We start from the raw sequence: 144179 nt of genomic DNA on the forward strand, positions 1-144179 counted from the left end.
AGAATTAAATGTGTAAGCAATGGAAGTTCCCATATTTAGGATCCACACCAAACCCATCAGGTAGATAATAAGTGGCCAATTTACTATCTATTTACTGCTAACCTACATGACCATCTATGATCAGACATAATTACTACCCTTGTATTTCGGTTTGATTTATTGCAGAAGCCATTAGTCCTAAAATTAATAACTAATTTATACAAATAATTAAGTATTACATATTATAAAAAAATGAGAAGACAAATCATTCAGTTTTGAACTCTTTATTAAATACAGTCTCTACCTATACCTAAAGCCATTGATCCAGAAGAAGGCAAAAAACCTGGACACATTCAGCCAATTTGTGCCACAGGGAAAAAATTCCTTCTCGACCCCAAGAAAAGGCGATCAGTTCAAGAACCCTGGACCAAGGCTATACTACAACTAACTGAGCTATAGGACGGTTATATCATATAAGAACCCTTATGTGGAATTCATAAACTGGCCAACAGAAGAACTGGAATTAGGCCGGTGGTAGTATGGTACTTGTTTAGGCCTGTTGTTTGAAGACCAGAAATAGCCTTCGCTATTGCCCCAGACTAGGACAGATTTTGTATTTTATTACCTTTCAGAGCATCGCATCCCTGAAGAATGAAATCATTAGGGATGATCGAATACCACAAATATCCGACTTCGCGAATATCTGACCAATAGGTCACTGCTATGTGAATATTCGATGCGCAATATAAGTCTATGGGAAGCCCAAACAATTGTTATTCGGGTTATCCATAGACTTACATTGCATATCAAATATTCGCAAATAGTCAAATAGCGGCAACCTGTTTGCGAATTTTCGCAAAGTCAGATATTTGTGGTATTTGATCATCCCTAGAAATCATCCTTAGTGACTAAGTGAGTAAATTAAACGAAAAAAGTGCACGTTTGTTATGATGCTCAAGATGGGGACCAGAATGTGGACTAATAATAAAATAGGGAACATGATAGGAGACATATCTACAATACATACATTATTCTTATCTATCTAATATGATGACAACAGCTCTCCAGACCCGCAACCCACCACAAGGACCACTCCTGTCTAATCCCTGAAGAATGAAATCATCCTCAGTAACAATGTGAGGGGGCTAAGCGCCTCCTTTGATCTCAGAGTATAGACTCCCGGGAAAGAGTGCTGCTCAAACTGTTGGGGTGCAGATGTGGGACCCTATACCAGAGATGGAATAGACACTGCTGCCCTCGCCGAGGCCCAACGATTGTGGAGGGAACGACCCCGGCTGTACCTGCACCAGGGGAAGCTGTATCGGGAATTTATCAACCCGAAGACCCATGAGAAGGTTCGCCAGCTGGTGATTCCCCAGACTGACGTGCCCACTGTTCTGCAGGCATACCATGACGGTGCCGGGCACTTTGGGTGGAAGAAGCTGGAGATGCTGTTGAGGGAGCGATTCTATTGGAGTGGGATGCGGGAGTCTGTGGAGGCCTGGTGCCGAGAATGTGGTCCCTGTGCACTGAGAAGATGGGATGAGGCCAGCCAAAAGGCCCCTTTGCGCCCAATCATTACGCATCAGCCGCTGGAGCTGGTCGCCCTCGACCACGTGAAGCTCACCCCTAGCTGAAGTGGGTACACCTATGCTCTGACCATTGTAGACCACTATTCGAGATTCATGGTGGTTGTCCCAGTTAAAGATCTGACCGGGCGTACTGCAGCCAGAGCCTTCCAGGCCTACTTTTGTCGACAACATGGGTACCCGGAGAGGGTGCTGACCGACCAGGGTCCAGCTTTTGAAGCAGAAGTGTTTCAGGAATTCTGCCAGTTATACGGCTGTAAAAAGATCCGGACCACCCAGTACCATGCACAGACTAACGGCATGTGTGAAAAGATGAACCATCTGGTCTTGGACCTCCTTAAGACCCTGCCGTTGGAAGAGCGGAACTTATGGCCGGAAAAGCTGTCCGATCTGGTAGACATGGACAATAACATTCCTAGCAGCTCCAAAAAGTGCACGCCCACGTACCTAATGAGAGCCCGACCAGGCCGGTTGCCGGTGGACCTAGAAATGGATTTGGAGGCTCCAGAGGCCCTTCCTTCCACTGCTGACTGGGACGCCCGGCGGAGGGCGCAGTACCGACAGGTCCAAGAATACGTAGAAAAGAACTTGTGTCGGAGTCGGGGACAGCAAGAACAGTGCCTCAACAGGAAGGCTCCTGCAGGTCCCTTTCAGCCTGGGGATGTAGTACTGAAGCGAAAGAGAAGAACCCATAAGCTGGATGACCAATAGGAGAAGACCCCGTATGTTATACAACCCACTGAGTGGGAGAATGTGAAGGCCTACCAGATCAGTCGTGACCAGGGGAAGACTTCGGCCATGGTTTCCAGAGACCACCTGAAGAGGTGTCCACCACCGTTGAGGGTGGCAACTGAAGTTCCGGCCCCCAGACAGGCTGGGGAGAAAGAAAAAGAGGTAATCCACACCATGATGGGCGATTTTCCGGCAGATTGGCCTTTGCAGAATGGCGCAGTGATTCTTCCTGTGATACTGTTCCCACAACCTGTGGAGGAAAAAGAGATGGAAGTCGCCGCCAATGAACCAGTGCCCAGGGATGCACCTATACCCAGCCCCCCTGCGTCTCCGCCTGCCCCACATAATAGACGGGAAGGGGAACCAGTTGTTTCCTCCGCCCCACTGCCTGTCACCACTAACATTGGGCCCCGAAGGTCCACACGCCCCAACCTAGGCCGACCCCCGCTTAGGTACAGGGAAACTACCATTTAGGGGTGTTACACGTTGAGTGTGTAAATAAGTAAATGAATGAATCAACCGAGCAAATAACCTGATTGACACCGTGATTGACCCGGCCGTTGCCGGCAAGTTGTCCCCGCAGGGACCCTTTGTACCGTTGGCATGAGGAACTCTTCATGGACATGCCTGAGAACTTGCAGGGCACCCACGAACTGGTGGGATTGTAAATAAGTTGGGGCATGTTTTCCGTTGCCGCCTCCGGAGAGGCAGATTTGGAGGATGGGCCTGGAGGAAAGTGATGGCCCAGGCCCGCCACTACCACAACCGGTGGCGATCCTCCGGGGGTCAGGGGTCCCCCATGGACGTGGGGTCCCCTGAAGTGACAGCCGGGTGCGAGTCACCGTACCCGTTCCCGCTCGGGCAGCCTGGATCTGGACTGGGGTCAAGGGGTGCTGCCCACTTCTTAGGGGCAGCATCAGGGCTAGGTTGCTTGGGTGGGAGAGCGGAAGCTGTCCGTCCGTTATTATTAAAAGTGTGTGTATATGTGGTTTGTAACATTTAAGTGACCTGCCTCCCGTAAGGGAAGATTTAAAATGCTTAAACTGTTGATGGTTTTTATATTTTTTACAGTTAAAAAAAAAAAAGAAAAATAAAACCGGTGATGGACGGGCAGCCCGCAGACGGTCTGCATTTAAATAAGGGGGAATGTGGCGCCCTGGACTAGCCAGGTCGTCACAGGTACTACAACACACACCCCCACCCTGAGACAGGCACATCAGCCAGACGCAAAATCCTTGTTGCCTCCCTCCAGGGGCTGATGTCCACACCAGGTGGGGTGGAGCCAGGTGGTTGCCCCCACCCACTGAGGAGTTCACAGTCCTAGAGGCGGGAAAGGAAGAGAGTTCAGTTAGGGAAGTGGAAGTGAGGAGTGAGAAGGAGCAAACTGACCGTGTCCGGGTGTGTGGCCCGGGCACTAAGCGCAAGGTTGGCAGACGGTGGTGGCCGTCTGCAGGAGAGGCGAATCAACGCGGAACCGTAAGACCGGGGACGGATGGTGGCCCGCTGGTACCGAACCGGGGAGCGAAGTGAAGCCAGCACACACAGGTAGGACCTGCGGACCCCGACCAGGCTTGGAGTCGCCGTTAGAAGTCAAATCCGTCAGTGACCAGAACCCCAGGGGTTTCCTAACAGCCAAGACCCGATTGAAGGCAACCGTCCGACCAGCAAAAGGAAATACAGCTACCACCACAGCTAGATTTCCAAGGTCCCGAGCCTGCGGGCAAAAGGGCTCCTCCGGCACATATACACGCTGGGGAGCGGGTTACCGGTGGGAATCCATCAGGACCGAACATACACAAAGATGCAGGGAAAGGCAGCCACCACCAACCGTCCGGTTGAAGTCACAGCAGCCAGCTGCGGGACCCGTCCATCCAGCCGTTTGGTTTTCCAGAGACTTTGTGTACATTTGTGGCTGAGTAAGTACAACCGTGCCGTCCGGCACCACGCTGCGCAGTCCAGACGACACTGCACTTTGCCAACCCTGCCTCCCCGTCACCTCACCGGGCCCCGGGACCACCCCTACCCATGGAGGGAGGGAACAACATCCCAGCTGCTCCCTACCATCGCTCCCGGGATCCCCGCCACCAGCAGCGGTGGTGCCCAACCTCACCACAACCCGTGGGTGGCATCACGGACCAAATCCCCAAACCAAACTACCCCCTTTCACTCACGGGCGAGGAGCGCCGCTCGAGTCCCCGGATCCGGGCCCACTGCTCAAGCCACCGAGCAACAGCAGCGCCGGACCCGAGCGTTAGCGAGCGCGCGGCGGCGTCCTCCCCGCCCACGACACTGCCCCACTAAAAAGACAAGGAACAGGAAGCGGCTCTAAGAACAGTTCTCGTAAGGGATCACTGCCTATGGCTGTGGGTGCAGGATACTCAGCGAAACATATTGACCCTTGGACTCCAGGGCCATAGAGATGAAGGGCTTATTTAACTTTCCTGGCTAAAAGAATGTTCACAAGTAATATGCCGTCATTGGAAACTGCAATGATTGTGTGTCTGAGTTATACAGAAGATACCATGAAGTGTGCTGCCTGCTGTATTATGTGACCAAGTGTTGTGCCAAGTAAAGACTACTTTGTTGTTATGAATTTGTTTGTCGTCCTTATCTGGAAGTCCTATTGACCTGATGAAGAGTGTAACAGCATTGCTCCAAGTAACACTATCAGCACACACAGACCCAGAACTCTCATTTAAAACCCGTGTCTCGGGGTGCTGAACTTTACACTCTTGCCCACACAGACCCAGAACTCTCATTTAAAACCCGTGTGTCGGGAGGCTGAACTTTACACTCTCCCCCATGGCTACTGCCCCGGGCACCATTGCTTCAGCCATGCGCTGCAATCTCCTGACATTTGAAAAAGAGATCACTCTCCGTCATGGTACTCCCATGACATCTCTGCATTACAACTATAATTTCTAATTCCACTAAGTAATGTTCATGAACATGGATATTTATATATAGATTGCGTTTGTTGCCCTGGAACAAGCACTCTGCCCTCAATTGGATGCATTTTATACCACAGTCACGGTATTGGCATGGGCTATCTACTAGTAAGAATTAAATGTGTAAGCAATGGAAGTTCCCATATTTAGGATCCACACCAAACCCATCAGGTAGATAATAAGTGGCCAATTTACTATCTATTTACTGCTAACCTACATGACCATCTATGATCAGACATAATTACTACCCTTGTATTTCGGTTTGATTTATTGCAGAAGCCATTAGTCCTAAAATTAATAACTAATTTATACAAATAATTAAGTATTACATATTATAAAAAAATGAGAAGACAAATCATTCAGTTTTGAACTCTTTATTAAATACAGTCTCTACCTATACCTAAAGCCATTGATCCAGAAGAAGGCAAAAAACCTGGACACATTCAGCCAATTTGTGCCACAGGGAAAAAATTCCTTCTCGACCCCAAGAAAAGGCGATCAGTTCAAGAACCCTGGACCAAGGCTATACTACAACTAACTGAGCTATAGGACGGTTATATCATATAAGAACCCTTATGTGGAATTCATAAACTGGCCAACAGAAGAACTGGAATTAGGCCGGTGGTAGTATGGTACTTGTTTAGGCCTGTTGTTTGAAGACCAGAAATAGCCTTCGCTATTGCCCCAGACTAGGACAGATTTTGTATTTTATTACCTTTCAGAGCATCGCATCCCTGAAGAATGAAATCATTAGGGATGATCGAATACCACAAATATCCGACTTCGCGAATATCCGACCAATAGGTCACTGCTATGTGAATATTCGATGCGCAATATAAGTCTATGGGAAGCCCAAACAATTGTTATTCGGGTTATCCAAAGACTTACATTGCATATCAAATATTCGCAAATAGTCAAATAGCGGCAACCTGTTTGCGAATTTTCGCAAAGTCAGATATTTGTGGTATTTGATCATCCCTAGAAATCATCCTTAGTGACTAAGTGAGTAAATTAAACGAAAAAAGTGCACGTTTGTTATGATGCTCAAGATGGGGACCAGAATGTGGACTAATAATAAAATAGGGAACATGATAGGAGACATATCTACAATACATACATTATTCTTATCTATCTAATATGATGACAACAGCTCTCCAGACCCGCAACCCACCACAAGGACCACTCCTGTCTAATCCCTGAAGAATGAAATCATCCTCAGTAACAATGTGAGGGGGCTAAGCGCCTCCTTTGATCTCAGAGTATAGACTCCCGGGAAAGAGTGCTGCTCAAACTGTTGGGGTGCAGATGTGGGACCCAATATCAGAGATGATGTCCTCCACCCAACTTTCAAAAAGCTGTAAGGGTCGTCAGTAGAGATGGGTAGTCGAGCTGGGCTATCAGACGGTCACCTCTGTAGCTGTAGTGTCATTTTTCGTATGGTCCCGATGTGTAAATTAAAAAAAGTACACGTTTGTTATAATGTACAAGATGGGGACCATAATGTGGACAAAATAACAAAATAGCGAACATGATAGGGGACATTTCTACAATACATACATTATTCTTATCTATATAATAGGATGACAACAGCTCTCCAGACCTGCATCCCACCACAAAGACCACTCCATCCCTGAAGAATGAAATCATCCTAAGTGACGAAGTGAGGGAATTCGTGCCAACCTGTGGTCTCAAGGCATTGTCTCTTATAAGAGTCCTGCTCAAGGTGATGGGGTGCAACTGTGGGACCCTATACCAGAGATGATGTCCTCCACCCAACTTTCAAAAAGCTGTAAAGGTCTTCAGTAGAGATGGGTAGTCGAGCTGGGCTATCAGACGGTCACCTCTGTAGCTGTAGTGTCATTATTTGTATGGTCCCAATGTGTAAATTAAAAAAAAGTGCACATTTGTTATAATGTACAAGATGGGGACCATAATGTGGACAAAAAAAACAAAATAGGGAACATGATAGGGGACATTTCTACAATACATACATTATTCTTATCTATATAATAGGATGACAACAGCTCTCCAGACCTGCATCCCACCACAAAGACCACTCCAGCCCTGAAGAATGAAATCATCCTTAGTGACGAAGTGAGGGACTTCGTGCCAACCTGTGGTCTCAAGGCATTGTCTCTTATAAGAGTCCTGCTCAAGGTGATGGGGTGCAACTGTGGGACCCTATACCAGAGATGATGTCCTCCACCCAACTTTCAAAAGCTGTAAGGGTCTTCAGTAGAGATGAGTAGTTGAGCTGGGCTATCAGACGGTCACCTCTGTAGCTGTAGTGTCATTATTCGTATGGTCCCAATGTGTAAATTAAAAAAAAGTGCACATTTGTTATAATGTACAAGATGGGGACCATAATGTGGACAAAATAACAAAGGAGGGAACATGATAGGGGACATTTCTACAATACATACATTATTCTTATCTATATAATAGGATGACAACAGCTCTCCAGACCTGCATCCCACCACAAAGACCATCCCAGCCCTGAAGAATGAAATTATCCTTAGTAACGAAGTGAGGGACTTCGTGCCAACCTGTGGTCTCAAGGCATTGACTCTTATAAGAGTCCTGCTCAAGGTGATGGGGTGCAACTGTGGGACCCTATACCAGAGATGATGTCCTCCACCTAACTTTCAAAAAGCTGTAAGGGTCTACAGTAGAGATGGGTAGTCGAGCTGGGCTATCAGACGGTCACCTCTGTAGCTGTAGTGTCATTATTCGTATGGTCCCAATGTGTATATTAAAAAAAAGTGCACCTTTGTTATAATGTACAAGATGGGGACCATAATGTGGACAAAAAAAACAAAATAGGGAACATGATAGGGGACATTTCTACAATACATACATTATTCTTATCTATATAATAGGATGACAACAGCTCTCCAGACCTGCATCCCACCACAAAGACCACTCCAGCCCTGAAGAATGAAATCATCCTTAGTGACGAAGTGAGGGACTTAGTGCCAACCTGTGGTCTCAAGGCATTGTCTCTTATAAGAGTTCTGCTCAAGGTGATGGGGTGCAACTGTGGGACCCTATACCAGAGATGATGTCCTCCACCCAACTTTCAAAAGCTGTAAGGGTCTTCAGTAGAGATGAGTAGTCGAGCTGGGCTATCAGACGGTCACCTCTGTAGCTGTAGTGTCATTATTCGTATGGTCCCAATGTGTAAATTAAAAAAAAGTGCACATTTGTTATAATGTACAAGATGGGGACCATAATGTGGACAAAATAACAAAATAGGGAACATGATAGGGGACATTTCTACAATACATACATTATTCTTATCTATATAATAGGATGACAACAGCTCTCCAGACCTGCATCCCACCACAAAGACCATCCCAGCCCTGAAGAATGAAATTATCCTTAGTAACGAAGTGAGGGACTTCGTGCCAACCTGTGGTCTCAAGGCATTGACTCTTATAAGAGTCCTGCTCAAGGTGATGGGGTGCAACTGTGGGACCCTATACCAGAGATGATGTCCTCCACCCAACTTTCAAAAAGCTGTAAGGGTCTTCAGTAGAGATGGGTAGTCGAGCTGGGCTATCAGACGGTCACCTCTGTAGCTGTAGTGTCATTATTCGTATGGTCCCAATGTGTATATTAAAAAAAAGTGCACCTTTGTTATAATGTACAAGATGGGGACCATAATGTGGACAAAAAAAACAAAATAGGGAACATGATAGGGGACATTTCTACAATACATACATTATTCTCATCTATATAATAGGATGACAACAGCTCTCCAGACCTGCATCCCACCACAAAGACCATCCCAGCCCTGAAGAATGAAATCATCCTAAGTGACGAAGTGAGGGACTTCGTGCCAACCTGTGGTCTCAAGGCATTGTCTCTTATAAGAGTCCTGCTCAAGGTGATGGGGTGCAACTGTGGGACCCCATACCAGACATGATGTCCTCCACCCAACTTTCAAAAGCTGTAAGGGTCTTCAGTAGAGATGAGTAGATGAGCTGGGCTATCAGACGGTCACCTCTGTAGCTGTAGTGTCATTATTCGTATGGTCCCAATGTGTAAATTAAAAAAAAGTGCACATTTGTTATAATGTACAAGATGGGGACCATAATGTGGACAAAATAACAAAATAGGGAACATGATAGGGGACATTTCTACAATACATACATTATTCTTATCTATATAATAGGATGACAACAGCTCTCCAGACCTGCATCCCACCACAAAGACCACTCTAGCCCTGAAGAATGAAATCATCCTTAGTGACGAAGTGAGGGACTTCGTGCCAACCTGTGGTCTCAAGGCATTGTCTCTTATAAGAGTCCTGCTCAAGGTGATGGGGTGCAACTGTGGGACCCTATACCAGAGATGATGTCCTCCACCCAACTTTCAAAAGCTGTAAGAGTCTTCAGTAGAGATGAGTAGTTGAGCTGGGCTATCAGACGGTCACCTCTGTAGCTGTAGTGTCATTATTCGTATGGTCCCAATGCGTAAATTAAAAAAAAGTGCACATTTGTTATAATGTACAAGATGGGGACCATAATGTGGACAAAATAACAAAATAGGGAACATGATAGGGGACATTTCTACAATACATACATTATTCTTATCTATATAATAGGATGACAACAGCTCTCCAGACCTGCATCCCACCACAAAGACCACTCCAGCCCTGAAGAAAGAAATCATCCTTAGTGACGAAGTGAGGGACTTCGTGCCAACCTGTGGTCTCAAGGCATTGTCTCTTATCAGAGTCCTGCTCAAGGTGATGGGGTGCAACTGTGGGACCCTATACCAGAGATGATGTCCTCCACCCAACTTTCAAAAAGCTGTAAGGGTCTTAAGTAGAGATGGGTAGTCGAGCTGGGCTATCAGACGGTCACCTCTGTAGCTGTAGTGTCATTATTCGTATGGTCCCAATGTGTATATTAAAAAAAAGTGCACCTTTGTTATAATGTACAAGATGGGGACCATAATGTGGACAAAAAAAACAAAATAGGGAACATGATAGGGGACATTTCTACAATACATACATTATTCTTATCTATATAATAGGATGACAACAGCTCTCCAGACCTGCATCCCACCACAAAGACCACTCCAGCCCTGAAGAATGAAATCATCCTTAGTGACGAAGTGAGGGACTTAGTGCCAACCTGTGGTCTCAAGGCATTGTCTCTTATAAGAGTTCTGCTCCAGGTGATGGGGTGCAACTGTGGGACCCTATACCAGAGATGATGTCCTCCACCCAACTTTCAAAAGCTGTAAGGGTCTTCAGTAGAGATGAGTAGTCGAGCTGGGCTATCAGACGGTCACCTCTGTAGCTGTAGTGTCATTATTCGTATGGTCCCAATGTGTAAATTAAAAAAAAGTGCACCTTTGTTATAATGTACAAGATGGGGACCATAATGTGGACAAAATAACAAAATAGGGAACATGATAGGGGACATTTCTACAATACATACATTATTCTTATCTATATAATAGGATGACAACAGCTCTCCAGACCTGCATCCCACCACAAAGACCATCCCAGCCCTGAAGAATGACATTATCCTTAGTAACGAAGTGAGGTACTTCGTGCCAACCTGTGGTCTCAAGGCATTGACTCTTATAAGAGTCCTGCTCAAGGTGATGGGGTGCAACTGTGGGACCCTATACCAGAGATGATGTCCTACACCCAACTTTCAAAAAGCTGTAAGGGTCTTCAGTAGAGTTGGGTAGTCGAGCTGGGCTATCAGACGGTCACCTCTGTAACTGTAGTGTCATTATTCGTATGGTCCCAATGTGTATATTAAAAAAAAGTGCACCTTTGTTATAATGTACAAGATGGGGACCATAATGTGGACAAAAAAAACAAAATAGGGAACATGATAGGGGACATTTCTACAATACATACATTATTCTTATCTATATAATAGGATGACAACAGCTCTCCAGACCTGCATCCCACCACAAAGACCACTCCAGCCCTGAAGAATGAAATCATCCTTAGTGACGAAGTGAGGGACTTCGTGCCAACCTGTGGTCTCAGGGCATTGTCTCTTATAAGAGTCCTGCTAAAGGTGATGGGGTGCAACTGTGGGACCCTATACCAGAGATGATGTCCTCCACCCAACTTTCAAAAAGCTGTAAGGGTCTTCAGTAGAGATGGGTAGTCGAGCTGGGCTATCAGACGGTCACCTCTGTAGCTGTAGTGTCATTATTCGTATGGTCCCAATGTGTATATTAAAAAAAAGTGCACCTTTGTTATAATGTACAAGATGGGGACCATAATGTGGACAAAAAAAACAAAATAGGGAACATGATAGGGGACATTTCTACAATACATACATTATTCTTATCTATATAATAGGATGACAACAGCTCTCCAGACCTGCATCCCACCACAAAGACCACTCCAGCCCTGAAGAATGAAATCATCCTTAGTGACGAAGTGAGGGACTTCGTGCCAACCTGTGGTCTCAAGGCATTGTCTCTTATAAGAGTCCTGCTCAAGGTGATGGGGTGCAACTGTGGGACCCTATACCAGAGATGATGTCCTCCACCCAACTTTCAAAAAGCTGTAAGGGTCTTCAGTAGAGATGGGTAGTCGAGCTGGGCTATCAGACGGTCACCTCTGTAGCTGTAGTGTCATTATTCGTATGGTCCCAATGTGTATATTAAAAAAAAGTGCACCTTTGTTATAATGTAGAAGATGGGGACCATAATGTGAACAAAAAAAACAAAATAGGGAACATGATAGGGGACATTTCTACAATACATACATTATTCTTATTTATATAATAGGATGACAACAGCTCTCCAGACCTGCATCCCACCACAAAGACCACTCCAGCCCTGAAGAATGAAATCATCCTTAGTGACGAAGTGAGGGACTTCGTGCCAACCTGTGGTCTCAAGGCATTGTCTCTTATAAGAGTCCTGCTTAAGGTGATGGGGTGCAACTGTGGGACCCTATACCAGAGATGATGTCCTCCACCTAACTTTCAAAAAGCTGTAAGGGTCTTCAGTAGAGATGGGTAGTCGAGCTGGGCTATCAGACGGTCACCTCTGTAGCTGTAGTGTCATTATTCGTATGGTCCCAATGTGTATATTAAAAAAAAGTGCACCTTTGTTATAATGTACAAGATGGGGACCATAATGTGGACAAAAAAAACAAAATAGGGAACATGATAGGGGACATTTCTACAATACATACATTATTCTTATCTATATAATAGGATGACAAAAGCTCTCCAGACCTGCATCCCACCACAAAGACCACTCCAGCCCTGAAGAATGAAATCATCCTTAGTGACGAAGTGAGGGACTTCGTGCCAACTTGTGGTCTCAAGGCATTGTCTCTTATAAGAGTCCTGCTCAAGGTGATAGGGTGCAACTGTGGGACCCTATACCAGAGATGATGTCCTCCACCCAACTTTCAAAAAGCTGTAAGGGTCTTCAGTAGAGATGGGTAGTCGAGCTGGGCTATCAGACGGTCACCTCTGTAGCTGTAGTGTCATTATTCGTATGGTCCCAATGTGTATATTAAAAAAAAGTGCACCTTTGTTATAATGTACAAGATGGGGACCATAATGTGGACCAAAAAAACAAAATAGGGAACATGATAGGGGACATTTCTACAATACATACATTTTTCTTATTTATATAATAGGATGACAACAGCTCTCCAGACCTGCATCCCACCACAAAGACCATCCCAGCCCTGAAGAATGAAATTATCCTTAGTAACGAAGTGAGGGACTTCGTGCCAACCTGTGGTCTCAAGGCATTGTCTCTTATAAGAGTCCTGCTCAAGGTGATGGGGTGCAACTGTGGGACCCTATACCAGAGATGATGTCCTCCACCAACTTTCAAAAAGCTGTAAGGGTCTTCAGTAGAGATGGGTAGTCGAGCTGGGCTATCAGACGGTCACCTCTGTAGCTGTAGTGTCATTATTCGTATGGTCCCAATGTGTATATTAAAAAAAAGTGCACGTTTGTTATAATGTACAAGATGGGGACCATAATGTGGAAAAAAAAACAAAATAGGGAACATGATAGGGGACATTTCTACAATACATACATTATTCTTATCTATATAATAGGATGACAACAGCTCTCCAGACCTGCATCCCACCACAAAGACCACTCCAGCCCTGAAGAATGAAATAATCCTTAGTGACGAAGTGAGGGACTTCGTGCCAACCTGTGGTCTCAAGGCATTGTCTCTTATAAGAGTCCTGCTCAAGGTGATGGGGTGCAACTGTGGGACCCTATACCAGAGATGATGTCCTCCACCCAACTTTCAAAAAGCTGTAAGGGTCTTCAGTAGAGATGGGTAGTCGAGCTGGGCTATCAGACGGTCACCTCTGTAGCTGTAGTGTCATTATTCGTATGGTCCCAATGTGTATATTAAAAAAAAGTGCACCTTTGTTATAATGTACAAGATGGGGACCATAATGTGGACAAAATAACAAAATAGGGAACATGATAGGGGACATTTCTACAATACATACATTATTCTTATCTATATAATAGGATGACAACAGCTCTCCAGACCTGCATCCCACCACAAAGACCATCCCAGCCCTGAAGAATGAAAATATCCTTAGTAACGAAGTGAGGGACTTCGTGCCAACCTGTGGTCTCAAGGCATTGACTCTTATAAGAGTCCTGCTCAAGGTGATGGGGTGCAACTGTGGGACCCTATACCAGAGATGATGTCATCCACCCAACTTTCAAAAAGCTGTAAGGGTCTTCAGTAGAGATGGGTAGTCGAGCTGGGCTATCAGACGGTCACCTCTGTAGCTGTAGTGTCATTATTCGTATGGTCCCAATGTGTATATTAAAAAAAAGTGCACCTTTGTTATAATGTACAAGATGGGGACCATAATGTGGACAAAAAAAACAAAATAGGGAACATGATAGGGGACATTTCTACAATACATACATTATTCTTATCTATATAATAGGATGACAACAGCTCTCCAGACCTGCATCCCACCACAAAGACCACTCCAGCCCTGAAGAATGAAATCATCCTTAGTGACGAAGTGAGGGACTTCGTGCCAACCTGTGGTCTCAAGGCATTGTCTCTTATAAGAGTCCTGCTCAAGGTGATGGGGTGCAACTGTGGGACCCTATACCAGAGATGATGTCCTCCACCCAACTTTCAAAAAGCTGTAAGGGTCTTCAGTAGAGATGGGTAGTCGAGCTGGGCTATCAGACGGTCACCTCTGTAGCTGTAGTGTCATTATTCGTATGGTCCCAATGTGTATATTAAAAAAAAGTGCACCTTTGTTATAATGTACAAGATGGGGACCATAATGTGGAAAAAAAAACAAAATAGGGAACATGATAGGGGACATTTCTACAATACATACATTATTCTTATCTATATAATAGGATGACAACAGCTCTCCAGACCTGCATCCCACCACAAAGACCATCCCAGCCCTGAAGAATGAAAATATCCTCAGTAACGAAGTGAGGGACTTCATGCCAACCTGTGGTCTCAAGGCATTGACTCTTATAAGAGTCCTGCTCAAGGTGATGGGGTGCAACTGTGGGACCCTATACCAGAGATGATGTCCTCCACCCAACTTTCAAAAAGCTGTAAGGGTCTTCAGTAGAGATGGGTAGTCGAGCTGGGCTATCAGACGGTCACCTCTGTAGCTGTAGTGTCATTATTCGTATGGTCCCAATGTGTATATTAAAAAAAAGTGCACCTTTGTTATAATGTACAAGATGGGGACCATAATGTGGACAAAAAAAACAAAATAGGGAACATGATAGGGGACATTTCTACAATACATACATTATTCTTATCTATATAATAGGATGACAACAGCTCTCCAGACCTGCATCCCACCACAAAGACCACTCCAGCCCTGAAGAATGAAATCATCCTTAGTGACGAAGTGAGGGACTTCGTGCCAACCTGTGGTCTCAAGGCATTGTCTCTTATAAGAGTCCTGCTCAAGGTGATGGGGTGCAACTGTGGGACCCTATACCAGAGATGATGTCCTCCACCCAACTTTCAAAAAGCTGTAAGGGTGTTCAGTAGAGATGGGTAGTCGAGCTGGGCTATCAGACGGTCACCTCTGTAGCTGTAGTGTCATTATTCGTATGGTCCCAATGTGTATATTAAAAAAAAGTGCACCTTTGTTATAATGTACAAGATGGGGACCATAATGTGGAAAAAAAAAACAAAATAGGGAACATGATAGGGGACATTTCTACAATACATACATTATTCTTATCTATATAATAGGATGACAACAGCTCTCCAGACCTGCATCCCACCACAAAGACCATCCCAGCCCTGAAGAATGAAATTATCCTTAGTAACGAAGTGAGGGACTTCGTGCCAACCTGTGGTCTCAAGGCATTGACTCTTATAAGAGTCCTGCTCAAGGTGATGGGGTGCAACTGTGGGACCCTATACCAGAGATGATGTCTTCCACCCAACTTTCAAAAAGCTGTAAGGGTCTTCAGTAGAGATGGGTAGTCGAGCTGGGCTATCAGACGGTCACCTCTGTAGCTGTAGTGTCATTATTCGTATGGTCCCAATGTGTATATTAAAAAAAAGTGCACCTTTGTTATAATGTACAAGATGGGGACCATAATGTGGACAAAAAAAACAAAATAGGGAACATGATAGGGGACATTTCTACAATACATACATTATTCTTATCTATATAATAGGATGACAACAGCTCTCCAGACCTGCATCCCACCACAAAGACCACTCCAGCCCTGAAGAATGAAATTATCCTTAGTGACGAAGTGAGAGACTTCGTGCCAACCTGTGGTCTCAAGGCATTGTCTCTTATAAGAGTCCTGCTCAAGGTGATGGGGTGCAACTGTGGGACCCTATACCAGAGATGATGTCCTACACCCAACTTTCAAAAGCTGTAAGGGTCTTCAGTAGAGATGGGTAGTCGAGCTGGGCTATCAGACGGTCACCTCTGTAGCTGTAGTGTCATTATTTGTATGGTCTTAATGTGTATATTAAAAAAAAGTGCACCTTTGTTATAATGTACAAGATGGGGACCATAATGTGGACAAAATAACAAAATAGAGAACATGATAGGGGACATTTCTACAATACATACATTATTCTTATCTATATAATAGGATGACAACAGCTTTCCAGACCTGCATCCCACCACAAAGACCACTCCATCCCTAAAGAATGAAATCATTCTAAGTGACGAAGTGAAGGACTTCGTGCCAACCTGTGGTCTCAAGGCATTGTCTCTTATAAGAGTCCTGCTCAAGGTGATGGGGTGCAACTGTGGGACCCTATACCAGAGATGATGTCCTACACCCAACTTTCAAAAGCTGTAAGGGTCTTCAGTAGAGATGGGTAGTCGAGCTGGGCTATCAGACGGTCACCTCTGTAGCTGTAGTGTCATTATTCGTATGGTCCCAATGTGTAAATTAAAAAAAAGTGCACCTTTGTTATAATGTACAAGATGGGGACCATAATGTGGACAAAAAAAACAAAATAGGGAACATGATAGGGGACATTTCTACAATACATACATTATTCTTATCTATATAATAGGATGACAACAGCTCTCCAGACCTGCATCCCACCACAAAGACCAATCCAGCCCTGAAGAATGAAATCATCCTTAGTGACGAAGTGAGGGACTTCGTGCCAACCTGTGGTCTCAAGGCATTGTCTCTTATAAGAGTCCTGCTCAAGGTGATGGGGTGACACTGTGGGACCCTATACCAGAGATGATGTCCTCCACCCAACTTTCAAAAGCTGTAAGGGTCTTCAGTAGAGATGGGTAGTCGAGCTGGGCTATCAGACGGTCACCTCTGTAGCTGTAGTGTCATTATTCGTATGGTTCCAATGTGTAAGTTATTTTGTTCTGTATAGTCAGTGTGTGATGACACATAAGGCACCAAATATAATAAACCGATAGTCCTATAATCTAACACTAATCTATATCCTGGCCCTTTCTACATTCTTCAGTCTTCCTTTCTGGATCCAGATATACTTTCTAGAAAGAAAAAAAAAAAAAAAGGGTCAGGCAAAGGCCTAGAAATCTGAAGACTAATGTAAAAATTGAAGATGGACTTCAGTTGGTTGTGTTTATATCTTATCTGAGGTCCTTAAATGAGATTGTGACTAGATGCCCCATATGTGCACATATGTGAGAACAAATAATCTATTACAATCCACCATCTACCAATTTTTCAGATTATAATCACATATTACAATGCATACGTTACAACATTCCAAATGTAATGGTCCCAGTGATCCAAAATGGTGGAATTTGCTCCACATTTTTCAGTATCACTCACTACAAAATCTGTCAATCCGTATTATTTCAATTTTGCACCTTAATGATAAATGTGGGGCAGATTATGCCAATGCAAGCATGGTAATACACTGCCCAATGTTAAATGAGATCAATGTTTCACATTTTTCAAGTCAAGTAAAAAAATTTTTTTGGAGAAAACTGGTATTTTTTAATCATGTTAAGAATGGTTGCAACCAACAGAAACTTAATTGATGTATTTTTAACACAGGTATTACCTGTCTACATTATGTGTTACCTTTATGTAGAAGTGCAGTATTAACCTCTTCACGACACATGACATATTGGATATGTCATGGATCGTGTCAGGTTAATCACCGCCAGCTGCTGTGGGCAGCCGGTGGAGCTCTCCGCACATGTCAGCTGATTTGAACAGCTGACACGTGTGTCTTGGAGGCTGGAGTGGATCCGCAATCCACCTTTGCCTGTTAACCCCTTAGATCGTACTTTCAAAATGTGAGCGCAATGTAAATGCCCGGCACGGTAAGCTTGTACTCACCCGCTGCCATCGGAAGTCACGTGGCATGATCACGTTCTGCCAATGGTTTCCATGGTAGCAAAGGGTCATGTAATGACTCCTGTAGGTATCATGAGTCACTTCCTCTTACTGCCAGCAGAGCACCATGTGTGAGAGGAGAGCAGCAGATTAAAACTGTGCATCTGCGATCTACAAAAATGAACCAGCAATCAGACTGCTGATCCTTATAGCCCTCTATGGGAACTAGTAAAATAAAAAAAAGTTAAAAAAAGTTTTAAAAATTAAAAAAACAAAAAAACCCATAATAGTTTAAATCACCCCCCATTCGCCCCATTAAAGATTAAAAGGTTAAAAAAATAAATATACCCATATTCGGTATTGCCGAGTTCAGAAATGCCCAATCTGTCAAAATACAAAATCAATCTAATCGGTAAACGGTGTAGCGGCATAAAAATTCTAAATGCCAAAATTACGGTTTTTGGTTGCTGCAAATTTTGCGCAAAATGCAATAACAGGCGATCAAATGTAGCATCTGCGCAAATATGGTAGCGTTAAAAATGTCAGCTCGAGACGCAAAAAAATCCCCCATCACTGCGCCATAGAGCCCAAAAAATTAGAACGCTTAGGGTTTTGGAAAATGGTGCAAAAATTGTGCCACTTTTTTTGGGAAATACTTGAGAATTTTTTTTAACCCCTTAGATAATAATAAACCTATACATGTTTGCTATGTACGAACTTGTACCAACCTGAGGCATCACACCCACTCATCAGTTTTACCATATAGTGAACACTGTGAATAAAATATTCAAAAAACAATTGTGCAATCGCACTTTTTTATTTTGCAATTTTTCCACATTTGGAATTTTTTTGCTGTTTTCCAGTACATGGTAAAATTTATAATTTCATTTAAAAGTACAACTCGTCTCGCAAAACATAAGCCCTTATATGGCAAGATTGACGGAAAAATGAAAAAGTTACGACTCTTGGAAGAAGGGGAGGAAAAAAAAATAACACTGGAAAATTGGAATATTGCCCCTGGGTAAAGGGTTTAAAAATGTCATATTTTCTGTCAAAAAGTTACCTATGTCCTTTCTTTTATATTTAAATTTTAGAATAGGTGTTTAAAAATGGTGTAATAAATGGCTTACAGCAGTGGAAAATTATTTATAACAATGAAATGTTGCAATTTGCAAAAACATAAATAAAATGAAGCAAATGGTACTATATATAGTATGGTCCCAAATGTGAGAATACAAACCCCTCTTACATATATATGATGGAATAATGAAAATTTTTTTGTCCCACAAAATCTGAAATTAGGTAACAGAATCACTAACAATCTTCGCCAACCACAGTCACCACTTGTAGAGTCACTGACTGAAGTCCCCACTATGATGTCTCCATCCCAGGCGCCATCTTTGCTCTTACATCTCCATGTGGATGTCTCCATGTTTGCTGCATGGAACTCTCGGTGTCCAACATTCCGCCTTGTGACCTCACATAGAACCTTCATCACCAGAGTCTACAGATTCTAACCGCAAAGACTGACACAATATAGTACTGTACAGCCACAATCAGGACATTTGGAGGGTCAGTTTATGTTCACACAGGTTGTTTCTGGTGTGGGTTTTTTGTATTTTTTTATTGGTTTTCTGCAAATACATGTAAATAAAAAACTGCTTTTTACCATACCAGCAAAATCTATCAGATTCCAGAAATCTTATGTACGCACAGACACATACAACTACTTTTTTTTTCCTTTCTGAACTTGTAAAATGCTGCAGGTTTTTTTCCTGCATTTGTTTTTACTGCTTTTTTCCCCCAATGAAAGCTATGAGAGTGAAAAAAAAAACCAGCAGTGCATTTTTGTTGCGTTTTTGCTGTTTTTTTTTTTTTGGTGAATGAACATGTACTGTAAACAAATGACAGAACAAAAATCCAGTAAAAAACGCGGCAAACTCTCAGCACAAAAACACAACTTTTTTTACTGCCAAGAGATCAGGTTTTGCTGCTAACCCCCCCCCCCCAAAAATGTAGCAAAAACGCCCTGCGTGAACATAGCCTAAGCGTACATGTTGGCACAAGTTTAACTGATTGAAAACCCTGTGAAGTTCCACATTTACCTGTGTGGTTGATCCCGGATCCTCCGTTCTCCTTGTCTTGACCGTCAGAGATGATGGAGTCATCAATCCTGGATCCACCGCTCTCTTTGTCTTCACCTCTTTACTTGAACCTCTCAGTTCATGATCCTTGATCCTCCACTCTTGTCTTCACCTCCAGACATGAGAATGTATTTATAATCCTGGATCCTCCGCTCTCTTTATATTCTGAGATGATCATCTGAGACCTCGATCCATGGTCCTCTGCTCTTCTCTTCACCTTCTGAGATGACCATCTGTGTCCTCGATCCTTCTCTCTCCTCTTCATCTTCTGGAATGAGCATTTGTCCCCTGTACACCAAGTTCTATAGATTCTCAGTCATTGTGACATCACGCGGTGAGGTAACAATGGCCGCCTGTATCAGGTGATGTCACATATGTGACCATGAAGGACATCCCCTGTTGTTAACATTGATAACAAGTAGTAATTATATGGCAGACCATATTGGTGAGGATCAAGGCTGTGAGGAGCAGGTGATTGAGTTCACAAAAGAAAAAATATGTTTATTTTTTCTGAAAAATCTAAATTCCTTATAAATATGTACTTCTGCGACAGATTACGAGCACCTGAAATTTTATGCCAATTTCTTTCCTTATACAAAAGTCACCATTATAGAAATAGAGGTCTCGTTTATTATTAATAAAAATGTAACTGTTGCTGATAGCAACCTGCCCGATTCAACACTATGCAATTTTTTTTTGTTAATATTTGTATTTTATTTTTTTTAAGCAAAAACACTATAGCAATATGCTTGAGTTAAACAATGCATTTTCACGCCATTTTCTTGCTTTTTTAGGAGGTTCTGACAGTTGTTTCTAAACTCAGCTTTCTTTAGTGTTAGCTTTGTCTTCATGCGTAATAAAGTTTTCCAATTACAACTTTTTACAAACAGCGGCTGCTAATAGCATAAAATCATGCAATAAGTAAGAGCCGCCTCACCTATCCCCCTGTGCCAATGCTGCCCGAACCCCTGGTAATGTTTGTACACTTCAGTTCAGGCTGCGTGATGTGGTTCTTGCTATCAGTGACTGTAGCCATGAAGTCATGTATTGTAGCCATGTGCTCATGGTTATGGAAGACATTCTCATAATACTGTTAGTGGTTTTCAAGATGGTGGCATGGTCACTGTTTGTTCCTTGGTTAAAGGAAACCTGTCACCAGATTTGGGGCCTATAAGCTGCAGCCACCACCAGTGAGCTCTTATATACAACATTCCAGAATACTGTATATAAGGCCGCTGTGTAGAACGTAAAAATCACTTTATAATACTCACCTAAATGGTCGGTGCGGTGCAGACTGGTTGGATGAGTGTCTACATTCTCCGCTGACGGCGCCTCCTCTTTCGGCCATCTTTGTCCTCCTTCTTCTGAAGCCTGGGTGCATGACGCATTCTACGTCATTCACACTAGCCAGCATTGAGGTCTTGCGCAGGTGCACTTTGATCTGCCCTGAGCAGGGCTGATCATAGTATTGTAGTGCGCATGAGCAGGACCACAATGCTGGTGAGTGTGTATGACGTAGGACGCGTCATGCTCCCAGGCTTCAGAAGAAGGAGGACAAAGATGGCCGAAAGAGGAGGCGCCGGTACCGGAGAATGGAGGCGCCCATCCATCCAGTCTGCACCGCACCGACCATTTAGGTGAGTATTATAAAGTCATTTTCATGTTCTACACAGCGGCCTGGGCTCTTATATACAGCATGTTAGAATGCTGTATATACAGTTAGGTCCAGAAATATTTGGACAGTGACACAAGTTTTGTTATTTTAGCTGTTTACAAAAACATGTTCAGAAATACAATTATATATATAATATGGGCTGAAAGTGCACACTCCCAGCTGCAATATGAGAGTTTTCACATCCAAATCGGAGAAAGGGTTTAGGAATCATAGCTTTGTAATGCATAGCCTCCTCTTTTTAAAGAGACCAAAAGTAATTGGACAAGGGGCTCTAAGGGCTGCAATTAACTCTGAAGGCGTCTCCCTCGTTAACCTGTAATCAATGAAGTAGTTAAAAGGTCTGGGGTTGATTACAGGTGTGTGGTTTTGCATTTGGAAGCTGTTGCTGTGACCAGACAACATGCGGTCTAAGGAACTCTCAATTGAGGTGAAGCAGAACATCCTGAGGCTGAAAAAAAAGAAAAAATCCATCAGAGAGATAGCAGACATGCTTGGAGTAGCATTCTGAGAAAAAAGGAATTGACTGGTGAGCTTGGGAACTCAAAAAGGCCTGGGCGTCCACGGATGACAACAGTGGTGGATGATCGCCGCATACTTTCTTTGGTGAAGAAGAACCCGTTCACAACATCAACTGAAGTCCAGAACACTCTCAGTGAAGTAGGTGTATCTGTCTCTAAGTCAACAGTAAAGAGAAGACTCCATGAAAGTAAATACAAAGGGTTCACATCTAGATGCAAACCATTCATCAATTCCAAAAATAGACAGGCCAGAGTTAAATTTGCTGAAAAACACCTCATGAAGCCAGCTCAGTTCTGGAAAAGTATTCTATGGACAGATGAGACAAAGATCAACCTGTACCAGAATGATGGGAAGAAAAAAGTTTGGAGAAGAAAGGGAACGGCACATGATCCAAGGCACACCACATCCTCTGTAAAACATGGTGGAGGCAACGTGATGGCATGGGCATGCATGGCTTTCAATGGCACTGGGTCACTTGTGTTTATTGATGACATAACAGCAGACAAGAGTAGCCGGATGAATTCTGAAGTGTACCGGGATATATTTTCAGCCCAGATTCAGCCAAATGCCGCAAAGTTGATCGGACGGCGCTTCATAGTACAGATGGACAATGACCCCAAGCATACAGCCAAAGCTACCCAGGAGTTCATGAGTGCAAAAAAGTGGAACATTCTGCAATGGCCAAGTCAATCACCAGATCTTAACCCAATTGAGCATGCATTTCACTTGCTCAAATCCAGACTTAAGACGGAAAGACCCACAAACAAGCAAGACCTGAAGGCTGCGGCTGTAAAGGCCTGGAAAAGCATTAAGAAGGAGGAAACCCAGCGTTTGGTGATGTCCATGGGTTCCAGACTTAAGGCAGTGATTGCCTCCAAAGGATTCGCAACAAAATATTGAAAATAAAAATATTTTGTTTGGGTTTGGTTTATTTGTCCAATTACTTTTGACCTCCTAAAATGTGGAGTGTTTGTAAAGAAATGTGTACAATTCCTACAATTTCTATCAGATATTTTTGTTCAAACCTTCAAATTAAACGTTACAATCTGCACTTGAATTCTATTGTAGAGGTTTCATTTCAAATCCAATGTGGTGGCATGCAGAGCCCAACTCGCGACAATTGTGTCACTGTCCAAATATTTCTGGACCTAACTGTAAGAGCCCACTGGTGGTGGCCGCAGCTTATAGGCCCCAAATCTGGTGACATGTTCTCTTTACAATCTAATTCAGGCTGTTAAGCTATGTGCGCACTTTGCGTCGAGGTAGTTGCAGTTCAAAAAGCATCCTCTGGCAGAAAGGACAATGCTTTTGGCTTTAAAAATGCATGTAAAACGCAAAGAAAGTAGCCTATGCGCACCTTGCGGTTTTTATGAGTTTTTAGTGCTTTTCCGGTGCTTTTAGAAATGCTGCAGTTTTGTATTAAATTGAATGGATGGGAGACGCAGCCAAAATGGCAAAACCAATTGACATGTTACTTCTTTAAATGCTGAGTTTTTGCCCAAATTTATGCAAATTAAACGCAGCGTTTTGAACTGCAAACTGCGCACAAGAAAGCTCAATGTCCCATTGACTTTGCCTGAAAAGCACGACGCAAGCATTTTGGTATGAAAACGCTGCAGTTGAAAAAGCAGTGGAAAAGCAGGTAAAAAATGAATCCACTGCTGGTTGTTTCACAGCATTGGATTGGATTTCACGGTGGTATATATATATATATATATATATATATATATATATACATATTCTTACTTCGTACATACTGAAAGCGGCCTTATAGATTTGTTCAGCGTCACCGGTGGAAGTAGGAAGATGCTTGAATCCTTTCTCAGACCACAAAGGCAGAGGGAACATTAGAGGTGGACAACACTTTAGGCTGTGTGCACACACTGCATTTTTTTAAGCACTTTTTGGTGAGGTTTTGTCACAAAAACGTATCTCTATCCTTATGCCATAAAAGTCAATGAGAGTTCTGAAGTTCTGTGCACGCAATGTTTTTTTTTTTTTCCTTGCAGATTTGGTTCCGGAAGAATACTGCAGCAGCATGTCAATTCTTGGTGCGATTTCAGCCCTTCCACCCATTGACTTCATTATCAAAGACACCCCAAAACGTGGCAAAAATGCACCTTGTATTTTAGTGTGCTTTTATGTCAGAAGATGCAGTTTTGAATGCAGAAACTTTCGGCACCAAATACGTGTGCACGTAGCCTTATAATTTAACTGGGTGCAAATGATTTGGAGCTCAGAACATTGGAGCTCAAACCGTTATAAATGTATTATTATTTTATTATTTTTTTTCTGCACCTCATTTTAAATTTATTTTGATTACAAAATTTTTTTAGAATGATGGTTCACTTAATGACTTAATGAATCCCCTTATAGATTTTATGCTAGTGAAGCTCCGAGTTGTAATGACTCTCCTGTTATCTGGTTATGTGACTGTAGCCGGCAGGAAACCTATTGATACGGCACAGCGATGGTCTGCTGAACGAATGCAAAGTCACAATGACCTTGAGAAATGTGTCCAACAAAAGCACCTTGTTATCTGGAAGCGTTTGTGTTGCCTTTTGGAAATGTAGTAATAATGAGGACTGGTTAGATTGCAGCCGGACTGAATTAGGAAAACCGCGATTATTAAGATATCCTGAAAAGTTAGAAAAGAAGATCTAGCAAAATACTTAAAAAAGGAAACCTGATAGGAGATTTATGGTGCCTGATCCACGGCCAGGATAAATCTCTCACTGGCTGAGTTATTGCATTTGTTTATGATTTATTCCGGAACACGGTGGAATTTTTTGGGAAACATCGTTTAGGCCTAAGCCACACGGCAAGAAAATCGGTGCAAGAGGAGTGCGATAAAACATCGCATTCCACTCGGACCAATATTAGCCTGTGTGTCAGCGCACATGAGCGATTATTCTCTCAGTCCTAATCGGACCGAGAAAACAATCACAGCATGCTGCGACTGTAATGTGAGACTCTTTTCTCTCGCACCCATTCAAGTGCTTTTTAGGACCCAGCACTAGGGATACCTAGGCTCAGGTATCCGGCTCGGCGCATAGGTGCGAAACCTATCTAGGGTGGTGAGGAACCCCAGGGACCAGCAATTTTGGTCAGGGGTCACCATCTTCTTTTTCTCTAGACACAGGGTTTCCCTTCGCTTGCGCCATATGCTTGGTACTTCCCTGTACCTAGCGTGACACAGTGACCCTGCTTTCAGTGATGTGTCACTTTGTTTATTCGTTTACTGAATGCAGCAGTTGTGATAAAATCCCTGTTTTCTCTGCTGCAGATCCAGCAGTGCTTGGAATGCTGAGCTGTGTATAACCCTGCACGAATAACTTATTAGCAGCTTTCTGTGTACAGTCATGGCCAAAAGTTTTGAGAAGGATACAAATATTAATTTTTACAAAGTCTACTGCTTAAGTTTTTCTAATGGCAGTTTGCATATACTCCAGAATGTCATAAAGAGTGATCAGCTTAACAGCAATTACTTGCAAAGTCAATATTGGCTAACAAAATGAACTTTAACCCCCAAAACACATTTCAACATCATTGCATTCCTGCCTTAAAAGGAGCAGCTAACATTGTTTTAGTGATTGTTCCATTAACACAGGTGTGGGTGTTGATGAGGACAGGGCTGGCGATCAATCAGTCATGATTAAGAAAAAAATGACACCACTGGACACTTTAAAAGGAGGCTGGTGCTTGGTATCATTGTTTCTCTTCAGTTAACCATGGTTATCTCTAAAGAAACACGTGCAGCCATCATTGCTCTGCACAAAAATGGCCTAACAGGGAAGAGTATTGCAGCTACAAAGATTGCACCTCAGTCAACAATCTATCGCATCATCAAGAACTTCAAGGAGAGAGCTTCCATTGTTGCCAAAAAGGCTCCATGGCGCCCAAGAAGGACCAGCAAACGCCAGGACCGTATCTGAAAACTGTTTCAGCTGCGGGATCGGACTACCAGCAGTGCCAAGCTAGCTCAGCAATGGCAGCAGGCTGGTGTGAGTGCTTCTGCACGCACTGTGAGGCGGAGACTGCTTGAGCAAGGCCTGGTTTCAAGGAGGGCAGCAAAGAAGCCACTTCTCTCCAGAAAAAACCTCAGGGACCGACTGATATTCTGCAAAAGGTACAGGGAGGGGACGGCTGAGGACTGGGGTAAAGTCATTTTCTCAGATGAATCCCCTTTTCGATTGTTTGGGACATCTGGAAAATAGCTTATTAGGAGAAGAAGAGGTGAGCGCTACCACCAGTCTTGTCTCATGCCAACTGTTAAGCATCCTGAAACGATTCATGTGTGGGGTTGCTTCTCAGCCAAGGGAATCGGCTCACTTACAGTCTTGCCTAAAATCACAGCCATGAATAAAGAATGGTACCAGAATGTCCTCCAAGAGCAACTTCTCCCAACTGTCCAAGAGCAGTTTGGCGCCCAACAATGCCTTTTCCAGCATGATGGAGCACCTTGCCATAAAGCAAAGGTGATCACTAAATGGCTCATGGAACAAAACATAGAGATTTTGGATCCATGGCCTGGAAACTCCCCAGATCTTAATCCCATTGAGAACTGAGAACTTGTGGGCAATCATCAAGAGACGGGTGGACAAACAAAAAACAACAAATTCTGGCAAAATGCAAGCATTGCTTATGCAAGAATGGACAGCTATCAGTCAGGATTTGCTCCAGAAGTTGATTGAGAACATGCCAGGGAGAATTGCAGAGATCCTGAAGAAGAAGGGTCAACACTGCAAATATTGACTTGCTGCATTAACTCATTCTAACTGTCAATATAACCTTTTGGTACTCATAATATGATTGCAATTATATTTCTGTATGTGATGTAAACATCAGACAAACACAATTAAAAACCAGAGGGCAACAGATCATGTGAAAATATCATTTTGGTGTCATTCTCAAAACTTTTGGCCATGACTGTATATTGAGAGAAAACTACCAATCAGTGGTGGAGGTGTGCTTTGACCAGTAAAAACAGTATGATACATCATTTGGAGCCAGGATCATTGCCTCTACATCATGCTGTTCTCAGATTACATATAATAAACCCAGTGACATATTCTCGTTAGGTCGGGGTCAGAGGAGCGGATGAATCGGACAAGTGCAATATGAGAAAATTTTGCATTGCGCTCTGACCAATGTTACTCAATAAGGCAGAGTAGATCTGCATTTTTTTTCTCATCACGAATCGGCATGAGAAAGAAGTTGCAGCATGCTTTGATTGGCAGTGAGTTTCGGCTCACTCACACCTATACAAATCTATGGGTGTGTGTGAAACTTCAGACTGCATCGGATGCTATACACTCGTCTGACCCCGGCATTAAAGGGATTATCCAGAAATTTATTTTTCAGCTGGTGTCCCGGCATTGGCAAAATACTCATTTGCCTATGCTCTCCATACAGCTGCCAGGGTCCCCTGATGGTCTCCGAGCCTTTTCTATTGACAGTCACATCAAGTGACTGCTGCAGTCAATTAATGGCCACAGCAATGAAGACCAATGATTGGATGCAGCAGTCACATGTCTGTATGACTGGAATAGGCTGTAGCTGTGCTGCCGCAGAGGATATGGGCAGTGAGTATGAGGGGGATTGGCAGGTGAGTATATTTTCTATATTTTACTGTTGACTGATTCCTTTTAAATGGTATAATAGCCAAGTGCTCTGAAAGTTCCATGATTTATCAGATCTTGTTACCTGCAATAAATGTGAAGCCCACACAATTATTATAACCATGAAACTTCCAAAAGACACAGAAAACTAAAAGTCTGTGTATAACTTTGACATGGAAAAATGATTTTACATATGTTAGTGGTTGTTTCAGTTTTCAATCTTCATTCCTTCATTCACTTTAGTCCCTCTACAGTTTGCCTGATCAAAGTTTTAGATATTTTAGTGGGAGTGTCTCTCCCTGTAATACAGGCTGGATGTGAGCTCAGAGTTTCTCTCCCTGTAATACAGGCTGGATGTGAGCTCAGAGTTTCTCTCCCTGTAATACAGGCTGGAATTGAGCTATGTGTGTAGATAGGATGCTGCTGTTTTGATTTCATATATCAGCATATATTCTAACCTGTGCTTATTTATATTTCATGTGCTTTCCTTTTTATCTATAGGTTGTCGGCTCTGCGTCAAACATTAGATACTTTCTCCCCTCTCCTTTGCAGGGCTGAGTACAACCGCTCCACCTGCTACTTCTAACTCAGAGCGAAGGGAATGGATAACAGACAACTATCAGGAGCTCATTTGACTGATTTGAAATATTTTTGCAAAAGCACTGAGCGACATAAAGATCTTATAGGCTTTGCATCAGGAAAATGATCGAATTTTATATTTTAATGAATACTTTTAGGAAATAAATGAACAATATTTTTTTTTAGACAAACTGCATTTAAAGGGAAGCTCTGGTGAACAAAAACAATACTTTTCCATTTTAATTATTTTTTTAAAAAATATCCTTTAGAATTTCAAATAATTTTAATTCGTTTTTAAAAATATCCTTCAGAATTTTCTAACCTTGCTGTTCGCTAATCTGCCCAAATCTATCAGCAAAGAGAAAATATTCCCGGGAATGTAAGTACCACAAGATAAAGTGAAATAGTAATAAAGAAGGGCTTGATCTACATCTTAGGCCTCTGTCACACGTACGTTAAAATCACGCATGTGCCGCGAGACACGTATTTCCCCTGCGTGTTGCGTGTGGTAAGTACGTGTCTCCGGTACATGCGGCCCACATGTGTTCTCTGTGTGCTATCCGCGATAACACACGGAGACCCGGTAATTTGCATACTCATGTGGTCCTTGCTGCTGTCCCGGGTACTGATCTTCGGCTCCAGCCCCGCCCACTCCCCGCTGATGATGCTTCCGGCCGAGCGGAGGGGCGGAGATTAGCGCCCATTACAGCACGCCCACCTCGTTAACACGCTCATAATGAGCGGCGGCCGGCAGCAACTGTTTGCAGCGGAAGATTCTGCAGGGCTGGTGGAGGTGAGTATGTGTTTTTTTATTTTAAAATAATGACACATTTTTCTCCGGCGCGTGTCACACGGGACCGCATCCACACTACATCTGTGTGGTACGGGTGCGGGCCGTGTGACACCCGTGCTGCCGGAGAGAAATGGACATGTCGGCATGAGGAACCCACGGACACACGTAAGTACGGAATGGGCACACGATCCAAAATACTTACATGTGTCCAAACCATTAGGAATCCATAGGTCCACGTGTGTACGTGTCTCCGGTATGTGAGAAAACTGTAAAACACGTACCGGAGGCACGTACATGTGACAGAGGCCTTAGAGGACAAGCTGATTTTTACATGGGATTGGAATATCTGAACTGAAACGTCTACCCATGAAAGACGAGTATAATTCACTTTAATCCTTCCGTTAAGACATTCACTCGTTTAATCTTGGGACAACTGATTCTTTAACACTCTACATTTTTTTCATAGTATGTTATTTTTATTTCTTTTTGATACGTAACGTTTTTTATTTTTTTTATTTAGGGGGGAGTGATGTATTAAAACCAGATTTTAAGACATACAATAAATCAATGTATATTTCTATTTAAATAGTTTAAAGCTTAAAAACAGTGTAAAAATACCATACATATGCAGGAAATAGGCTTGATTGTAAACCAGAACAAGGCTGTCACGAGTGTGTCACGAGTGACAGACAGACATGTGCTTTCTGGAAATAGAAGGTCACAGCGTTTGGCTACGCAGAATGCTCCCTAACTTTCTATTGTTCCTGCTGTCAGTATTCATTATTATAGATAGCTTTCCTGCTGGATTTTCATCTCTCCCCCTTTTGGACCCAGCAGGAGCTCACCTTCCACCCATCTGCTAATCATCAGTATTCTCTTGGTGCTTAAATACTCCCTTCTTCTTTGTGGTGACTGGTGCTGGTGATATTATTCAGTTAATTCTAGCTCTGGTTGCAAGCAGGTGGCTTGTACTCGTCTGTAGTATCATTGCTGAAGCTTTGCTGAACTCGTTACATACTGTAGATAGATATTTAGATAGGTTGAAAAATGACCTAGGTCCATCTACTTCAACCTTCCTCCACCAATTCTACATTTTGTCCCTAAGTCACTTATAACTGACAATGTTGTGTGTACTGAGGAAATCATCCAGCCTTTTTTAAAGGCTGTTATAGTATCTGCCATTACTACCTCTTGTGGTAGGGTATTCCACAATCTGAGTGCTCTAAAGGCCGATCGCACCCACCCCCGACTTTTGTGCATCACGGCAAATCGCTGCCCGTGGCGGACAAAATCGCTAGGCCCCGTCACACAGACTTACCTGCGTAGTGACGTCGCTGTGGTCGGTGAACAGCCTCTTTTCTAAGGGGGAGGTTCATGCGGCGTCACAGCGACGTCACACGGCAGGCGTCCAATAGAAGCGTAGGGGTGGATAGCAGCCGCAGGAAAGTCACGCCCACCTTCTTGCCGGAGGACGCAGGTACTGTGTTGTTCGTTGTTTCTGGTGTCTCAAACATAGCAATGTGTGCTGCCTCAGGAACGACGAACAACCTGCGTCCTGAACCAGCAACGATTTTATGGAAATGAACTACGTGTCAACGATCAACGATAAGGTGAGTATTTTTGATCGCTAGCGGTTGCTTGTACGTGTCACACGCAACGACGTCACAAACGAGGCCGGATGTGCGTCATGAATTCCGTGACCCCCAACGACATCTCGTTAGCGATGTCGTTGCGTGTAAACCAGCCTTAACTGTAAAGAACCCTTTCCTATTTAGCTGCTGGAATCACTTTTCTTCCAGCAGCTAAATAGGAAAGGGTTCTTTACAGTTAGAGCAGTCTGAGTCATCTGCGGATAAGTCTCCTATGTGTCCCTCTTGTGTCTTACTTTAACATTTAGTGGTATTGATGAAGAGCTCATCCCACCCGTTCCCTATTTAGGGTCCAGCACTAGGGTCAGGTACCCGGCTCGGCTCATAGGTGCGGAACCTATCTAGGGTGGTGAGGGACCCCAGGGACCAGCTGTAGGTTTAGTCAGGGGTCACCATCTCCCCCTTTCCTAGATGCAGGTGTCCTCTTCCCTTCCCTGTCGCCGCTCGCTTCGTACTTCCTCGTACCTAGCGTGACAAAGGCTAGGAAGATAAAACATGAAGGATTTGCTTCAATGTGTAACTGGATCTTGCAAATACCTGGTGATGTGCTCAGTTTTGCTCTGCTCCAATGAGTGGATCAGTAATCTATGGCTCACAGATGGGACTCCTCTGGTCTGGCTCCTCTTTTGATTAGCCGGCATGGCACAATGTCATCATTGTGACTTGAACACACAACGACAGACAACATCGGCTAAGCAAATGAGGAGCCACAGATGCTGGCAGGTAGGAGCTACTTCTTGGGGCTCCCATCTAGTGGCCATGGATTTCTGACCTGGCCACTGGGCCAGAGTCCTGCACATTTATTGGTTCATCTGTAGTAGATAGATGTCGGTCCTGACTTATATTCTTGGGCATGTTGGAAGGTTTGATAAAGGGTTGGACAGTTACTTAGCGCTATCTCCAAAAAGTAGCACTAGGTGGTTTTCTGTTCTTTACAAATGGTTTTCCAATGGAACATAGCCAGTAAGACTCCATACAAAGCTGGTCTCCTTCAGATAAGTCAGTAGCCTCAAAGATGGAAATATGTTGGCCTCTTGACATAGATACAGATAAGGATTTGTTCATTTCTACATTGTGGTTTAATTTATTACATAAGTTACATCCCTATGCTGGATCCATCATAAGACAAAGATCAGTTGCGACTGATGACCACATTGACTGTCACCGCCCTCTCTCTGCATCTAGAGACTTGTGACAGAATCTGGGCCAGAGTCTCTCTGTGCTGTCTGATCTGAGACCCATCACATTAAATGTATTCCCATTCCTTTGGTGCTAAAAGGGTTAATGTCAGTTTTACTTTCCAGCAGCTTCTGACTCCTGGCCTCAGGTGTTTCCGGTTGATGACCACTCCTTTCCCTTATATATGGTCACATCTCCCAGTAGAGGGGCCGGTTATTCTGATTCATTCTGAAATTAGGTTTCAAGGTGGAAGGAGCTGCTGGAACCCTTGTTGTGTGAAGTGGTGTAGGTTGCAGTCCTGGTGTCTGACTGCAACAGTAAAGTTGGGATTTCTCCTTTGTTATTTCCCCTGTCTGTTTTACCTTCCCTTCATGTTGTTTTAGTGCAGAGTTGGGACTAGCGATCCTCACCTGCCAGCTCACTAGCCACGGTTATTGCAGGGCTTCTTAGAATTTTAGGTATCTTGCTCAGCGACAGGTGTAGAACCTTTATAGGGCTTGCTAGGAGTGCAGGTTGCAGCTGCATGTGAGTGCAGGAGGTGTCCCATCATCTCCCTCCCTAGTGCCAGAGCCCACCATTGTTAAAGTGTCAACTGTGTACCCCTTGTTTGTTGTGGTGAAACCCCTGTTTGTTGTGTATCTGTCACGCTCCCCGTGTCCCAGCACCACTACTTACCCACTGATCCAGCCCATGTGTTCACCAGTCATGGCTGCCGCTCCCGCTCTTGCTCCCCTGAGTCCTGTTCCTGGTCTCAGGAGTCTGACTCTGAGTATTAGCCTCATGGTTCTGTATAGGACCAGGCCGCGCCCACTCTCCTGGTCTTATAGGCCCAGCACACCTGAAGCAGGTAATGACATGGGGCTGTGCTGGGTATATAAGACTTGCCTTTCCATGTGGGCGGGGCCTGATCAACATGTCTTGTAGCTAGTCTTATGAGCTAGGTGCTCAGGTCCCCTGGTGCCGTGTCCTGCTGACTTCTTGTCATTGCTCCTTGGTACCTATGCCTGTTTACATTACTGTCCTAAAGAACTCTGTGACTCTGGTGACCTGTTTATACTTGTCCCTGCCACGTCAGCGCTCCGGCTGCCGTGTACCCTGCCCTCCGGTGGGGTGCAAGGTCCAGTGGATCCACCTCCTGGGCCTACCAGTCTTCCCGGCCCTGACAGTATCTCGACCTTCCCCAAGTCCATACGTGACATTGACTTATCATAGGTTTATTTAGGTTCTGTTGAAATTTCTGTCGTTTTGACAAGAAAATTAGCGCAAACTCTTTTTTTTTTTTAAGGGAAAATATGAAAAAATGTGATTTTCTGATGTTGAGTATTCTGCTGATCTGAGCCGTCTTGAATTGTTGACTGCTGGTCGTCTGACATTTGACCACCTATGTTAGGACCACTTGAGCTGTCAGACACCACAGTCTGGGTTTTATAATGACATTAGGCTGATTATATTTAGTTCATTGATAAATATTTTACAAGATGATAATATAGAGCTTATGCAATAAAATATGTGTATATTTCCACCATAGTGTATACACCAGATTATGCTACCAATATCTGCTGAGTGAGGATCTGACCTCTGGGATATCAAAGGATACAGACCTAGCTTTGTATTTGGGAATTATAGCACTGTTCTTCAGTTAATAAAAGAAAGCCTTTGTTCTAGGCGCCATTGGTCGGACTGTCAATATCAGTCAACGACGGCATAGCATAGGGTTCTAGGTACAGATCCAACCAAAAGCAACAACCCAAAGTCCTTTTTGGGACAGGGGCTCTTTTTGGCAACAATCTGAACTGCAGAATATGTTGACTTGTTATTTCCAATATCAGACTCTACAGCGGGTCCCAAACCTGTAGCTCAAGAGCCACTTGTGGCGCGTGGGCTCATGTTATGTGGCAGGTTTAGCAAACAGCTATGAAGAGCTGATGGAGAATTTTGTGAATAGCCCCACACAGAAGAGCACATCGGGATGTGTGTATACAATAATGGTGGGGAGAGGGAATAAGTATAGTAACCTGGAGACAGGACGATACCGCCAGTTAGAGGAGACATGAAGCTGGGTGCAATAATGTGGGGAGGGTGCTTGATGCAAGATTACATAGGGTAGAGTGGGAACCCTTTGATGTAAGTATCCTGCCAATGCAACAAGGTTTCTGTGTGCTTTCTGGGGGAAGCTTTGCCCATCATTTCATTGGGACTGTGGGGCTCTTGGTGTCACTATTGTGTAAATTGGAGGTTTCCCATCTATTAGAGCTGAATATGGTGCTCAAGTTTAGAAAGGTTGGGGACTGTTGATTTACTGTCATCTCGATGACCACCAGTGATCCCAGTCTACTGCACTGCCCTCCACGCATAAGTGAGTCACGTCCCATTCAAGTACATTTATACCAGGGATTGGAGATTTTGTCTTTTAAGGTGGCTTTACACGCTACGAGATCGCTAAAGCGATCTCATTGGGGTTACGGAATTTGTGACGCACATCCGGCCACGTTAGCGTAGTCGTCTTTGCGTGTGACACCTATTAGCGATTTTGAATTGTTGCAAAAACGTTCAAAATCGCTAATCGGTGACATGCCCCCCTCTTCCCAATTATCATTGCTTCTGCAGTAACGATGTTGTTCCTCGTTTCTGCGGCAGCACACATCGCTACGTGTGATACCGCAGGAACGAGGAACCTCTCCTTACCTGCGTGCCGCCAGCAATGAGGAAGGAAAGAGGTAGGCAGGATGTTTGTCCCGCTCATCTCCGCCCCTCCGCTTTGATTGGGCGGCCGCTTAGTGACGACGCTGTGACGCTGAACGAACCGCCCCCTTAGAAAGGAGGCGGTTCGCCGGTCACAGCGACGTCGCAGAGCGGGTAAGTACATGTGACGCTGCCGTAGTGATAATGTTCGCTACAGCAGCGATCAACACATATCGGCCGTACGATGGGGGCGTGTGCTATCACGCTCGACATCGCTAGCATCGGCTAGCGATGTCGCAGCATGTAAAGCCCGCTTTACTGTCACTTTCCCAGCTCCTTGAGAGTAGCTATTAAGATGTGATTTATTTTCCTCTGTCAGAGATTGCTCTCATCATGATTATGTCAACTACATGATGACTTCATTCAGATCACTTAGGAAATGCATTATTCACACCTTCTACTGTTGTGTGGAGATGTAATGATGACAATTTGACAAATATGTAACCTAACGTGTTCTCTAATTTAAAGAAGTTGGCCACTACTTGTTTATCGATAGGCCATGTTTAGGTAGGTCATCAATATCTGATCGGGAAGGGGGTGCACCATTCGGCACTATACATATGCAGACAGCATGTATGATTCCAAGCAGTCAGGCACGCTGTCAAACAGGATGGGGGCGCGGTCTGCCTGTAACCAATCACAGATGCCGGTACTGCCGGTGGGTGGGGGAAGCAGTGCATATTCATGTGGTTAATGAGCAGCCCAGAAGTAGTGTTACAGTTGTGCGGAGACTGGTAAGCATAACGCTCCTGCAATATTCTTATTTTCTTTCTTTTTCCTTTATTTTATATTTGAATTACCCGAGTGGCAGGATCTGGATAGTTACCCACAGTTCTCTGAGAACTACGGGCTTCAGATTGGTTCATGGGTGCTAGGTTTTCTCACGCGGATCCAGACTTTTACAGTCTGGGTTATTAGAATCATGGAATCATAGAATGATAGAGTTGGAAGGGACCTCAAGGGCCATCGGGACCAACCCTCTGCGAGTGCAGGCTTTCCTAAATCATCCCAGCTATATGTTTATCCAGTTTCCGCTTTAAGATTTCCATTTATGGAGAGCTCACCACCTCCCATGGTCGCCTGTTCCACTCCCTGACTGCCCTCAGTACCTCCGGGGGCCGCCTGTTCCACTCCCTTACTGCCCTCACTACCTCCGGTGGCCGCCTGTTCCACTCTCTGACTGCCCTCACTACCTCTAGTGGTCGCTTGTTCCACTCTCTGACTTCCCTCGCTGTCAGAATGTTTTTCCTAATGTCTAATCTGAATCTCCTTCCTTTTAGTTTCATCCCATTGCTTCATGTTGTTCCTTGTGCTAATGAGAATAGGGTAGTTCCCTCTGCACTATGACTACCTTTCAGATATTTGTAGACCGCTATTAAGTCTCCTCTCAGCCTTCTCTTTTTCAAACTAAACATCCCTAGTTCTTTTAGTTCGGCCATCACTACTTGTTGTGCTTTTTTCATTTTAGAGATTGGCATATTTGTAAGTCCCACAGGTGCTACCCATGACATTTCCAGGAGGGATTTTCCGGTCGTTGATTCCTATATTATTCCCAATTACCCTTACCCGGTATCAATAATATCACGGACACTGCTTGCGACTTGGTAAAAAATGGCCACAGCAGCCCTTTATTGCCTATTGTTTACACACTAACACAAGGGGGCGCCGTCCAACGGGCGTCCCCAACATTTAACAATAGGTAATACCATAATAATAATAATACAGTACGTAATACAATACGTAACCCTGGGTAGGCCCGATCCAGAAACCACCTTCCACCACCAAAACATGATCCCTGGCCGCAACACACACCGGGCCGGAGATGAGGTATGAATCACCTACGGATCAATACCCCCCACCTTGCAGGACCCATGCCTGCAAGATCCTTGTAACCGGAGCCACTATATCCTACAAGTGACTCTCTAATCAAATAACATTATCCGTTAAACCGCCTCTGGACCAGACCTACCCCCGCCATAAGTCCGGTCCAGAAGCCATACTCCACCACCAGAACACAATCCCTGGCCGCAACACACCGACCCAGAGATACGAGGCATTAATCACCTACGGATCAATACCCCAACCTTGCAGGACCCCATGCCTGCAAGATCCCTGTAACCAAAGCCACTGTATTCCGCAAGTGACTCTTTAATCACACAAACCGTCAGAAAAACACGATCCCTGGCCGCAACACACCGACCCAGAGATGGGGGCATTAATCACCTACGGATTAAAACCCCCCCAAGAAGCATCAAGTATCAACCGTGTCTCAAAACCTTACATTCCTCTTTACCTCCAACTCAATATTATCCCCGGCTGCAACCTCCAGCCCAGAGATATGAGGCATCAATCACCTACGGATCAATCCCCCATGTGCATAACAGTAACTGTGACCTCAAAAACCTTAAAGCCCGTTAGCGACTTTAATCCAACAACATCCCCGAGCTGCAACCAGCCCAGAGATAAGAGGTATTAATCACCTACGGATCAAAACCCCTATGCCTTGCAGAACCACGTGCTTGCACTGCACTTGGATCCAGAACCATGGCCCCAACCAGTGACTCCTCCTGCGATTACCATTTCACCAAAATGGATCACTGACCATAACAATGGTCCCATATTTAAATGAGGTAAAAGTCACCAAAGGAGTAATACCCTTACCCAAACCAAAAACACCCGTACTTTCAATTACCTATCACCTGGGGCACTATAGCCACCTGTGACTCCCTGGCAACCATCAACTCCTTAATATATAATCCTTGGCAACAACCCTGACCCATATATAAGGCATTGATCACCAACGGAGCAATACCTCCTCCCTGCAGACAACCTTGTACCTGCAGGTCACCAGTAACCGGAGCCACTGTACCTTCCCCAGTGGCTCTCCATCCAAACACCAGTAACAATTAGAGCTCCTCTGGACCAGACCTACCCCCGCTGCTGTGACAAAGGACATAATCCCCATTATTTATGCTGACCATACACATATACATCATACACATCATATACATATACATATATTCCCACATTACCCCCATCTTATTCACCCACTTCCAAGAATCCCAAATGACAATATACATCACAATCCACAAAGAAATCTCTTTTCTTTCGTTTTTTGGTTTTTTTTTTCGTTTTATTTTATACACGACACTTTCTCCAATCCTTTCTTTTCTCTTTTTTTTTTTTGTTTTTTTTGTTGTAATGGCTCTTAAAATTGAATAATTATACATGCATATAAACACACCAATAATAACAATACACAATAGAAGGGAGGGTGGGTGGGAAGCTGTCATCCAGGAAATGCAAAAGGAGGTAATTGACTCCCACCTCCTATTATATACACCATGAAGCTCTCTCCTTTACTACCACCACACGCCACCCCCTAACCAATCACCTTCTTTTCCTCATTGCTAAACGAACCAACACTGTTTAACCCCATCAACTCCCTACCCTCCGGACTGTCATGTCGCCCCTACACCCTATGGGTTCCATGGCTTTCTTGACATTTCCAGGAGGGATTTTCCGGTCGTTGATTCCTATATTATTCCCAATTACCCTTACCCGGTATCAATAATATCACGGACACTGCTTGCGACTTGGTAAAAAATGGCCACAGCAGCCCTTTATTGCCTATTGTTTACACACTAACACAAGGGGGCGCCGTCCAACGGGCGTCCCCAACATTTAACAATAGGTAATACCATAATAATAATAATACAGTACGTAATACAATACGTAACCCTGGGTAGGCCCGATCCAGAAACCACCTTCCACCACCAAAACATGATCCCTTGCCGCAACACACACCGGGCCGGAGATGAGGTATGAATCACCTACGGATCAATACCCCCCACCTTGCAGGACCCATGCCTGCAAGATCCTTGTAACCGGAGCCACTATATCCTACAAGTGACTCTCCAATCAAATAACATTATCCGTTAAACCGCCTCTGGACCAGACCTACCCCCGCCACAGAACAGGCCACGTGACACCTTGCGTGACCTGGACCCCCACACACCCAACGTTTGCTCCCCCAACTTGCAAGCCAAACCAACCATTAAAACCTTTTCATCCATCACTTAAACTCTGAGCATCCAATATATGCACCAGCCAGCGTACCCAGTCCACCTTACTGCACCGCACTCCCCTGATCCTTGGTGGCAGGAGCCACCGGGTCCCTGTGACGGCCACTCAGGCCCACCATGCCACAAGCTCCCAAACTATACCGGAATCCACACCATGCCCCGCTGGCCTTATTATAACCAATTAAATGCAGTACCGACTGTACCATCGTCCTCCCCAGTACCGACCAAAGAACCACTGTACAGTCACCCTGTACAGTCGGTCCTCCTCCTGTCTCCAGCTGAATTAAACCACCACTGGGGTTGAGATACAACAACAGGATGACACTCACACTGCTTATGCTACTGGGTCACTTCGCACCCCAAACCTAGTTCTCCCAGGAAACCGCTAAAGTGAAACCCCGCTGTAAAACGACTGCAATCCATAGCCTTGAAATTTCCCCTACAGCTGACCTTGCAGCTTCCCCAGAGCCAAATATCACTACCGGCCTCCCCTGACCGATTTATTCCGCCATCACACCCTCTGACAACAACAGAGGCTCGAGTTGTCTTCCCCAGAAAATCCCAAAATCTTCCCACATACTCAACTACCACACTAATGGACCTTCTTCATCCGAAATCAGGCCCACTTAATTTCAACGAGGCCCACACAGCCTAACGGAACCATGCTCCACCCCAAAATTAACACGGCCTCAAAAAACAAAACAACCGCAACCATCGCCCTGTACCCCTTACTGAGGCGAAGATATTGAAGCATTACCTTCAATCCCAAGGTCCCCAACAACACCTCCAACCATAATGCATATTCCGCTTGCCTCCGCAAACTGGACCACGACAAGCTCCCTGTACTACAATGCCCACCGGAAAATTGCAGCCACACCACTGGCCCGGTTGACTCCATTTGCAACTATGGGCATCAGGAGACACAACTTTACCAAACACCATGTCCGGGCCTTTCGATCTCAAGGAAAACCTTGTGACACGCAACCCCCTTTGAGCTCTCATATTACACCCCAAGATAAATTAAAACCTTGGCCACACCATAGTATCCGCTCAAAGCCGACCACCGAGGGGCGTACCACTATTTTCCCGTAACGCACAACTGCACCTTCAAACCAAATACCTTCGTGCCGTGAGACCGGAGCACCACGACTCCCTAAGCAAACCCTTACCCAGATGCCCATACCTACCACCGGGCCAAGCATTCCTTTTTTTTTTAAATTGTATATGAATATTAAATAGACTCCACCAGCCCACAGATGCCAGGAGTCCACCCATGCAAAACACCCAATAATACCAGATGGCCCTAAGCTATCCGACTTACACTCTATGCACCACAAGTACTTAATCCTCTAGTCCAAACCATAACTCGCATAGTCCCCACCCGTAATCACGGCTGTCCGAAAAACTCCATTATTCCGTCCGCAGCCCACCATTGCTGATTAACCGAGTTCACCCACAGCAGCCCAAAGCTGCCCAGCACCTACATTGACACCAATTCAGTCACGCTGGACTCAACATTCCTCCCAGCACCAACCTCCACAATGGGATAACATGCTGACTAGCCACAAATTAACCCCATGTTACCATTGATGCGGTTGCAAACCTACAAGCCCATTACAGCAACCAACACTTCACCTTCTCCTACATTTCCGCTCTCCTTTATTCACTTATCCACAGCAACCCTCGCACCATACCGGGGCCCCGCACCTACACATCACTCACAAAAACCCCCTGAAAACTCCTCGCACACACCGTACCGCGGGACCCCTCTCCCCTTTACCTTACCCACCATAATTCATCCAATAAGAACCACCATGCATCAGAAGATTAATAATGAAACACCCCAGCAAACCTTCAATAACTGCGCCGTCTCACCCGCTCACATGTGCCGCAATCATCAGCCCCCTTAACCAAGTCTCACAAGACCTAAACTGCGGTAAACGCCAAACCTCGCCATCCCCAACCTGCAACTGTAACCACCGGACCTGACGCCACCTGCACCCTCACGGCCCCGCTGCCATGAGACCACCCCGTCCGTAACTCTGCCCCTGGCCTCCAGAACATGAACCCACACCCCCCGGGGACCACGGCACCAACCGACCTATAAACTAACCACATGCTCCAAACCCCCCCAGCTGCTACCGATATCTCCAGACACTACTCCACTACAGCGACTGTCCCCCCACCACTACAAAAAGGCTGAAACTTAAATTGATTACCGCGCCAGGCTGCCTCCAGAGGACGCCCTCAGATCAGCCGTCACCGTCCTTTTCGCCAGTCGTCCGTCGCTGATCCCGGGACAGTCCCTCAAGCTGCAGGCACCGAATGCCCGCCGGGTTCGCCCCCTGACGCCAGGAGCACCGTGTCCACATGCCCTGTTTGGGCCAATTGTCGCCTCCACAATGCTGGGCGCTCCCCTCCTGGGGGAAGCCGCTACTGATGAGAGCTGCACCCTTGTCCCAATGCCTGCTCCAGGATAGACAGCAGGCCTCCTGTCTCCTCCTCGTCGCCACCTGCTGCGCCCAGTCCTCCGGTCCCGATGATCCAGCCACACAGGGGAGGTGACCCTGCAGGCGCCTCCTGTCTCCTCCTCGCCGCCGCCTACTGCGCCCAATCTTCCGGTCCCGATAATCCAGCCACACAGGTGAGGTGACCCTGCAGGCGCCTCCTGTCTCCTCCTCGCCGCCGCCTGCTGCGCCCAGTCCTCCGGTCCCGATAATCCAGCCACACAGGTGAGGTGACCCTGTAGGCAGCCGTCCTCCGCCCCCACCGCGGAGGGAGGGGAGGGGTGTTGTCCATCCACCGCCGCTGGGCGCGCTCCCTGCCAGGATCGGCCGCATCGCTCAAAAAATCCAGCCTGAGGCCTCACACCGGAAGTAGGCCCCCGGCATGGACACGCCCCCTTTTCGGCCGTCGCGGCCCTGCAGGAGATTCCTCCCGACAGCCAGAGCAGGCGCTGCAAGCTACCGCTGCCCACCCAGCTGCGGAGGGTCCCCACGGGAGTGGGGGCTCTCACGTTGTCCTCCTCACCCCCACCTTCCCCAAAAGACCCCGGTGAGTCCTGAAACTGCCAGCACTGCAGCAAAGGGGGGGGGGGGGGGGAAGGTGCCGAGGAGACACCCAGGCAGCCTGGGTGTGGGACTGCACTGCCTGGGCGCCCTGCACCGCCATGCTGACCAGATCTGAGGATTATTCAGGACATCATGATGGAGGTTCCCCAGTTCGTCAAAGTTTAATTACTGTGACATTTAGTCAAGGGAATATATATTCAAATATTCAAGGAAGAGATTATTCCCAATTTTATAAATTTATTAATGAATGAAAGAAGTGCTGTATCCAGCAATAAACATAAGGTACACCTTTTGGATCTACTATTTCCAGGATATGCTTTCCATCTGTCCCTCTTACCGGAGACAGATTGGAGAGTCCTAAGTTAGATACAATAACAATATCAATATAAAACACCTTATTACCAAACTGATACAATACCCATAAGGTTATATTCCACCTTATTATCAGCAATATTCATTTAAGTGCAACAGAGTCCTTAGCAGATATTATAATCCAATGATGAAGGTGGTCTGCTTAAGCTGACTAATATCAGTCCTCCATGCTGTATAAGATTAAATCGCTGATATAGATGGTAAATCCGGTGTTATTATTGCCTCGACGCGTTTCCCAAAACACATTTGGTTCTTCAGGAGGCTGAAGGTAGAAAGGTAATCAAACAGAGATTGCCCCATGTATTAGAAATCACATACAAACATAAAATGAAAGCCAAGTATAAGCAAGATACAATGTTATAAATACTTGCCCTGAATTAAAGATCGATAGAAACTCAGTCAGAGATGGACATCCATGGTGAATCCAAAAAGATAATCCCTGCGTCCGGCACAGATAATACTGTAAAGATACAGCCTTCAGCAGACAGGCACCATGGATGTACAACTCCAGACTGAGCTTAAATATCCTGGCCCTAGACACCTGCAATGATTCAACAATCAATATAATTACGTCACTTCATAGACACGGCGCACACGCCGATATAAGCGTCCGTAGTAACAAGTGCTTCATGAGTGCGCATGCGTGGAGTAACAACGGAACCTCATAGCGATCAAAAAGGTACCGTTGCCGTATAATACCCAACGCATGCGCAAAGCTATGAGAATTACCTTCCGATCATGTGGTCTTCCTAGGCGGCACCAAATAGTGGCTTCATCACGCCCTCACTATGGTCACATGATCGGACTGATACAGGAGGCGATATCAATCGCTACTAGGCAAAATTTATATAGGATATGTTTTAATCATACGCAGGATACATTATGGGCATTGATAAACATATTACATATAAAATTGTACAAATCTAACCAATTCAATAAGAGAACTTCAATATGAATACCCTTAAGGTATTACATAATAAACGTCAGGACAAATATCTTAAATTCATAAAAAAATTTTGATCTGATAATACAGATAATCCCTAATTAGGGAAATACTGGCCTATTTACAGAATAAGGCAGAAAAACCTAATCATTATGAAAGTCAAACAGCTATATACCTATATAGGAAAGGAAATTTTGATAGGGTCCTCTTACAAAAAGAGGCTGCTTGGATTTTTAGGATGGGGTCAATGACCCCAAAGGGTCTAAATGAACAACTATCCTTTGCGTGCTTCCTCCCTATATAGCTGTTTGACTTTCATAATGATTAGGTTTTTCTGCCTTATTCTGTAAATAGGCCAGTATTTCCCTAATTAGGGATTATCTGTATTATCAGATCAAAATTTTTTTATGAATTTAAGATATTTGTCCTGACGTTTATTATGTAATACCTTAAGGGTATTCATATTGAAGTTCTCTTATTGAATTGGTTAGATTTGTACAATTTTATATGTAATATGTTTATCAATGCCCATAATGTATCCTGCGTATGATTAAAACATATCCTATATAAATTTTGCCTAGTAGCGATTGATATCGCCTCTTGTATCAGTCCGATCATGTGACCATAGTGAGGGCGTGATGAAGCCACTATTTGGTGCCGCCTAGGAAGACCACATGATCGGAAGGTAATTCTCATAGCTTTGCGCATGCGTTGGGTATTATACGGCAACGGTACCTTTTTGATCGCTATGAGGTTCCGTTGTTAGTCCACGCATGCGCACTCATGAAGCACTTGTTACTACGGACGCTTATATCGGCGTGTGCGCCGTGTCTATGAAGTGACGTAATTATATTGATTGTTGAATCATTGCAGGTGTCTAGGGCCAGGATATTTAAGCTCAGTCTGGAGTTGTACATCCATGGTGCCTGTCTGCTGAAGGCTGTATCTTTACAGTATTATCTGTGCCGGACGCAGGGATTATCTTTTTGGATTCACCATGGATGTCCATCTCTGACTGAGTTTCTATCGATCTTTAATTCAGGGCAAGTATTTATAACATTGTATCTTGCTTATACTTGGCTTTCATTTTATGTTTGTATGTGATTTCTAATACATGGGGCAATCTCTGTTTGATTACCTTTCTACCTTCAGCCTCCTGAAGAACCAAATGTGTTTTGGGAAACGCGTCGAGGCAATAATAACACCGGATTTACCATCTATATCAGCGATTTAATCTTATACAGCATGGAGGACTGATATTAGTCAGCTTAAGCAGACCACCTTCATCATTGGATTATAATATCTGCTAAGGACTCTGTTGCACTTAAATGAATATTGTTGATAATAAGGTGGAATATAACCTTATGGGAATTGTATCAGTTTGGTAATAAGGTGTTTTATATTGATATTGTTATTGGATCTAACTTAGGACTCTCCAATCTGTCTCCGGTAAGAGGGACAGATGGAAAGCATATCCTGGAAATAGTAGATCCAAGAGGTGTACCTTATGTTTATTGCTGGATACAGCACTTCTTTCATTCATTAATAAATTTATAAAATTGGGAGTAATCTCTTCCTTGAATATTTGAATATATATTCCCTTGACTAAATGTCACAGTAATTAAACGTTGATTTGGCCTATTCAGTATGGCTGGATTCCTTACAGGTCCTGTCAATACAGCTTTGTGGTTGGAGGACGCCAATCAGGTTTTCTCCACTAGTGATACTACCTCAGGAGGTTCGGAACCCTCTTTGAGAGACTCCTTTAAAGAATTGCTGTATAATTATAAGAGCAATATACGCTCTTGGTGGGAGATTAAGGGGTTGGAAAATTATATAAAACATCAAATTGTTCCCAGGGGGCTTAGAATAAATTTACAACCCTCCCCCAGAGCGTCTTCAGAGCAATTATTATTGCTCTGGAAGAAGGAGTCAACTACATCATCTTTGAGATTCATGACCCTCCTTTTAGAGGAGGAACAGAGATTGTTCACAGAGACCACTAAGACATTGAATAATAACATTGATAATATACTACGCTTTAAGGGAGATCCAGATTTCACTAGAAGGGAGGGTATTTTGCAGACCTCTATTGAAAGAAATCAAAATACTCTTAAGGAACGGAAACATTTACAATTCGTTAGAGATTTAGCCGAATTTAAAGAAAATAGAGCTTATCCTAATCTGGCAATTGATAAACCTCAGTCAGAAATATCTTCATCTGACGTAGATACGTCAGACTCAGAAAGACCGAAAACAGATAGTAATCCTATAGAATCAGGGAGTTTTTCATCACATCTATGGCAGGGCCCAAAAAACACAAGAAAAAACGGGACGTACCTATGGCCCAACAAAAATCTTCTTTTACATCAGCAGGTTCCTCTGGTTCCTCTTCTTTTTTGGAACAAAGAAACATGGGGAATTACTTTTTACGAACTCGGGCACCTCGGGGAAGGGGCAGATATTAAACCTAACGGACCGCAATTTATCTAGGGATGAATATGCGGTTCTATCTAAGGGTCTGAATTATGTCCCTTCATACCCCTTTGATTGCTTTAGATGGGTCAAGGACTTAGAGCTCTTTGGCCGTAAACTCAAATGGAAACTGTTTTTTAAACAACACAATCGAGAACAGTGTAGGACTTTAGGTATTTCTGAGGAAGATTATGATTGTTATCGTACACTGTCAGACCTATTAGGGGAAAATACAAAGAATAGGGGGGATGGACCATTCACTACTTTAAAACGTCCAAGTAGGAAGTTTCCGCCTATTCACACCTGTACGAGTGTAGATATCTTTCTAAAATTGGTGCGGGATGACCTTACTAAGATCTCACAGTCTGGCTCTCCTTATGTGTCTAATCTCTCCAGGGGGGAGAAAATAGCATTGGATGGTCTAGTGAAGGACAACAATCTTATATTTAAAGCATCAGATAAAGGAGGGAACTTGGTTGTTTTGAACCATACCCTATACCTGAAAATGTGTAATGACATTTTAAAGGATCGAAGTACGTATGGTATGTTGACATCTGACCCTACCAAACTCTATACTACGGCTCTCCTTTCCATCTTAAATACAGCCAAATGTAATGGCCTAGTCTCGCAAAGTGAGTATGATTTCCTGGCACCTCTATCACCAGTAGTACCCGTGTTTTATTCTCTTCCGAAGGTCCATAAAGGCCTTCGGCCTCTGAAGGGCAGACCCATTGTGGCGGGCATAGATTCCCTTTCACAAAATGTAGGAATTTACATAGACAGAATTCTACGTCCATTTGTTACTTCCTTGCCCTCCTACGTGCGGGACACACCACATCTTTTACAATTACTTGAGGACATGGAGGTAGGTTCAGACACTATCTTAGCGTCTATAGATGTAGAGGCTTTATATAGTTCTATACCCCATCACTTGGGGATTGCAGCAGTGAACCATTTTTTGAGATCAAGGGCAATTGAGTGTCATAGACACAATGCGCTTATTGAGGAGTTATTATCTTTCACTTTGACTCATAATTATTTTCTTTTCAACACCAAGTACTTCCACCAGCTTAGGGGTACAGCTATGGGGAGCCCGTGTGCCCCCAGTTATGCTAATTTATTCCTAGGCTGGTGGGAGGAAACGGTAGTTTTTGGGATGGAGGATGGTGACTATCATCAATGTATCGGACTATGGGTCCGATACATTGATGATATTCTCATCCTCTGGAATGGTTCTGCTGCAGATTTCCAGGCTTTTGTTGATTCACTAAATTCGAATAATTTGGGTTTACGATTCACATCTACTTGTGACCCTTATATCATAAGTTTCATAAGTTTTTTGGATCTAACTATCTTTAAGGAGAGTAATGGAAGACTACATACGGCAACGTATCGTAAACCCACGGCCACTAACTCCCTCCTAAGATGGGATAGCCATCATCCCTATCCCCTTAGGAGGGGGATCCCAAAGGGACAGTTCCTGCGGATTCGCAGGAACTGTTCCAGGGATATTGACTTTAGGTCTCAATCTGATGATCTATATGGTAGGTTTCTTGATCGGGGTTACCCTAAACAAGTGTTAGATCAGTCATTGGGATATGTAAAAAGCCTTGATAGACATTCCCTGATGACCCCGAAGTCTAAACAGATGGATTTGGAGGTTGTGCGCATTATTGGCACTTATGATGCGCAATCAGAGAGGGTTTTTAATACAATCAAAAAATATTGGAACGTTTTGAAAGCGGACCCTGCTCTCTCAAAATTCATCTCTGATAGACCAGGAATTACCTATAGACGAGGATGGACTATAGGTGATAGTTTAGTTCATAGTATGTATCGAAGTCCACATTCGGAGGGTACGTGGCTTGAGAGGCGGATTTGTGGTTTTTTTCGATGCGGCAAGTGTAGCATATGTAAGTTCACTGATCAGTGTAAATTTTTCATGAGCTCAGCTAATGGTAAAAAAAATTTTCTGAGGGACTTTGGGAATTGTGGAACATCGGGGGTTATATATAGGGCTACATGCTCTTGTCCCCTGGATTATGTCGGGAAGACCTTTCGTGAAATTCGGAAGAGAATAGGAGAACATTTATCTGACATACGGAATGATAGGGATACCCCAATTGCGAGACACATGAATAGTGTACATAGAGGTGCTTTGGAGGATATTCATTTTGCGATGATAGAATTGGTCCGACCCAACATAAGGGGAGGAAATTTTGATAGGGTCCTCTTACAAAAAGAGGCTGCTTGGATTTTTAGGATGGGGTCAATGACCCCAAAGGGTCTAAATGAACAACTATCCTTTGCTTGCTTCCTCCCTATATAGCTGTTTGACTTTCATAATGATTAGGTTTTTCTGCCTTATTCTGTAAATAGGCCAGTATTTCCCTAATTAGGGATTATCTGTATTATCAGATCAAAAATTTTTTATGAATTTAAGATATTTGTCCTGACGTTTATTATGTAATACCTTAAGGGTATTCATATTGAAGTTCTCTTATTGAATTGGTTAGATTTGTACAATTTTATATGTAATATGTTTATCAATGCCCATAATGTATCCTGCGTATGATTAAAACATATCCTATATAAATTTTGCCTAGTAGCGATTGATATCGCCTCTTGTATCAATCCGATCATGTGACCATAGTGAGGGCGTGATGAAGCCACTATTTGGTGCCGCCTAGGAAGACCACATGATCGGAAGGTAATTCTCATAGCTTTGCGCATGCGTTGGGTATTATACGGCAACGGTACCTTTTTGATCGCTATGAGGTTCCGTTGTTAGTCCACGCATGCGCACTCATGAAGCACTTGTTACTACGGACGCTTATATCGGCGTGTGCGCCGTGTCTATGAAGTGACGTAATTATATTGATTGTTGAATCATTGCAGGTGTCTAGGGCCAGGATATTTAAGCTCAGTCTGGAGTTGTACATCCATGGTGCCTGTCTGCTGAAGGCTGTATCTTTACAGTATTATCTGTGCCGGACGCAGGGATTATCTTTTTGGATTCACCATGGATGTCCATCTCTGACTGAGTTTATATCGATCTTTAATTCAGGGCAAGTATTTATAACATTGTATCTTGCTTATACTTGGCTTTCATTTTATGTTTGTATGTGATTTCTAATACATGGGGCAATCTTTGTTTGATTACCTTTCTACCTTCAGCCTCCTGAAGAACCAAATGTGTTTTGGGAAACGCGTCGAGGCAATAATAACACCGGATTTACCATCTATATCAGCGATTTAATCTTATACAGCATGGAGGACTGATATTAGTCAGCTTAAGCAGACCACCTTCATCATTGGATTATAATATCTGCTAAGGACTCTGTTGCACTTAAATGAATATTGCTGATAATAAGGTGGAATATAACCTTATGGGTATTGTATCAGTTTGGAAATAAGGTGTTTTATATTCATATTGTTATTGGATCTAACTTAGGACTCTCCAATCTGTCTACGGTAAGAGGGACAGATGGAAAGCATATCCTGGAAATAGTAGATCCAAGAGGTGTACCTTATGTTTATTGCTGGATACAGCACTTCTTTCATTCATTAATAAATTTATAAAATTGGGAATAATCTCTTCCTTGAATATCCCCAGCCCGTCAAAGCTGCAGTTCTGCGATGTCCAGATCCATCAGGCTGGATGTCATGATGGAGATTCCCCAGCCCGTCCAAGCTGTCATCCAGGAAATGCAAGAGGAGGTAATTGACTCCCACCTCCTATTATATACACCATGAAGCTCTCTCCTTTACTACCACCACACGCCACCCCCTAACCAATCACCTTCTTTTCCTCATTGCTAAACGAACCAACACTGTTTAACCCCATCAACTCCCTACCCTCCGGGCTGTCATGTCGCCCCTACACCCTATGGGTTCCATGGCTTTCTCATCTGTCAGACATTTGTTTTCTATCTTGCAGATATGCCAAAAATGTCTAAGATGGAAATAACCCTTTAATATAATAATTTTGACAAGTTGTGTTGGCACACTCTTATTTAAAAATCTGTCTTATGTTTCAGGTAAGGAGAACTTTAGAGGAGTTTCCTAAATTCTACAAGGTATCAACAATCCACAGGGATAAATACTAGATTTGGGAGGGTCCTAGTGTTGACATCAGGGATCTTTGAGGGGCTCAGTACTGAGACCTCTAGTAGTTATCCCATATCCTAGGCAGGCGATAACTTGCAGCAACTGGCCTGCCTATTTACATTTTTTATAAATATTGAATATTACGTAACTCATTTAATTAGATAAATGTGACCCGGTGTATGATTCTTAAAGGGTTTGTCCACAACTTTTATATTAATGACCTATTCCCAGAATCGTGGGGTGTGACACCGGGATTTCAGACAATCAATTGTATATTCTTTTGTGGTGGCCCAAAGTTAATGTCAATAGTGTACAGAACGAAGTAAACTGTGGAGAGAAAAAGCGCAATAGGGTCTTACCCGGTATATATCCGGTGAAAAATAAAAGGAATGCACTCACCTCAAGGAGTTGTGACAGTCACAACTCCTATGAAAGCTTATGTTGTTGGGATGAAGTCTGCTGCAGCCCCCGTGGTTGATAACAGAGAACAATAGAGAAGGGGTTTATGCCGCGCTATTCATCAGGAAGGAGAACAGAGAGATGATCAATGTTCCTTTATTGTAGCTTGTGTCTACGCGTTTCAGGAGCTCTGCTCCCTTCATCAGGACATACAGCACAAAAACAACATATCTGCAGTTGATCCAAAGATCCCAGCATAAATACAACACAGAAAAAAGAAAAAAATGTCAAGCCACGCCCCCAAATAAAAAAATTGGCGGGTTGGAATGACGCATGTAACAGCAAAAACACTTTCATGTATAAAAGGCAGAAGAATCAGGGACAAACAATTGGTAACAGTATAAAAACATGCTGTAAAATGTTTGTGTAAAAAAATTATCCACAATTAAAAAAGGAAGAAATCTAAAAATCAGGACTCATGAATTAAAATATAAGCATGTGTTTTACTTTATTCAGGAACCAGCAACTTTGTGGGGTTATTGTGTGGAGGTAGGGACTCTAATTGTACGTGCCACTGGGGAATTACAGGGAATGTTTGCAAAAAACCACCATCGTAAATCATCAGGAAATAGGGAAGAGGATTTAGAGGACTTTTATCAGTAAATCCTTAGTTAAAAGACACTCAAGGATTCTCCCTCAGTGAAAAGTAAAAATAAGTAATGAAACAACGGGAATTTACATCAAGCGGGTGACAGAGCCCAAGTGTAAAACTTGGCTCCGTGAACCTTATCTGAACCAGGGGTGAACTGAGTTCAGATTACAATAATGGTATCGCATGGAAGCGAGTGCCAGAGCACAGGACCTAGCTGTCTCCAAGACATCGTAACAACAGGTCTGAATTCCTCGATAGCACCGCATATGTGCAGTAGTGCTACCGACAGGGATTCAGGCCAGTGGTGTCTGAAATCTGCTATAACATCAGTAGGCTGCAGAATATACATAGAGCAGCCGGCTGTCTGCTGATCTGGGCGGCAGAGCATGTGTCCCAGGCCGGCAAGGAAGAGGGAGGGGGCCATAGATCCACACTCCATACCCCCGTATATCACCTCAACACATTCCGTATATAAACTATTTTGGTCTATTAATCAGCAGATATAATATAGCCAAAAAGGCACAAGATTAGATTCAAAGAACTTGGATATATGACAATCCATATATATATGCATATATATACACATACACATATATACATACATATACACACACATATATATACATATATAATACATACATATATATAAAAATTATATAAAATATATATATACATAATAAAATAATGACATTCAACTTTTAAAATTAACCACTCATAAATAACTTTGAAAAGGGGTCAGAGGGATAAAAGCTTTACTAAGGGATCTCTCAGTGAAACAAATCAGTGACCTCATTGAGACCCACTGGTTTCAAGGTGTTAAGCTTGTAAATCCAGTAGGTCTCTTTTCTATTCAAGGCTTCCACTCGATTGTGTATCTGAGGGGGAATATGGTCGATAGGGGTGACCCTAATTTTGGCTTTTTTTCCATGTTTGACTGTGATATGCCTAGACAGCCCATGTAACATAAAACCAATTTTAATGTTGTGCCTGTGGGAATTGATCCGATTATGCAGTTCCTGCACCGTTCTTCCCACATACAATTTTCCGCACTCACATTCGATTAGATAGATAACAAATGTTGATTGACAAGTAAGGTGGACTTTAATAGGAAACGAGTCTTCTCCTGAAGAGGATTTAAAAATGGATCTATTGTGTGAAATTGATTTACAACATAAGCAATTCCTCATGAAACATTTAAAGGATCCTGCATTCATATTAGGATTGTGTATTTTATCCCTTTTTGTAAGAGCTTTTGCTCTACTCGGGGCTATGATGCTCTTTAGGTTTGGGGCTCTCCTGAAGGTGATCCCTGGTTTTTCAGGAATAATCCCCTTTAAAAAAGGGTCGTTTAGGAGTATACCCCAATGTCTAGAAAGGATTTCCCTTATTTGGTTACTCTCTCTACTAAAGGTGGTAAGGAAATTTGAGGTGAAATCCTTATTGTTGGTCATAATGGGCTTTCTACTGGGTCTAATTAAATCTGCTTGTTTGAGCAGTTTAGTGTCCTTAAAAGCCTTCTTAATGAGTGACATAGGGTATTCCTTTTCTATAAACCTATTTCTCATGATATTGGCTTGTTCATGAAAGTCCTCATCAGAGGTACAGTTCCTCCTAATTCTTTTGTATTGGTTGTTGGGTATGTTTGTGAGCCATTTTTTGTAGTGGCCACTGGAGAATTGAATATACCCATTACAATCCACTTTTTTAAAGAAGGTTTTAGTAATGATCTCCCCCTCGCGGTGTATCAGGGTCAGATCCAGAAAATCTATTTGATCTTTCTGTACTACCGATGAGAATGTAAGGCCCCAATTGTTGTTATCCAGATGTTTTATAAAATCTAGGACATTATTTTTACTGTTGTCCCATATCAATATCAGGTCGTCAATGTACCTCTTATATAGAATGATATGCTTAGAAAAAGGAGAGTTATAGATGAAAATTTGCTCAAATAGCCCCATAAACAAATTTGCGAACGTTGGTGCTACTTTCGAGCCCATTGCGGTCCCGCATCTCTGGTGATATATAGTATCCATAAAGGTAAAATAATTATTGGTTAAAATAAATTTCATCCCTTTTAAAATGAACTTCTTTTGCTGTGTAGGTAGCCTATCATCAATTAATAGAAATTGTTTGAAACATTCTAGTCCCAGTTTATGTGAAATATTTGTATATAAGGCAGAGACATCTAGGGTCATAAACACATAAGAATCCCCCCAGGGGATCTCTCTAATGAATTGTATAAGGTGTACAGAGTCGCGGAGATAGCTTTTGAGCCTAATGACGTGAACGCTCATAATTTTATCAATATATGCTCCTAGTTTTACAGTCAGGGAATCTATTCCAGATATGATAGGTCTACCTGGGGGGTTAATGGGGTCTTTATGGACCTTAGGGAGATGGTAGTAGAACGCCATTTTTGGACTTTTGTTTTCTAAAAACTTTTTTTCATTATCATTAAGTAAATTATTTTTAATAGCCTCCTGTAAGAGTGTTTGATACTCAGTAATGGCTTTATTATACCTTTCTTGACTAGAAACCTCATAATGGATAGTGTTAGATAAATTTCTCAGGGCTTCTCTGATATACGCCTCCTTGTCCTGCAGGACTACTCCCCCACCCTTATCAGCAGGTCTGATGATAAGGTTATGGTTCTCTTTAAGGGTTTTTATTGCCCTATGTTCACCAATGGTCAGATTATGCAGACCCGATTTTTTGTTAGATTTTAGTTTCTTTATATCCTCTAATACTAGGTCACTAAACGTTTTTATATGATGTCCTTTACTGTTTAGAGGGTAAAATTTTGAGTTGAGTCTGAGGTCAGTATGTAAAAATTTATCTGAAATATCCCTTTTCTCTGAAGTCTCAGACTTGTGTATTTGAAAATGTCGAGTTAATGTGATTTTTCTTATAAACCTCTGTACGTCCAGATATAATTCAAAATCGTCAGAGGAAAAATCAGGACAAAAAAATAAACCTTTCTTTAGTACCTTAAGTTCGTTTTTTGTGAGATCATGACTAGAAAGGTTGAAAATGCCTGAATTATGGCTTGGGAGTGTCAGTTTTTCTTTTCTTTTTTGTTGGACCCTACCACCTGCTCGGTTTCCTCTGTAGGATTTTTTCTTTCCCCCCCCCTTGAGGTTAGGTAGTTCGTTATGGGACTTTGTATGGGGTTCTGGGTTGAAAACCTTCCAAGGGATAAAAAAGGTACACACATATTGTTCTTTTTGGTGTTATCAATAATGACCGTTTTGATGGACTCGGCCCCAGGGTTAGCACACTCAGTAGAGGACACATTAAGAGCAAATTGTGTATCAGGTAAGGGGATATAGTCCTCATGTGTGGATAAGTCCAATAGATCCATGAGGTCCATATCCTGCTCTCCTTCCCTAGATATTGTTGGAGTAGTGGCATCATCAATGATCGGAGGGGATTCTCTTTCTTTTCTTATTCTCTCAATTTGCATTTTTATTGATGCTAGTTGTCTTTTGGTCTCCTCAAAATCTTTGGGAATTTTGAGGGGCTCTGGTACCTTGGGTTTGTTAGTGTGGACAGTTATATCAGCTGTCTCCCTTGGGGAATCCGTTAAGGATTTTTTAGTTGTGCCATTGATGGTGGAGATACTATTTGAAGTTTCTTTATTAGGTACAGGGGTATCTTTTGGAGCTTCCTTTTCTATATTAGTTGAAGCATTCCGTTTTTTATGGAATTTACTATTAAAAAAATTCCGATTATTACTTTGACTTCTCCTTCTTTTAAAATTATTAAACTTATTGGTACTATACGACCTTGGTGTGGATATATTCTCTTTTTGGTCAGTAGGGGGGGCAGTTTTATTAATTCTGTCCTGTCTATCTCTCTGTAATTTCCTAGATTTCCTAAGGATGGTGTCCTGTTCAAGTTGTGTTAATTTAGTATTGATATTGGAATTAAGAATCTTATATTCACAATGTAGGTCATATAGACCCAACTCCTCATATATATCTGATATCTTAGCGGTGGCCTCTTTAGCTAAGTTATCTCTTTTTTTATGGAGGCACTGCAACATCTCTTGCATACATTTCTGAAAAATATTGTCCCATTCCAAAGAAAAAGTTTTATCCAAGGGGAAAGGGGAATCTTTGTTCACTCTCAGACCCCTGGGGCATAGTTTTTCTTCCATATAAATCAAAAGGAACCTAGCGTCCAGACTGTAAAACAGTTCATCCTTGAGAAGATCCTCCAGACGTAAAAATAGTTTTCTCATATTAATGCTGTCTTCCTCAGAATAGACATTGGTTAAATCAAGTTCAGGATCGATATTGTAAGCATCAGATGCACCTACTGTTTGTAGGATGAGTCTTTCCCTGAAAGAGAGACGTTGGTTGAAGTAGTCCATGATATGAAGACACGACCCTTATGCTGCTATGTCCACCAGAAGAACTGGTCTTGCCAGGTCCAGAAAGCACAAAACGAAGTAAACTGTGGAGAGAAAAAGCGCAATAGGGTCTTACCCGGTATATATCCGGTGAAAAATAAAAGGAATGCACTCACCTCAAGGAGTTGTGACAGTCACAACTCCTATGAAAGCTTATGTTGTTGGGATGAAGTCTGCTGCAGCCCCCGTGGTTGATAACAGAGAACAATAGAGAAGGGGTTTATGCCGCGCTATTCATCAGGAAGGAGAACAGAGAGATGATCAATGTTCCTTTATTGTAGCTTGTGTCTACGCGTTTCAGGAGCTCTGCTCCCTTCATCAGGACATACAGCACAAAAACAACATATCTGCAGTTGATCCAAAGATCCCAGCATAAATACAACACAGAAAAAAGAAAAAAATGTCAAGCCACGCCCCCAAATAAAAAAATTGGCGGGTTGGAATGACGCATGTAACAGCAAAAACACTTTCATGTATAAAAGGCAGAAGAATCAGGGACAAACAATTGGTAACAGTATAAAAACATGCTGTAAAATGTTTGTGTAAAAAAATTATCCACAATTAAAAAAGGAAGAAATCTAAAAATCAGGACTCATGAATTAAAATATAAGCATGTGTTTTACTTTATTCAGGAACCAGCAACTTTGTGGGGTTATTGTGTGGAGGTAGGGACTCTAATTGTACGTGCCACTGGGGAATTACAGGGAATGTTTGCAAAAAACCACCATCGTAAATCATCAGGAAATAGGGAAGAGGATTTAGAGGACTTTTATCAGTAAATCCTTAGTTAAAAGACACTCAAGGATTCTCCCTCAGTGAAAAGTAAAAATAAGTAATGAAACAACGGGAATTTACATCAAGCGGGTGACAGAGCCCAAGTGTAAAACTTGGCTCCGTGAACCTTATCTGAACCAGGGGTGAACTGAGTTCAGATTACAATAATGGTATCGCATGGAAGCGAGTGCCAGAGCACAGGACCTAGCTGTCTCCAAGACATCGTAACAACAGGTCTGAATTCCTCGATAGCACCGCATATGTGCAGTAGTGCTACCGACAGGGATTCAGGCCAGTGGTGTCTGAAATCTGCTATAACATCAGTAGGCTGCAGAATATACATAGAGCAGCCGGCTGTCTGCTGATCTGGGCGGCAGAGCATGTGTCCCAGGCCGGCAAGGAAGAGGGAGGGGGCCATAGATCCACACTCCATACCCCCGTATATCACCTCAACACATTCCGTATATAAACTATTTTGGTCTATTAATCAGCAGATATAATATAGCCAAAAAGGCACAAGATTAGATTCAAAGAACTTGGATATATGACAATCCATATATATATGCATATATATACACATACACATATATACATACATATACACACACATATATATACATATATAATACATACATATATATAAAAATTATATAAAATATATATATACATAATAAAATAATGACATTCAACTTTTAAAATTAACCACTCATAAATAACTTTGAAAAGGGGTCAGAGGGATAAAAGCTTTACTAAGGGATCTCTCAGTGAAACAAATCAGTGACCTCATTGAGACCCACTGGTTTCAAGGTGTTAAGCTTGTAAATCCAGAGCCCCTCAAAATTCCCAAAGATTTTGAGGAGACCAAAAGACAACTAGCATCAATAAAAATGCAAATTGAGAGAATAAGAAAAGAAAGAGAATCCCCTCCGATCATTGATGATGCCACTACTCCAACAATATCTAGGGAAGGAGAGCAGGATATGGACCTCATGGATCTATTGGACTTATCCACACATGAGGACTATATCCCCTTACCTGATACACAATTTGCTCTTAATGTGTCCTCTACTGAGTGTGCTAACCCTGGGGCCGAGTCCATCAAAACGGTCATTATTGATAACACCAAAAAGAACAATATGTGTGTACCTTTTTTATCCCTTGGAAGGTTTTCAACCCAGAACCCCATACAAAGTCCCATAACGAACTACCTAACCTCAAGGGGGGGGAAAAGAAAAAATCCTACAGAGGAAACCGAGCAGGTGGTAGGGTCCAACAAAAAAGAAAAGAAAAACTGACACTCCCAAGCCATAATTCAGGCATTTTCAACCTTTCTAGTCATGATCTCACAAAAAACGAACTTAAGGTACTAAAGAAAGGTTTATTTTTTTGTCCTGATTTTTCCTCTGACGATTTTGAATTATATCTGGACGTACAGAGGTTTATAAGAAAAATCACATTAACTCGACATTTTCAAATACACAAGTCTGAGACTTCAGAGAAAAGGGATATTTCAGATAAATTTTTACATACTGACCTCAGACTCAACTCAAAATTTTACCCTCTAAACAGTAAAGGACATCATATAAAAACGTTTAGTGACCTAGTATTAGAGGATATAAAGAAACTAAAATCTAACAAAAAATCGGGTCTGCATAATCTGACCATTGGTGAACATAGGGCAATAAAAACCCTTAAAGAGAACCATAACCTTATCATCAGACCTGCTGATAAGGGTGGGGGAGTAGTCCTGCAGGACAAGGAGGCGTATATCAGAGAAGCCCTGAGAAATTTATCTAACACTATCCATTATGAGGTTTCTAGTCAAGAAAGGTATAATAAAGCCATTACTGAGTATCAAACACTCTTACAGGAGGCTATTAAAAATAATTTACTTAATGATAATGAAAAAAAGTTTTTAGAAAACAAAAGTCCAAAAATGGCGTTCTACTACCATCTCCCTAAGGTCCATAAAGACCCCATTAACCCCCCAGGTAGACCTATCATATCTGGAATAGATTCCCTGACTGTAAAACTAGCAGCATATATTGATAAAATTATGAGCGTTCACGTCATTAGGCTCAAAAGCTATCTCCGCGACTCTGTACACCTTATACAATTCGTTAGAGAGATCCCCTGGGGGGATTCTTATGTGTTTATGACCCTAGATGTCTCTGCCTTATATACAAATATTTCACATAAACTGGGACTAGAATGTTTCAAACAATTTCTATTAATTGATGATAGGCTACCTACACAGCAAAAGAAGTTCATTTTAAAAGGGATGAAATTTATTTTAACCAATAATTATTTTACCTTTATGGATACTATATATCACCAGAGATGCGGGACCGCAATGGGCTCGAAAGTAGCACCAACGTTCGCAAATTTGTTTATGGGGCTATTTGAGCAAATTTTCATCTATAACTCTCCTTTTTCTAAGCATATCATTCTATATAAGAGGTACATTGACGACCTGATATTGATATGGGACAACAGTAAAAATAATGTCCTAGATTTTATAAAACATCTGGATAACAACAATTGGGGCCTTACATTCTCATCGGTAGTACAGAAAGATCAAATAGATTTTCTGGATCTGACCCTGATACACCGCGAGGGGGAGATCATTACTAAAACCTTCTTTAAAAAAGTGGATTGTAATGGGTATATTCAATTCTCCAGTGGCCACTACAAAAAATGGCTCACAAACATACCCAACAACCAATACAAAAGAATTAGGAGGAACTGTACCTCTGATGAGGACTTTCATGAACAAGCCAATATCATGAGAAATAGGTTTATAGAAAAGGAATACCCTATGTCACTCATTAAGAAGGCTTTTAAGGACACTAAACTGCTCAAACAAGCAGATTTAATTAGACCCAGTAGAAAGCCCATTATGACCAACAATAAGGATTTCACCTCAAATTTCCTTACCACCTTTAGTAGAGAGAGTAACCAAATAAGGGAAATCCTTTCTAGACATTGGGGTATACTCCTAAACGACCCTTTTTTAAAGGGGATTATTCCTGAAAAACCAGGGATCACCTTCAGGAGAGCCCCAAACCTAAAGAGCATCATAGCCCCGAGTAGAGCAAAAGCTCTTACAAAAAGGGATAAAATACACAATCCTAATATGAATGCAGGATCCTTTAAATGTTTCATGAGGAATTGCTTATGTTGTAAATCAATTTCACACAATAGATCCATTTTTAAATCCTCTTCAGGAGAAGACTCGTTTCCTATTAAAGTCCACCTTACTTGTCAATCAACATTTGTTATCTATCTAATCGAATGTGAGTGCGGAAAATTGTATGTGGGAAGAACGGTGCAGGAACTGCATAATCGGATCAATTCCCACAGGCACAACATTAAAATTGGTTTTATGTTACATGGGCTGTCTAGGCATATCACAGTCAAACATGGAAAAAAAGCCAAAATTAGGGTCACCCCTATCGACCATATTCCCCCTCAGATACACAATCGAGTGGAAGCCTTGAATAGAAAAGAGACCTACTGGATTTACAAGCTTAACACCTTGAAACCAGTGGGTCTCAATGAGGTCACTGATTTGTTTCACTGAGAGATCCCTTAGTAAAGCTTTTATCCCTCTGACCCCTTTTCAAAGTTATTTATGAGTGGTTAATTTTAAAAGTTGAATGTCATTATTTTATTATGTATATATATATTTTATATAATTTTTATATATATGTATGTATTATATATGTATATATATGTGTGTGTATATGTATGTATATATGTGTATGTGTATATATATGCATATATATATGGATTGTCATATATCCAAGTTCTTTGAATCTAATCTTGTGCCTTTTTGGCTATATTATATCTGCTGATTAATAGACCAAAATAGTTTATATACGGAATGTGTTGAGGTGATATACGGGGGTATGGAGTGTGGATCTATGGCCCCCTCCCTCTTCCTTGCCGGCCTGGGACACATGCTCTGCCGCCCAGATCAGCAGACAGCCGGCTGCTCTATGTATATTCTGCAGCCTACTGATGTTATAGCAGATTTCAGACACCACTGGCCTGAATCCCTGTCGGTAGCACTACTGCACATATGCGGTGCTATCGAGGAATTCAGACCTGTTGTTACGATGTCTTGGAGACAGCTAGGTCCTGTGCTCTGGCACTCGCTTCCATGCGATACCATTATTGTAATCTGAACTCAGTTCACCCCTGGTTCAGATAAGGTTCACGGAGCCAAGTTTTACACTTGGGCTCTGTCACCCGCTTGATGTAAATTCCCGTTGTTTCATTACTTATTTTTACTTTTCACTGAGGGAGAATCCTTGAGTGTCTTTTAACTAAGGATTTACTGATAAAAGTCCTCTAAATCCTCTTCCCTATTTCCTGATGATTTACGATGGTGGTTTTTTGCAAACATTCCCTGTAATTCCCCAGTGGCACGTACAATTAGAGTCCCTACCTCCACACAATAACCCCACAAAGTTGCTGGTTCCTGAATAAAGTAAAACACATGCTTATATTTTAATTCATGAGTCCTGATTTTTAGATTTCTTCCTTTTTTAATTGTGGATAATTTTTTTACACAAACATTTTACAGCATGTTTTTATACTGTTACCAATTGTTTGTCCCTGATTCTTCTGCCTTTTATACATGAAAGTGTTTTTGCTGTTACATGCGTCATTCCAACCCGCCAATTTTTTTATTTGGGGGCGTGGCTTGACATTTTTTTCTTTTTTCTGTGTTGTATTTATGCTGGGATCTTTGGATCAACTGCAGATATGTTGTTTTTGTGCTGTATGTCCTGATGAAGGGAGCAGAGCTCCTGAAACGCGTAGACACAAGCTACAATAAAGGAACATTGATCATCTCTCTGTTCTCCTTCCTGATGAATAGCGCGGCATAAACCCCTTCTCTATTGTTCTCTGTTATCAACCACGGGGGCTGCAGCAGACTTCATCCCAACAACATAAGCTTTCATAGGAGTTGTGACTGTCACAACTCCTTGAGGTGAGTGCATTCCTTTTATTTTTCACCGGATATATACCGGGTAAGACCCTATTGCGCTTTTTCTCTCCACAGTTTACTTCGTTTTGTGCTTTCTGGACCTGGCAAGACCAGTTCTTCTGGTGGACATAGCAGCATAAGGGTCGTGTCTTCATATCATGGACTACTTCAACCAACGTCTCTCTTTCAGGGAAAGACTCATCCTACAAACAGTAGGTGCATCTGATGCTTACAATATCGATCCTGAACTTGATTTAACCAATGTCTATTCTGAGGAAGACAGCATTAATATGAGAAAACTATTTTTACGTCGGAGGATCTTCTCAAGGATGAACTGTTTTACAGTCTGGACGCTAGGTTCCTTTTGATTTATATGGAAGAAAAACTATGCCCCAGGGGTCTGAGAGTGAACAAAGATTCCCCTTTCCCCTTGGATAAAACTTTTTCTTTGGAATGGGACAATATTTTTCAGAAATGTATGCAAGAGATGTTGCAGTGCCTCCATAAAAAAAGAGATAACTTAGCTAAAGAGGCCACCGCTAAGATATCAGATATATATGAGGAGTTGGGTCTATATGACCTACATTGTGAATATAAGATTCTTAATTCCAATATCAATACTAAATTAACACAACTTGAACAGGACACCATCCTTAGGAAATCTAGGAAATTACAGAGAGATAGACAGGACAGAATTAATAAAACTGCCCCCCCTACTGACCAAAAAGAGAATATATCCACACCAAGGTCGTATAGTACCAATAAGTTTAATAATTTTAAAAGAAGGAGAAGTCAAAGTAATAATCGGAATTTTTTTAATAGTAAATTCCATAAAAAACGGAATGCTTCAACTAATATAGAAAAGGAAGCTCCAAAAGATACCCCTGTACCTAATAAAGAAACTTCAAATAGTATCTCCACCATCAATGGCACAACTAAAAAATCCTTAACGGATTCCCCAAGGGAGACAGCTGATATAACTGTCCACACTAACAAACCCAAGGTACCAGAGCCCCTCAAAATTCCCAAAGATTTTGAGGAGACCAAAAGACAACTAGCATCAATAAAAATGCAAATTGAGAGAATAAGAAAAGAAAGAGAATCCCCTCCGATCATTGATGATGCCACTACTCCAACAATATCTAGGGAAGGAGAGCAGGATATGGACCTCATGGATCTATTGGACTTATCCACACATGAGGACTATATCCCCTTACCTGATACACAATTTGCTCTTAATGTGTCCTCTACTGAGTGTGCTAACCCTGGGGCCGAGTCCATCAAAACGGTCATTATTGATAACACCAAAAAGAACAATATGTGTGTACCTTTTTTATCCCTTGGAAGGTTTTCAACCCAGAACCCCATACAAAGTCCCATAACGAACTACCTAACCTCAAGGGGGGGGAAAAGAAAAAATCCTACAGAGGAAACCGAGCAGGTGGTAGGGTCCAACAAAAAAGAAAAGAAAAACTGACACTCCCAAGCCATAATTCAGGCATTTTCAACCTTTCTAGTCATGATCTCACAAAAAACGAACTTAAGGTACTAAAGAAAGGTTTATTTTTTTGTCCTGATTTTTCCTCTGACGATTTTGAATTATATCTGGACGTACAGAGGTTTATAAGAAAAATCACATTAACTCGACATTTTCAAATACACAAGTCTGAGACTTCAGAGAAAAGGGATATTTCAGATAAATTTTTACATACTGACCTCAGACTCAACTCAAAATTTTACCCTCTAAACAGTAAAGGACATCATATAAAAACGTTTAGTGACCTAGTATTAGAGGATATAAAGAAACTAAAATCTAACAAAAAATCGGGTCTGCATAATCTGACCATTGGTGAACATAGGGCAATAAAAACCCTTAAAGAGAACCATAACCTTATCATCAGACCTGCTGATAAGGGTGGGGGAGTAGTCCTGCAGGACAAGGAGGCGTATATCAGAGAAGCCCTGAGAAATTTATCTAACACTATCCATTATGAGGTTTCTAGTCAAGAAAGGTATAATAAAGCCATTACTGAGTATCAAACACTCTTACAGGAGGCTATTAAAAATAATTTACTTAATGATAATGAAAAAAAGTTTTTAGAAAACAAAAGTCCAAAAATGGCGTTCTACTACCATCTCCCTAAGGTCCATAAAGACCCCATTAACCCCCCAGGTAGACCTATCATATCTGGAATAGATTCCCTGACTGTAAAACTAGCAGCATATATTGATAAAATTATGAGCGTTCACGTCATTAGGCTCAAAAGCTATCTCCGCGACTCTGTACACCTTATACAATTCATTAGAGAGATCCCCTGGGGGGATTCTTATGTGTTTATGACCCTAGATGTCTCTGCCTTATATACAAATATTTCACATAAACTGGGACTAGAATGTTTCAAACAATTTCTATTAATTGATGATAGGCTACCTACACAGCAAAAGAAGTTCATTTTAAAAGGGATGAAATTTATTTTAACCAATAATTATTTTACCTTTATGGATACTATATATCACCAGAGATGCGGGACCGCAATGGGCTCGAAAGTAGCACCAACGTTCGCAAATTTGTTTATGGGGCTATTTGAGCAAATTTTCATCTATAACTCTCCTTTTTCTAAGCATATCATTCTATATAAGAGGTACATTGACGACCTGATATTGATATGGGACAACAGTAAAAATAATGTCCTAGATTTTATAAAACATCTGGATAACAACAATTGGGGCCTTACATTCTCATCGGTAGTACAGAAAGATCAAATAGATTTTCTGGATCTGACCCTGATACACCGCGAGGGGGAGATCATTACTAAAACCTTCTTTAAAAAAGTGGATTGTAATGGGTATATTCAATTCTCCAGTGGCCACTACAAAAAATGGCTCACAAACATACCCAACAACCAATACAAAAGAATTAGGAGGAACTGTACCTCTGATGAGGACTTTCATGAACAAGCCAATATCATGAGAAATAGGTTTATAGAAAAGGAATACCCTATGTCACTCATTAAGAAGGCTTTTAAGGACACTAAACTGCTCAAACAAGCAGATTTAATTAGACCCAGTAGAAAGCCCATTATGACCAACAATAAGGATTTCACCTCAAATTTCCTTACCACCTTTAGTAGAGAGAGTAACCAAATAAGGGAAATCCTTTCTAGACATTGGGGTATACTCCTAAACGACCCTTTTTTAAAGGGGATTATTCCTGAAAAACCAGGGATCACCTTCAGGAGAGCCCCAAACCTAAAGAGCATCATAGCCCCGAGTAGAGCAAAAGCTCTTACAAAAAGGGATAAAATACACAATCCTAATATGAATGCAGGATCCTTTAAATGTTTCATGAGGAATTGCTTATGTTGTAAATCAATTTCACACAATAGATCCATTTTTAAATCCTCTTCAGGAGAAGACTCGTTTCCTATTAAAGTCCACCTTACTTGTCAATCAACATTTGTTATCTATCTAATCGAATGTGAGTGCGGAAAATTGTATGTGGGAAGAACGGTGCAGGAACTGCATAATCGGATCAATTCCCACAGGCACAACATTAAAATTGGTTTTATGTTACATGGGCTGTCTAGGCATATCACAGTCAAACATGGAAAAAAAGCCAAAATTAGGGTCACCCCTATCGACCATATTCCCCCTCAGATACACAATCGAGTGGAAGCCTTGAATAGAAAAGAGACCTACTGGATTTACAAGCTTAACACCTTGAAACCAGTGGGTCTCAATGAGGTCACTGATTTGTTTCACTGAGAGATCCCTTAGTAAAGCTTTTATCCCTCTGACCCCTTTTCAAAGTTATTTATGAGTGGTTAATTTTAAAAGTTGAATGTCATTATTTTATTATGTATATATATATTTTATATAATTTTTATATATATGTATGTATTATATATGTATATATATGTGTGTGTATATGTATGTATATATGTGTATGTGTATATATATGCATATATATATGGATTGTCATATATCCAAGTTCTTTGAATCTAATCTTGTGCCTTTTTGGCTATATTATATCTGCTGATTAATAGACCAAAATAGTTTATATACGGAATGTGTTGAGGTGATATACGGGGGTATGGAGTGTGGATCTATGGCCCCCTCCCTCTTCCTTGCCGGCCTGGGACACATGCTCTGCCGCCCAGATCAGCAGACAGCCGGCTGCTCTATGTATATTCTGCAGCCTACTGATGTTATAGCAGATTTCAGACACCACTGGCCTGAATCCCTGTCGGTAGCACTACTGCACATATGCGGTGCTATCGAGGAATTCAGACCTGTTGTTACGATGTCTTGGAGACAGCTAGGTCCTGTGCTCTGGCACTCGCTTCCATGCGATACCATTATTGTAATCTGAACTCAGTTCACCCCTGGTTCAGATAAGGTTCACGGAGCCAAGTTTTACACTTGGGCTCTGTCACCCGCTTGATGTAAATTCCCGTTGTTTCATTACTTATTTTTACTTTTCACTGAGGGAGAATCCTTGAGTGTCTTTTAACTAAGGATTTACTGATAAAAGTCCTCTAAATCCTCTTCCCTATTTCCTGATGATTTACGATGGTGGTTTTTTGCAAACATTCCCTGTAATTCCCCAGTGGCACGTACAATTAGAGTCCCTACCTCCACACAATAACCCCACAAAGTTGCTGGTTCCTGAATAAAGTAAAACACATGCTTATATTTTAATTCATGAGTCCTGATTTTTAGATTTCTTCCTTTTTTAATTGTGGATAATTTTTTTACACAAACATTTTACAGCATGTTTTTATACTGTTACCAATTGTTTGTCCCTGATTCTTCTGCCTTTTATACATGAAAGTGTTTTTGCTGTTACATGCGTCATTCCAACCCGCCAATTTTTTTATTTGGGGGCGTGGCTTGACATTTTTTTCTTTTTTCTGTGTTGTATTTATGCTGGGATCTTTGGATCAACTGCAGATATGTTGTTTTTGTGCTGTATGTCCTGATGAAGGGAGCAGAGCTCCTGAAACGCGTAGACACAAGCTACAATAAAGGAACATTGATCATCTCTCTGTTCTCCTTCCTGATGAATAGCGCGGCATAAACCCCTTCTCTATTGTTCTCTGTTAATAGTGTACAGAACACAAAGCCACAGCTCCATTCACTGTTTAGTGACCGCTGCTGGGTACTGCAGGTCAGATCTTATTAAAAAGAATAGCAGCTACTGCAGCACCCGGCAGTGGCTGCTACACGGTGTATGGGCCCATCGCCCTCCTTATCCATGGTCAGATGCATCTTAAATCACCAGTCCACGGTAGACCCCTGGTGGCTTCTCCCTGCTCCACTCCACTGGACTGTCCATTAGTGATGAGTGAGCCCTACCATACTTGGGTGCTCGGTACTTGTAACCAATAGTTGGATGCTCTGATAACCTTGACTCGTGAACCCGAATATAATGGAAGTCAAGGGGGACTCAAGCATGTTTCCCTAAGATCTCCCAGAAAAGTGGTGGAGTTTCCCATTGACTTCCATCCAAGTGTCTGACTGCTCATTCTGAGTACCGAGCACCCGAGCATGGTACTGGGTGCTCATCACTATTGCCTATATAAAAACAAGCCGCCTGACCCCGGCTTGGCATCGTGTCTGGATGTTATTTCGTATAGGTTGTACAGGATTGCCGGTCTCTAATTCATGATGCATCAATCTACTGGCATATTCCCTTTAAAGTCATTAAAAGAGGAAATATTTCCCCTTTCCGATAATAAGAATTGAATTCTTCCGATAGATATCTGCATTTATGTAACACCTGCTCCAGAAAGATATATGTTAGTTATTGTCGGGCTCGTCTCTGCTGTGTAAGATAAATATTTCCTAACGTTTATCTGAAATTACAGCTTTCTTATTGTCTGTTCAGAAGAGATTTTTTATTTTTGCTCTTTGTATTTACTTTTTCAAACTTAGAGCATGATGCAGATATCTCCTTTTATTAATATATGGATTTTCTTCAGTTTTAGACATTCAAATTAAACATTCGAATGTCTTAAATAACATGGGAAAAAAAACTTTCTATAAAGTTATATAAAGACTATTATACTGTATATTATCCTACACCCACCAGAGAAAAAGGACCAGGCCATGATCCTACGTAGTGTAAACTCTGAATATCTCCCATTGGGGTTAATCTGCAGGTTAATAGTATTCTGAACCTGTCCGGCGCCTGAACATTATACCCCGCTGCCGGGAGGAAATTAGCTTTAATCCTCCCAGCAGCATTCTTATATCAGTCACGGGGACAGCACCGGTGCGGGTTCAGTCACCGGACTGTGTATGGAAAGTGGCAACTGAAACCACACCAGCCGCATTGTCACTGTCAGTCAGTGCGGTGGGTCATATTACAGCCGCCTCTTTCCATATCAGAGCGGTGACTGACGTCAACGCCACCCCCATTACTGAAACCGGAATGCTGCCAGGATGTCATGGGGTATGTAGCAATGGAAGCGGGGCTCTTGAGCTGACCCTAAGACTGGGGCTCCTGCGCTGTCCTTTATCTCGAAGGTATTCTCACACAGGAACACACAGACAGACAAAGAGACATACAGAGACAGAGATACAGAGACAGAGACGTACACACAGAGAAAGAGACACACACAGAGACACACACAGGGACACACAGACAGACACAGAGACAGAGATACAGAGACAGAGAGACACACACAGAGACAGAGACCCACACACAAACAGAGACACACACAGACAGAGACACACACAGGGACACACAGACAGACACAGAGACAGACACAGAGACACACACAGAGACACACACACAGAGACAGAGAGACACACACAGAGACACACACAGAGACACACACACACAAACAGAGACACACAGTGACAGAGACACAGACAGAGACACACAGACAGAGACACACATACACATAGAAACAGAGGCACAGAGAGAGAGAGAGAGACACACAGGGACACACACACAAAGACACACACAGAGACACACACAGAGACAGACACACACAGAGTCATAGACAAACAGAGACAGAAACACACAGAGATAGAAACACACAGACACACAGATAGACAGACAGAGAGATAGAGTGAGAGAGACAGAGAGACACTTAGTTACTATCCCAGGCAACGCCAGGTACTACAGCTAGTATGTTATATTTTCCTGTGGGCTGCAGGATCCTGTGTTCAGGGATGTGAGGGTTAACACCTAGCTAGCTAGGGAGAGGAAGGAGCATTAGAGTCAGGAGAAGAGAAAGGAGCATTAAAGGCAGGAAGAGAGGAAGGAGCATTAGAGTTGTTGCGGGCGGAGGAGGGGACGCCGCGCCTTCCCTACTGCTCGGGTCCGGCTGCCGCGGCTGCTGCGGCCTGCCGCTGCTCGGTGGCTCGAGCGATGGGCCGGATACCGGGGACTCGAGCGGCGCTCCTCGTCCGTGAGTGAAAAGGGGATTGGGTTGTTGGGATAGTGTATTGTCCGTGACGCCACCCACGGTTGTGGTGATTTGTTAACACCACCGCTGCTCTGTATGGGGAGCCCGGGAGTGATGGTGTGGAGCAGCCAGTTGTTGATGTGCCCCTCCGTGGGTAGGGGTTGTGGTGCTCCCGGGGCCCGATGATGGGATTGGAATGGTGGACAGGCGGGTATGGGGCCTGTGGAGGTACAGGGGCGCAGGGGCAGCGCTGTGCCGCACGGCACGGAGGTACTCACTCAGCCAGTAACCACGACACAGTTCTCGGTAAACAAACGGCTGGTTGGACGGGTCCCTCGGACGGTTCACGGTGCTGCGGTTCCCTGCAGTTAGCTGTGACGGTCTCTTCCCTGCACCTCTGAAATGTCTCTTTGGTAGCGATGGGTCCCCACCGGTTACCCGCTCCCCGGCTTCAATCTGGGCCGGAGGAGCCTCTCTCTTGCCCGCAGGCGCTGGCCCTGGGAAACTGGTGCCTTGGCGGTGGCGGTGTCTCCCCTCAATGGTCGGATTGTTGCCTTCAATCGGGACTTAGTTGTTAGGAGACAGACATCCCCTTCACTGACAGATTTGGCAAATTATGGCGACTCCTAGCCTTGCCGGGATCCAAAAGGCCCCTGCCCTGGTGCTGACTGTCCTTTGTATACTGCTCCAGACCGCCAGGCCACTACCCGTCCGCGGTCCTTCCAGCAACCTCCAGACAGTCCCACTGCAGACTATAACCGCCGTCTGCTGACCTTGCTGTCACTGTCCAGGCACCCAGCCACGGACCAACTTCAGGCTTTACTACTGTTTCTTTCCTTTTCACTTCAGCTTCTCCTACAAGCTCCTCTAACACTTCCCTTCCTCCACTTGACTTTACTCCTTCCACTTTCTCCTCCAAACTCTATCTTGCTTCCTCTCACTTCCTCTCCCTTTTCTTATCTGCCTGGTTCTTCCCGCCTCCAGGGCTGTGTACTCCTCGGTGGGCGGAGCCAACCGCCTGGCCCACCCCCTGGTGTGGACATCAGCCCCTGGAGGAAGGCAACAAGGATTTTAGGTTAGCTGTTGTACCTGCAGGGAATGTGGGGTGCGTGTGTTGTTGTGACCTGTGACCCCTGGCTTGCCCAGGGCGTCACAGAGTCAGGAGGAGAGAAAGGAGCATTAGAGGCAGGAGGAGAGGAAGCTCCTGGTGTAGGGGTCAGTGTGTAGAGTACTGGTGAAGGAAGGAGTTGTTCTGGTGAAGCTGGTGTGGTGTGAGACACATTGCACAGAAACAGCAAGAAACCGTTAAAAGGAACCTGTTGCAGCAACACTGGTCACATTAGCAGACAAGCTGGAAGAGAGCAAAGAAATGTAAGAAACCAAGAATGTAGTGAGTCCATTGTATACCAGTGGGGGCGCACTGGTGAAGTGAGGGTGCTGCTGTGGCGCCCTGGACTTGCCAGGTCGTCACAGGTACTAAAACACACACCCCCACCCTGACACAGGCACATCAGCCAGACACAAAATCCTTGTTGCCTCTCTCGAGGGGCTGATGTCCACACCAGGTGGGGTGGAGCCAGGCGGTTGGCCCCACCCACTGAGGAGTTCACAGTCCTGGAGGCGGGAAAGGAAGAGAGTTCAGTTAGGGAAGTGGAAGTAAATAGTGAGAAGGAGCAAACTGACCGTGTCCGGGTGTGTGGCACAGGCACAAAAAGCAAGGTTGGCAGACGGTGGTGGCCGTCTGCAGGAGAGGCGAATCAACGCGTAACCGCACGACCGGGGACGGATGGTGGCCCGCCGGTACCGAACCGGGGAGCGAAGTGAAGCCAGCACACACAGGCAGGGTCTGCGGACCCCGACCAGGCTTGGAGTCGCCATTAGAGGTCAAATCCGTCAGTGACCGGAACCCCAGGGGTTTCCTAACAGCCAAGACCCGATTGAAGGCAACCGTCCGACTAACAAAAGGAAATACAGCTACCGCCACAGCTAGAGTTCCAAGGGCCAGAGCCTGCGGGCAAAAGGGCTCCTCCGGCACATATACACGCTGGGGAGTGGGTTACCAGTGGGAATCCATCGGGACCGAACATACACAAAGATGCAGGGAAAGGCAGCCACCACCAACCGTCCGGAAGAAGTCACAGCAGCCGGCTGCGGAACCCGTCCATCCAGCCGTTTGGTTTACCAGAGACTTTGTGTACATTTGTGGCTGAGTGAGTACAACCGTGCCGTCCGGCACTGCGCTGCGCAGTCCAGGCGACCCTGCACCTTGCCAACCCTGCCTCCCCGTCACCTCACCGGGCCCCGGGACCACCAACCCCTACCCATAGAGGGGGGAAACAACATCCCAGCTGCTCCCTACCATCGCTCCCGGGATCCCCGTCACCAGCAGCGGTGGTGCCCAACCTCACCACAACCCGTGGATGGCGTCACGGACCAAATCCCCAAACCAAACTACCCCCTTTCACTCACGGGTGAGGAGCGCCGCTCGAGTCCCCGGATCCGGGCCCACCGCTCGAGCCACCGAGCAGCAGCAGCGCCGGACCCGAGCGTTAGCGAGCGCGCGGCAGCGGCGTCCTCCCCGCCCGCGACAACTTGGCGTCACGAACAGGATCTTACCGTTCTGCCGGCTGGTAGAAGTGTGCCTTGTGCCCCGCCGATGGTGTCCGGCCGAAAAATTTCAGAATCTGACATCTTGGGCGCGAAGATTTTCCCGCTCAAGCGTCTTCTCGAGCAGTGGAGGCGCGAAAGCCGAAGCCCCGCCTCTGAAGAGTAGGTGCCGATAAAAGAACAAGGGGGGGCGGTAACAAGATGTCTGCACCCGACGGAGCCACTGGAGGAACGCCGGTCGCAGCCGCAGCGGCACCCGTGGATGGAAATGGGCCAGCCCATGCTCCGGTCGCACGAGCAGGGGAGGCCGTGGCCCCCGCCATTGCTCAGGTGATGCCGTTCTCCTTGCCCTATGTGCCCGGAGCTACCTGGCTGCCGCAGTACGACGGAAAACCTGATGCTTTACAGGTCTTCCGGAAGAAGCTTAACCTGGTCCTTGAACTGTATCCTCTGACCGATAAGCAACATGCAGCGGTAGTGCTGGGGCAGCTAACCGGCGCGGCTGAGCAGGAGACGGAGACCTGGACCGAGGGGGACCGGTCCACCGTGGCCACTATCTTTGAAAAGCTTCAGATTGCCTTCAAGACCCGCACCGAAGCCAAGCTGCGGATGCAGTTTTATCAATGGCGACAGCGGCCTGCATATAGTATTAGAGACTATGCCTTGCGCCTGCAAACTTCCCTCCGTACGCTGAAGTGGGTGGATACCATTAATGATGCGGACAGCAACAAAATGTTAGTCAAGCAGTTCATGCAGGGGCTGGGATCCCCAGGGGACCGCAAGCAGCTCCGGCTGTGGGCCCTAGAACATCCTAACATGGACTTTGCCATGCTGAAAGAACGGGCCATCAAAGCTCTTCAGCCCCCAGCGTCCGACGTCCCTGAAGCGGCCCCATGGCCAGCTGAGACGGCTCCCATCTTGGTAGCCCCTCCTCTCCCAGCTCCCTCGGCCCCTGCAGCCCCTGGCGGAATGATGGAGGAGCTGGCTGCCCAGGTCCGTCGCATGGATGGAGACCTCACCAAGATCCTCGCCGCACTCCAGCCTCCGACGAGATCCAAGCCCCCGGGGAGGATGCAGCTCACTGACAGCCCGGAGGACGTCCCCTGGATGCAGCGAAGAAGGGCCAATGACTCATGGTATGGACCTCCAATTTGTTACAGGTGCAGCAAGCCCGGCCACTACTCCCGACGGTGTCCGTTAAACGAGCAACCCCTGGGGCCAAGGGCCAATCCTCAGGAGTAGAACCCAGTGGCCCCCCAGACTGGCGGGACCGGTACATATGAGCCCGTCCCATCATCCCTCTGGCAGTAGATGGCATCCCGCTGATGGTACTCCTGGACACTGGATCCCAGGTAACCACGATACCATACACACAGTATCAGCGGTATTGGAGGGATGATGAACTTGCCCCTCCGGACGGTAGCATGACACTGATCGGAGCTAATGGACTCCCCTTGACACAAGGGGGATACAAGCAAGTGACCATGACCGTGGGATGGGCTGAACTGCAGCACCAGGGAATGATTGTGATAATGAATGAACCCAGCGACCATAACCCGAAGGTAGTGCTAGGGACTAATGTGATGGAGCACTGCATGAGTGAGGTGCTGACCCTCCTGCAGCAGCTGGCCGCCACCGCAGCAGGAGGCCGACAGAGGGCTGTGCAGCGTGATATCCGGGCCTTGATGTATCGGCAGAAAGTGAACTCAACAGGAGGGGAGATTGAGGGAGTGAGAGTGATGGATGCGGCCCCTTTGATTGTGCCTCCCAGGAGCGAAATGATGATTTGGTGCTGGGCAGCGGTAGGTCCCCAGGGGCGTGATTACTCAGCCATGGTAAAGCCCATGCCCTCCGAACACTGGCCCACAGTAATGGCCGCCCGAGGGGTAGTAGACGTTAAGAAGGGGAGAGTGCCCGTAAGGGTGTTAAACTGTGGGGAGGAGGAGGTCAGGCTTCCCCGGTACGCTACCCTTGCCAAGCTACTTACCCTAGATCCCCACACTATCCAGGAGGCCGTTCTCCCGACCTTTCCGCCTTCTGCCAGTTACTACACACCCCCTGAGCGGTTAGATGAGTGGTGTCAAGAGTTACATGTAGACACCGATGCTATCCCCACACATCACAAAGAAGGGGTATACCGGGTGGTACAGGAGTACGAGCAGGGTTTCAGCAAACATTCACTAGATTTTGGGCGGATTAAAGGGGTCCAACACCACATCCCCACCGGCGAGCATCCCCCCATTAAAGAGAGATACAGACCTATCCCACCCGCACACTACCAATGCGCCAAAGACATGTTGAGGAACATGAAGGAGGCGGGGGTTATTCGGGATAGCTGCAGTCCCTGGGCCGCCCCGCTGGTGCTGGTAAAGAAGAAGGATGGCACCATGAGGATGTGTGTGGATTACCGGAAGATTAACCAGATAACGCATAAGGATGCCTATCCTCTGCCCCGTATTGAAGAGTCACTGGCCGCACTGAGAACCGCTAACTACTTCTCAACCCTGGACCTCACCAGTGGGTACTAGCAGGTGGCCGTGACGACCGAGGACCGCGAGAAGACTGCCTTCGCTACACCCATGGGACTCTGTGAATTCAACAGCATGCCGTTCTGGCTGTGCAACGCCCCTGGAACCTTCCAACGGCTGATGGAATGCTGTCTGGTACATCTGAATTTTGAGACCGTCTTGCTGTACCTGGACGATGTAATTGTATACTCACAGACGTATGAAGCCCACCTGGAGCACCTAGCTGAGGTGTTCGCGTCCCTTGCTAAGTACGGAATGAAATTGAAGCACTCCAAGTGCCATCTATTGAAGCCCAGGGTGCAGTACCTCAGACATGTGGTGGGCGCCGAAGGCGTCGCCCCAGATCCCGAAAAGATCACTGCCATTCAGGACTGGCCGAGGCCGACCACGGTGAGAGAGGTGAGACAGTTCCTGGGTCTGGTGGGCTACTATCGCCGCTTCATTAAGGGGTACACGAAGATGGCCGCCCCCATGCAAGACCTCCTCGTGGGACAGACCAAGGGTGGCAGGTCCCCTGGAACCCCGTTGGCGTGGGAAGAAAAGCATGAAGAGTCCTTCCGCCAGCTGAAGACGGCCTTGACCGGGGAAGAAATCCTGGCGTACCCTGACTACAGTCTCCCGTTCATCTTCTACACCGATGCCAGTAATGTAGGCTTGGGAGCAGTCTTATCCCAGCTACAGGACGGAAGGGAGAAGGTGATCGCTTATGCTAGCCGGAAACGCCGAACTATGGAAAGGAACCCTGAGAACTACAGCTCTTTCAAGCTTGAGCTCTTAGCACTGGTGTGGGCCATCACCGAGCGATTCCGCCATTACCTAGCGGCAGCCAAGTTCACTGCTTATACGGACAATAACCCGCTAACCCATCTGGATACAGCTAAGCTGGGTGCATTGGAGCAGCGGTGGGTGGCCAGGTTGGCAAACTATGACTTCACCATCAAGTACCGAGCCGGCCGTAAAAATGCTAACGCAGACGCACTCTCCCGGATGCCCCACCTGTTAGGAGAGGGACCGGACGATGATGACCTCGAAGAGATCGAGTTGCCTGCGTTCCACCGGCCGCCAGCCGAGAAGTTGCATGTCCAGCAACAACAAGTGAACTTAGATCCGCTGCCCAGCCAAGGGTGGCAAGAAGCCCAGGACCAGGCACCCTCTGTCCGCTTGGTCAAGACTAGAGTTGATCGTGGTTCGCGGTTCGTGGTTCTCCAGTTCGCGGTTCGAGTGATTTTGGGGGCTGTTCTAGGTCGAACTAGAACTCGAGCTTTTTACTAAAGCTCGATAGTTCTAGTCACGTTCGAGAACGGTTCTAGCAGCAAAAAGCCAAGCTAATTACTAGCTGGCTTTCCTCTGTAATAGTGTAAGTCACTCTGTGACTCACACTATTATGAAATTTCAGCGTATAGTGTGCGGGAACAGCGCATTCAGATCACTGCTGCTGTGATAATGGCGATCGCCATTTTTTTTTTTTTCCTTGTCTTCCTTCCCTAAGCGCGCGCGTGTAGTGGGGCGGGCGAGCATGTCAGCCAATCCCAGACACACACACAGCTAAGTGGACTTTTAGCCAGAGAAGCAACGGCATGTGTGATAGGATGTCCATCTCACATGTCCCTGCATTATAAAAACGAGTATCTGCCCGTCCGGACGCCATTATCTCTTCTGCGTCCTTGGTGTCAGTCATGGGTACGGGATTGAAATAGACCAGGTGAGTGCTGCTGAGAGCAGTTCTACTATTCATATGTGAGGCCGTATGGCACATTTTATAAAAATATTTTAGTGTAGGACTGCCTCAAATGAGATTTGCCGTGACGTGGCGAGGCAGCTCAAGAAATTGCAATTTTTTGCCAAAAATCTCAAAAATTTTTATAATACAGTTTGGAATGTTTAGTGCTGAAGTGCACATTTGGTGCTGGCTTTTTGTTTTTTCTTCATTGAATTGGTCGGTGGTTGACCTCCACCTTGCTATGCACCCCAATTTGGGATGTATTCCATCTGTCTAGATTTTGGCGGTTGGTGACTGTTCACATTAAGTCATCAGGCTTTGTCCACAGGCTATATACTTCATGCAGCATTTGCTTGGACCTGTCCCGCCCACAACCATGACTCAGTCATGGGTACGGGATTGAAATAGACCAGGTGAGTGCTGCTGAGAGCAGTTCTACTATTCATATGTGAGGCCGTATGGCACATTTTATAAAAATATTTTAGTGTAGGACTGCCTCAAATGAGATTTGCCGTGACGTGGCGAGGCAGCTCAAGAAATTGCAATTTTTTGCCAAAAATCTCAAAAATTTTTATAATACAGTTTGGAATGGTTAGTGCTGAAGTGCACATTTGGTGCTGGCTTTTTTTTTTTTTTTTTTTTACACACACAGATAAGTAGACTTTTAGCCAGAGAAGCAACGGCATGTGTGATAGGATGTCCTTGTCACATGTCCCTGCATTATAAATACGGGCATCTGCCCGTCTGGACGCCATTATCTGCCTTCTGCATCTGGGTGTCAGTCACCGCTGGCGTAGCTCCTGTCTCCGATACTGCTGTGTACGCTCTACACACAGTGCTATACAGAATAGGGATAGAAGTTTCTATTAGCCCTTGTAAGGGCTAATACCAGCAGGCACAAAGCCATAGGTGACAGTCAGGTCCATGAAAACAGATTTTAACAGCTACACAAGATAACAGCGTCTGTGTAGCTAAGGTCAGGGATTTCCTCGCTGCATTTCCCCATTAGGAGGGATAGAAAGTGAGGCTTCCTTTCCTCTACCCAGACCCACAACCCTGCCACTGTACCTTCCTGCCCTTTGCACACTCAAGCTCATTGTTACTAAGCCATTATACTAGCAAACACTGAGTAAACTTAGTGGCATCCTAAGAGTGGCTGTTGGACTTCCATTAGTGTCCCACTAGTGCAAATCTATTTGCAGCACCTCTGCGTTGCACACTCAAACTCATTGTTACTAAGCCATTATACTAGCAAACACTGAGTAAACTTAGTGGCATCCTAAAAGTAGCTGTTGGACTTCCATTAGTGTCCCACTAGTGCAAATCCATTTGCAGAACCTCTGCATTGCACACTCGAACTCATTGTTACTAAGCCATTATACTAGCAAACACTGAGTAAACTTAGTGGCATCCTAAAAGTGGCTGTTGGACTTCCATTAGTGTCCCACTAGTGCAAATCTATTTGCAGAACCTCTGCATTGCACACTCAAACTCATTGTTACTAAGCCATTATACTAGCAAACACTGAGTAAACTTAGTGGGATCCTAAAAGTAGCTGTTGGACTTCCATTAGTGTCCCACTAGTGCAAATCTATTTGCAGAACCTCTGCATTGCACACTCAAACTCATTGTTACTAAGCCATTATACTAGCAAACAGTGAGTAAACTTAGTGGCATCCTAAAAGTAGCTGTTGGACTTCCATTAGTGTCCCACTAGTGCAAATCTATTTGCAGAACCTCTGCATTGCACACTCAAACTCATTGTTACTAAGCCATTATACTAGCAAACACTGAGTAAACTTAGTGGCATCCTAAAAGTAGCTGTTGGACTTCCATTAGTGTCCCACTGGTGCAAAGCTATTTGCAGCACCACTGCATTGCACCCTCCTGCTCTGTTTTTAATAAGCTATAATAATAGCAAAAAATGCTGCCAGTTAGTGGCATTCAAAAAGTGGCTGTTGTACTCCATTTGTGCCCCAATGGTGCCAAACTATTTCTAACCCCTCTGCATGACACCCTCCTGCTCTGTTTTTAATAAGCTATAATAATAGCAAAAAATGCTGATAGTTAGTGGCATCCAAAAAGTGGCTGTTGTACTCCATTTGTGCCCCACTGGTGCCAAGCTATTTCTAGTACCTCTGCATGACACCCTCCTGCTCTGTTTTTAATAAGCTATAATAATAGCAAAAAATGCTGATAGTTAGTGGCATCCAAAAAGTGGCTGTTGTACTCCATTTGTGCCCCACTGGTGCCAAGCTATTTCTGACACCTCTGCATGACACCCTCCTGCTCTGTTTTTAATAAGCTATAATAATAGCAAAAAATGCTGATAGTTAGTGGCATCCAAAAAGTGGCTGTTGTACTCCATTTGTGCCCCACTGGTGCCAAGCTATTTCTAGTACCTCTGCATGACACCCTCCTGCTCTGTTTTTAATAAGCTATAATAATAGCAAAAAATGCTGATAGTTAGTGGCATCCAAAAAGTGGCTGTTGTACTCCATTTGTGCCCCACTGGTGCCAAGCTATTTCTAGCACCTCTGCATGACACCCTCCTGCTCTGTTTTTAATAAGCTATAATAATAGCAAAAAATGCTGATAGTTAGTGGCATCCAAAAAGTGGCTGTTGTACTCCATTTGTGCCCCAATGGTGCCAAGCTATTTCTAACACCTCTGCATGACACCCTCCTGCACATTTTGCAACGCTATTTTTATAGCAAACTCATGGAATTCCTTGCTGCATTTCACCATTAGGAGGGATAGAAAGTGAGGCTTCCTTTACTGTCCTGGTACACACAGAACACGGCCACTGTACCCACCTGCCCACTTTTGCCACGATATTTAATTTGCCCAAAGAGCTGACACTTTTTCTGCCATCCTAAAATTGTCTGGAATACTAAGTTAGTGTTCCTTTGCTGCCAAGCAAGGTACAACACATGTGCGTTCTACACTCCTTTCCATTTGTGGAACACAATAATTAACTGCAGGTAGTCCAGCCAATGTTTCACGAAGGTGCAGGCGTGGATATAATGTTGCCTTCATCCAATGGTGGTTCTCTCGATGTCTGACAGCTCAACAATACCATCTGTTTCCACTTCCAAAACAAGTGACGACCTGGCAATCACACTCCCGCTTACGGGTAAAGGGGTGGAAGTTCATCGTGAAAAAGCATGTGTGACTGCTGTCCCCACAGTCACAGAAGATGAAGAGCACGCAGATGCACTTGATGGGGCAGGCGGTGGTTGCACAGCCCCGCTAGGCCGCATTGTAGCACAGTGAAATTCCCTTTGCGACTTATGCTTCATTTTAAGTCTTGTATTTGGTGGGATCGACAGTATGCAGCAAAACCACGCAACATGAAAAGCACTGTTTGCAGTTGGGTTCACAAATGATTCTTTCACTTTCCCAAAACAAACAATAAGAACCATGCATTAAATTGAAATAATAGAACAATCTAATCAGTGGCCTACTGCTTGCTAAGCCCTCTGGGTAGCAGCAGTAATTGTGTGTTTGTGCGTGTGTGTGTGTGTGTGCGAAGACAACTAACTAGTGGCGCATCACAAGAGCTTCCCAGTTATCTACCTATACATAGACAAAACACATCACCCACCCTGAATACCCTTGTTAGCTGAAGCCTCACAGATAAGGCAGATGATAACAGTTTGAATGCAAACCACACAGCTCTGCAACACAGTCATGTAAATTTTGAAAAGCAACATTCAATGCAAACATGTGTCGCTGTCCCTCTATGATTTAAACTGTACGTGACAATTTGACAGTGCAGAGGCAGCAAGTATGATTGTCTATATAGTCGTCCTACCCAGAACAGATATGTGTTTTCATAATAAAACAAAGTGTTGCGTGAACGCATTACTGTCTGGGCACAGCCTACCGTACCCGGGTAATGTGATGTCCAGTTGCCATAAATACAGACTTTACGCTCCTATAATGGTTAACAGTATAGACAGCACCGGAAGAATGTTGGTCTGTGGCACAGGATGCTGCTCACTGGCGTTACGGTACTCCTCACAAAACTCCAAAATGACTCCCCTCACAATTGAACGAAGTATTTCCGCGGTTGCTCCTTCCTGTGTGCCGATTTACCCCAGCCGCAGCCTAACTCCAGTGTTTCGCCAACTGAGTATGCTCTGCCTGACTGTGTCATTCCTGAGGCAAAGTCTTAATTTTGGGCTACAGCGCATGCTCGTTTGGACTGTGCCTGAGTCATTCTGCGACCTGCGGCTCAACACACTTACACAGGGCCCTGGTGCTTGACTCACTCTCGGGAGGCCACTAAAACTAACTGCACCCAACATCAGGCCCAGGTGTCCCCTTACACTGCAGTGGCGGTCCCCACTGACCGCAATACCGAGAGTGGCGTCACAAAAATACATATAAAGAAGCAACCTAAGTGTGACCAGACTCTTCCTCCACGTGGAGTCCCTGAAGGTAATGCACCAACACAACACCCGTGGGACTTCACACTGACTGAGAAAAGCCTCTTTGCACAGGTACTTGCACTACGTGCCGGGTCTAAGTCCTGTGTTGTGCCTAGACAGCATGCTGAAGCGGAAAGTCTTTTTTTCAGAAACTGTATTTCATGCTACTGAGCATGCTCAGGCACTTACTGCATCAGAGGCTAGGTCGAGTAATGAACTCTTTGGCCCTGCCCCTGATGTGGGGAGCCCATATAGACCACAGGGCATCAGGTGCCCTGACAATTTGGCCAGGCCACTCCCAACAGGCTTGCAGAGGGCCGCCCCTATGACTTGTCACCTCATTGTTGTTGGTCAGACGATGACTGTTGAGGTGTTTTGGTTGTGGCAGCCATGAGGTCATCATTCAAGTGGCCATTCAAAATAGGACGCTAGTTATGCCACTCATGACGTGTCACTCTGCTTTTGTGTCCAGGAGGTGCATTGTGGTCCACCCTGGCTTCGGGCGGACCCAGGTTATAAAAGGGGCTGGAGCCAAGAATAAGGTGCCAAGTCTTCTATTATGCTCCGAAAGAGCACACCTCCATGTGTTGAACCCATTGCGGCTTTAGGCCAGAGGTAGGCAGGGATAGGTCATCGATGCAGGCCGCCACCACAATTGGTAACGCAGAACGTTTAAGAACAGCTCCTGTCCTACCAGTCCTGCTAGTGCAGCCCAGTGGCATAAACAGGCCTGCTGCTGCTGATGCACCTGCTGTCCACAGGTGTGTCCCCTAAGCACACGGACTGCGTAACCAATGGCCCCTGTGTTGTTAACAGGGAATTCCTGGGCTGGGTGGTCGTGTGGACCCTGTCACGCTAACAGGGCTCCAAGTCTCCAGATCCGAGTTGCGTCTAACTCGGTTCAGGCTACTATTTGTTTGAGAGTCAACCTGCTCTGTATCCTCCACCTAACCTTCCAGTTGCCAACCTCTCCTTTTCCATCTGTGAGCACGGTGGACACCGAATGGGGATTGGGATATCTACCTTTCTCTTTCTTTTCTTCTTAATATTTTTGATATAGCGGTAACATAGTATATACCACCTTATCCAAATCTGCCAGTCCCACCATACCAGATGTTGTTTCTTCAGCAAATGTTAATGTTGCTTAACCACCAAACCCACGGACACAAACTTTTTTACCCTTTCCAACACACCTGTTCCCCTTTCCACCAGCATCTGTCCTTTCTCAACTCAGTTTGTATATGAAAAAAATGCAACTCTGCAGAGACACTCAACGCCGTCTCAGCACAGCAGCCAGCCCTCGGTCCCTCAGATGTGGACAAGTAAGACCATTTCCTCCTATCGATGAAGAAGCGTTGAGATTCCCTCTGTGCACCACTGGTGTTTAGTGGAAAAGCAGATGTAAGATTGTGTACCAACTTCTGCTGATACTCCTGCATATGTGCATCCCTTTCTATGTCAGGAGTTATTTCGCAAAATTTTGTGTTGTACCGGGGATCTAACAGTGTGGCAACCCAGTAGTCAGCATGACTTGGAATTCGTACAATCCGAGGGTCATGTTGTAGGTAGTGCAGCAAGAAGGCGCTCATGTGTCTTGAGCATCCAGGAGGACCAAGTCCTTGGTGTGTTGGTGGCGGAGAGGTGAGAATCGTGCCTCCTTCCTCTGCCCTCTCCCCACAACCTCGCACAACCAAAATGTGAGCAAGCTCTCACTAATCTGCTGAGTCTTCCATGCCCATCGCCAGTTCGTCCTCCATTTCTTCCTGGGCTCCTGCACCTTCCTCAACTGTTTGCTGATACTATGCTCCCTTGATAATCCCTCTCCCCCACCGTACCATGACTGCCGCCAAGATGCCGCTGACCATCTGGACCTTGTAGATCTTGTTATCCCTTCCGCATATGACTCCTCCAGTACTTCCTCCCTTCCTCTTGGACCAACACCTGACTCCGAATAATACTTACAGTGTGTTCCATCATGTAGATGACCAAAATTGTACGCTGAGAATGTCATCGCCAGTGTTAAACATCTGCGTCGACATTTGTAAACTGTGTAGAACGGTGCATATGTCATTGATCTGACACCACTCCAGCAGCGTGATCTGCACCACCTCTGGATCAAGTTAGCCCAGGGTATACGTCATAACGTATTTCAGCTGGGCTCTGCGGTGCTGACACAGACGCTGCAACATGTGCAGATTAAAATTCCTGCGTGTCGGAACATCGCATTTCTGACGTTTCACCGCCAGACCTTAAGACTTCAGGAGCGATGAAAGTTGTTGAGCTACTGGGTGCGAACGATGGAAGTGAGCACATAGTGAGCGTGCCTGCTGTACAAGGCCATGTAGGCCGGGATGTTGTTTTAAAAATTGCTGGAGAATCAGATTAAACACGTGAGCCATACAAGTCACGTGTGTCACATGGGCCTGAGGAAGGCACGCTGCCATGTTTGCATCATTGTGCACATGGCTGTTAAGTCACCACCGTAGTCCGCTACGTCAATTTGTACTCCGGTCGCAAGGTGACAACGTGTTCCTTTCATGCATAGTGCTGATGATGGGAGAGGAGTCGACGCCAGCGGCTCAGGTGGACGCAGGTTATGCTCACCCACTGGGATGCGTTACCTTGACAGATGCAGAACCACAGGCTGAATGCAGGTGGTGGGTATCTCACAGATGAAGTAGCATCATTCAGCTACAACCAATGGAAAGACACAACACCCTTTTTTAGGCCCCTCCTGTCTGAAGACCACTGCCAGACATAGCTATGAACCTCTGGTTACTGTTACCCCCAGTTTAGCTTTATGAGTTTGTGTGCTTCTTACCTGACTACTTTTCCTGCTTGCTGTTTAGGTACCTCGTTGGCCGATTTGCATTTCACCTCTGCTTGTTTTCTGATTAAGTCCTGTCCCTCCCATTCTGTTCCTCTTCCTCAATTAATGTTTTGACACTGCATGACTACTATTCTCTGGAACTGCTGCTTTCCACAGGTATTGATCAACTTGGGCCCTGTGTCATTCAACATCACTGTATAGGGATTAAAGGGTTTCAGGGTTCTGGGGGTCCAGCTTGGTGAGTGGGTTCCCTCTAGCCTATCCTTTACAGCTTGTCTGAGTGTGTTGATCTAGGCAGGCGTTACACCGTGCCCTCGACAGAAGGACATGTAGGCCGGGATAGTATTTAAAACTTGCTGGAGATTCAGATTCAACACGTGAGCCATACAAGGTACGTGTGTCACATTGCCCTGAAGAAGGTCCGCAGACTGTTTAGCATCATTGTCGCACCCGGCATTCCCTGGCTGCTGGTTGAGTGGAGACAACCATTGATGAAGCTCGGTCTCACTCTACAGAGCTTACCGTCCACAACTCCTCAGCGGTGTCTCACATTTCCCCTACATTTCAAAGTAAACATTTGACCGCCTGATGGCCTTGAGCTCTGCTGCCAGCATAGTAAGGAGGTGTGTGGGATTCCTTGGGCGCAGTTACAAGGAAGGCAAGCCTGACCACACAAGGTTTGGGCTGAGGTGCAGGAATAACACGAGGTTGATGAGGCAGAAGCAGTGGAGGAACTTGTACATACAGAGGAAGGATTGAAACACACAACTCGTGGGGACGGAAAGACTTGTACAGCAGACACTTCTCCATCTATCACCATAGTTACCCAGTGCCCAGTCAGTGACATGTAACTCCCCTGTCCATGCTTACTGTTCCAAGTATCTGTGGTGAAATGCACCCTGTCACACACTAATAATAATATTAATAATAATCTTTATTTCTATAGCGCCAACATATTCCGCAGCGCTTTACAATTCACACACAGAGTTTCTCAAGGATGCGGTGATGTTGTGTGCGACCTGCTGTGTTAGCGCGGGCACCCGTTTCTTGGAAAAGGAGTGAAAATGGCCATCGGCTCTTGGGGCACTGCAATGGGCATAAGGTCTTGAAAATCCTCAGTGACAAAAGGGTGTAAAGGCAGCCTATCTGTAGCCAACAAGTTGGAGATGCCGAAACTAAACCTCTTAGGCATGTCATGCACTTCGAAAATCATGTAAAAAACAGCGAGGGGACTCCAACCACAGTCTCCCTCGTTGCCACTAATTGGGCCACACACACCCCACTTGACTGTCATCAGTTGATCCCCCTTTTCAAAATGAAAAAGATGCTTTACATGAAGCACTCTCAAAAATACGTGTGCCTTTCGCGTCCCCTGGCTGACCCAGGGGAAGAAAAGTCCTCTGAGAGCCATGACTTGTTCATCTTGGTTCTTTTAGAAACACAGCGAGGGGACTCCAACCACAGTCTCCCTCGTTTCCACTAATTGGGCCACACACACCCCACTTGACTGTCATCAGTTGATCCCCCTTTTCAAAATGAAAAAGATGCTTTGCATGAAGCACTCTCAAAAATACGTGTGCCTTTCGTGTCCCCTGGCTGACCCAGGGGAAGAAAAGTCCTCTGAGAGCCATGACTTGTTCATCTTGGTTCTTTTAGAAACACAGCGAGGGGACTCCAACCACAGTCTCCCTCGTTTCCACTAATTGGGCCACACACACCCCACTTGACTGGCATCAGTTGATCCCCCTTTTCAAAATGAAAAAGATGCTTTGCATGAAGCACTCTCAAAAATACGTGTGCTTTTCGCCTCCCCTGGATGACCCAGGGGAAGAAAAGTCCTCTGAGAGCCATGTCCACAATGTCAGTGGACAGACGCGTGTGCTTATCTGCCAGCAGACCCCCAGCAGCACTGAAGACAGGTTATGAGAGAACGCTGGCTGCAGGACACGACAAGATCCCCAAGGCGTATGTGGCAAGCTCAGGCAATTTATCCAGATTGGAAGCCTAAAATGAGCAGGGCTCATGTTGCACAGTAATGGCATCGATGTTTCCTTGCATATACTCATATATCTGTGTCTCCTCCTCTTTTTCCTTGTCCAGCTCTTTTGTTTTTGCATGAGTATATGTCCTTGTAACTTTCCCATGTGTTTGTGTTGTGTTGTGAGTTGTTTGTCACCTTTTGGACACCTTTGAGGGTGTTTTCTAGGTGTTTTTATGTGTTTGTGATTGCCTGCCATTGTTTTCTATGGGGTTCGAGTGGTTCGCCGAACTGGTTCGCCGAACCGAACTCGAACGAGACCTCCGTTCGGCAAACCGAACTCGAGCCGAACTGCGACCGGTTCGCTCATCTCTAGTCAAGTCCCTGGTGAAACAAGGCTCTGCTGGAATAGTCCCTGCTGCCCCCGCCGAGGCCCAACGACTGTGGAGGGAACGAGCCCGGCTGTACCTGCACCAGGGGAAGCTGTATCGGGAATTTATCAACCCAAAGACCCATGAGAAGGTTCGCCAGCTGGTGATTCCCCAGACTAACGTGCCCACTGTTCTGCAGGCATACCATGACGGTGCCGGGCACTTTGGGTGGAAGAAGCTGGAGATGCTGTTGAGGGAGCGATTCTATTGGAGTGGGATGCGGGAGTCTGTGGAGGCCTGGTGCCGAGAATGTGGTCCCTGTGCACTGAGAAGAAGGGATGAGGCCAGCCAAAAGGCCCCTTTGCGCCCAATCATTACGCATCAGCCGCTGGAGCTGGTCGCCCTCGACCACGTGAAGCTCACCCCTAGCTGAAGTGGGTACACCTATGCTCTGACCATTGTAGACCACTATTCGAGATTCATGGTGGTTGTCCCAGTTAAAGATCTGACCGGGCGTACTGCAGCCAGAGCCTTCCAGGCCTACTTTTGTCGACAACATGGGTACCCGGAGAGGGTGCTGACCGACCAGGGTCCAGCTTTTGAAGCAGAAGTGTTTCAGGAATTCTGCCAGTTATACGGCTGTAAAAAGATCCGGACCACCCAGTACCATGCACAGACTAACGGCATGTGTGAAAAGATGAACCATCTGGTCTTGGACCTCCTTAAGACCCTGCCGTTGGAAGAGCGGAACTTATGGCCGGAAAAGCTGTCCGATCTGGTAGACATGGACAATAACATTCCTAGCAGCTCCAAAAAGTGCACGCCCACGTACCTAATGAGAGCCCGACCAGGCCGGTTGCCGGTGGACCTAGAAATGGATTTGGAGGCTCCAGAGGCCCTTCCTTCCACTGCTGACTGGGACGCCCGGTGGAGGGCGCAGTTCCGACAGGTCCACGAATACGTAGAAAAGAACTTGTGTCGGAGTCGGGGACAGCAAGAACAGTGCCTCAACAGGAAGGCTCCTGCAGGTCCCTTTCAGCCTGGGGATGTAGTACTGAAGCGAAAGAGAAGAACCCATAAGCTGGATGACCAATAGGAGAAGACCCCGTATGTTATACAACCCACTGAGTGGGAGAATGTGAAGGCCTACCAGATCAGTCGTGACCAGGGGAAGACCGGCCATGGTTTCCAGAGACCACCTGAAGAGGTGTCCACCACCGTTGAGGGTGGCAACTGAAGTTCCGGCCCCCAGACCGGCTGGGGAGAAAGAAAAAGAGGTAATCCACACCATGATGGGCGATTTTCCGGCAGATTGGCCTTTGCAGAATGGCGCAGTGATTCTTCCTGTGATACTGTTCCCACAACCTGTGGAGGAGAAAGAGATGGAAGTCGCCGCCAATGAACCAGTGCCCAGGGATGCACCTATACCCAGCCCCCCTGCGTCTCCGCCTGCCCCACATAATAGACGGGAAGGGGAACCAGTTTTTTCCTCCGCCCCACTGCCTGTCACCACTAACATTGGGCCCCGAAGGTCCACACGCCCCAACCTAGGCCGACCCCCGCTTAGGTACAGGGAAACTACCATTTAGGGGTGTTACACGTTGAGTGTGTAAATAAGTAAATGAATGAATCAACCGAGCAAATAACCTGATTGACACCGTGATTGACCCGGCCGTTGCCGGCAAGTTGTCCCCGCATGGACCCTTTGTACCGTTGGCATGAGGAACTCTTCATGGACATGCCTGAGAACTTGCAGGGCACCCACGAACTGGTGGGATTGTAAATAAGTTGGGGCATGTTTTCCGTTGCCGCCTCCGGAGAGGCAGATTTGGAGGATGGGCCTGGAGGAAAGTGATGGCCCAGGCCCGCCACTACCACAACCGGTGGCGATCCTCCGGGGGTCAGGGGTCCCCCATGGACGTGGGGTCCCCTGAAGTGACAGCCGGGTGCGAGTCACCGTACCCGTTCCCGCTCGGGCAGCCTGGATCTGGACTGGGGTCAAGGGGTGCTGCCCACTTCTTAGGGGCAGCATCAGGGCTAGGTTGCTTGGGTGGGAGAGCGGAAGCTGTCCGTCCGTTATTATTAAAAGTGTGTGTATATGTGGTTTGTAACATTTAAGTGACCTGCCTCCCGTAAGGGAAGATTTAAAATGCTTAAACTGTTGATGGTTTTTATATTTTTTACAGTTAAAAAAAAAAAAGAAAAATAAAACCGGTGATGGACGGGCAGCCCGCAGACGGTCTGCATTTAAATAAGGGGGAATGTGGCGCCCTGGACTAGCCAGGTCGTCACAGGTACTACAACACACACCCCCACCCTGAGACAGGCACATCAGCCAGACGCAAAATCCTTGTTGCCTCCCTCCAGGGGCTGATGTCCACACCAGGTGGGGTGGAGCCAGGCGGTTGCCCCCACCCACTGAGGAGTTCACAGTCCTAGAGGCGGGAAAGGAAGAGAGTTCAGTTAGGGAAGTGGAAGTGAGGAGTGAGAAGGAGCAAACTGACCGTGTCCGGGTGTGTGGCCCGGGCACTAAGCGCAAGGTTGGCAGACGGTGGTGGCCGTCTGCAGGAGAGGCGAATCAACGCGGAACCGTAAGACCGGGGACGGATGGTGGCCCGCTGGTACCGAACCGGGGAGCGAAGTGAAGCCAGCACACACAGGTAGGGCCTGCGGACCCCGACCAGGCTTGGAGTCGCCGTTAGAAGTCAAATCCGTCAGTGACCAGAACCCCAGGGGTTTCCTAACAGCCAAGACCCGATTGAAGGCAACCGTCCGACCAGCAAAAGGAAATACAGCTACCACCACAGCTAGAGTTCCAAGGTCCCGAGCCTGCGGGCAAAAGGGCTCCTCCGGCACATATACACGCTGGGGAGCGGGTTACCGGTGGGAATCCATCAGGACTGAACATACACAAAGATGCAGGGAAAGGCAGCCACCACCAACCGTCCGGGAGAAGTCACAGCAGCCAGCTGCGGGACCCGTCCATCCAGCCGTTTGGTTTTCCAGAGACTTTGTGTACATTTGTGGCTGAGTAAGTACAACCATGCCGTCCGGCACCACGCTGCGCAGTCCAGACGACCCTGCACTTTGCCAACCCTGCCTCCCCGTCACCTCACCGGGCCCCGGGACCACCCCTACCCATGGAGGGAGGGAACAACATCCCAGCTGCTCCCTACCATCGCTCCCGGGAACCCCGCCACCAGCAGCGGTGGTGCCCAACCTCACCACAACCCGTGGGTGGCATCACGGACCAAATCCCCAAACCAAACTACCCCCTTTCACTCACGGGCGAGGAGCGCCGCTCGAGTCCCCGGATCCGGGCCCACTGCTCAAGCCACCGAGCAACAGCAGCGCCGGACCCGAGCGTTAGCGAGCGCGCGGCGGCGTCCTCCCCGCCCACGACACTGCCCCACTAAGAAGACAAGGAACAGGAAGCGGCTCTAAGAACAGTTCTCGTAAGGGATCACTGCCTATGGCTGTGGGTGCAGGATACTCAGCGAAACATATTGACCCTTGGACTCCAGGGCCATAGAGATGAAGGGCTTATTTAACTTTCCTGGCTAAAAGAATGTTCACAAGTAATATGCCGTCATTGGAAACTGCAATGATTGTGTGTCTGAGTTATACAGAAGATACCATGAAGTGTGCTGCCTGCTGTATTATGTGACCAAGTGTTGTGCCAAGTAAAGACTACTTTGTTGTTATGAATTTGTTTGTCGTCCTTATCTGGAAGTCCTATTGACCTGATGAAGAGTGTAACAGCATTGCTCCAAGTAACACTATCAACACACACAGACCCAGAACTCTCATTTAAAACCCGTGTCTCGGGGTGCTGAACTTTACACTCTTGCCCACACAGACCCAGAACTCTCATTTAAAACCCGTGTGTCGGGAGGCTGAACTTTACACTCTCCCCCATGGCTACTGCCCCGGGCACCATTGCTTCAGCCATGCGCTGCAATCTCCTGACATTTGAAAAAGAGATCACTCTCCGTCATGGTACTCCCATGACATCTCTGCATTACAACTATAATTTCTAATTCCACTAAGTAATGTTCATGAACATGGATATTTATATATAGATTGCGTTTGTTGCCCTGGAACAAGCACTCTGCCCTCAATTGGATGCATTTTATACCACAGTCACGGTATTGGCATGGGCTATCTACTAGTAAGAATTAAATGTGTAAGCAATGGAAGTTCCCATATTTAGGATCCACACCAAACCCATCAGGTAGATAATAAGTGGCCAATTTACTATCTATTTGCTGCTAACCTATATGACCATCTATGATCAGACATAATTACTACCCTTGTATTTCGGTTTGATTTATTGCAGAAGCCATTAGTCCTAAAATTAATAACTAATTTATACAAATAATTAAGTATTACATATTATAAAAAAATGAGAAGACAAATCATTCAGTTTTGAACTCTTTATTAAATACAGTCTCTACCTATACCTAAAGCCATTGATCCAGAAGAAGGCAAAAAACCTGGACACATTCAGCCAATTTGTGCCACAGGGAAAAAATTCCTTCTCGACCCCAAGAAAAGGCGATCAGTTCAAGAACCCTGGACCAAGGCTATACTACAGCTAACTGAGCTATAGGACGGTTATATCATATAAGAACCCTTATGTGGAATTCATAAACTGGCCAACAGAAGAACTGGAATTAGGCCGGTGGTAGTATGGTACTTGTTTAGGCCTGTTGTTTGAAGACCAGAAATAGCCTTCGCTATTGCCCCAGACTAGGACAGATTTTGTATTTTATTACCTTTCAGAGCATCGCATCCCTGAAGAATGAAATCATTAGGGATGATCGAATACCACAAATATCCGACTTCGCGAATATCCGACCAATAGGTCACTGCTATGTGAATATTCGATGCGCAATGTAAGTCTATGGGAAGCCCAAACAATTGTTATTCGGGTTATCCATAGACTTACATTGCATATCAAATATTCGCAAATAGTCAAATAGCGGCAACCTGTTTGCGAATTTTCGCAAAGTCAGATATTTGTGGTATTTGATCATCCCTAGAAATCATCCTTAGTGACTAAGTGAGTAAATTAAACGAAAAAAGTGCACGTTTGTTATGATGCTCAAGATGGGGACCAGAATGTGGACTAATAATAAAATAAGGAACATGATAGGAGACATATCTACAATACATACATTATTCTTATCTATCTAATATGATGACAACAGCTCTCCAGACCCGCAACCCACCACAAGGACCACTCCTGTCTAATCCCTGAAGAATGAAATCATCCTCAGTAACAATGTGAGGGGGCTAAGCGCCTCCTTTGATCTCAGAGTATAGACTCCCGGGAAAGAGTGCTGCTCAAACTGTTGGGGTGCAGATGTGGGACCCTATACCAGAGATGATGTCCTCCACCCAACTTTCAAAAAGCTGTAAGGGTCGTCAGTAGAGATGGGTAGTCGAGCTGGGCTATCAGACGGTCACCTCTGTAGCTGTAGTGTCATTTTTCGTATGGTCCCGATGTGTAAATTAAAAAAAGTACACGTTTGTTATAATGTACAAGATGGGGACCATAATGTGGACAAAATAACAAAATAGCGAACATGATAGGGGACATTTCTACAATACATACATTATTCTTATCTATATAATAGGATGACAACAGCTCTCCAGACCTGCATCCCACCACAAAGACCACTCCATCCCTGAAGAATGAAATCATCCTAAGTGACGAAGTGAGGGAATTCGTGCCAACCTGTGGTCTCAAGGCATTGTCTCTTATAAGAGTCCTGCTCAAGGTGATGGGGTGCAACTGTGGGACCCTATACCAGAGATGATGTCCTCCACCCAACTTTCAAAAAGCTGTAAAGGTCTTCAGTAGAGATGGGTAGTCGAGCTGGGCTATCAGACGGTCACCTCTGTAGCTGTAGTGTCATTATTCGTATGGTCCCAATGTGTAAATTAAAAAAAAGTGCACATTTGTTATAATGTACAAGATGGGGACCATAATGTGGACAAAAAAAACAAAATAGGGAACATGATAGGGGACATTTCTACAATACATACATTATTCTTATCTATATAATAGGATGACAACAGCTCTCCAGACCTGCATCCCACCACAAAGACCACTCCAGCCCTGAAGAATGAAATCATCCTTAGTGACGAAGTGAGGGACTTCGTGCCAACCTGTGGTCTCAAGGCATTGTCTCTTATAAGAGTCCTGCTCAAGGTGATGGGGTGCAACTGTGGGACCCTATACCAGAGATGATGTCCTCCACCCAACTTTCAAAAAGCTGTAAGGGTCTTCAGTAGAGATGGGTAGTCGAGCTGGGCTATCAGACGGTCACCTCTGTAGCTGTAGTGTCATTATTCGTATGGTCCCAATGTGTACATTAAAAAAAAGTGCACCTTTGTTATAATGTACAAGATGGGGACCATAATGTGGACAAAATAACAAAATAGGGAACATGATAGGGGACATTTCTACAATACATACATTATTCTTATCTATATTATAGGATGACAACAGCTCTCCAGACCTGCATCCCACCACAAAGACCACTCCAGCCCTGAAGAATGAAATTATCCTTAGTAACGAAGTGAGGGACTTCGTGCCAACCTTTGGTCTCAAGGCATTGACTCTTATAAGAGTCCTGCTCAAGGTGATGGGGTGCAACTGTGGGACCCTATACCAGAGATGATGTCCTCCACCCAACTTTCAAAAAGCTGTAAGGGTCTTCAGTAGAGATGGGTAGTCGAGCTGGGCTATCAGACGGTCACCTCTGTAGCTGTAGTGTCATTATTCGTATGGTCCCAATGTGTATATTAAAAAAAAGTGCACCTTTGTTATAATGTACAAGATGGGGACCATAATGTGGACAAAAAAAACAAAATAGGGAACATGATAGGGGACATTTATACAATACATACATTATTCTTATCTATATAATAGGATGACAACAGCTCTCCAGACCTGCATCCCACCACAAAGACCACTCCAGCCCTGAAGAATGAAATCATCCTTAGTGACGAAGTGAGGGACTTCGTGCCAACCTGTGGTCTCAAGGCATTGTCTCTTATAAGAGTCCTGCTCAAGGTGATGGGGTGCAACTGTGGGACCCTATACCAGAGATGATGTCCTCCACCCAACTTTCAAAAAGCTGTAAGGGTCTTCAGTAGAGATGGGTAGTCGAGCTGGGCTATCAGACGGTCACTTCTGTAGCTGTAGTGTCATTATTCGCATGGTCCCAATGTGTATATTAAAAAAAGTGCACCTTTGTTATAATGTACAAGATGGGGACCATAATGTGGACAAAAAAAACAAAATAGGGAACATGATAGGGGACATTTCTACAATACATACATTATTCTTATCTATATAATAGGATGACAACAGCTCTCCAGACCTGCATCCCACCACAAAGACCACTCCAGCCCTGAAGAATGAAATCATCCTTAGTGACGAAGTGAGGGACTTCGTGCCAACCTGTGGTCTCAAGGCATTGTCTCTTATAAGAGTTCTGCTCAAGGTGATGGGGTGCAACTGTGGGACCCTATACCAGAGATGATGTCCTCCACCCAACTTTCAAAAGCTGTAAGGGTCTTCAGTAGAGATGAGTAGTCGAGCTGGGCTATCAGACGGTCACCTCTGTAGCTGTAGTGTCATTATTCGTATGGTCCCAATGTGTAAATTAAAAAAAAGTGCACATTTGTTATAATGTACAAGATGGGGACCATAATGTGGACAAAATAACAAAATAGGGAACTTGATAGGGGACATTTCTACAATACATACATTATTCTTATCTATATAATAGGATGACAACAGCTCTCCAGACCTGCATCCCACCACAAAGACCATCCCAGCCCTGAAGAATGAAATTATCCTTAGTAACGAAGTGAGGGACTTCGTGCCAACCTGTGGTCTCAAGGCATTGACTCTTATAAGAGTCCTGCTCAAGGTGATGGGGTGCAACTGTGGGACCCTATACCAGAGATGATGTCCTCCAGCCAACTTTCAAAAAGCTGTAAGGGTCTTCAGTAGAGATGGGTAGTCGAGCTGTGTTACGGGGGGCTGTCTGATAATAACCGAAAGGAGTATCAGACAGTCAGGGTCCACCGTGCAAAGACTTTGCTGCAGACTATGGCAGAGTGCAATACCTCTGTTAACTCACAGAAGGATATAATAAGAAAGTAAAGCAATTCCTCCCTTACTTGGAGGGTGTGTGGAATGATCTCTGTTAATAATCACAGAGACAAAGACAATGTGTGCAAAATGGCACCTACCTAGGTCCGCTCTTCTAGTGGTGCAAAAGAGACGAACAGCAGCGTAAGCCGCACAAAGCTCCTACCTGCGTTCGCTCCACTAGTGTGCGAGGACACGAACCACTAGATATGGCACCTGCCTAGGTCCGCTCTTCTAGTGGTGCAAAAGAGACGAACAGCAGCATAAGCCGCACAAAGCTCCTACCTCTGTTCGCTCCCCTAGTGTGCGAGGATACGAACAACTGCCAGACGCAGTATAAGGAACGTTACCCTAGCGGCAACGTCCACCTACGAGTAGAATCACAAGGCCCAGCCAGACCATGTGCCTCAGGCACCTGCCTATGTCCGCTCCCCTAAGAGGTAAGGATACGGACAGCAGCCGAAGCTGTAAGGTATAAGAACGCTACCCTGCCGGTAGCGCTCACCTAGTATAGACAGAGGAATGCCTAGAGGAACGCGCACAGAGCGTCTACTCATATGCATGAACCAAGAGGACTGAGCACCATGCGGCGTGTGTCAGGGTCTTATATAGACTCTGTGCCTCATCCAAGATGGAGGACACCAGAGCCAATCCGCTGCCAGAACGACAGGAGTGACGTCATGCTGGCCTATCACCGAGCAAGACGTCACAAGCACATGACCAGCGACCAATCGGCATAGAAGGTGTCAGAGACATGTGACCTCGTGTCAGCGATGATGTCACCCGCACATGTGCAATGGCTCCAAGATTGGACTTAGTCTCCGGCGCTCGCACATGTGCAGTAGCAAGAAATCTGGACTTAGTCTCCAGCGCTCGCACATGTGCAGTAGCAAGAAATCTGGACTTAGTCTCCAGCGCTCGCACATGTGCAGTAGCAAGAAATCTGGACTTAGTCTCCAGCGCTCGCACATGTGCAGTAGCAAGAAATCTGGACATAGTCTCCAGTGCTCGCAGCAACCGTAACAGTACCTCCCCCTCAAGGACCCCCCTCCCGGCGACGCAGGTAATCGGCAACTAAGTCGGGAGCATGGACAGCCTCCTCAGGCTCCCAAGAGCGATGTTCCGGGCCATAGCCCTCCCAATCTATCAAGAAGAACCTGCGCCCTCTAACCATCTTAGAACCAACTATGGCTCGAACCTCATAGCTAGAGCGAGAGGAATCAGAGGCAGGAGAGTGCACTTCACGAGCGTGAGGTAAAATAGCCGGCTTTAGCAGTGAGACATGGAATTTGTCATGAATCCTAAGATGGACAGGTAACTTCAATTGGTAGACTACAGGATTTACCTGTCGAAGAACCTCATAAGGACCCAGGAAGCGAGGAGCAAATTTGACAGAGCTCACTCTAAGTCTCACGTGTTTTGCAGAGAGCCACACAAAGTCCCCTGGAGAAAAGACAGGAGCCGGGCGACGAAACCGATCGGACACCGTCTTCATACGGTCCTTAGCTGCTTGGATCGACACTTGAGTCCTATCCCAAACCTCTCTGGCATTAGTTGCCCAGTCGGCCACAAGAGGAGGAGGTGCAGCAGCGGGAAACGGTACCGGTACCCTAGGGTGTTGCCCATTATTGAGTACGAACGGTGTCTGCCCAGTGGCCTCAGCCAGCGAATTGTTAAGTGCAAATTCTGCCCAGGGTAGGAGGGAGGACCAGTTATCGTGGTTCTCAGCAACAAAGTGTCGAAGGTATATAATCATAGATTGATTGGTACGTTCAACCAAACCATTAGTCTCCGGATGGTATGCCGAAGAGAGATTCAACTCAATTTGCAGAAGGCTACAAAGATCTCGCCAGAAACGGGAAGTAAATTGCGGGCCTCTATCACAAATGATACGATCTGGCATCCCGTGAAGCCTAAAGACATGCTTGAGGAATAGTTTGGCTAGTACCCTGGAAGATGGGATTCTTGATAACGGTACGAGATGAACCATCCGGGAGAAATGGTCCGTAATGACCCACACAAATCTATGTCCCTGTGAACATGGAAGATCACCCACAAAGTCCATGCCTACCACCTCCCATGGTCTATCTGGCACTGGTAAAGGATGCAAGAGCCCAGCCGGTCTCTGCCGTAATGGACGGTTGCGAGCACACGAGTAGCAGGAACCGACATATCTCTTGACGTGGCTGGCTAAGTGTGGCCACCAATACCACCTCTCCAGTAACTCTCGTGTCCGCCTAATACCAAAATGCCCACCCACCTTTGAGGTGTGGGCCCATGACAGTATATCATTCTGTCGATCAGGCGGAACAAAGGTCTTGCCCGGTGGGATTTGGTCTAACGTCACAGGGGAGAGCGTATGAAAAACCCTGGAGGGAAGGATAAGACGAGGTTCGTCAATCTCTTCCTGGGTAGAAAGCATAGAGCGAGACAGGGCGTCTGCCTTGTTATTCTTACTCCCAGACAGATAGTTGATGGAGAAGTGAAAGCGGGAGAAAAACAAGGACCAGCGGGCTTGGCGAGGATTCAGACGCTGAGCGGTTTGTAAGTACGTCAGATTCTTATGGTCTGTATAGACCTGGAAAGGATGTTTCGCTCCTTCCAGCAAGTGACGCCACTCCTCCAAGGCTAATCTCAAGGCGAGCAGTTCCCTATCCCCAATGGTATAGTTTCTCTCTGCCGGTGAAAAGGTTTTAGCAAAGAAGAAACACGGCCTTTTTCTACCTGCACCGTTCTTTTGATACAAGACCGCACCAGCACCCACTGAAGAGGCATCAACCTCTAAGAGGAAGGGCTTATTCTCATCGGGTCTTTGAAGAACGGGAGCAGTTGAAAAGTGTCTTTTTACTGCCTCAAAAGCCTGAGATGTCTCAGTAGACCAGGCTTTGGGATTAGCACCTTTCTTAGTCAAGGCCACCAAAGGGGCCACCAAAGTAGAAAAATGGGGTATGAACTGCCTGTAATAATTTATGAATCCTAAGAAGCGTTGCACCGCCTTCAAGGAATGAGGTTCGGACCATTGCAGGACAGCAGAGAGCTTCGCAGGATCCATAGCCAGACCCTCTTGTGAGATAATGTAACCCAAAAAAGGCAATGAGGACTGCTCGAATACACATTTCTCGAGTTTAGCAAACAATGAGTGCTCCCTTAAACGGGAAAGGACACGAACGACATCCTGACGATGAGTCTCCAGATCAGGAGAAAAAATCAGGATGTCGTCCAGATACACCACTACTGAGGATAACAGTAAATCCCTGAACACATCGTTTACGAAGTCCTGAAATACTGCGGGTGCATTACATAACCCAAAAGGCATGACGAGGTATTCATAGTGACCGTCTCGGGTGTTAAAAGCGGTCTTCCATTCGTCACCCTTTCGAATTCGTACCAAGTTATACGCACCCCGCAGATCCAACTTCGTAAAAACTTGAGCTCCTCTCAGTCTGTCAAAGAGCTCCGAAATTAAAGGTAATGGGTATTTGTTCTTTATTGTGATTGCGTTGAGACCCCTGTAATCTATGCAGGGACGCAAATCACCCTCTTTCTTCCGAACAAAGAAAAACCCAGCTCCCGCGGGAGAGACAGACTTACGAATGAACCCATTCTCTAAACTCTCTCTTATATAGGTCGACATGGCCTCCGACTCAGGTATCGACAGGGGGTAAACCCTGCCTTTAGGTGGAACCGAACCTGGGATAAGGTCTATGGCACAGTCATACGGCCTATGGGGTGGAAGAACCTCAGCACCCTGTTTGGAGAACACGTCAGCGAAATCCAAATAGGGTGTAGGTATGGGAGAGAGATCAGTTGATGCAACCGCAACGACCTTAGGTGGTAAGGGAAGACATCGGGACTGACATTTCGAACCCCAACTAATAATGCTGTCAGACTCCCAGTCAATGTGAGGAGCATGAGTCCGAAGCCATGGAAGACCCAGAAGGACGTCGTCTATACCCTCAGGCAAAACAAGAAAAGAAATCTCCTCTATGTGACCCTGAGACAGGGAAAGGCGCAAGGGAACTGTCCTCAATGTAATGGAGTCAGACAACATAGTTCCATTAACAACACGGACAGGAATAGGCGCCTCTAACATGATAGAGGGAATATTGTGTCCCTTTACAAATCCTGAGGACACAAAAATCCCGTCAGCTCCGGAATCCACAAAAGCCATAATAGGCCATGTATTCTCAGATAACGAGAGCTGACCTGGGATACAACACTTAGAGGGTGCAGAAGACGTCTCTAGTAACCCCCCTCTAATGGTTACTAGGCCAGGGAGTTTCCCTGACGACTAGGACACTTGTTGGCATAGTGCCCAGCCTGACGACATACGTAACATATAGGAGGACCAGACTTGCGTAGTCTGGAGAACGTATGACCTAACTCCATAGGAGTGGGAGATGTTTCAGATGCTGAGGAAGATGGTAGTGGACCCTCAACAACTGGAATAGCCCGATGCTTAGGGCGTGAGGAAGAGACCTCGAGTCTACGTTCCTTATGGCGTACATCGATCCTCGTTGCTACTGTGATCAAGTCCTCCAGAGAAGCAGGGACCTCACGAGTAGCAAGGGCATCCTTGACATAGCCTGCCAACCCTCTCCAGAAGATAGGAATCAACACCTTCTCTGGCCAATCTAGTTCTGCCACCAGAGTTCTAAAAGCAATGGCATAAGAACTAGTAGATACCGAACCCTGAGATAGATCTAACAGTCTCAGGGCCGCATCATGGGTAACCTGCGGACCCATGAATACCGCCTTAAGAGCATCAAGAAAGTCTTGATGTCTCAGAGTAACCACATCAGAGCGCTCCCATAGGGGAGTCGCCCATTCTAAGGCTTTGTCCTGAAGTAAGGAGATGATAAAGCCTACTCTGGACCTCTCCGTAGAGAAGCGAGAAGAGTTGACCTCTAGGTGTATCTGACACTGACTAATGAAACCACGACATGATCTGGCATCGCCAGAATATCTGTTTGGCAGAGCAAGTCGAGGATCATGTGCAGATGTCACCATGGTCTGAGGTTTATCCTCTATACTCTTGAGCCGTGACTCAAGTACTTGTATGTAACGGTGTAACTGCTGATATTCTGCCATAACTGCCAGACCCTTGGCTCAGTCCTAATGTTACGGGGGGCTGTCTGATAATAACCGAAAGGAGTATCAGACAGTCAGGGTCCACCGTGCAAAGACTTTGCTGCAGACTATGGCAGAGTGCAATACCTCTGTTAACTCACAGAAGGATATAATAAGAAAGTAAAGCAATTCCTCCCTTACTTGGAGGGTGTGTGGAATGATCTCTGTTAATAATCACAGAGACAAAGGCAATGTGTGCAAAATGGCACCTACCTAGGTCCGCTCTTCTAGTGGTGCAAAAGAGACGAACAGCAGCGTAAGCCGCACAAAGCTCCTACCTGCGTTCGCTCCACTAGTGTGCGAGGACACGAACCACTAGATATGGCACCTGCCTAGGTCCGCTCTTCTAGTGGTGCAAAAGAGACGAACAGCAGCATAAGCCGCACAAAGCTCCTACCTCTGTTCGCTCCCCTAGTGTGCGAGGATACGAACAACTGCCAGACGCAGTATAAGGAACGTTACCCTAGCGGCAACGTCCACCTACGAGTAGAATCACAAGGCCCAGCCAGACCATGTGCCTCAGGCACCTGCCTATGTCCGCTCCCCTAAGAGGTAAGGATACGGACAGCAGCCGAAGCTGTAAGGTATAAGAACGCTACCCTGCCGGTAGCGCTCACCTAGTATAGACAGAGGAATGCCTAGAGGAACGCGCACAGAGCGTCTACTCATATGCATGAACCAAGAGGACTGAGCACCATGCGGCGTGTGTCAGGGTCTTATATAGACTCTGTGCCTCATCCAAGATGGAGGACACCAGAGCCAATCCGCTGCCAGAACGACAGGAGTGACGTCATGCTGGCCTATCACCGAGCAAGACGTCACAAGCACATGACCAGCGACCAATCGGCATAGAAGGTGTCAGAGACATGTGACCTCGTGTCAGCGATGATGTCACCCGCACATGTGCAATGGCTCCAAGATTGGACTTAGTCTCCGGCGCTCGCACATGTGCAGTAGCAAGAAATCTGGACTTAGTCTCCAGCGCTCGCACATGTGCAGTAGCAAGAAATCTGGACTTAGTCTCCAGCGCTCGCACATGTGCAGTAGCAAGAAATCTGGACTTAGTCTCCAGCGCTCGCACATGTGCAGTAGCAAGAAATCTGGACATAGTCTCCAGTGCTCGCAGCAACCGTAACAAGCTGGGCTATCAGACGGTCACCTCTGTAGCTGTAGTGTCATTATTCGTATGGTCCCAATGTGTATATTAAAAAAAAGTGCATCTTTGTTATAATGTACAAGATGGGGACCATAATGTGGACAAAAAAAACAAAATAGGGAACATGATAGGGGACATTTCTACAATACATACATTATTCTTATCTATATAATAGGATGACAACAGCTCTCCAGACCTGCATCCCACCACAAAGACCACTCCAGCCCTGAAGAATGAAATCATCCTTAGTGACGAAGTGAGGGACTTCGTGCCAACCTGTGGTCTCAAGGCATTGTCTCTTATAAGAGTCCTGCTCAAGGTGATGGGGTGCAACTGTGGGACCCTATACCAGAGATGATGTCCTCCACCTAACTTTCAAAAAGCTGTAAGGGTCTTCAGTAGAGATGGGTAGTCGAGCTGGGCTATCAGACGGTCACCTCTGTAGCTGTAGTGTCATTATTCGTATGGTCCCAATGTGTATATTAAAAAAAAGTGCACCTTTGTTATAATGTACAAGATGGGGACCATAATGTGGACAAAATAGGGAACATGATAGGGGACATTTCTACAATACATACATTATTCTTATCTATATAATAGGATGACAACAGCTCTCCAGACCTGCATCCCACCACAAAGACCACTCCAGCCCTGAAGAATGATATCATCCTTAGTGACGAAGTGAGAGACTTCGTGCCAACCTGTGGTCTCAAGGCATTGTCTCTTATAAGAGTCCTGCTAAAGGTGATGGGGTGCAACTGTGGGACCCTATACCAGAGATGATGTCCTCCACCCAACTTTCAAAAAGCTGTAAGGGTCTTCAGTAGAGATGGGTAGTCGAGCTGGGCTATCAGACGGTCACCTCTGTAGCTTTAGTGTCATTATTCGTATGGTCCCAATGTGTACATTAAAAAAAAGTGCACCTTTGTTATAATGTTCAAGATGGGGACCATAATGTGGAAAAAAAAACAAAATAGGGAACATGATAGGGGACATTTCTACAATACATACATTATTCTTATCTATATAATAGGATGACAACAGCTCTCCAGACCTGCATCCCACCACAAAGACCACTCCAGCCCTGAAGAATGAAATCATCCTTAGTGACGAAGTGAGGGACTTCGTGCCAACCTGTGGTCTCAAGGCATTGTCTCTTATAAGAGTCCTGCTCAAGGTGATGGGTTGCAACTGTGGGACCCTATACCAGAGATGATGTCCTCCACCCAACTTTCAAAAAGCTGTAAGGGTCTTCAGTAGAGATGGGTAGTCGAGCTGGGCTATCAGACGGTCACCTCTGTAGCTGTAGTGTCATTATTCGTATGGTCCCAATGTGTATATTAAAAAAAAGTGCACCTTTGTTATAATGTACAAGATGGGGACCATAATGTGGACAAAAAAAACAAAATAGGGAACATGATAGGGGACATTTCTACAATACATACATTATTCTTATTTATATAATAGGATGACAACAGCTCTCCAGACCTGCATCCCACCACAAAGACCACTCCAGCCCTGAAGAATGAAATCATCCTTAGTGACGAAGTGAGGGACTTCGTGCCAACCTGTGGTCTCAAGGCATTGTCTCTTATAAGAGTCCTGCTTAAGGAGATGGGGTGCAACTGTGGGACCCTATACCAGAGATGATGTCCTCCACCTAACTTTCAAAAAGCTGTAAGGGTCTTCAGTAGAGATGGGTAGTCGAGCTGGGCTATCAGACGGTCACCTCTGTAGCTGTAGTGTCATTATTCGTATGGTCCAATGTGTATATTAAAAAAAAGTGCACCTTTGTTATAATGTACAAGATGGGGACCATAATGTGGACAAAAAAAACAAAATAGGGAACATGATAGGGGACATTTCTACAATACATACATTATTCTTATCTATATAATAGGATGACAACAGCTCTCCAGACCTGCATCCCACCACAAAGACCACTCCAGCCCTGAAGAATGAAATCATCCTTAGTGACGAAGTGAGGGACTTCGTGCCAACCTGTGGTCTCAAGGCATTGTCTCTTATAAGAGTCCTGCTCAAGGTGATGGGGTGCAACTGTGGGACCCTATACCAGAGATGATGTCCTCCACCTAACTTTCAAAAAGCTGTAAGGGTCTTCAGTAGAGATGGGTAGTCGAGCTGGGCTATCAGACGGTCACCTCTGTAGCTGTAGTGTCATTATTCGTATGGTCCAATGTGTATATTAAAAAAAAGTGCACCTTTGTTATAATGTACAAGATGGGGACCATAATGTGGACAAAAAAAACAAAATAGGGAACATGATAGGGGACATTTCTACAATACATACATTATTCTTATCTATATAATAGGATGACAACAGCTCTCCAGACCTGCATCCCACCACAAAGACCACTCCAGCCCTGAAGAATGAAATCATCCTTAGTGACGAAGTGAGAGACTTCGTGCCAACCTGTGGTCTCAAGGCATTGTCTCTTATAAGAGTCCTGCTCAAGGTGATGGGGTGCAACTGTGGGACCCTATACCAGAGATGATGTCCTACACCCAACTTTCAAAAGCTGTAAGGGTCTTCAGTAGAGATGGGTAGTCGAGCTGGGCTATCAGACGGTCACCTCTGTAGCTGTAGTGTCATTATTCGTATGGTCTTAATGTGTATATTAAAAAAAAGTGCACCTTTGTTATAATGTACAAGATGGGGACCATAATGTGGACAAAATAACAAAATAGGGAACATGATAGGGGACATTTCTACAATACATACATTATTCTTATCTATATAATAGGATGACAACAGCTCTCCAGACCTGCATCCCACCACAAAGACCATCCCAGCCCTGAAGAATGAAATTATCCTTAGTAACGAAGTGAGGGACTTCGTGCCAACCTGTGGTCTCAAGGCATTGACTCTTATAAGAGTCCTGCTCAAGGTGATGGGGTGCAACTGTGGGACCCTATACCAGAGATGATGTCCTCCACCCAACTTTCAAAAAGCTGTAAGGGTCTTCAGTAGAGATGGGTAGTCGAGCTGGGCTATCAGACGGTCACCTCTGTAGCTGTAGTGTCATTATTCGTATGGTCCCAATGTGTATATTAAAAAAAAGTGCACCTTTGTTATAATGTACAAGATGGGGACCATAATGTGGACAAAAAAAACAAAATAGGGAACATGATAGGGGACATTTCTACAATACATACATTATTCTTATCTATATAATAGGATGACAACAGCTCTCTAGACCTGCATCCCACCACAAAGACCACTCCAGCCCTGAAGAATGAAATCATCCTTAGTGATGAAGTGAGAGACTTCGTGCCAACCTGTGGTCTCAAGGCATTGTCTCTTATAAGAGACCTGCTCAAGGTGATGGGGTGCAACTGTGGGACCCTATACCAGAGATGATGTCCTACACCCAACTTTCAAAAGCTGTAAGGGTCTTCAGTAGAGATGGGTAGTCGAGCTGGGCTATCAGACGGTCACCTCTGCAGCTGTAGTGTCATTATTTGTATGGTCTTAATGTGTATATTAAAAAAAAGTGCACCTTTGCTATAATGTACATGATGGGGACCATAATGTGGACAAAATAACAAAATAGGGAACATGATAGGGGACATTTCTACAATACATACATTATTCTTATCTATATAATAGGATGACAACAGCTCTCCAGACCTGCATCCCACCACAAAGACCATCCCAGCCCTGAAGAATGAAATTATCCTTAGTAACGAAGTGAGGGACTTCGTGCCAACCTGTGGTCTCAAGGCATTGACTCTTATAAGAGTCCTGCTCAAGGTGATGGGGTGCAACTGTGGGACCCTATACCAGAGATGATGTCCTCCACCCAACTTTCAAAAAGCTGTAAGGGTCTTCAGTAGAGATGGGTAGTCGAGCTGGGCTATCAGACGGTCACCTCTGTAGCTGTAGTGTCATTATTCGTATGGTCCCAATGTGTATATTAAAAAAAAGTGCACCTTTGTTATAATGTACAAGATGGGGACCATAATGTGGACAAAAAAAACAAAATAGGGAACATGATAGGGGACATTTCTACAATACATACATTATTCTTATCTATATAATAGGATGACAACAGCTCTCCAGACCTGCATCCCACCACAAAGACCATCCCAGCCCTGAAGAATGAAATTATCCTTAGTAACGAAGTGAGGGACTTCGTGCCAACCTGTGGTCTCATTGCATTGACTCTTATAAGAGTCCTGCTCAAGGTGATGGGGTGCAACTGTGGGACCCTATACCAGAGATGATGTCCTCCACCCAACTTTCAAAAAGCTGTAAGGGTCTTCAGTAGAGATGGGTAGTCGAGCTGGGCTATCAGACGGTCACCTCTGTAGCTGAAGTGTCATTATTCGTATGGTCCCAATGTGTATATTAAAAAAAAGTGCACCTTTGTTATAATGTACAAGATGGGGACCATAATGTGGACAAAAAAAACAAAATAGGGAACATGATAGGGGACATTTCTACAATACATACATTTTTCTTTTTTATATAATAGGATGACAACAGCTCTCCAGACCTGCATCCCACCACAAAGACCATCCCAGCCCTGAAGAATGAAATTATCCTTAGTAACGAAGTGAGGGACTTCGTGCCAACCTGTGGTCTCAAGGCATTGACTCTTATAAGAGTCCTGCTCAAGGTGATGGGGTGCAACTGTGGGACCCTATACCAGAGATGATGTCCTCCACCCAACTTTCAAAAAGCTGTAAGGGTCTTCAGTAGAGATGGGTAGTCGAGCTGGGCTATCAGACGGTCACCTCTGTAGCTGAAGTGTCATTATTCGTATGGTCCCAATGTGTATATTAAAAAAAAGTGCACCTTTGTTATAATGTACAAGATGGGGACCATAATGTGGACAAAAAAAACAAAATAGGGAACATGATAGGGGACATTTCTACAATACATACATTATTCTTATTTATATAATAGGATGACAACAGCTCTCCAGACCTGCATCCCACCACAAAGACCATCCCAGCCCTGAAGAATGAAATTATCCTTAGTAACGAAGTGAGGGACTTCGTGCCAACCTGTGGTCTCAAGGCATTGACTCTTATAAGAGTCCTGCTCAAGGTGATGGGGTGCAACTGTGGGACCCTATACCAGAGATGATGTCCTCCACCCAACTTTCAAAAAGCTGTAAGGGTCTTCAGTAGAGATGGGTAGTCGAGCTGGGCTATCAGACGGTCACCTCTGTAGCTGTAGTGTCATTATTCGTATGGTCCCAATGTGTATATTAAAAAAAAGTGCACCTTTGTTATAACGTACAAGATAGGGACCATAATGTGGACAAAAAAAACAAAATAGGGAACATGATAGGGGACATTTCTACAATACATACATTATTCTTATCTATATAATAGGATGACAACAGCTCTCCAGACCTGCATCCCATCACAAAGACCATCCCAGCCCTGAAGAATGAAATTATCCTTAGTAACGAAGTGAGGGACTTCGTGCCAACCTGTGGTCTCAAGGCATTGACTCTTATAAGAGTCCTGCTCAAGGTGATGGGGTGCAACTGTGGGACCCTATACCAGAGATGATGTCCTCCACCTAACTTTCAAAAAGCTGTAAGGGTCTTCAGTAGAGATGGGTAGTCGAGCTGGGCTATCAGACGGTCACCTCTGTAGCTGTAGTGTCATTATTCGTATGGTCTTAATGTGTATATTAAAAAAAAGTGCACCTTTGTTATAATGTACAAGATGGGGACCATAATGTGGACAAAATAACAAAATAGGGAACATGATAGGGGACATTTCTACAATACATACATTATTCTTATCTATATAATAGGATGACAACAGCTCTCCAGACCTGCATCCCACCACAAAGACCATCCCAGCCCTGAAGAATGAAATTATCCTTAGTAACGAAGTGAGGGACTTCGTGCCAACCTGTGGTCTCAAGGCATTGACTCTTATAAGAGTCCTGCTCAAGGTGATGGGGTGCAACTGTGGGACCCTATACCAGAGATGATGTCCTCCACCCAACTTTCAAAAAGCTGTAAGGGTCTTCAGTAGAGATGGGTAGTCGAGCTGGGCTATCAGACGGTCACCTCTGTAGCTGTAGTGTCATTATTCGTATGGTCCCAATGTGTATATTAAAAAAAAGTGCACCTTTGTTATAATGTACAAGATGGGGACCATAATGTGGACAAAAAAAACAAAATAGGGAACATGATAGGGGACATTTCTACAATACATACATTATTCTTATCTATATAATAGGATGACAACAGCTCTCCAGACCTGCATCCCACCACAAAGACCACTCCAGCCCTGAAGAATGAAATCATCCTTAGTGACGAAGTGAGGGACTTCGTGCCAACCTGTGGTCTCAAGGCATTGTCTCTTATAAGAGTCCTGCTCAAGGTGATGGGGTGCAACTGTGGGACCCTATACCAGAGATGATGTCCTCCATCCAACTTTCAAAAAGATGTAAGGGTCTTCAGTAGAGATGGGTAGTCGAGCTGGGCTATCAGACGGTCACCTCTGTAGCTGTAGTGTCATTATTCGTATAGTCCCAATGTGTATATTAAAAAAAAGTGCACCTTTGTTATAATGTACAAGATGGGGACCATAATGTGGACAAAAAAAACAAAATAGGGAACATGATAGGGGACATTTCTACAATACATACATTATTCTTATTTATATAATAGGATGACAACAGCTCTCCAGACCTGCATCCCACCACAAAGACCACTCCAGCCCTGAAGAATGAAATCATCCTTAGTGACGAAGTGAGGGACTTCGTGCCAACCTGTGGTCTCAAGGCATTGTCTCTTATAAGAGTCCTGCTCAAGGTGATGGGGTGCAACTGTGGGACCCTATACCAGAGATGATGTCCTCCTCCCAACTTTCACAAAGCTGTAAGGGTCTTCAGTAGAGATGGGTAGTCGAGCTGGGCTATCAGACGGTCACCTCTGTAGCTGTAGTGTCATTATTCGTATGGTCCCAATGTGTATAATAAAAAAAGTGCACCTTTGTTATAATGTACAAGATGGGGACCATAATGTGGACAAAAAAAACAAAATAGGGAACATGATAGGGGACATTTCTACAATACATACATTATTCTTATCTATATAATAGGATGACAACAGCTCTCCAGACCTGCATCCCACCACAAAGACCACTCCAGCCCTGAAGAATGAAATCATCCTTAGTGACGAAGTGAGGGACTTCGTGCCAACCTGTGGTCTCAAGGCATTGTCTCTTATAAGAGTCCTGCTCAAGGTGATGGGGTGCAACTGTGGGACCCTATACCAGAGATGATGTCCTCCACCCAACTTTCAAAAAGATGTAAGGGTCTTCAGTAGAGATGGGTAGTCGAGCTGGGCTATCAGACGGTCACCTCTGTAGCTGTAGTGTCATTATTCGTATGGTCCCAATGTGTATATTAAAAAAAAGTGCACCTTTGTTATAATGTACAAGATGGGGACCATAATGTGGACAAAAAAAACAAAATAGGGAACATGATAGGGGACATTTCTACAATACATACATTATTCTTATCTATATAATAGGATGACAACAGCTCTCCAGACCTGCATCCCACCACAAAGACCACTCCAGCCCTGAAGAATGAAATCATCCTTAGTGACGAAGTGAGAGACTTCGTGCCAACCTGTGGTCTTAAGGCATTGTCTCTTATAAGAGTCCTGCTCAAGGTGATGGGGTGCAACTGTGGGACCCTATACCAGAGATGATGTCCTACACCCAACTTTCAAAAGCTGTAAGGGTCTTCAGTAGAGATGGGTAGTCGAGCTGGGCTATCAGACGGTCACCTCTGCAGCTGTAGTGTCATTATTTGTATGGTCTTAATGTGTATATTAAAAAAAAGTGCACCTTTGTTATAATGTACATGATGGGGACCATAATGTGGACAAAATAACAAAATAGGGAACATGATAGGGGACATTTCTACAATACATACATTATTCTTATCTATATAATAGGATGACAACAGCTCTCCAGACCTGCATCCCACCACAAAGACCATCCCAGCCCTGAAGAATGAAATTATCCTTAGTAACGAAGTGAGGGACTTCGTGCCAACCTGTGGTCTCAAGGCATTGACTCTTATAAGAGTCCTGCTCAAGGTGATGGGGTGCAACTGTGGGACCCTATACCAGAGATGATGTCCTCCACCCAACTTTCAAAAAGCTGTAAGGGTCTTCAGTAGAGATGGGTAGTCGAGCTGGGCTATCAGACGGTCACCTCTGTAGCTGTAGTGTCATTATTCGTATGGTCCCAATGTGTATATTAAAAAAAAGTGCACCTTTGTTATAATGTACAAGATGGGGACCATAATGTGGACAAAAAAAACAAAATAGGGAACATGATAGGGGACATTTCTACAATACATACATTATTCTTATCTATATAATAGGATGACAACAGCTCTCCAGACCTGCATCCCACCACAAAGACCATCCCAGCCCTGAAGAATGAAATTATCCTTAGTAACGAAGTGAGGGACTTCGTGCCAACCTGTGGTCTCAAGGCATTGACTCTTATAAGAGTCCTGCTCAAGGTGATGGGCTGCCACTGTGGGACCCTATACCAGAGATGATGTCCTCCACCTAACTTTCAAAAAGCTGTAAGGGTCTTCAGTAGAGATGGGTAGTCGAGCTGGGCTATCAGACGGTCACCTCTGTAGCTGTAGTGTCATTATTCGTATGGTCCCAATGTGTATATTAAAAAAAGGTGCACCTTTGTTATAATGTACAAGATGGGGACCATAATGTGGACAAAAAAAACAAAATAGGGAACATGATAGGGGACATTTCTACAATACATACATTATTCTTATCTATATAATAGGATGACAACAGCTCTCCAGACCTGCATCCCACCACAAAGACCACTCCAGCCCTGAAGAATGAAATCATCCTTAGTGACGAAGTGAGAGACTTCGTGCCAACCTGTGGTCTCAAGGCATTGTCTCTTATAAGAGTCCTGCTCAAGGTGATGGGGTGCAACTGTGGGACCCTATACCAGAGATGATGTCCTACACCCAACTTTCAAAAGCTGTAAGGGTCTTCAGTAGAGATGGGTAGTCGAGCTGGGCTATCAGACGGTCACCTCTGTAGCTGTAGTGTCATTATTCGTATGGTCCCAATGTGTATATTAAAAAAAAGTGCACCTTTGTTATAATGTACAAGATGGGGACCATAATGTGGACAAAAAAAACAAAATAGGGAACATGATAGGGGACATTTCTACAATACATACATTATTCTTATTTATATAATAGGATGACAACAGCTCTCCAGACCTGCATCCCACCACAAAGACCACTCCAGCCCTGAAGAATGAAATCATCCTTAGTGACGAAGTGAGGGACTTCGTGCCAACCTGTGGTCTCAAGGCATTGTCTCTTATAAGAGTCCTGCTTAAGGAGATGGGGTGCAACTGTGGGACCCTATACCAGAGATGATGTCCTCCACCTAACTTTCAAAAAGCTGTAAGGGTCTTCAGTAGAGATGGGTAGTCGAGCTGGGCTATCAGACGGTCACCTCTGTAGCTGTAGTGTCATTATTCGTATGGTCCAATGTGTATATTAAAAAAAAGTGCACCTTTGTTATAATGTACAAGATGGGGACCATAATGTGGACAAAAAAAACAAAATAGGGAACATGATAGGGGACATTTCTACAATACATACATTATTCTTATCTATATAATAGGATGACAACAGCTCTCCAGACCTGCATCCCACCACAAAGACCACTCCAGCCCTGAAGAATGAAATCATCCTTAGTGACGAAGTGAGGGACTTCGTGCCAACCTGTGGTCTCAAGGCATTGTCTCTTATAAGAGTCCTGCTCAAGGTGATGGGGTGCAACTGTGGGACCCTATACCAGAGATGATGTCCTCCACCTAACTTTCAAAAAGCTGTAAGGGTCTTCAGTAGAGATGGGTAGTCGAGCTGGGCTATCAGACGGTCACCTCTGTAGCTGTAGTGTCATTATTCGTATGGTCCAATGTGTATATTAAAAAAAAGTGCACCTTTGTTATAATGTACAAGATGGGGACCATAATGTGGACAAAAAAAACAAAATAGGGAACATGATAGGGGACATTTCTACAATACATACATTATTCTTATCTATATAATAGGATGACAACAGCTCTCCAGACCTGCATCCCACCACAAAGACCACTCCAGCCCTGAAGAATGAAATCATCCTTAGTGACGAAGTGAGAGACTTCGTGCCAACCTGTGGTCTCAAGGCATTGTCTCTTATAAGAGTCCTGCTCAAGGTGATGGGGTGCAACTGTGGGACCCTATACCAGAGATGATGTCCTACACCCAACTTTCAAAAGCTGTAAGGGTCTTCAGTAGAGATGGGTAGTCGAGCTGGGCTATCAGACGGTCACCTCTGTAGCTGTAGTGTCATTATTCGTATGGTCTTAATGTGTATATTAAAAAAAAGTGCACCTTTGTTATAATGTACAAGATGGGGACCATAATGTGGACAAAATAACAAAATAGGGAACATGATAGGGGACATTTCTACAATACATACATTATTCTTATCTATATAATAGGATGACAACAGCTCTCCAGACCTGCATCCCACCACAAAGACCATCCCAGCCCTGAAGAATGAAATTATCCTTAGTAACGAAGTGAGGGACTTCGTGCCAACCTGTGGTCTCAAGGCATTGACTCTTATAAGAGTCCTGCTCAAGGTGATGGGGTGCAACTGTGGGACCCTATACCAGAGATGATGTCCTACACCCAACTTTCAAAAGCTGTAAGGGTCTTCAGTAGAGATGGGTAGTCGAGCTGGGCTATCAGACGGTCACCTCTGTAGCTGTAGTGTCATTATTCGTATGGTCTTAATGTGTATATTAAAAAAAAGTGCACCTTTGTTATAATGTACAAGATGGGGACCATAATGTGGACAAAATAACAAAATAGGGAACATGATAGGGGACATTTCTACAATACATACATTATTCTTATCTATATAATAGGATGACAACAGCTCTCCAGACCTGCATCCCACCACAAAGACCATCCCAGCCCTGAAGAATGAAATTATCCTTAGTAACGAAGTGAGGGACTTCGTGCCAACCTGTGGTCTCAAGGCATTGACTCTTATAAGAGTCCTGCTCAAGGTGATGGGGTGCAACTGTGGGACCCTATACCAGAGATGATGTCCTCCACCCAACTTTCAAAAAGCTGTAAGGGTCTTCAGTAGAGATGGGTAGTCGAGCTGGGCTATCAGACGGTCACCTCTGTAGCTGTAGTGTCATTATTCGTATGGTCCCAATGTGTATATTAAAAAAAAGTGCACCTTTGTTATAATGTACAAGATGGGGACCATAATGTGGACAAAAAAAACAAAATAGGGAACATGATAGGGGACATTTCTACAATACATACATTATTCTTATCTATATAATAGGATGACAACAGCTCTCCAGACCTGCATCCCACCACAAAGACCACTCCAGCCCTGAAGAATGAAATCATCCTTAGTGATGAAGTGAGAGACTTCGTGCCAACCTGTGGTCTCAAGGCATTGTCTCTTATAAGAGACCTGCTCAAGGTGATGGGGTGCAACTGTGGGACCCTATACCAGAGATGATGTCCTACACCCAACTTTCAAAAGCTGTAAGGGTCTTCAGTAGAGATGGGTAGTCGAGCTGGGCTATCAGACGGTCACCTCTGCAGCTGTAGTGTCATTATTTGTATGGTCTTAATGTGTATATTAAAAAAAAGTGCACCTTTGCTATAATGTACATGATGGGGACCATAATGTGGACAAAATAACAAAATAGGGAACATGATAGGGGACATTTCTACAATACATACATTATTCTTATCTATATAATAGGATGACAACAGCTCTCCAGACCTGCATCCCACCACAAAGACCATCCCAGCCCTGAAGAATGAAATTATCCTTAGTAACGAAGTGAGGGACTTCGTGCCAACCTGTGGTCTCAAGGCATTGACTCTTATAAGAGTCCTGCTCAAGGTGATGGGGTGCAACTGTGGGACCCTATACCAGAGATGATGTCCTCCACCCAACTTTCAAAAAGCTGTAAGGGTCTTCAGTAGAGATGGGTAGTCGAGCTGGGCTATCAGACGGTCACCTCTGTAGCTGTAGTGTCATTATTCGTATGGTCCCAATGTGTATATTAAAAAAAAGTGCACCTTTGTTATAATGTACAAGATGGGGACCATAATGTGGACAAAAAAAACAAAATAGGGAACATGATAGGGGACATTTCTACAATACATACATTATTCTTATCTATATAATAGGATGACAACAGCTCTCCAGACCTGCATCCCACCACAAAGACCATCCCAGCCCTGAAGAATGAAATTATCCTTAGTAACGAAGTGAGGGACTTCGTGCCAACCTGTGGTCTCATTGCATTGACTCTTATAAGAGTCCTGCTCAAGGTGATGGGGTGCAACTGTGGGACCCTATACCAGAGATGATGTCCTCCACCCAACTTTCAAAAAGCTGTAAGGGTCTTCAGTAGAGATGGGTAGTCGAGCTGGGCTATCAGACGGTCACCTCTGTAGCTGAAGTGTCATTATTCGTATGGTCCCAATGTGTATATTAAAAAAAAGTGCACCTTTGTTATAATGTACAAGATGGGGACCATAATGTGGACAAAAAAAACAAAATAGGGAACATGATAGGGGACATTTCTACAATACATACATTATTCTTATCTATATAATAGGATGACAACAGCTCTCCAGACCTGCATCCCACCACAAAGACCATCCCAGCCCTGAAGAATGAAATTATCCTTAGTAACGAAGTGAGGGACTTCGTGCCAACCTGTGGTCTCAAGGCATTGACTCTTATAAGAGTCCTGCTCAAGGTGATGGGGTGCAACTGTGGGACCCTATACCAGAGATGATGTCCTCCACCCAACTTTCAAAAAGCTGTAAGGGTCTTCAGTAGAGATGGGTAGTCGAGCTGGGCTATCAGACGGTCACCTCTGTAGCTGAAGTGTCATTATTCGTATGGTCCCAATGTGTATATTAAAAAAAAGTGCACCTTTGTTATAATGTACAAGATGGGGACCATAATGTGGACAAAAAAAACAAAATAGGGAACATGATAGGGGACATTTCTACAATACATACATTATTCTTATTTATATAATAGGATGACAACAGCTCTCCAGACCTGCATCCCACCACAAAGACCATCCCAGCCCTGAAGAATGAAATTATCCTTAGTAACGAAGTGAGGGACTTCGTGCCAACCTGTGGTCTCAAGGCATTGACTCTTATAAGAGTCCTGCTCAAGGTGATGGGGTGCAACTGTGGGACCCTATACCAGAGATGATGTCCTCCACCCAACTTTCAAAAAGCTGTAAGGGTCTTCAGTAGAGATGGGTAGTCGAGCTGGGCTATCAGACGGTCACCTCTGTAGCTGTAGTGTCATTATTCGTATGGTCCCAATGTGTATATTAAAAAAAAGTGCACCTTTGTTATAACGTACAAGATAGGGACCATAATGTGGACAAAAAAAACAAAATAGGGAACATGATAGGGGACATTTCTACAATACATACATTATTCTTATCTATATAATAGGATGACAACAGCTCTCCAGACCTGCATCCCATCACAAAGACCATCCCAGCCCTGAAGAATGAAATTATCCTTAGTAACGAAGTGAGGGACTTCGTGCCAACCTGTGGTCTCAAGGCATTGACTCTTATAAGAGTCCTGCTCAAGGTGATGGGGTGCAACTGTGGGACCCTATACCAGAGATGATGTCCTCCACCTAACTTTCAAAAAGCTGTAAGGGTCTTCAGTAGAGATGGGTAGTCGAGCTGGGCTATCAGACGGTCACCTCTGTAGCTGTAGTGTCATTATTCGTATGGTCTTAATGTGTATATTAAAAAAAAGTGCACCTTTGTTATAATGTACAAGATGGGGACCATAATGTGGACAAAATAACAAAATAGGGAACATGATAGGGGACATTTCTACAATACATACATTATTCTTATCTATATAATAGGATGACAACAGCTCTCCAGACCTGCATCCCACCACAAAGACCATCCCAGCCCTGAAGAATGAAATTATCCTTAGTAACGAAGTGAGGGACTTCGTGCCAACCTGTGGTCTCAAGGCATTGACTCTTATAAGAGTCCTGCTCAAGGTGATGGGGTGCAACTGTGGGACCCTATACCAGAGATGATGTCCTCCACCCAACTTTCAAAAAGCTGTAAGGGTCTTCAGTAGAGATGGGTAGTCGAGCTGGGCTATCAGGTGGTCACCTCTGTAGCTGTAGTGTCATTATTCGTATGGTCCCAATGTGTATATTAAAAAAAAGTGCACCTTTGTTATAATGTACAAGATGGGGACCATAATGTGGACAAAAAAAACAAAATAGGGAACATGATAGGGGACATTTCTACAATACATACATTATTCTTATCTATATAATAGGATGACAACAGCTCTCCAGACCTGCATCCCACCACAAAGACCACTCCAGCCCTGAAGAATGAAATCATCCTTAGTGACGAAGTGAGGGACTTCGTGCCAACCTGTGGTCTCAAGGCATTGTCTCTTATAAGAGTCCTGCTCAAGGTGATGGGGTGCAACTGTGGGACCCTATACCAGAGATGATGTCCTCCATCCAACTTTCAAAAAGATGTAAGGGTCTTCAGTAGAGATGGGTAGTCGAGCTGGGCTATCAGACGGTCACCTCTGTAGCTGTAGTGTCATTATTCGTATAGTCCCAATGTGTATATTAAAAAAAAGTGCACCTTTGTTATAATGTACAAGATGGGGACCATAATGTGGACAAAAAAAACAAAATAGGGAACATGATAGGGGACATTTCTACAATACATACATTATTCTTATTTATATAATAGGATGACAACAGCTCTCCAGACCTGCATCCCACCACAAAGACCACTCCAGCCCTGAAGAATGAAATCATCCTTAGTGACGAAGTGAGGGACTTCGTGCCAACCTGTGGTCTCAAGGCATTGTCTCTTATAAGAGTCCTGCTCAAGGTGATGGGGTGCAACTGTGGGACCCTATACCAGAGATGATGTCCTCCTCCCAACTTTCACAAAGCTGTAAGGGTCTTCAGTAGAGATGGGTAGTCGAGCTGGGCTATCAGACGGTCACCTCTGTAGCTGTAGTGTCATTATTCGTATGGTCCCAATGTGTATAATAAAAAAAGTGCACCTTTGTTATAATGTACAAGATGGGGACCATAATGTGGACAAAAAAAACAAAATAGGGAACATGATAGGGGACATTTCTACAATACATACATTATTCTTATCTATATAATAGGATGACAACAGCTCTCCAGACCTGCATCCCACCACAAAGACCACTCCAGCCCTGAAGAATGAAATCATCCTTAGTGACGAAGTGAGGGACTTCGTGCCAACCTGTGGTCTCAAGGCATTGTCTCTTATAAGAGTCCTGCTCAAGGTGATGGGGTGCAACTGTGGGACCCTATACCAGAGATGATGTCCTCCACCCAACTTTCAAAAAGATGTAAGGGTCTTCAGTAGAGATGGGTAGTCGAGCTGGGCTATCAGACGGTCACCTCTGTAGCTGTAGTGTCATTATTCGTATGGTCCCAATGTGTATATTAAAAAAAAGTGCACCTTTGTTATAATGTACAAGATGGGGACCATAATGTGGACAAAAAAAACAAAATAGGGAACATGATAGGGGACATTTCTACAATACATACATTATTCTTATCTATATAATAGGATGACAACAGCTCTCCAGACCTGCATCCCACCACAAAGACCACTCCAGCCCTGAAGAATGAAATCATCCTTAGTGACGAAGTGAGAGACTTCGTGCCAACCTGTGGTCTTAAGGCATTGTCTCTTATAAGAGTCCTGCTCAAGGTGATGGGGTGCAACTGTGGGACCCTATACCAGAGATGATGTCCTACACCCAACTTTCAAAAGCTGTAAGGGTCTTCAGTAGAGATGGGTAGTCGAGCTGGGCTATCAGACGGTCACCTCTGCAGCTGTAGTGTCATTATTTGTATGGTCTTAATGTGTATATTAAAAAAAAGTGCACCTTTGTTATAATGTACATGATGGGGACCATAATGTGGACAAAATAACAAAATAGGGAACATGATAGGGGACATTTCTACAATACATACATTATTCTTATCTATATAATAGGATGACAACAGCTCTCCAGACCTGCATCCCACCACAAAGACCATCCCAGCCCTGAAGAATGAAATTATCCTTAGTAACGAAGTGAGGGACTTCGTGCCAACCTGTGGTCTCAAGGCATTGACTCTTATAAGAGTCCTGCTCAAGGTGATGGGGTGCAACTGTGGGACCCTATACCAGAGATGATGTCCTCCACCCAACTTTCAAAAAGCTGTAAGGGTCTTCAGTAGAGATGGGTAGTCGAGCTGGGCTATCAGACGGTCACCTCTGTAGCTGTAGTGTCATTATTCGTATGGTCCCAATGTGTATATTAAAAAAAAGTGCACCTTTGTTATAATGTACAAGATGGGGACCATAATGTGGACAAAAAAAACAAAATAGGGAACATGATAGGGGACATTTCTACAATACATACATTATTCTTATCTATATAATAGGATGACAACAGCTCTCCAGACCTGCATCCCACCACAAAGACCATCCCAGCCCTGAAGAATGAAATTATCCTTAGTAACGAAGTGAGGGACTTCGTGCCAACCTGTGGTCTCAAGGCATTGACTCTTATAAGAGTCCTGCTCAAGGTGATGGGCTGCCACTGTGGGACCCTATACCAGAGATGATGTCCTCCACCTAACTTTCAAAAAGCTGTAAGGGTCTTCAGTAGAGATGGGTAGTCGAGCTGGGCTATCAGACGGTCACCTCTGTAGCTGTAGTGTCATTATTCGTATGGTCCCAATGTGTATATTAAAAAAAGGTGCACCTTTGTTATAATGTACAAGATGGGGACCATAATGTGGACAAAAAAAACAAAATAGGGAACATGATAGGGGACATTTCTACAATACATACATTATTCTTATCTATATAATAGGATGACAACAGCTCTCCAGACCTGCATCCCACCACAAAGACCACTCCAGCCCTGAAGAATGAAATCATCCTTAGTGACGAAGTGAGAGACTTCGTGCCAACCTGTGGTCTCAAGGCATTGTCTCTTATAAGAGTCCTGCTCAAGGTGATGGGGTGCAACTGTGGGACCCTATACCAGAGATGATGTCCTACACCCAACTTTCAAAAGCTGTAAGGGTCTTCAGTAGAGATGGGTAGTCGAGCTGGGCTATCAGACGGTCACCTCTGTAGCTGTAGTGTCATTATTCGTATGGTCCCAATGTGTAAATTAAAAAAAAGTGCACCTTTGTTATAATGTACATGATGGGGACCATAACGTGGACAAAATAAAAAAATAGGGAACATGATAGGGGACATTTCTACAATACATACATTATTCTTATCTATATAATAGGATGACAACATCTCTCCAGACCTGCATCCCACCACAAAGACCATCCCAGCCCTGAAGAATGAAATTATCCTTAGTAACGAAGTGAGGGACTTCGTGCCAACCTGTGGTCTCAAGGCATTGACTCTTATAAGAGTCCTGCTCAAGGTGATGGGGTGCAACTGTGGGACCCTATACCAGAGATGATGTCCTCCACCCAACTTTCAAAAAGCTGTAAGGGTCTTCAGTAGAGATGGGTAGTCGAGCTGGGCTATCAGACGGTCACCTCTGTAGCTGTAGTGTCATTATTCGTATGGTCCCAATGTGTATATTAAAAAAAAGTGCACCTTTGTTATAATGTACAAGATGGGGACCATAATGTGGACAAAAAAAACAAAATAGGGAACATGATAGGGGACATTTCTACAATACATACATTATTCTTATCTATATAATAGGATGACAACAGCTCTCCAGACCTGCATCCCACCACAAAGACCATCCCAGCCCTGAAGAATGAAATTATCCTTAGTAACGAAGTGAGGGACTTCTTGCCAACCTGTGGTCTCAAGGCATTGACTCTTATAAGAGTCCTGCTCAAGGTGATGGGGTGCAACTGTGGGACCCTATACCAGAGATGATGTCCTCCACCCAACTTTCAAAAAGCTGTAAGGGTCTTCAGTAGAGATGGGTAGTCGAGCTGGGCTATCAGACGGTCACCTCTGTAGCTGAAGTGTCATTATTCGTATGGTCCCAATGTGTATATTAAAAAAAAGTGCACCTTTGTTATAATGTACAAGATGGGGACCATAATGTGGACAAAAAAAACAAAATAGGGAACATGATAGGGGACATTTCTACAATACATACATTATTCTTATTTATATAATAGGATGACAACAGCTCTCCAGACCTGCATCCCACCACAAAGACCATCCCAGCCCTGAAGAATGAAATTATCCTTAGTAACGAAGTGAGGGACTTCGTGCCAACCTGTGGTCTCAAGGCATTGACTCTTATAAGAGTCCTGCTCAAGGTGATGGGGTGCAACTGTGGGACCCTATACCAGAGATGATGTCCTCCACCCAACTTTCAAAAAGCTGTAAGGGTCTTCAGTAGAGATGGGTAGTCGAGCTGGGCTATCAGACGGTCACCTCTGTAGCTGTAGTGTCATTATTCGTATGGTCCCAATGTGTATATTAAAAAAAGGTGCACCTTTGTTATAATGTACAAGATGGGGACCATAATGTGGACAAAAAAAACAAAATATGGAACATGATAGGGGACATTTCTACAATACATACATTATTCTTATCTATATAATAGGATGACAACAGCTCTCCAGACCTGCATCCCACCACAAAGACCACTCCAGGCCTGAAGAATGAAATCATCCTTAGTGACGAAGTGAGAGACTTCGTGCCAACCTGTGGTCTTAAGGCATTGTCTCTTATAAGAGTCCTGCTCAAGGTGATGGGGTGCAACTGTGGGACCCTATACCAGAGATGATGTCCTACACCCAACTTTCAAAAGCTGTAAGGGTCTTCAGTAGAGATGGGTAGTCGAGCTGGGCTATCAGACGGTCACCTCTGCAGCTGTAGTGTCATTATTTGTATGGTCCTAATGTGTATATTAAAAAAAAGTGCACCTTTGTTATAATGTACATGATGGGGACCATAATGTGGACAAAATAACAAAATAGGGAACATGATAGGGGACATTTCTACAATACATACATTATTCTTATCTATATAATAGGATGACAACAGCTCTCCAGACCTGCATCCCACCACAAAGACCATCCCAGCCCTGAAGAATGAAATTATCCTTAGTAACGAAGTGAGGGACTTCGTGCCAACCTGTGGTCTCAAGGCATTGACTCTTATAAGAGTCCTGCTCAAGGTGATGGGGTGCAACTGTGGGACCCTATACCAGAGATGATGTCCTCCACCTAACTTTCAAAAAGCTGTAAGGGTCTTCAGTAGAGATGGGTAGTCGAGCTGGGCTATCAGACGGTCACCTCTGTAGCTGTAGTGTCATTATTCGTATGGTCCCAATGTGTATATTAAAAAAAGGTGCACCTTTGTTATAATGTACAAGATGGGGACCATAATGTGGACAAAAAAAACAAAATAGGGAACATGATAGGGGACATTTCTACAATACATACATTATTCTTATCTATATAATAGGATGACAACAGCTCTCCAGACCTGCATCCCACCACAAAGACCACTCCAGCCCTGAAGAATGAAATCATCCTTAGTGACGAAGTGAGAGACTTCGTGCCAATCTGTGGTCTCAAGGCATTGTCTCTTATAAGAGTCCTGCTCAAGGTGATGGGGTGCAACTGTGGGACCCTATACCAGAGATGATGTCCTACACCCAACTTTCAAAAGCTGTAAGGGTCTTCAGTAGAGATGGGTAGTCGAGCTGGGCTATCAGACGGTCACCTCTGCAGCTGTAGTGTCATTATTTGTATGGTCTTAATGTGTATATTAAAAAAAAGTGCACCTTTGTTATAATGTACATGATGGGGACCATAATGTGGACAAAATAAAAAAATAGGGAACATGATAGGGGACATTTCTACAATACATACATTATTCTTATCTATATAATAGGATGACAACAGCTCTCCAGACCTGCATCCCACCACAAAGACCATCCCAGCCCTGAAGAATGAAATTATCCTTAGTAACGAAGTGAGGGACTTCGTGCCAACCTGTGGTCTCAAGGCATTGACTCTTATAAGAGTCCTGCTCAAGGTGATGGGGTGCAACTGTGGGACCCTATACCAGAGATGATGTCCTCCACCCAACTTTCAAAAAGCTGTAAGGGTCTTCAGTAGAGATGGGTAGTCGAGCTGGGCTATCAGACGGTCACCTCTGTAGCTGTAGTGTCATTATTCGTATGGTCCCATTGTGTATATTAAAAAAAGGTGCACCTTTGTTATAATGTACAAGATGGGGACCATAATGTGGACAAAAAAAACAAAATAGGGAACATGATAGGGGACATTTCTACAATACATACATTATTCTTATCTATATAATAGGATGACAACAGCTCTCCAGACCTGCATCCCACCACAAAGACCACTCCAGCCCTGAAGAATGAAATCATCCTTAGTGACGAAGTGAGAGACTTCTTGCCAACCTGTGGTCTTAAGGCATTGTCTCTTATAAGAGTCCTGCTCAAGGTGATGGGGTGCAACTGTGGGACCCTATACCAGAGATGATGTCCTACACCCAACTTTCAAAAGCTGTAAGGGTCTTCAGTAGAGATGGGTAGTCGAGCTGGGCTATCAGACGGTCACCTCTGCAGCTGTAGTGTCATTATTTGTATGGTCTTAATGTGTATATTAAAAAAAAGTGCACCTTTGTTATAATGTACATGATGGGGACCATAATGTGGACAAAATAACAAAATAGGGAACATGATAGGGGACATTTCTACAATACATACATTATTCTTATCTATATAATAGGATGACAACAGCTCTCCAGACCTGCATCCCACCACAAAGACCATCCCAGCCCTGAAGAATGAAATTATCCTTAGTAACGAAGTGAGGGACTTCGTGCCAACCTGTGGTCTCAAGGCATTGACTCTTATAAGAGTCCTGCTCAAGGTGATGGGGTGCAACTGTGGGACCCTATACCAGAGATGATGTCCTCCACCCAACTTTCAAAAAGCTGTAAGGGTCTTCAGTAGAGATGGGTAGTCGAGCTGGGCTATCAGACGGTCACCTCTGTAGCTGTAGTGTCATTATTCGTATGGTCCCAATGTGTATATTAAAAAAAAGTGCACCTTTGTTATAATGTACAAGATGGGGACCATAATGTGGACAAAGAAAACAAAATAGGGAACATGATAGGGGACATTTCTACAATACATACATTATTCTTATCTATATAATAGGATGACAACAGCTCTCCAGACCTGCATCCCACCACAAAGACCATCCCAGCCCTGAAGAATGAAATTATCCTTAGTAACGAAGTGAGGGACTTCGTGCCAACCTGTGGTCTCAAGGCATTGACTCTTATAAGAGTCCTGCTCAAGGTGATGGGGTGCAACTGTGGGACCCTATACCAGAGATGATGTCCTCCACCTAACTTTCAAAAAGCTGTAAGGGTCTTCAGTAGAGATGGGTAGTCGAGCTGGGCTATCAGACGGTCACCTCTGTAGCTGTAGTGTCATTATTCGTATGGTTCCAATGTGTATATTAAAAAAAGGTGCACCTTTGTTATAATGTACAAGATGGGGACCATAATGTGGACAAAAAAAACAAAATAGGGAACATGATAGGGGACATTTCTACAATACATACATTATTCTTATCTATATAATAGGATGACAACAGCTCTCCAGACCTGCATCCCACCACAAAGACCACTCCAGCCCTGAAGAATGAAATCATCCTTAGTGACGAAGTGAGAGACTTCGTGCCAACCTGTGGTCTCAAGGCATTGTCTCTTATAAGAGTCCTGCTCAAGGTGATGGGGTGCAACTGTGGGACCCTATACCAGAGATGATGTCCTACACCCAACTTTCAAAAGCTGTAAGGGTCTTCAGTAGAGATGGGTAGTCGAGCTGGGCTATCAGACGGTCACCTCTGCAGCTGTAGTGTCATTATTTGTATGGTCTTAATGTGTATATTAAAAAAAGTGCACCTTTGTTATAATGTACATAATGGGGACCATAATGTGGACAAAATAACAAAATAGGGAACATGATAGGGGACATTTCTACAATACATACATTATTCTTATCTATATAATAGGATGACAACAGCTCTCCAGACCTGCATCCCACCACAAAGACCATCCCAGCCCTGAAGAATGAAATTATCCTTAGTAACGAAGTGAGGGACTTCGTGCCAACCTGTGGTCTCAAGGCATTGACTCTTATAAGAGTCCTGCTCAAGGTGATGGGCTGCAACTGTGGGACCCTATACCAGAGATGATGTCCTCCACCCAACTTTCAAAAAGCTGTAAGGGTCTTCAGTAGAGATGGGTAGTCGAGCTGAACTATCAGACGGTCACCTCTGTAGCTGTAGTGTCATTATTCGTATGGTCCCAATGTGTATATTAAAAAAAAGTGCACCTTTGTTATAATGTACAAGATGGGGACCATAATGTGGACAAAAAAAACAAAATAGGGAACATGATAGGGGACATTTCTACAATACATACATTATTCTTATCTATATAATAGGATGACAACAGCTCTCCAGACCTGCATCCCACCACAAAGACCATCCCAGCCCTGAAGAATGAAATTATCCTTAGTAACGAAGTGAGGGACTTCGTGCCAACCTGTGGTCTCAAGGCATTGACTCTTATAAGAGTCCTGCTCAAGGTGATGGGGTGCAACTGTGGGACCCTATACCAGAGATGATGGCCTCCACCCAACTTTCAAAAAGCTGTAAGGGTCTTCAGTAGAGATGGGTAGTCGAGCTGGGCTATCAGACGGTCACCTCTGTAGCTGAAGTGTCATTATTCGTATGGTCCCAATGTGTATATTAAAAAAAAGTGCACCTTTGTTATAATGTACAAGATGGGGACCATAATGTGGACAAAAAAAACAAAATAGGGAACATGATAGGGGACATTTCTACAATACATACATTATTCTTATTTATATAATAGGATGACAACAGCTCTCCAGACCTGCATCCCACCACAAAGACCATCCCAGCCCTGAAGAATGAAATTATCCTTAGTAACGAAGTGAGGGACTTCGTGCCAACCTGTGGTCTCAAGGCATTGACTCTTATAAGAGTCCTGCTCAAGGTGATGGGGTGCAACTGTGGGACCCTATACCAGAGATGATGTCCTCCACCCAACTTTCAAAAAGCTGTAAGGGTCTTCAGTAGAGATGGGTAGTCGAGCTGGGCTATCAGACGGTCACCTCTGTAGCTGTAGTGTCATTATTCGTATGGTCCCAATGTGTATATTAAAAAAAAGTGCACCTTTGTTATAATGTACAAGATGGGGACCATAATGTGGACAAAAAAAACAAAATAGGGAACATGATAGGGGACATTTCTACAATACATACATTATTCTTCTCTATATAATAGGATGACAACAGCTCTCCAGACCTGCATCCCACCACAAAGACCATCCCAGCCCTGAAGAATGAAATTATCCTTAGTAACGAAGTGAGGGACTTCGTGCCAACCTGTGGTCTCAAGGCATTGTCTCTTATAAGAGTCCTGCTCAAGGTGATGGTGTGCAACTGTGGGACCCTATACCAGAGATGATGTCCTCCACCTAACTTTCAAAAAGCTGTAAGGGTCTTCAGTAGAGATGGGTAGTCGAGCTGGGCTATCAGACGGTCACCTCTGTAGCTGAAGTGTCATTATTCGTATGGTCCCAATGTGTATATTAAAAAAAAGTGCACCTTTGTTATAATGTACAAGATGGGGACCATAATGTGGACAAAAAAAACAAAATAGGGAACATGATAGGGGACATTTCTACAATACATACATTATTCTTATCTATATAATAGGATGACAACAGCTCTCCAGACCTGCATCCCACCACAAAGACCATCCCAGCCCTGAAGAATGAAATTATCCTTAGTAACGAAGTGAGGGACTTCGTGCCAACCTGTGGTCTCAAGGCATTGACTCTTATAAGAGTCCTGCTCAAGGTGATGGGGTGCAACTGTGGGACCCTATACCAGAGATGATGTCCTCCACCCAACTTTCAAAAAGCTGTAAGGGTCTTCAGTAGAGATGGGTAGTCGAGCTGGGCTATCATACGGTCACCTCTGTAGCTGAAGTGTCATTATTCGTCTGGTCCCAATGTGTATATTAAAAAAAAGTGCACCTTTGTTATAATGTACAAGATGGGGACCATAATGTGGACAAAAAAAACAAAATAGGGAACATGATAGGGGACATTTCTACAATACATACATTATTCTTATCTATATAATAGGATGACAACAGCTCTCCAGACCTGCATCCCACCACAAAGACCACTCCAGCCCTGAAGAATGAAATCATCCTTAGTGACGAAGTGAGAGACTTCGTGCCAACCTGTGGTCTCAAGGCATTGTCTCTTATAAGAGTCCTGCTCAAGGTGATGGGGTGCAACTGTGGGACCCTATACCAGAGATGATGTCCTACACCCAACTTTCAAAAGCTGTAAGGGTCTTCAGTAGAGATGGTAAGTCGAGCTGGGCTATCAGACGGTCACCTCTGTAGCTGTAGTGTCATTATTCGTATGGCCCCAATGTGTATATTAAAAAAAAGTGCACCTTTGTTATAATGTACAAGATGGGGACCATAATGTGGACAAAAAAAACAAAATAGGGAACATGATAGGGGACATTTCTACAATACATACATTATTCTTATCTATATAATAGGATGACAACAGCTCTCCAGACCTGCATCCCACCACAAAGACCATCCCAGCCCTGAAGAATGAAATTATCCTTAGTAACGAAGTGAGGGACTTCGTGCCAACCTGTGGTCTCAAGGCATTGACTCTTATAAGAGTCCTGCTCAAGGTGATGGGGTGCAACTGTGGGACCCTATACCAGAGATGATGTCCTCCACCCAACTTTCAAAAAGCTGTAAGGGTCTTCAGTAGAGATGGGTAGTCGAGCTGGGCTATCAGACGGTCACCTCTGTAGCTGAAGTGTCATTATTCGTATGGTCCCAATGTGTATATTAAAAAAAAGTGCACCTTTGTTATAATGTACAAGATGGGGACCATAATGTGGACAAAAAAACAAAATAGGGAACATGATAGGGGACATTTCTACAATACATACATTATTCTTATTTATATAATAGGATGACAACAGCTCTCCAGACCTGCATCCCACCACAAAGACCATCCCAGCCCTGAAGAATGAAATTATCCTTAGTGACGAAGTGAGAGACTTCGTGCCAACCTGTGGTCTCAAGGCATTGTCTCTTATAAGAGTCCTGCTCAAGGTGATGGGGTGCAACTGTGGGACCCTATACCAGAGATGATGTCCTACACCCAACTTTCAAAAGCTGTAAGGGTCTTCAGTAGAGATGGGTAGTCGAGCTGGGCTATCAGACGGTCACCTCTGTAGCTGTAGTGTCATTATTCGTATGGTCCCAATGTGTATATTAAAAAAAAGTGCACCTTTGTTATAATGTACAAGATGGGGACCATAATGTGGACAAAAAAAACAAAATAGGGAACATGATAGGGGACATTTCTACAATACATACATTATTCTTATCTATATAATAGGATGACAACAGCTCTCCAGACCTGCATCCCACCACAAAGACCATCCCAGCCCTGAAGAATGAAATTATCCTTAGTAACGAAGTGAGGGACTTCGTGCCAACCTGTGGTCTCAAGGCATTGAGTCTTATAAGAGTCCTGCTCAAGGTGATGGGGTGCAACTGTGGGACCCTATACCAGAGATGATGTCCTCCACCCAACTTTCAAAAAGCTGTAAGGGTCTTCAGTAGAGATGGGTAGTCGAGCTGTGCTATCAGACGGTCACCTCTGTAGCTGAAGTGTCATTATTTGTATGGTCCCAATGTGTATATTAAAAAAAAGTGCACCTTTGTTATAATGTACAAGATGGGGACCATAATGTGGACAAAAAAAACAAAATAGGGAACATGATAGGGGACATTTCTACAATACATACATTATTCTTATCTATATAATAGGATGACAACAGCTCTCCAGACCTGCATCCCACCACAAAGACCACTCCAGCCCTGAAGAATGAAATCATCCTTAGTGACGAAGTGAGAGACTTCGTGCCAACCTGTGGTCTCAAGGCATTGTCTCTTATAAGAGTCCTGCTCAAGGTGATGGGGTGCAACTGTGGGACCCTATACCAGACATGATGTCCTCCACCTAACTTTCAAAAAGCTGTAAGGGTCTTCAGTAGAGATGGGTAGTCGAGCTGGGCTATCAGACGGTCACCTCTGTAGCTGTAGTGTCATTATTCGTATGGTCCCAATGTGTATATTAAAAAAAGGTGCACCTTTGTTATAATGTACAAGATGGGGACCATAATGTGGACAAAAAAAACAAAATAGGGAACATGATAGGGGACATTTCTACAATACATACATTATTCTTATCTATATAATAGGATGACAACAGCTCTCCAGACCTGCATCCCACCACAAAGACCACTCCAGCCCTGAAGAATGAAATCATCCTTAGTGACGAAGTGAGAGACTTCGTGCCAACCTGTGGTCTCAAGGCATTGTCTCTTATAAGAGTCCTGCTCAAGGTGATGGGGTGCAACTGTGGGACCCTATACCAGAGATGATGTCCTACACCCAACTTTCAAAAGCTGTAAGGGTCTTCAGTAGAGATGGGTAGTCGAGCTGGGCTATCAGACGGTCACCTCTGCAGCTGTAGTGTCATTATTTGTATGGTCTTAATGTGTATATTAAAAAAAAGTGCACCTTTGTTATAATGTACATGATGGGGACCATAATGTGGACAAAATAACAAAATAGGGAACATGATAGGGGACATTTCTACAATACATACATTATTCTTATCTATATAATAGGATGACAACAGCTCTCCAGACCTGCATCCCACCACAAAGACCATCCCAGCCCTGAAGAATGAAATTATCCTTAGTAACGAAGTGAGGGACTTCGTGCCAACCTGTGGTCTCAAGGCATTGACTCTTATAAGAGTCCTGCTAAAGGTGATGGGGTGCAACTGTGGGACCCTATACCAGAGATGATGTCCTCCACCCAACTTTCAAAAAGCTGTAAGGGTCTTCAGTAGAGATGGGTAGTCGAGCTGGGCTATCAGACGGTCACCTCTGTAGCTGTAGTGTCATTATTCGTATGGTCCCAATGTGTATATTAAAAAAAAGTGCACCTTTGTTATAATGTACAAGATGGGGACCATAATGTGGACAAAAAAAACAAAATAGGGAACATGATAGGGGACATTTCTACAATACATACATTATTCTTATCTATATAATAGGATGACAACAGCTCTCCAGACCTGCATCCCACCACAAAGACCATCCCAGCCCTGAAGAATGAAATTATCCTTAGTAACGAAGTGAGGGACTTCGTGCCAACCTGTGGTCTCAAGGCATTGAGTCTTATAAGAGTCCTGCTCAAGGTGATGGGGTGCAACTGTGGGACCCTATACCAGAGATGATGTCCTCCACCCAACTTTCAAAAAGCTGTAAGGGTCTTCAGTAGAGATGGGTAGTCGAGCTGTGCTATCAGACGGTCACCTCTGTAGCTGAAGTGTCATTATTTGTATGGTCCCAATGTGTATATTAAAAAAAAGTGCACCTTTGTTATAATGTACAAGATGGGGACCATAATGTGGACAAAAAAAACAAAATAGGGAACATGATAGGGGACATTTCTACAATACATACATTATTCTTATCTATATAATAGGATGACAACAGCTCTCCAGACCTGCATCCCACCACAAAGACCACTCCAGCCCTGAAGAATGAAATCATCCTTAGTGACGAAGTGAGAGACTTCGTGCCAACCTGTGGTCTCAAGGCATTGTCTCTTATAAGAGTCCTGCTCAAGGTGATGGGGTGCAACTGTGGGACCCTATACCAGACATGATGTCCTCCACCTAACTTTCAAAAAGCTGTAAGGGTCTTCAGTAGAGATGGGTAGTCGAGCTGGGCTATCAGACGGTCACCTCTGTAGCTGTAGTGTCATTATTCGTATGGTCCCAATGTGTATATTAAAAAAAGGTGCACCTTTGTTATAATGTACAAGATGGGGACCATAATGTGGACAAAAAAAACAAAATAGGGAACATGATAGGGGACATTTCTACAATACATACATTATTCTTATCTATATAATAGGATGACAACAGCTCTCCAGACCTGCATCCCACCACAAAGACCACTCCAGCCCTGAAGAATGAAATCATCCTTAGTGACGAAGTGAGAGACTTCGTGCCAACCTGTGGTCTCAAGGCATTGTCTCTTATAAGAGTCCTGCTCAAGGTGATGGGGTGCAACTGTGGGACCCTATACCAGAGATGATGTCCTACACCCAACTTTCAAAAGCTGTAAGGGTCTTCAGTAGAGATGGGTAGTCGAGCTGGGCTATCAGACGGTCACCTCTGCAGCTGTAGTGTCATTATTTGTATGGTCTTAATGTGTATATTAAAAAAAAGTGCACCTTTGTTATAATGTACATGATGGGGACCATAATGTGGACAAAATAACAAAATAGGGAACATGATAGGGGACATTTCTACAATACATACATTATTCTTATCTATATAATAGGATGACAACAGCTCTCCAGACCTGCATCCCACCACAAAGACCATCCCAGCCCTGAAGAATGAAATTATCCTTAGTAACGAAGTGAGGGACTTCGTGCCAACCTGTGGTCTCAAGGCATTGACTCTTATAAGAGTCCTGCTAAAGGTGATGGGGTGCAACTGTGGGACCCTATACCAGAGATGATGTCCTCCACCCAACTTTCAAAAAGCTGTAAGGGTCTTCAGTAGAGATGGGTAGTCGAGCTGGGCTATCAGACGGTCACCTCTGTAGCTGTAGTGTCATTATTCGTATGGTCCCAATGTGTATATTAAAAAAAAGTGCACCTTTGTTATAATGTACAAGATGGGGACCATAATGTGGACAAAAAAAACAAAATAGGGAACATGATAGGGGACATTTCTACAATACATACATTATTCTTATCTATATAATAGGATGACAACAGCTCTCCAGACCTGCATCCCACCACAAAGACCATCCCAGCCCTGAAGAATGAAATTATCCTTAGTAACGAAGTGAGGGACTTCGTGCCAACCTGTGGTCTCAAGGCATTGTCTCTTATAAGAGTCCTGCTCAAGGTGATGGGGTGCAACTGTGGGACCCTATACCAGAGATGATGTCCTACACCCAACTTTCAAAAGCTGTAAGGGTCTTCAGTAGAGATGGGTAGTCGAGCTGGGCTATCAGACGGTCACCTCTGTAGCTGTAGTGTCATTATTTGTATGGTCTTAATGTGTATATTAAAAAAAAGTGCACCTTTGTTATAATGTACATGATGGGGACCATAATGTGGACAAAATAACAAAATAGGGAACATGATAGGGGACATTTCTACAATACATACATTATTCTTATCTATATAATAGGATGACAACAGCTCTCCAGACCTGCATCCCACCACAAAGACCATCCCAGCCCTGAAGAATGAAATTATCCTTAGTAACGAAGTGAGGGACTTCGTGCCAACCTGTGGTCTCAAGGCATTGACTCTTATAAGAGTCCTGCTCAAGGTGATGGGGTGCAACTGTGGGACCCTATACCAGAGATGATGTCCTCCACCCAACTTTCAAAAAGCTGTAAGGGTCTTCAGTAGAGATGGGTAGTCGAGCTGGGCTATCAGACGGTCACCTCTGTAGCTGTAGTGTCATTATTTGTATGGTCTTAATGTGTATATTAAAAAAAAGTGCACCTTTGTTATAATGTACATGATGGGGACCATAATGTGGACAAAATAACAAAATAGGGAACATGATAGGGGACATTTCTACAATACATACATTATTCTTATCTATATAATAGGATGACAACAGCTCTCCAGACCTGCATCCCACCACAAAGACCATCCCAGCCCTGAAGAATGAAATTATCCTTAGTAACGAAGTGAGGGACTTCGTGCCAACCTGTGGTCTCAAGGCATTGACTCTTATAAGAGTCCTGCTCAAGGTGATGGGGTGCAACTGTGGGACCCTATACCAGAGATGATGTCCTCCACCCAACTTTCAAAAAGCTGTAAGGGTCTTCAGTAGAGATGGGTAGTCGAGCTGGGCTATCAGACGGTCACCTCTGCAGCTGTAGTGTCATTATTTGTATGGTCTTAATGTGTATATTAAAAAAAAGTGCACCTTTGTTAAAATGTACATGATGGGGACCATAATGTGGATAAAATAACAAAATAGGGAACATGATAGGGGACATTTCTACAATACATACATTATTCTTATCTATATAATAGGATGACAACAGCTCTCCAGACCTGCATCCCACCACAAAGACCATCCCAGCCCTGAAGAATGAAATCATCCTTAGTGACGAAGTGAGGGACTTCGTGCCAACCTGTGGTCTCAAGGCATTGACTCTTATAAGAGTCCTGCTCAAGGTGATGGGGTGCAACTGTGGGACCCTATACCAGAGATGATGTCCTCCACCCAACTTTCAAAAAGCTGTAAGGGTCTTCAGTAGAGATGGGTAGTCGAGCTGGGCTATCAGACGGTCACCTCTGTAGCTGTAGTGTCATTATTCGTATGGTCCCAATGTGTATATTAAAAAAAGGTGCACCTTTGTTATAATGTACAAGATGGGGACCATAATGTGGACAAAAAAAACAAAATAGGGAACATGATAGGGGACATTTCTACAATACATACATTATTCTTATCTATATAATAGGATGACAACAGCTCTCCAGACCTGCATCCCACCACAAAGACCATCCCAGCCCTGAAGAATGAAATTATCCTTAGTAACGAAGTGAGGGACTTCGTGCCAACCTGTGGTCTCAAGGCATTGACTCTTATAAGAGTCCTGCTCAAGGTGATGGGGTGCAACTGTGGGACCCTATACCAGAGATGATGTCCTCCACCTAACTTTCAAAAAGCTGTAAGGGTCTTCAGTAGAGATGGGTAGTCGAGCTGGGCTATCAGACGGTCACCTCTGTAGCTGTAGTGTCATTATTCGTATGGTCCCAATGTGTATATTAAAAAAAGGTGCACCTTTGTTATAATGTACAAGATGGGGACCATAATGTGGACAAAAAAAACAAAATAGGGAACATGATAGGGGACATTTCTACAATACATACATTATTCTTATCTATATAATAGGATGACAACAGCTCTCCAGACCTGCATCCCACCACAAAGACCACTCCAGCCCTGAAGAATGAAATCATCCTTAGTGACGAAGTGAGAGACTTCGTGCCAACCTGTGGTCTCAAGGCATTGTCTCTTATAAGAGTCCTGCTCAAGGTGATGGGGTGCAACTGTGGGACCCTATACCAGAGATGATGTCCTACACCCAACTTTCAAAAGCTGTAAGGGTCTTCAGTAGAGATGGGTAGTCGGGCTGGGCTATCAGACGGTCACCTCTGTAGCTGTAGTGTCATTATTTGTATGGTCTTAATGTGTATATTAAAAAAAAGTGCACCTTTGTTATAATGTACATGATGGGGACCATAATGTGGACAAAATAACAAAATAGGGAACATGATAGAGGACATTTCTACAATACATACATTATTCTTATCTATATAATAGGATGACAACAGCTCTCCAGACCTGCATCCCACCACAAAGACCATCCCAGCCCTGAAGAATGAAATTATCCTTAGTAACGAAGTGAGGGACTTCGTGCCAACCTGTGGTCTCAAGGCATTGACTCTTATAAGAGTCCTGCTCAAGGTGATGGGGTGCAACTGTGGGACCCTATACCAGAGATGATGTCCTCCACCCAACTTTCAAAAAGCTGTAAGGGTCTTCAGTAGAGATGGGTAGTCGAGCTGGGCTATCAGACGGTCACCTCTGTAGCTGTAGTGTCATTATTCGTATGGTCCCAATGTGTATATTAAAAAAAAGTGCACCTTTGTTATAATGTACAAGATGGGGACCATAATGTGGACAAAAAAAACAAAATAGGGAACATGATAGGGGACATTTCTACAATACATACATTATTCTTATCTATATAATAGGATGACAACAGCTCTCCAGACCTGCATCCCACCACAAAGACCATCCCAGCCCTGAAGAATGAAATTATCCTTAGTAACGAAGTGAGGGACTTCGTGCCAACCTGTGGTCTCAAGGCATTGACTCTTATAAGAGTCCTGCTCAAGGTGATGGGGTGCAACTGTGGGACCCTATACCAGAGATGATGTCCTACACCCAACTTTCAAAAAGCTGTAAGGGTCTTGAGTAGAGATGGGTAGTCGAGCTGGGCTATCAGACGGTCACCTCTGTAGCTGAAGTGTCATTATTCGTATGGTCCCAATGTGTATATTAAAAAAAAGTGCACCTTTGTTATAATGTACAAGATGGGGACCATAATGTGGACAAAAAAAACAAAATAGGGAACATGATAGGGGACATTTCTACAATACATACATTATTCTTATTTATATAATAGGATGACAACAGCTCTCCAGACCTGCATCCCACCACAAAGACCATCCCAGCCCTGAAGAATGAAATTATCCTTAGTAACGAAGTGAGGGACTTCGTGCCAACCTGTGGTCTCAAGGCATTGACTCTTATAAGAGTCCTGCTCAAGGTGATGGGGTGCAACTGTGGGACCCTATACCAGAGATGATGTCCTCCACCCAACTTTCAAAAAGCTGTAAGGGTCTTCAGTAGAGATGGGTAGTCGAGCTGGGCTATCAGACGGTCACCTCTGTAGCTGTAGTGTCATTATTCGTATGGTCCCAATGTGTATATTAAAAAAAGGTGCACCTTTGTTATAATGTACAAGATGGGGACCATAATGTGGACAAAAAAAACAAAATAGGGAACATGATAGGGGACATTTCTACAATACATGCATTATTCTTATCTATATAATAGGATGACAACAGCTCTCCAGACCTGCATCCCACCACAAAGACCACTCCAGCCCTGAAGAATGAAATCATCCTTAGTAACGAAGTGAGAGACTTCGTGCCAACCTGTGGTCTCAAGGCATTGTCTCTTATAAGAGTCCTGCTCAAGGTGATGGGGTGCAACTGTGGGACCCTATACCAGAGATGATGTCCTACACCCAACTTTCAAAAGCTGTAAGGGTCTTCAGTAGAGATGGGTAGTTGAGCTGGGCTATCAGACGGTCACCTCTGCAGCTGTAGTGTCATTATTTGTATGGTCTTAATGTGTATATTAAAAAAAAGGGCACCTTTGTTATAATGTACATGATGGGGACCATAATGTGGACAAAATAACAAAATAGATAACATGATAGGGGACATTTCTACAATACATACATTATTCTTATCTATATAATAGGATGACAACAGCTCTCCAGACCTGCATCCCACCACAAAGACCATCCCAGCCCTGAAGAATGAAATTATCCTTAGTAACGAAGTGAGGGACTTCGTGCCAACCTGTGGTCTCAAGGCATTGACTCTTATAAGAGTCCTGCTCAAGGTGATGGGGTGCAACTGTGGGACCCTATACCAGAGATGATGTCCTCCACCCAACTTTCAAAAAGCTGTAAGGGTCTTCAGTAGAGATGGGTAGTCGAGCTGGGCTATCAGACGGTCACCTCTGTAGCTGTAGTGTCATTATTCGTATGGTCCCAATGTGTATATTAAAAAAAAGTGCACCTTTGTTATAATGTACAAGATGGGGACCATAATGTGGACAAAAAAAACAAAATAGGGAACATGATAGGGGACATTTCTACAATACATACATTATTCTTATTTATATAATAGGATGACAACAGCTCTCCAGACCTGCATCCCACCACAAAGACCATCCCAGCCCTGAAGAATGAAATTATCCTTAGTAACGAAGTGAGGGACTTCGTGCCAACCTGTGGTCTCAAGGCATTGACTCTTATAAGAGTCCTGCTCAAGGTGATGGGGTGCAACTGTGGGACCCTATACCAGAGATGATGTCCTCCACCCAACTTTCAAAAAGCTGTAAGGGTCTTCAGTAGAGATGGGTAGTCGAGCTGGGCTATCAGACGGTCACCTCTGTAGCTGTAGTGTCATTATTCGTATGGTCCCAATGTGTATATTAAAAAAAAGTGCACCTTTGTTATAATGTACAAGATGGGGACCATAATGTGGACAAAAAAAACAAAATAGGGAACATGATAGGGGACATTTCTACAATACATACATTATTCTTATCTATATAATAGGATGACAACAGCTCTCCAGACCTGCATCCCATCACAAAGACCATCCCAGCCCTGAAGAATGAAATTATCCTTAGTAACGAAGTGAGGGACTTCGTGCCAACCTGTGGTCTCAAGGCATTGACTCTTATAAGAGTCCTGCTCAAGGTGATGGGGTGCAACTGTGGGACCCTATACCAGAGATGATGTCCTACACCCAACTTTCAAAAGCTGTAAGGGTCTTCAGTAGAGATGGGTAGTTGAGCTGGGCTATCAGACGGTCACCTCTGCAGCTGTAGTGTCATTATTTGTATGGTCTTAATGTGTATATTAAAAAAAAGGGCACCTTTGTTATAATGTACATGATGGGGACCATAATGTGGACAAAATAACAAAATAGATAACATGATAGGGGACATTTCTACAATACATACATTATTCTTATCTATATAATAGGATGACAACAGCTCTCCAGACCTGCATCCCACCACAAAGACCATCCCAGCCCTGAAGAATGAAATTATCCTTAGTAACGAAGTGAGGGACTTCGTGCCAACCTGTGGTCTCAAGGCATTGACTCTTATAAGAGTCCTGCTCAAGGTGATGGGGTGCAACTGTGGGACCCTATACCAGAGATGATGTCCTCCACCCAACTTTCAAAAAGCTGTAAGGGTCTTCAGTAGAGATGGGTAGTCGAGCTGGGCTATCAGACGGTCACCTCTGTAGCTGTAGTGTCATTATTCGTATGGTCCCAATGTGTATATTAAAAAAAAGTGCACCTTTGTTATAATGTACAAGATGGGGACCATAATGTGGACAAAAAAAACAAAATAGGGAACATGATAGGGGACATTTCTACAATACATACATTATTCTTATTTATATAATAGGATGACAACAGCTCTCCAGACCTGCATCCCACCACAAAGACCATCCCAGCCCTGAAGAATGAAATTATCCTTAGTAACGAAGTGAGGGACTTCGTGCCAACCTGTGGTCTCAAGGCATTGACTCTTATAAGAGTCCTGCTCAAGGTGATGGGGTGCAACTGTGGGACCCTATACCAGAGATGATGTCCTCCACCCAACTTTCAAAAAGCTGTAAGGGTCTTCAGTAGAGATGGGTAGTCGAGCTGGGCTATCAGACGGTCACCTCTGTAGCTGTAGTGTCATTATTCGTATGGTCCCAATGTGTATATTAAAAAAAAGTGCACCTTTGTTATAATGTACAAGATGGGGACCATAATGTGGACAAAAAAAACAAAATAGGGAACATGATAGGGGACATTTCTACAATACATACATTATTCTTATCTATATAATAGGATGACAACAGCTCTCCAGACCTGCATCCCATCACAAAGACCATCCCAGCCCTGAAGAATGAAATTATCCTTAGTAACGAAGTGAGGGACTTCGTGCCAACCTGTGGTCTCAAGGCATTGACTCTTATAAGAGTCCTGCTCAAGGTGATGGGGTGCAACTGTGGGACCCTATACCAGAGATGATGTCCTCCACCTAACTTTCAAAAAGCTGTAAGGGTCTTCAGTAGAGATGGGTAGTCGAGCTGGGCTATCAGACGGTCACCTCTGTAGCTGTAGTGTCATTATTCGTATGGTCTTAATGTGTATATTAAAAAAAAGTGCACCTTTGTTATAATGTACAAGATGGGGACCATAATGTGGACAAAATAACAAAATAGGGAACATGATAGGGGACATTTCTACAATACATACATTATTCTTATCTATATAATAGGATGACAACAGCTCTCCAGACCTGCATCCCACCACAAAGACCATCCCAGCCCTGAAGAATGAAATTATCCTTAGTAACGAAGTGAGGGACTTCGTGCCAACCTGTGGTCTCAAGGCATTGACTCTTATAAGAGTCCTGCTCAAGGTGATGGGGTGCAACTGTGGGACCCTATACCAGAGATGATGTCCTCCACCCAACTTTCAAAAAGCTGTAAGGGTCTTCAGTAGAGATGGGTAGTCGAGCTGGGCTATCAGACGGTCACCTCTGTAGCTGTAGTGTCATTATTCGTATGGTCCCAATGTGTATATTAAAAAAAAGTGCACCTTTGTTATAATGTACAAGATGGGGACCATAATGTGGACAAAAAAAACAAAATAGGGAACATGATAGGGGACATTTCTACAATACATACATTATTCTTATCTATATAATAGGATGACAACAGCTCTCCAGACCTGCATCCCACCACAAAGACCACTCCAGCACTGAAGAATGAAATCATCCTTAGTGACGAAGTGAGGGACTTCGTGCCAACCTGTGGTCTCAGGGCATTGTCTCTTATAAGAGTCCTGCTAAAGGTGATGGGGGGCAACTGTGGGACCCTATACCAGAGATGATGTCCTCCACCCAACTTTCAAAAAGCTGTAAGGGTCTTCAGTAGAGATGGGTAGTCGAGCTGGGCTATCAGACGGTCACCTCTGTAGCTGTAGTGTCATTATTCGTATGGTCCCAATGTGTATATTAAAAAAAAGTGCACCTTTGTTATAATGTACAAGATGGGGACCATAATGTGGACAAAAAAAACAAAATAGGGAACATGATAGGGGACATTTCTACAATACATACATTATTCTTATCTATATAATAGGATGACAACAGCTCTCCAGACCTGCATCCCACCACAAAGACCACTCCAGCCCTGAAGAATGAAATCATCCTTAGTGACGAAGTGAGGGACTTCGTGCCAACCTGTGGTCTCAAGGCATTGTCTCTTATAAGAGTCCTGCTCAAGGTGATGGGGTGCAACTGTGGGACCCTATACCAGAGATGATGTCCTCCTCCCAACTTTCAAAAAGCTGTAAGGGTCTTCAGTAGAGATGGGTAGTCGAGCTGGGCTATCAGACGGTCACCTCTGTAGCTGTAGTGTCATTATTCGTATGGTCCCAATGTGTATAATAAAAAAAGTGCACCTTTGTTATAATGTACAAGATGGGGACCATAATGTGGACAAAAAAAACAAAATAGGGAACATGATAGGGGACATTTCTACAATACATACATTATTCTTATCTATATAATAGGATGACAACAGCTCTCCAGACCTGCATCCCACCACAAAGACCACTCCAGCCCTGAAGAATGAAATCATCCTTAGTGACGAAGTGAGGGACTTCGTGCCAACCTGTGGTCTCAAGGCATTGTCTCTTATAAGAGTCCTGCTCAAGGTGATGGGGTGCAACTGTGGGACCCTATACCAGAGATGATGTCCTCCACCCAACTTTCAAAAAGATGTAAGGGTCTTCAGTAGAGATGGGTAGTCGAGCTGGGCTATCAGACGGTCACCTCTGTAGCTGTAGTGTCATTATTCGTATAGTCCCAATGTGTATATTAAAAAAAAGTGCACCTTTGTTATAATGTACAAGATGGGGACCATAATGTGGACAAAAAAAACAAAATAGGGAACATGATAGGGGACATTTCTACAATACATACATTATTCTTATTTATATAATAGGATGACAAATGCTCTCCAGACCTGCATCCCACCACAAAGACCACTCCAGCCCTGAAGAATGAAATCATCCTTAGTGACGAAGTGAGGGACTTCGTGCCAACCTGTGGTCTCAAGGCATTGACTCTTATAAGAGTCCTGCTCAAGGTGATGGGGTGCAACTGTGGGACCCTATACCAGAGATGATGTCCTCCACCCAACTTTCAAAAAGCTGTAAGGGTCTTCAGTAGAGATGGGTAGTCGAGCTGGGCTATCAGACGGTCACCTCTGTAGCTGTAGTGTCATTATTCGTATGGTCCCAATGTGTATATTAAAAAAAAGTGCACCTTTGTTATAATGTACAAGATGGGTACCATAATGTGGACAAAAAAAACAAAATAGGGAACATGATAGGGGACATTTCTACAATACATACATTATTCTTATCTATATAATAGGATGACAACAGCTCTCCAGACCTGCATCCCACCACAAAGACCATCCCAGCCCTGAAGAATGAAATTATCCTTAGTAACGAAGTGAGGGACTTCTTGCCAACCTGTGGTCTCAAGGCATTGACTCTTATAAGAGTCCTGCTCAAGGTGATGGGGTGCAACTGTGGGACCCTATACCAGAGATGATGTCCTCCACCCAACTTTCAAAAAGCTGTAAGGGTCTTCAGTAGAGATGGGTAGTCGAGCTGGGCTATCAGACGGTCACCTCTGTAGCTGAAGTGTCATTATTCGTATGGTCCCAATGTGTATATTAAAAAAAAGTGCACCTTTGTTATAATGTACAAGATGGGGACCATAATGTGGACAAAAAAAACAAAATAGGGAACATGATAGGGGACATTTCTACAATACATACATTATTCTTATTTATATAATAGGATGACAACAGCTCTCCAGACCTGCATCCCACCACAAAGACCATCCCAGCCCTGAAGAATGAAATTATCCTTAGTAACGAAGTGAGGGACTTCGTGCCAACCTGTGGTCTCAAGGCATTGACTCTTATAAGAGTCCTGCTCAAGGTGATGGGGTGCAACTGTGGGACCCTATACCAGAGATGATGTCCTCCACCCAATTTTCAAAAAGCTGTAAGGGTCTTCAGTAGAGATGGGTAGTCGAGCTGGGCTATCAGACGGTCACCTCTGTAGCTGTAGTGTCATTATTCGTATGGTCCCAATGTGTATATTAAAAAAAGGTGCACCTTTGTTATAATGTACAAGATGGGGACCATAATGTGGACAAAAAAAACAAAATATGGAACATGATAGGGGACATTTCTACAATACATACATTATTCTTATCTATATAATAGGATGACAACAGCTCTCCAGACCTGCATCCCACCACAAAGACCACTCCAGCCCTGAAGAATGAAATCATCCTTAGTGACGAAGTGAGAGACTTCGTGCCAACCTGTGGTCTCAAGGCATTGTCTCTTATAAGAGTCCTGCTCAAGGTGATGGGGTGCAACTGTGGGACCCTATACCAGAGATGATGTCCTACACCCAACTTTCAAAAGCTGTAAGGGTCTTCAGTAGAGATGGGTAGTCGAGCTGGGCTATCAGACGGTCACCTCTGCAGCTGTAGTGTCATTATTTGTATGGTCTTAATGTGTATATTAAAAAAAAGTGCACCTTTGTTATAATGTACATGATGGGGACCATAATGTGGACAAAATAAAAAAATAGGGAACATGATAGGGGACATTTCTACAATACATACATTATTCTTATCTATATAATAGGATGACAACAGCTCTCCAGACCTGCATCCCACCACAAAGACCATCCCAGCCCTGAAGAATGAAATTATCCTTAGTAACGAAGTGAGGGACTTCGTGCCAACCTGTGGTCTCAAGGCATTGACTCTTATAAGAGTCCTGCTCAAGGTGATGGGGTGCAACTGTGGGACCCTATACCAGAGATGATGTCCTCCACCCAACTTTCAAAAAGCTGTAAGGGTCTTCAGTAGAGATGGGTAGTCGAGCTGGGCTATCAGACGGTCACCTCTGTAGCTGTAGTGTCATTATTCGTATGGTCCCAATGTGTATATTAAAAAAAAGTGCACCTTTGTTATAATGTACAAGATGGGGACCATAATGTGGACAAAAAAAACAAAATAGGGAACATGATAGGGGACATTTCTACAATACATACATTATTCTTATCTATATAATAGGATGACAACAGCTCTCCAGACCTGCATCCCACCACAAAGACCATCCCAGCCCTGAAGAATGAAATTATCCTTAGTAACGAAGTGAGGGACTTCTTGCCAACCTGTGGTCTCAAGGCATTGACTCTTATAAGAGTCCTGCTCAAGGTGATGGGGTGCAACTGTGGGACCCTATACCAGAGATGATGTCCTCCACCCAACTTTCAAAAAGCTGTAAGGGTCTTCAGTAGAGATGGGTAGTCGAGCTGGGCTATCAGACGGTCACCTCTGTAGCTGAAGTGTCATTATTCGTATGGTCCCAATGTGTATATTAAAAAAAAGTGCACCTTTGTTATAATGTACAAGATGGGGACCATAATGTGGACAAAAAAAACAAAATAGGGAACATGATAGGGGACATTTCTACAATACATACATTATTCTTATTTATATAATAGGATGACAACAGCTCTCCAGACCTGCATCCCACCACAAAGACCATCCCAGCCCTGAAGAATGAAATTATCCTTAGTAACGAAGTGAGGGACTTCGTGCCAACCTGTGGTCTCAAGGCATTGACTCTTATAAGAGTCCTGCTCAAGGTGATGGGGTGCAACTGTGGGACCCTATACCAGAGATGATGTCCTACACCCAACTTTCAAAAGCTGTAAGGGTCTTCAGTAGAGATGGGTAGTCGAGCTGGGCTATCAGACGGTCACCTCTGCAGCTGTAGTGTCATTATTTGTATGGTCTTAATGTGTATATTAAAAAAAAGTGCACCTTTGTTATAATGTACATGATGGGGACCATAATGTGGACAAAATAACAAAATAGGGAACATGATAGGGGACATTTCTACAATACATACATTATTCTTATCTATATAATAGGATGACAACAGCTCTCCAGACCTGCATCCCACCACAAAGACCATCCCAGCCCTGAAGAATGAAATTATCCTTAGTAACGAAGTGAGGGACTTCGTGCCAACCTGTGGTCTCAAGGCATTGACTCTTATAAGAGTCCTGCTCAAGGTGATGGGGTGCAACTGTGGGACCCTATACCAGAGATGATGTCCTCCACCCAACTTTCAAAAAGCTGTAAGGGTCTTCAGTAGAGATGGGTAGTCGAGCTGGGCTATCAGACGGTCACCTCTGTAGCTGTAGTGTCATTATTCGTATGGTCCCAATGTGTATATTAAAAAAAAGTGCACCTTTGTTATAATGTACAAGATGGGGACCATAATGTGGACAAAAAAAACAAAATAGGGAACATGATAGGGGACATTTCTACAATACATACATTATTCTTATCTATATAATAGGATGACAACAGCTCTACAGACCTGCATCCCATCACAAAGACCATCCCAGCCCTGAAGAATGAAATTATCCTTAGTAACGAAGTGAGGGACTTCGTGCCAACCTGTGGTCTCAAGGCATTGACTCTTATAAGAGTCCTGCTCAAGGTGATGGGCTGCAACTGTGGGACCCTATACCAGAGATGATGTCCTCCACCTAACTTTCAAAAAGCTGTAAGGGTCTTCAGTAGAGATGGGTAGTCGAGCTGGGCTATCAGACGGTCACCTCTGTAGCTGTAGTGTCATTATTCGTATGGTCCCAATGTGTATATTAAAAAAAGGTGCACCTTTGTTATAATGTACAAGATGGGGACCATAATGTGGACAAAAAAAACAAAATAGGGAACATGATAGGGGACATTTCTACAATACATACATTATTCTTATCTATATAATAGGATGACAACAGCTCTCCAGACCTGCATCCCACCACAAAGACCACTCCAGCCCTGAAGAATGAAATCATCCTTAGTGACGAAGTGAGAGACTTCGTGCCAACCTGTGGTCTCAAGGCATTGTCTCTTATAAGAGTCCTGCTCAAAGTGATGGGGTGCAACTGTGGGACCCTATACCAGAGATGATGTCCTACACCCAACTTTCAAAAGCTGTAAGGGTCTTCAGTAGAGATGGGTAGTCGAGCTGGGCTATCAGACGGTCACCTCTGCAGCTGTAGTGTCATTATTTGTATGGTCTTAATGTGTATATTAAAAAAAAGTGCACCTTTGTTATAATGTACATGATGGGGACCATAATGTGGACAAAATAAAAAAATAGGGAACATGATAGGGGACATTTCTACAATACATACATTATTCTTATCTATATAATAGGATGACAACAGCTCTCCAGACCTGCATCCCACCACAAAGACCATCCCAGCCCTGAAGAATGAAATTATCCTTAGTAACGAAGTGAGGGACTTCGTGCCAACCTGTGGTCTCAAGGCATTGACTCTTATAAGAGTCCTGCTCAAGGTGATGGGGTGCAACTGTGGGACCCTATACCAGAGATGATGTCCTCCACCCAACTTTCAAAAAGCTGTAAGGGTCTTCAGTAGAGATGGGTAGTCGAGCTGGGCTATCAGACGGTCACCTCTGTAGCTGTAGTGTCATTATTCGTATGGTCCCAATGTGTATATTAAAAAAAAGTGCACCTTTGTTATAATGTACAAGATGGGGACCATAATGTGGACAAAAAAAACAAAATAGGGAACATGATAGGGGACATTTCTACAATACATACATTATTCTTATCTATATAATAGGATGACAACAGCTCTCCAGACCTGCATCCCACCACAAAGACCATCCCAGCCCTGAAGAATGAAATTATCCTTAGTAACGAAGTGAGGGACTTCTTGCCAACCTGTGGTCTCAAGGCATTGACTCTTATAAGAGTCCTGCTCAAGGTGATGGGGTGCAACTGTGGGACCCTATACCAGAGATGATGTCCTCCACCCAACTTTCAAAAAGCTGTAAGGGTCTTCAGTAGAGATGGGTAGTCGAGCTGGGCTATCAGACGGTCACCTCTGTAGCTGAAGTGTCATTATTCGTATGGTCCCAATGTGTATATTAAAAAAAAGTGCACCTTTGTTATAATGTACAAGATGGGGACCATAATGTGGACAAAAAAAACAAAATAGGGAACATGATAGGGGACATTTCTACAATACATACATTATTCTTATTTATATAATAGGATGACAACAGCTCTCCAGACCTGCATCCCACCACAAAGACCATCCCAGCCCTGAAGAATGAAATTATCCTTAGTAACGAAGTGAGGGACTTCGTGCCAACCTGTGGTCTCAAGGCATTGACTCTTATAAGAGTCCTGCTCAAGGTGATGGGGTGCAACTGTGGGACCCTATACCAGAGATGATGTCCTCCACCCAACTTTCAAAAAGCTGTAAGGGTCTTCAGTAGAGATGGGTAGTCGAGCTGGGCTATCAGACGGTCACCTCTGTAGCTGTAGTGTCATTATTCGTATGGTCCCAATGTGTATATTAAAAAAAGGTGCACCTTTGTTATAATGTACAAGATGGGGACCATAATGTGGACAAAAAAAACAAAATAGGGAACATGATAGGGGACATTTCTACAATACATACATTATTCTTATCTATATAATAGGATGACAACAGCTCTCCAGACCTGCATCCCACCACAAAGACCACTCCAGCCCTGAAGAATGAAATCATCCTTAGTGACGAAGTGAGAGACTTCGTGCCAACCTGTGGTCTTAAGGCATTGTCTCTTATAAGAGTCCTGCTCAAGGTGATGGGGTGCAACTGTGGGACCCTATACCAGAGATGATGTCCTACACCCAACTTTCAAAAGCTGTAAGGGTCTTCAGTAGAGATGGGTAGTCGAGCTGGGCTATCAGACGGTCACCTCTGCAGCTGTAGTGTCATTATTTGTATGGTCTTAATGTGTATATTAAAAAAAAGTGCACCTTTGTTATAATGTACATGATGGGGACCATAATGTGGACAAAATAACAAAATAGGGAACATGATAGGGGACATTTCTACAATACATACATTATTCTTATCTATATAATAGGATGACAACAGCTCTCCAGACCTGCATCCCACCACAAAGACCATCCCAGCCCTGGAGAATGAAATTATCCTTAGTAACGAAGTGAGGGACTTCGTGCCAACCTGTGGTCTCAAGGCATTGACTCTTATAAGAGTCCTGCTCAAGGTGATGGGGTGCAACTGTGGGACCCTATACCAGAGATGATGTCCTCCACCCAACTTTCAAAAAGCTGTAAGGGTCTTCAGTAGAGATGGGTAGTCGAGCTGGGCTATCAGACGGTCACCTCTGTAGCTGTAGTGTCATTATTCGTATGGTCCCAATGTGTATATTAAAAAAAAGTGCACCTTTGTTATAATGTACAAGATGGGGACCATAATGTGGACAAAGAAAACAAAATAGGGAACATGATAGGGGACATTTCTACAATACATACATTATTCTTATCTATATAATAGGATGACAACAGCTCTCCAGACCTGCATCCCACCACAAAGACCATCCCAGCCCTGAAGAATGAAATTATCCTTAGTAACGAAGTGAGGGACTTCGTGCCAACCTGTGGTCTCAAGGCATTGACTCTTATAAGAGTCCTGCTCAAGGTGATGGGGTGCAACTGTGGGACCCTATACCAGAGATGATGTCCTCCACCCAACTTTC

This window comes from Anomaloglossus baeobatrachus, chromosome 7 (genome assembly GCF_048569485.1).
Source record: "Anomaloglossus baeobatrachus isolate aAnoBae1 chromosome 7, aAnoBae1.hap1, whole genome shotgun sequence".
Lineage (NCBI taxonomy): Eukaryota > Metazoa > Chordata > Amphibia > Anura > Aromobatidae > Anomaloglossus > Anomaloglossus baeobatrachus.